Source organism: Talpa occidentalis, unplaced genomic scaffold (assembly GCF_014898055.3).
Source record: "Talpa occidentalis isolate TD23 unplaced genomic scaffold, MPIMG_talOcc4v2.1 talOcc4.14, whole genome shotgun sequence".
In the NCBI taxonomy this organism is placed as follows: Eukaryota; Metazoa; Chordata; class Mammalia; order Eulipotyphla; family Talpidae; genus Talpa; species Talpa occidentalis.
The window spans coordinates 11783754-11927932 of NW_023601433.1; the positions used below are offsets into that span (position 1 = coordinate 11783754).

General features: G+C 43.8%; 2 protein-coding genes across 7 annotated transcripts; one reads left to right on the forward strand and one right to left on the reverse strand.

Annotated features, from left to right (window-relative positions):
* Positions 1–487: 487 nt before the first annotated feature.
* On the reverse strand, positions 488–19656 carry LINS1 (lines homolog 1). Of its 5 annotated transcripts, XM_037510072.2 has the most exons (10): positions 19585–19656; positions 18886–19233; positions 11761–11948; positions 9812–9962; positions 7934–8433; positions 7740–7829; positions 6847–6988; positions 5568–6158; positions 4240–4411; positions 488–2163 (listed from the first exon to the last, which is right to left on the reverse strand). In XM_037510072.2, exons 5-10 carry the CDS (start codon positions 8348–8350, stop codon positions 1287–1289), a joined length of 2289 nt encoding a protein of 762 aa, XP_037365969.1. In that variant the 5' UTR covers positions 8351–8433; positions 9812–9962; positions 11761–11948; positions 18886–19233; positions 19585–19656; the 3' UTR covers positions 488–1286. The 5 variants fall into 5 exon arrangements, with proteins under 5 accessions (XP_037365969.1, XP_037365968.1, XP_037365971.1 ...); XM_037510071.2 differs by lacking the exon at positions 9812–9962; XM_037510074.2 differs by lacking the exons at positions 9812–9962; positions 19585–19656 and adding an exon at positions 19358–19511.
* Positions 19657–20011: 355 nt separating this feature from the next.
* ASB7 (ankyrin repeat and SOCS box containing 7) lies at positions 20012–64626 on the forward strand. Of its 2 annotated transcripts, XM_037510078.2 has the most exons (7): positions 20321–20501; positions 20664–20758; positions 24857–24902; positions 27333–27454; positions 29262–29523; positions 45416–46021; positions 61122–64626. In XM_037510078.2, exons 5-7 carry the CDS (start codon positions 29313–29315, stop codon positions 61259–61261), a joined length of 957 nt encoding a protein of 318 aa, XP_037365975.1. In that variant the 5' UTR covers positions 20321–20501; positions 20664–20758; positions 24857–24902; positions 27333–27454; positions 29262–29312; the 3' UTR covers positions 61262–64626. The 2 variants fall into 2 exon arrangements, with proteins under 2 accessions (XP_037365974.1, XP_037365975.1); XM_037510077.2 differs by lacking the exon at positions 24857–24902 and having other exon boundaries at positions 20012–20501.
* The last annotated feature ends 79553 nt before the right edge of the window (positions 64627–144179 follow it).

The following is a 144179-nucleotide window of genomic DNA, read 5'->3' on the forward strand; positions in this document are numbered from 1 at the left end:
CTTGAACATATTCTTTGACACGCTTTTTCAATTATGTAGCAACTGCTCCAAGATGTGTGAAATACGTACTCTATAACATATAATAATTACATATATAAAACATACATACATATGTCAGAGTATAGCTGCAATGCTATGTATGACCAAACTTTTTGACCTCTAGGTTTCTGTTTGGTTAATATTAGCATTTCATTAATATTTTAATTAGCCAACCTCTATTTAGTTTTACCTGTCTTTTCCATTTCTACCTGAATGAATACTAACCTGTTTGGATTACCACAGCCTTAAAATATACTTTAATGTCTGGCAGGTTCAGTTCTGCACAAAAGAATCATTTAAGAAATATTTAAAAAATATTTTAAAGACATTTAATGACAGATTTACCAACACAGTGCTGTTGCTGCTCTACACAATAAAGACATATAAAATAAATTCCACTTACTCCCTTCCTTCAAAAAGAGAGAATTATTCACATTGCAATTTTAAATAGGAAAATTACCTCGTGGTTAAATTTTTATTTTTTTTAAAGAATAGACTCATGTTCATAGAATAGGGCACATAAATAGAGCTAATTAAAAAAAAAAGTTATGATTTTTAATCTTTTACTTATTATGTGTAAATACCTCAGCAGGGAATAATAACTATACTGGGTTAAACCGTGTTCTCTCCATTCCTGCCCACCACCTGTGGCTATAACCTTATTTGGAAGGTAATATAATCCAGTTCAGAGGTCAGGCAGGATTAGAGGTGGGTGCTAATCAATGACTGGTGTCCTTCTAAGAAGGAACCTGGACACAGATATAGAGCAAACACCAGACAGAAGAGAGGGCCAAGGTCTATGAGTCAAGGAACGCTGAGGATGGCCAGCCAGGCCCTGAAGTTAGGAAGAGCCAGGGCAGGCGTGTTGCCCAGATCCTTAACAGGGGGCATGGCCCTGCAGAGACCTTGATCTTAGACCTCTAGCCTCCAGAACGGAGAGAGAATACATTTCTGTATTTTAAACTGCCAAGTTTGTGTTAATTTGTTAATGGTAGCCCTAGCAACTAATTTAATAACTATCCCAAATTTTGTGTGAAGTTCGAACTACCATAAATTCTACAGGATGTACAACTGTATTGAGCCATCTGCCACTGGCTAGATCTTCTTCAGTTACTAGGCTGCTTCCAATAAGGCAAAATGAAAGACTTGGTTTAGAAAATCCCTTTAATGACTTGTTTTTTACTATTATTTTATTCAGGTACAATTTATAATAGGGAAAAAAAAAATACCTGAAACTATACCAATGTCTACAAAGGACTCACACATTTATTATATATTGCCTCAATATGTTTTAACAGTTTCAAAAGTGCCGTGGGGTTGTATGGGAAGAGGTTTTTCTTCTGGAGGCGCTGAATGGCACCTTGCAGCTCCTCAAAGCACCTAGCTGTGCTGTAAGACACACCCCCTTCAGAGAAAATGCTGTTTGTGGCTATGTCACAAAGGACAGAAACGGGAGCATTAGATTCATTTGGAAACAGAGGCCTCGAGTGAGGCTCCAGGTTAAGTCCTTTTTCATTCCTACCTTTCCCACAGGTGTCCTGAACGTTCTTCTTTGCTTCTTGGTATACAGAGGTCCATTTACTGTTTGCTATATGCTGGTCTGTGGATTCTACTTCTGAATCCTCGGAGCTGTCATAATCTACCAGACTTTGAGAAACCTTTTGGGGAGACCGACGGTCATCCTGCAGGGTGCCTTGGGTCTCCTTGGACATCACAACCTGACGAAGAGGTTCTGGTGAAGCTGGGGAGTGCCAAGAAGGATTATTTCTCTGACTCCCAGCAGCAGCCAAAGGACCAGGTTCTGCTTGGTTGCTGTTCCTGTCCTCAACAAGGAAGGGGGCACAACCACAAATATCTATGTTGTCTTTAAGTTCAGTTACATCAAAATATTTGCAAATGGTAAAAAAATTATCCCATTCTTTTTGCAGTAATTTTAAATACCTAACAAAATATTCAAGAAAACAGGTTTCTGAGGAAATCAAAAAGTCAAGAAGAACTGAAGAATCAAATCCAATATTTCTTAAGAAAAATAAGAAAATACAGTGTGGATTATAGCCATTGTCGTGTGTGTGATGCTTCCACATTTCTTTTTCTTGGGTCAAGCTTTCAGTAGTTTCACAATCTCTGAAATAAAGATAATGGAGATCCCAGATTAAGGACTTTTTACAAAAATAACAGTTTTAACAGACACAATTCACATACCATAAATGCATGTATCAGATTACTTTTTAATCTATGTTCAGTTTAAAAACATTCAAAACCAATTCATTTCCACACAAGCTCTAACCCTGACTCAATAAAATCAACCAAATCCATGATCTTGGTAGTTCTACTTTATCTGCCCCAAAGTTCTCTGTCTTGAAGTTGGGACTCCTCATTCCTACAGGTAACTAATTCCATGTGGTAAGGTGAGGCCGGAGACAAATTTCTTCCCTTTTTCCTAATGTGCAGTCCCCTATGGGGCAGTGGTTAATCAGCGTAGCCCATGTTCCTGGCCACAGTGACTTGCTCCAACCTGAATCTAACCTGATTAGCCTTAGTAGGCTAATCAGATTTCCCCTGGAACTTTTGCTGGAGCTATAAAGATTGTAACTGTAAGGTTGCTGTAAGCCTGGTAAGGCTGGTGACTGCCTAAGAATGAATTCAAAGCTATGAGACAGAGAAAAATAGAAGTTATCAAAGCCATGATTTTTTTTTTTTAGAGATTTATTTTGTTATGCATAGAAGAACTGGGGTACAGGCCAGAGGTGTGTACCTCTGGAGTGAGAGGGGTGAGAGGATTCACCAGAGACAGAGTGGGGAACAGAACAGGCAGACTGACTGAAATACACTACTAAGGGGAGCAGCGGGTGAGTCAGGAGAGGTCTGCTGCACCATGTGGGTAGCTCCCTGGCCGGGGATCGAATTTGTGCTGCAGTGGCTGCAGATAGCTTCATAGATTTCGCCTTAATCCCTTGCGCCACCAGGGAGGCCTCAGAGCCATGATTTGAATCCCTGTATAAACAGCTAAGCTGATGCCAAGCTGATCCCTTGAATTTCCTAACTGTAAGTCAATAAATTCCTTTTTGTTGATTAGACTAGTTTGTGTTGATTTCTATCATTCACAACCAATATTAATGAAGACAATTACATTTTTAAAAAAGGATGTGAGCATAAGCTTTTCTGGACAAACTGAAGTTATGAAAGTTAGATCTTCATATAGAAAGTGAATTTAATTCAAAGGCTTCCTCTATCTGTGGAGTAAGAAGTCAACTTTGAGTACAACTAAGATATATTCTAATAGCCATGTGTATTCAGACTGAATTTGTATTCAACCGTTTCTGAGCCTAATTCAAATCACATGCAGGAATTCTGTGTTCTTGATTAGAACCTTTTGAAAATTGGCCCCAAACACTTAGCGTCTGAAAGCAGCCACTGCCAGCAGTGTCATAATACAAGTGAGAGCTGGCAGCACGGCAATGCCCGGCAATCATTAGTAAGAAATCCCTTCCTCTGAAGCCAAGAAAAAAAAATGGAAATAAAGCAAAAACTTTAAGGTTTTAATAAAGCAGAAGCAGAAATAGTGGAAAAGGTCATCATTTATTGACTTCATGACCAATTAATTACAGATATTTGCCACAAGAAGAATCACCCCAAGTGCAGTGGTTTTAATGAAGCAGAAATCGCATCAGAATAAGCTGTTACCAGTAACCTGACTTCATAACCAGTTTTGGATATTTGCTTCAAGAGGACACCAGCCCCACCCACTGTATATTGAGATTATAATTTAGAGCATCTTGTCTGATTTCTTACAAGGTTTTACTCACCTTGACAAAGGCAAAAATTATTTTCTAGAAGATTAATATAAAAAAATTTAGTCTCAGAGGTGAAAAATCCTTTAACATTAAGGTTTAAAGGGATTAACTCACACAGGTAAAACAGAGATGGAGACTAAACCGGAACCTATACTCCTAACCCCGGTCTAGTTTGACTACTCTCAATCTGCTGAACCAGTCAAGTTTTCGTAATGAGAACACAAGTGTATCTCATTTTCATGTTGGGCAGTGTTAAAGAAAGACATTGGAACATATAAGGAAACCACAAGATTGTTAAGGATTTTTTTCCCTCCTAATAATGGAAAGAAAACAATATGCCCAGCACTTTATTAAAAATCTTTTCTATTTCCCTGGCATGTAGTTAGTACAGCTAAAGTATACTAACCTGGTCAACTTTAGGTAGATGGCCATTAATGCTTTGGCAGCCTCCAGCATGTCATCATCTTGTTCTATGAAGACCTTGGGCAACCATTCACACAGATTGCAGGATGGCAGACAGGGCCGAAGGTGAGGCTTTAAGAAGGTCAGTAACTCAGACATAAATCTCTGTAAATCAACTTCAAAAAATGGAAATTTCAAAGAGCAGGCAACAGTTTATGAATATATTATTATCTTGCCTGTATAAAAAGTTAGAATATCTAATGTTCTTTAAAATGCATCATAATTCACACTTTCAAAAAATCCTGTGACTACTTTGCAAATTAGGAAACGCAATTTTAGAGAAAGAGACTTACTGAAGAGGATAATAGTTAAATTATATAGCAGATCAGTGTCTATTTGCCACGACTGCCTGATAACTAATAACATGAGAAGTAAAAGTCATGGGAATTCTTGCTAAAAGAAGATAAAAGTAAGTAGTAGGTGCAGAAATCACTTTTTACGATGCCATACGTAGAAGCAACAATGCAACCAAACAAGATAACTTTGTCTTCAAAGTTGACAGCAAAATACTTTATTTTTTTTGGTTTGTTTGTGTAAATGATAAATAAAAGTTGTACCAGTAAGCAGAGGAATCAAAAAGTTTTGGGGGAGTTATAACCGCAATTTAAAACTCTGAATTAACATATGCCACCTAGTGTTGCAAATTAGAAGTGCACAGAATTCTAACCAATAGGTAGTCACTGCCAGCTAATAATCCAAAGCAATTCAGGGAAGTCACTGTTTACAACTGAAGTCTTCACTGAAACTACATGCTCTGTGTATATAAACAATTACTATTCCTTTTTCTCAAATGAAATGGAGTACGGCATGTCTTCCCTAAGACCAAAACTGAATAGTGTACCTTAAATGGTTATCTTTTGAGTTAAGAGCCCTGAAATTATATGTGACTGTTTCTTCAGTAAGATTAAACTCTCATAGAGTACTTTCAACTCACTTCTCAGTTATCAGTAATCTACATTAGCAGACATACTAACTCTTTGAAGGATAATATGACTAAAATACTATAGAAATGTATGAATTGACTTAAATCAGCAACTTTGAGGTAACTCAACACTTTTTTAAACCATCAGTCACTCACCACACAAACTCCATGTAACCCACAGAGGGCTGACATGTTTCTTCTGGTAATGCTACTTCTATTTTCTGAGGAAAATAACTAGGATAATGCACAGCTTAAATGAGCGAAATTTAGAGTCCTAAGATTTGATAATCATGAATAATTTACTTCATTGATTATGCTCTACTCTGTAGAAAAGTAGTTCAGGGAATTACCTTTCATTTCATTTACTGAAGCACAACTTTGAAACTTGATTTCTAAGGATTTAATGATAAGTAAGCTTGCAGCTCTGAGGGTCACGTGGTCTGCACCAGGGACATGGGCACCTCCCGGCTGAACCTCATCGCCTCCGAAGCAGGATGGTTCTCCACAGACAGACAATGCCCGCAACAAACCCAAATCCACAGCTTGCAAAATGGCATCAGCTAAAGCCAACATGTCCGTATCAAAATGAGGATCTGGAAGTGTTAAGGCAGGGACAGAGCCACGACAAAGGTCTTCACCCACTTTCTGGAGCAGGCACTTTTTGATGAATATGATGCACTTCCTTTTGACAAAGGCCTTGATGGGCCAGGTAATGACATTTAGCACACAAGAAGGTTTCAAAAATAAAAGCCTTTGGCAAGTGAAATGTGACTTCAGGTGGATTCTGGTGGCTATAAGAAGTTCCAGCAATTCCAGGAAAGACATCAAACTAGTTACTATTTTAGAAGTATCCTGGAAGTTTTCAAAGTGCTGAGAAAAGAAGGAATTATAAAATTCTTCAAAAACAGTGTCAAAAGGAGTCAGGAACTGCTTTAGAATTTCTGCAATTATAAAAACAGTAGTGATAAACAGTAAGAAAAACAAAGGATTTTTAAAACAAGTTTATAATTTCATTTTTGTAAATATTACTACTTGACAAGATGAAAACTGGACTTGGATTGTTTACTTCTAATGTGAAAAAATGAAGCTAGGCAGATTAACAGCTGATAACAGAAGTTAACAGCCACCAGTGTCAGACAATGCAAGGGATGTGTAATAATGAAGAGCTTTAATTTCGCCCTTGTGTCTTTATGTCTTATAAAAAGGAATCCTCAAACAAAAAATATGGTGAAGGATTCTTTGATTTTTCATATTTCAAACTGTAAAGTAAGTTTTACTTTTCATTATAAATATCACAGAACTCAGGGGCCATCCCTGGTGGTGCAGCGGTTGAGCACTGGGTTGCGAAGCTGCCCGCAGACTCTGCAGCGCCGGTTCAATGCCCAGCCGCCGGCGAGGGTCCCACATGGCATGCAGACCTCTCCTGCCACCCGCTGCTCCCCTCAGCAGTGTACCTCATCAGTCTGCCTGTTCTGTTCCCCGCTCTGGCTCTGGTGAATTCTCTCTCCCTTCTACCCTTCTGACTGTACCCAGTGCTTGTGTAAATAAATAAATAAATCTTTAAAAAAAAAATCACAGAACTCGGGAGCAAGATGACAGTGAGTGCTTATAGGGAAGCCTAATTCTTACCTGTTTTTTGTGAACATGGATCTTTAAAGGTTTCTTTTATTACATCTGTCAGAGTTGAGAGGCAGTATACGACTTTATCACTTTCAGTGTGTACAGAAAGATTTTTTTGGCAAAAAGCAATCCAGGATTTGCTTAATGTCATCTACAAGTAAGAAGAAAATTAAAAGTACTAAGTTATAATATTATCGCTACAATTAGAAATTACCTATCATACACAACTGTACACAACATTGTTTACTCCCTTGCCAAAAAAAAAAGTGTATTTGATAAAATCAGAATGAACACAAATATCCTAACATTTTTTAAGAAATACAATATACCATAGAAACAAAGGCTCCAAAGGGAATGTAAAAATATTAGCAGTAGTTATCTCTAGGTGGTGGAATGATGTGTTTTTTATTTTTTTATACTTTTTTCCTTGTTTTCCAAATTTTCTACAGCAAATGCCACCTTCTGCCTTCAGAAAAAAATGCTCTATCAAGAAACTCAAAAGTAATTAATTATGCTAAGATAGTCCTAGAATTTATTTATATTAGATCTGTTTTGAAAACAGTCCATTTCCTACAGGGGTTCCTGAAACTGGGGTGGGATTAGAGGTGATGCTGAGGGTTTCCTACACCTTTCAGAGTCGAAGAAAGCCATGGACTCTGCCTTGAAACCCACCGTTTGGGTCTCACATCTGATTTATAATGATTTACAATATATATATTAGACTCTAAACCTTGATACAAGTCTTTGATTATTCCTTTCTTACACTTTTGAGGACTTACACGTTTTATTACATGAGCAAATAATTCATCAACACAAGTATTTGAATGGTAAAATCAAAATTCAGAACGTGATCTTAAAGAAACTGCGAGGAAATAACAAGGAAATCTGATTGCCCACCTCACCTTTTCTTTCAACCGGAAATACACAAGCAGGGCGAGGCACTTTGCTGCCATGTGAGGTAACAGCTTATCCGAGTTTTGGAACATACTGGTCTACAGTGGGAAAGCAAACAAATTTACCCACCGTTGTTGAATGTTTCCACACTTTTATTTTAAAAGCTTAGATCTTAAACAAACACAAAACCCCCATGGCTTACTAATTCAGAATCGACTTCTGATGATTTTAAGAGGATTTTAATGATCTCTCGGTATTTCTCCTTTGCCTGGAGTTCAGTGTCTGAGGACAGTATCCTGGTGATCATCACTCGGATCACTGTTAACTGCAGGAGCCTAATTTCCCAGGCGCTGCTCTGCTGAGCATTTCTCTTCCAACACTTGGGCTCTGCAGAATTGGTAGAAGCCGAATTGGTAGAGGCTGGGGGTCGCCCATCTGGGACCCCACGGTTGTCGGAGCCTTCTGAGCAGGTGGTGGAGGAGCTGGCTTGATCTGAAAATGCTGGACTGAGATAACAGCCACAGTCATGGCTGTCATTTTCCAGTGTGGTTCCAAGAAGTACCTTCTCGTACAGTTGTCCTAAGATTTCAAAGCAAGCTTCCGTTTTGATTGCCATCATGTAGCTTTAAGGTCGACAATTGCAAATTGTAAATATTAATCTTAGAAATCTGACAAATCTCTACAGTGTTTCTTTGGTGAAATCTAAAATAGGAAAAATAAATTTGAAATTCTAAGTGTTACATCCATCAACATTACAAGGGAAAGAAAGGCATCTGTTTCAATTTAGTCATTTAGTTTCGCTAGTGAGAGGTAATGCTGATTGCTTAATTTCCAAAATGGAAAATTGGTAATAAGAACATTATTTTAAGACCATAAAAATATGTCTCCCATACAGATTTAAAGCCACCAAATTAATTTGGTCACAGCAGGAAATACAGCTTTTTTTTTCCAAACACTTTTCAAGGCTTTTCTCCAGACTTCTCAGCCTTGGTGCTGTTCACATTCAGGACCAGATCATTTTGCTGTGGGGGAGCTGTCTGCATCCAGGGTGGTTTAGCAGCATTCCTGGCCTCCACCTAGGAGGTGCCAGTAGAGCTCCCCTAAGGGGCAAAAGTCCATGCAGAGGATGCTGGGCTAACCAAATTCATTAACCTTCACCTACTTACAGGCAAAACCTAAAGTTAGATTGCTATGTGGTCACATTATTATATTGGTGATGAATAGTTTCCAACTTAAAATTATCTGATAACAGAAAGAAACCTTGGCTATCACATGTAATGGGAAATAAAAATTAAAAAAAAAAAAAAAACAAAAAACCAGAAAAAGACGAGCTACTAGGGAAAAGGAATCTGTACATGAACAAAATGCACTTGTGCCCGGATGCATGTGAAGACATCTGATCGACCCAGGCTCCTCTGACATGATGGAGAACAGGGAGAGTGGAGGAAGAGAAAGGTTGTGTAGGGTCATACGTGGCTCTCAGAGCAGGGAATAAAGGCCACCAACAGAGAGATGAGTATTAGAGGCAGCACAGAGTTTCTACAGAGCAAGCATGGAGATGAAGAATCTGACTTTGCAGAAGCAAAAGACATTGTTGAATATCCTTTCAATGGAATGCTGGAGCCTCAGGGAAATCTCACATGGTTTGGAGCTAGTTCCTTCTTTGGAGCTGTTTTACACCTCAAGTTGTAGATATCTGATAGCAATGCGAAAAATTCTTCTGCAAACATGCAAATTATCATGTGTGGAATGGCCATCCTCCGTGCAGTGGGAAAAGCTAGATTTGCTATTGATAGATATGCTTCTGTCTGTGAAGTCATTTCAATATTCCCTTACTCCATCCAATTGTGTGGTTCTTTTATTTTTCCTTTAAAATGGTTGTGAGATCTGCCTGGTTCTCTGTTTAATGAATGGGGTAAATCAAACCTTTATGTGCATCACGCTTTTGTTGTCTTAAACCTGAACTTTAACAAAATCCACGGTTCCCTTGTCTACCCAGACCCACTTATAAATGCCTTGCTTGTCTGACCTTCCTCACAGAAGGCACTGGGTGGCGAGGGAGTAGGCAGCTGTCACTTACATCGGGTCTCACTTCTACAATAAGGCCCACTGATCCGCCCGGCTGTGGTCTTTCACCTCCTTCCCTCTCCACTGATTTCTCCACTGCTTAGTTGCTAAGGAATTTCAATTCCCCACTGCTTCCCACAAGACAAAGGCGCCCTGTGATAAATCTGTAATACAGAAATAAATATGAAGAAACCTATAGATTTTAATTTTAAAGCTATGAAACTTTTGGTAGGTTTTCTCTGTGTCCTATTTTCAAACCAGGGTGTACATCCCGAATGATTCATAAACAACAGAATAGCAGGACTATAGGGAAACCAAGTAAGACATCAGTGTAAAAAAATAATAACGGTACAAAACACAACAAAGCAAAAACGGACAATTATAAACCAGAGACATCCTGCAGGGGAGGAGGAGGGAGAGGGAGGGAGGAGCACAGGGGACTGAGGTGATGGTGCACAGGTGCATTGGTGAAGGAAACTCTATGGGGACTCCACCTGAGGGGGTAGGGAGAAGCAAATATTGTTTAAAAATGAACAATGATGTAAAAAAATATATAAAATAAAAATGAGAGATTTGAAAAATAAATAAGAAAAGAGTAAAAAAAAGAAGCACCACACCTTTTGGTGTTCCCAAAAAAACCTGAGCAGGAAGGACTACCAAGTCCATGCTCCAGTGGGGACCACCACACCTTCCTCACTGAGGCCCTTGTTTTCTGAGACCCACGTGTTCTCTGTCTTTGGGAGACTGCCCATTAAAGAACATTCTCCCTCTTGCAATAGCCTGAAAATAATGGTCTCTGGTGCATTTTATCTGTCATACATTAGAACTGGTTTTCATCTTCTACTTCAAAGCCTAATTCCATTGTACTTATTTTGCTTTATTTTTTAGTTATAACATTTCTTCCCAATAAAACTGACACTTTACAAGAGAGTATTTTAGGTTTTAACTGGTATCATATGTTCAACACTATTATAATTTTCAGCAACAAATGGATGTTTATAGCAATGCTATTGCAATAAAGACACTTTCAATTACATTTCTATAAGTCATAAGTCCTTAAATTTTACCACTAATGAGAATAAAATTGCTGCTCTTCAACCGTTTTTAATCTACAGAAAAGGCAATTTCAAATGGTTCAGCTATTTCAGCATGCAAATCTAAAGTGGATGCCAGTAAATAAACAGATAAGCAAGTGTTTTGGTGTTTTTTTTGGGGGGGGGAGGATCGGCTATTTTCTGTGAAGACAGGAACCAGGTTCTTTGATAAAAGTGACTGTCAGAAAAAAGATTGAAGAGTAACATTTTAAATTATGAAAGACAGATTCCAAATGGCCCTTCATAGGCAAAGGGAAACATGAAGCATCAACTAGGAGCCACAAAGCCACACAGGTAGCAAATGAAGACAACAGGTGTGGCGCGTCTGCTACTGTGACGAAGCATCCATCTTCCCAACTGCCGCATCTTTCACAATATTGATTCTGGCAAAAGAAATCTGTACTGAAAGAGAGGTCTGTGGGTGGCTCTTTGAGAATTGTGTATGTTATTTATTTATTTTTTTAAAGATTTACTTATTTATCCATACAAGAACTGGGGTACAGGCCAGAGGTGTCGGGGGTGAGAGGATTCACCAGAGACAGAGTAGGGAGCAGAAAAGGCAGATGTACTGAAATACACTGCTGAGGGGGCAGCGGGCGAGTCAGGAGAGGTCTGCTGCGCCATGTGTGTTAGTTCCTTGGCCAGGGATTGAACTCGTGCTGCAGTGGTTGTGGACAGCTTCATAGATTGCGTCTTAACCCCTTATGCCACCAAGGTGGCTGCTTTGTGTTTGTTTTTTAGAGCAATTATAGTATTAAGGACACACACAGTATTCAGGACAGTATTCAAGAACAAGTATTCAGGACAAATCCTTAAAAAAAAAAAAAAAAAAAAAAAAGGCAAAAAAGAACTAGGGGATTTAACCCACCACACTTTTCTTCTTAAGTAGCAGCTACAAGGTCGGCAGGTATCAAGCTGCAGGACCACGCAGGGTTGGAGGAAGGGACACCTTCAGGCACCAAGCTTTTCAGAGACACTGACCAAGGAGAGCCTGGGACTAAATGCTGAGAGGCTTTGGAGGCAGCTACACTGAACCCATGAGAGGATTTGTCTCACCTAGAAAGGAAGCAGATATTAGGGGAGGTCTAATTAGGACAAATGACTAAGCAGTGCTTCTTGGGGTTCTGTCAGGAAGAGCCTCTTGGCAGAGGAGAGAACTCCCATAGCAGAGAGCTAACAGGATCTCCTTTGAGAACATGAAATCTGTCTGCAGTCTCTCACTGTTAAAGTACTACAGATAAACTGAATTCTGCATTCTGTTCCTGATAGAACATGGATGTCTTAATATAAAAAGAATATATTTCCCAGCCATCTTTACATAAAGTTGACGATTTAGTAATAATAATTACTATATAATGACACACTTTTGAGTAACAGCTTTACAACAACGATATGATACTTAATTATCCTACCTGGTTTACAGGTAAGGAAACTAAGGCATAGAGAGTTGAAGCTAGTTAGGGACTTGTACCCAGTTTGTTTTCAAATAGTATAGTGTACCCCTGGTCCTTGAAAAGCCTCTCGATAATGGCTGAAGCCCTAACAAACTTCTTAAGTGTAAACAGGAACTCATACAGCCTACCCTTCACCACTTGCCTCATCTACTCCCATGATACTAGAAAGCAATACTGACCCTCAACATCCCTTCCGCATGCTGCATAACATGGAATCAAGGCCAAGTACTAGACAACTTCCCGGTGCAAACCAAAATTAACTTTAAAAAAAAAATTATTTGTTTATGCATACAAGAACTGGGGGGTAGGCCAGAAGTGTGGGGTGTGAGAGGATTCACCAGAGACAGTGTGGGGAGCAGAACAGGCAGAGCTACTGAAATACACTGCTGAGGGGAGCAGCGGGCGAGACAGGAGAGGTCTGCTGCGCCATGTGGGTCAGCTCCCTGGCAGGCTGGGGAACTGAACTCATGCTGCAGTGGCTGGAGATAGCTTGATAGCGCTGACTTTAACCCCGGCACCACAAGGTGGATCTCCCCAAATTAATTTTTTTCAAATGACACTGTGCCACCATAAGTTTAAGTGTTCATCAGGACACCCACTTGAACGAATTTTTAAATTAAATTACTTTTAGTGGCTACACAAAACCCAGGGGAAAAGCTACACTATCCACTGATCAAACTTTGATACAAGATTATCAACAGTTTAAAGGCAGTAGACCTATGAATAACCCAGACCTTGATTTTATTTCATTTAAAATAATTTCAACCTTTCAGCAAAATTAACCTGAAAGAGATCATAGGTTTATATTAAAATTAAGCGAACCCAAAAAGTACGAGAAAATCTTCAGAATCTAAGGCAAAGCAGAGTTCTTAGACTTTACCCCACAGCACAAGCCATAAAGGTAAAAACTGGTAAAATGGAATGCAACAAAATTCAGAACTTTTGCTCTAAAAAAGACCCTATCAAGAGGATGAAAAGACAAGCCACAGACAGAAAAAATTTGCTAGACACATATCTAACAAAGGGTTCATATCTAGAATATATACAGAACTCTCTACATTCAGCAATAAAAAAATAATTGGAAATGGACAAGAGACATGAATAGACATTCCACTAAAGAGGAAGTACAGATGGCATTAAAGTACATGAAAAGATGTTCAACCTCATCAGCCATTAAAGACGTGGAAAGGAAAACCTCAGTAAATACCACTATCAGAATGACAGAAGTAAAAAATTAGTGACACCAAATTCTGGACAGGATATGGAGAATCTGAATCAGTCTTACACCGCTGGTTGGAAGGTAAAATGACACAGATACTCGGGAAGACAGCTTGGCAGCTTCTCACAGAAGCTTCTCACAGTTGCATTCTTTGGTAGTTGTTGAAAATTAACATCCACACAAAAATGTATGTGCCAAAACTTAGAACCAATGAGATGTTCTTCAGCTGGTGAATGGGTTCACTGAACATGGGCTATTGTTCAACAATAAAACATCTAGACCCCAGATCTAGATGTACCAAAGCAGCAGATTGACTCTTTCCAATAGGAGGCGAGCGAATAAAGCTCTAAGCCTCCCTTACTCCGGTCAGCAGGAATAGCCTCAGCCCTCCTCTCTGTGCCACTTCTGACAAGGAAATAAATCTCTACACAAGGGGGTCTCTCCACCCTCCGTGCAGACATGGAGAGACACCCTCCTTAACACAGACAGGGATGGGAAGGTGTGTAAACAAATTGCTGAGCTCACTAACTTAGTTGTCCAAACCAAAACTCTTTCTGTTGAAGACAGAGTTTCAACTTCTCAGAGAACTAATCTGCTTGACTCATGGAGCAGTGCATATGCCTAAATGATTCTCCAATCAGTTCCTTAGCTTATCTGATTGCAAAAATATATTGTAAATGCTGTGTAATTTTCAACTTCCTCATTTTACATGACTATAAAAGTTTCATGTCAAAAATGATTAGCAGCTTCCACAGAAGTTTTTACTGCATTATGCATCTGAGGATAAAAATCATACACATCTTAAAATGGTTGCAATAAAGAGCAAATTAAATAGCCTTGAAGGAAAAAACTTCCCCTAAATTAGCAAGACAAGAGTTACCAGAAAGCTCAAAAGGCACTAGGTTCGCTTTCTTTCAGTATCTTTTTCGCTGAGACCTTGGGGCCAAGGATGGAAATAGAATTCTCTATCCAGTGGCAGCTTCCTTCCTTGCCATGGACAAATGGACTAACTTATGAAAAATATTTACAACTCAGGTCACTGGATACCTGGCTGTCCCAAGACCTGACTGTCTCCTACTGCACACAAGGCTCATCTTCTCCATCAGTTCACAGGCTCCCGGGCCAGTGCTTTGACCTTGGTCACACAATGACATCACAGGACACCAGGAAAAATCCCCAATCCCTGGACACCCTGATGGCCAATGGACTCAGACTTGCTTGAGAGGGATTTAGGCATTTTTCCAAAGCTAAAACTCTTTCTACTCAGGGAATAAACCCAATTCTGACGGAGTCCTGGTTTTATGAATGAAAACATCATAAATACTTACCTTAAATTACTTCATTTCCATTTGTGTGAATTTGATATTACCTAAGTGAGCAGGAAATGAAGTAGGTCTAGGAAAATCTAATCAATTTTAATTAGCTAAAAAATATCGTGCAATTTAAACTGCTTTCACTGGCTTTAAAAGTCAATGAAAAAATATATGAAATCTGATAGCACAATTTCAATATAGCAATTTCGAATTAATAAGTAGCACAAAATGCAAGTGTGAAAATACAGTGTTTCCTGATTATAACTATATTCTTCAGTCACTTTAAAAATTGTAACTTGAACAAAGGGTTTTATTTTTATTTATTTATTTTTAAGGATTTATTTATTTATTAATACAAGAACTGGGGTACAGGCCAGATACGCGGGAGGGTGAGAGGATTCACCAGAGACAGAGTGGGGAACAGAAGGGGCTGACCAACAAAATACACTGCTGAGGGGAGCAGCAGGCAAGACAGGAGAGGTCTGCTGCACCATGTGGGACCCTCCCCAGGCTGGCAAGGAATTGAACCGGCACTGCAGAGACTGTGGATAGCTTCACAGTGCTGCGCTCAACCACCTGCGCCACCAGGGGAGGCCAGAACAAAGGGTATTAAATGAGGAACAAAATGGCCAGAAAAATGGAAGCACTAGAAATTAGAAGACAACTCAGTTATTGCCTCCTCATTAAGAAGCCCATAGTCCTGCATGTCCTGGTGGAGCCTTCATTTAACAAAGACACTTTCTGCACTGCATGGTGGGCACTGAGGCTGCTGTAAGCCTACTGTGTCTCCATGCCACTCACATTATTTATTCATTTCCTTCTCTCTCTCTCTCATTCTGTTTGGAGTTCAAAATTCCTTGATTCTGTAATAATGTGTTATAAAACTCAACTTATAAATTACATGCATACCAATATACCAATTTTCATCTTTTTTTAAAACTGGTTTTCACTGCTAAGAAAATTTGAAAATTAAGAACTAGGTAAGTCCTAAAGCCTTGTGCAACTCTATTAAAATTCCTAGGAAGGAAATAATAAGTACTTTAGGCAGAATATACAGATAAAGTCTAGAAATTCATAGAACAAGTACTGTGCTTAGAGACAAAAAGAATGTGCAAAAATGGAGGGAGCTGTATTAAAATTCTACTTGTTTTGCAAACTTTTTGTGATGTTTTATTTCCATAATAAATGATAGAGAAGTCATGGTAGAAACGAAAGATCAAAAGTTGCTAAGGTAGGGCCTCCCTGGTGGCACAGGAGGTTGAACGCAGTGCTGTGGAGCTGTCCGCAGCCTCTCAGCACAGGTTCGATCCCCAGCCAGCCAGGGAGATATCCACATGGTGCAGCAGACCTCTCCTGTCGCGCCCGTTGCTCCCCTCAGCAGTGTATTTCAGTCAGTCTGTCTGTTCTATTCCCCTCTTTGTCTCTGGTGAATCCTCTCACCGCCCGCACCTCTGGCCTGTACCCCATTCTTGTATGCATAAATAAATCTTAAAAAAAATAATAAAATAAATAAAAACAAAAAGAGCAGCCTTACTAAACATTTAGATGAGAAAAAATACAACTTTTATTTCAGGAAGAGCCTAGTTGCAAATCATATAAAAAAGTTTTTAATCCCTTCTGGCTGTTGTTTTTTTTTTAGCCAAAACTTTCTAGAAAGTGTAATATCCAACTGTACATTCAAAAGAATATATGTCAGACTTTGCAAGCACTTACCAGAGAGGTTATGACAAGATGTAGAAAGATACTCTACTCTAAATGAGATGACTCTTCCTAAAAAACTACATAGAAAGGTATCACATATTTAAGAATGTGCAATTTCCCTTATATCACTCAGTAATCATATTACTATATTTCCTCTTTTCCTTAAAGTACATAACTGAATAATAATTAACGTTCTGGTGTATTGATTGCTATATATTGGCAACTTTATTTTAAAGATTTATTTATTTATTCATACAAGGTCTGGGGTACAGACCAGAGATGCGGGGGGTGAGAGGATTCACCAGAGACAGCAGGGGGAATAGAACAGGTAGATCTTTTGAAATACACTGCTAAGGGGAGAAGTGGGCAAGTCAGGAGAGGTCTGCTGTGCCATGTGGGTAGCTCCCTGGCCGGGGATCGAACTTTCGCTGCAATGGTTGCCGTTAGCTTCATAGGTTGTGTCTTAACCCCTTGTGCCACCAGGGAGGCCCAAGGCTCCTCTTTTTAGGTTTTATATTTCTTGAGAAGCCTCACTGATAAACAAGGGCAAGAAGTCTTTAGGGTTCACCAGATGTGAATATTAATTTAATCATTAATCCATAGTGTCTAAGTGTCTTCTCCATTATGCATGAGGATTCTTACTTTTATATGTCCTTTACACTCCTTCCTCCAGCCTATGTTCTTTTCTTAAAAGAAAATAATTTTATCAGCAGAGTTGCTGGTTAAAGGGGAAAATTCTTTAAAGGCAAAAACACACTCATCCATGACAAGTCAATTTTCTCTTGGAGTCCTGCTTCCCTCCCTGGATCTCCTGTCTTAAATGTTGGACCTTAAGTGTTCAGTCCTCTATTCTCTCCTTACAGCAACTTCACAGACTATTGGTGTCTTCAATGATGCTCACACTCACAGCTGTCCAGGGTGAGCACTCTTCTGGGCTCCATTTGGAGGGCCCCCACGCACCTGCAGTACCAACGCCCCTCATTCGCTGGCCCCTCAATTCCTACAGGGCACATTTTAGTATAAGGCATCTGACCTTCTATTCATCCAAACTAGAAACTTGGATATCTTTCTGGATACCTTCCTCCAACTACTTTTCTATTTTCACTGCCACTTACTAGAGGACATCCACCTGGATACCTGCAACAGATTCCTAGCTAGGTGGTAGTTTCTTGGTGCATCCAATACCCACTCCCTCCTAAAAACAAAAGAATTCTCGGGCCTTTCCTGGTGGCGCAGCAGTTGAGCGCTGGGCTGCGAAGCTGCCCACAGCCTCTGCAGCGCCGGTTCGATCCTGGCTGGCCGGTGAGGGTCCCACATGGCGCGCAGACCTCTCCCGCCGCCCACTGTTCCCCTCAGCAATGTACTTTGTCAGTCTGCCTGTTCTGTTCCCTGCTCTGGCTCTGGTGAATTCTCTCACCCTCCTGTGCTTGTGACTGTTCCCAGTGCTTGTATAAATAAATAAATCTTTAAATAAAAATTCTCTATTTTCTTTAGGATAAAGTCTACCCCCCTGAACACAGCTTGGTAGACAGTTCAAAATCTGATTCTTGGGTCTTCTCACTTCTGTGCCCCCCTCCCAATTAAGCTCAGGCTTTCTCTGAGGTCCTCAGAAACTTGCACTTTACGGAGTCCCAACTTGCTTAGCCTATTCTTTCTGACTAAACTACACTCAACCTTCTCCTTCCCATTCTCAACATGCAACTTGGAAGCCTCCAGTCCCAGAGAAGACTTCCTGCCACATAGCCAAGTCAGGATTCAGTTGCCTCAGTATTTACCTCATCCATTGTCCATAACTATATTCTTGTTTAGTTCTCTCACACTTTATTAGGAGCTTCCCTGGTCAGAACTGTGCTGTTTGCCTACAGAAGCCAACTGTCAGCTCACACGGAGGACACTGAAAGGTGTGTTCTTGAATACATGAATGACAGTGTAAAGAAAAATATGAGGGAGCAAATTCCAAGTGTCTGCAATGGCCCTCATCTGTCACAAAACATCTGAATAGAATTTACTACATGAAAGTAGTTAGGAAAATATTCCTTTGTATAACTAGGAAGGTCTTTCTCTGGGGTCACTGGTGGAAATCAAATGTCTGCTGGACTGGGTGACTTAGTTTAAAATCACATCAACCCTTGCCTTAACTACAACAGGCTACATTGGCAGCAGCCCCACCCCCTCCTACTGTCTTCCACTGAGTAAAAAGCGATCTTTGCAAAACATAAATAAAATGCTATAACTTTCATTCCGTGGCCTACTACAAGGCCCCCCAGCCCCCAACCTCATTACCAATCATTCTCCCTCTTACTCACTCTGCGAGGCCACACTGGCCTTTCTGTCTTGAGGTTCCTGTAACAGCAAAGGTTTTCCTGCATTAGAGGCTTCGCCTTTTTGAGTCTCTCCGCCTGCCAAAAATCCACCCCCTCCCCATGAAGGCTTTGCAGCCTCCTCTTCATTCAAATGGCTGCTCAAATGTCACTTCCTTAGACACGTTTCCTGACGACCCATCCAAAACAGCCATCGCGGCCTCGTCACACTCTAGTCCATTATCCTATTCGATTCTCTTGAAATCACTTATCAAGATCGCTCGGTGCTTCTCTCCCCCGTTGAAGAGGAAGCTCCACGGTGGAAATGCTTGCATCGATCTTGTTCACGGTCGTCTGCAAACGAGAGTGGCAGCTGACACTCACTCACTCAATGAATAAAGGCCCTTAATAAACACGCCCATCTCGCAAGTCTTCCACGCTCTCCCCCTCCATCACAGGAATCCGTGAGGGTCGCTACCTTTGCAGGGAAGCGCCTGGACCGTGACCGCCATCCCCAAGAGCTCCGCCCAGCCCTGAGCCAGCAGGGCCGAGAGACCCACACAGGGGCGGAGGACTCGGCGCGGGCGCCCCTCTCCTAGCTCCCTGGGGACGGCCGACCCCTCAACTTCAGCCCCCGGTCCAGCTCCTTAGCCGGCCGCGCACACGCCTCCCTCTGGGTCGAGCTCCGCAGCCGCTCCCGGTTACCTGCCAAGGATGTGGTTCCAGCCTTTCTGCCTTCGCACCGCCGCCCCAGCGCGGACGGGCCCTCGTCGGCCACCGTAGCTCACAGAACGTCGCGGCCGGCCCCGCCCCCCGCGTGCGCAGAGGCCCATTCGGCGTAGAGCGTCTCCTAGCAACCGCTTCGAGTCCCGCCGCCAGGGGCGGGGCATCGGAAGCCACAGGGGGGAAGCCGAGGGGAAGTGAGTGCGGCCAATCAGAGACGAGTCCCCGCCGCGGTCGGCACGCCTCCTCCAACTGTCGCGAATGCGCAGGCGGCTTTACGGCAGGCGAGGGTGGGGGCTGCCGGGGGTGAGGAGGAGAGAAGGAAGCAACCAACCAACCAAGTCGCCCCCGCCCCCCCACCCCCACCCACCCCGGACTTGGTTTACGGCTCCGGGCTCGGGCTCCAGTGCGGCCGCTGATTGGCTACTGCGGGCTTGGTCCCTTCCCAGTGACCCCAAAGTGCTGAAGGGAGGGGGCGGGGGTGGCCCAGTGCAAAGTGCATCCCGAAAGCCCCCCGCCTGGAGCCCCCGCGGCTGGCACCTCGGACCCTGTATGACCCGGGACCTCGCCGCCCCGAGACCTCCCGGATCCCCCCGTAGCGGGGAGCCGCCGGCCCGGAGCGCGGCAGCCCCCAGCTCCGAGCCCTCGGACCCGGACTGCCCCCCCCGCCCGAGCCGGGACTTCCTCCCTGCACCCCTGCCCCGAGGCGGCCCGGCGGCCGGGACCGCCGCCCCCGGCCTCCTGCACCGTCTGGATGTGCGCCGGGCGGGGACCGTGAGGCTCCGGCGAGGATCAGGAACACCCGTGTCCGGCCCTGCCTGGGGTGTTTCTTCAATGGAGAAGTTGGTGAGTGTGGACGAGGCTGAAAGGAGGAAGAGAAGCAGCAGCTGAGGAGACAGGTAAAGTCAGTTGCCCCTCCCGAGGGGCAGGGAGCTGGCTGGGGGGAGAGAATCACGGCTGCTTCCTGCCTGCCCTCACCCCTCGCTCCCCGGCTCCCCCCCTCCGAGCCCCCTCCTGCCCGCCCCCGGGGCACTGCACCACTCCGGGTTTCTGTTTTCCAGATTTGAGCTGGCTGGAGGATCCCCGAGAGCAGGGAGAGGTCTGCCCACCCACCAGAGAAGCGGGCGAGAGCCTCTGGCCAGCATCCTCTACCAAGGTAATAAGGCAGCCTTCCCCTCCCCCATTGTTTATTTCTGGCCCCTACCTCATTAAGCGACGCTTTCTTTTCTGGGTGGTTACCTGGGAATGCACCCTTTCCCAGCTCCCAGTTTCCCAGCAAACACCCAAAACACTGCCCGTGCCTTAACATTTTGCTAACTTCTCTATCCCAGAAATGTGCTTTCCACCTTTTCCTCTGCACAGGGTGCTTCCTTGTTTTGCATTCTCTTTGGGTACCCCGCACCATATACCCTGCTCTGAGACTTTGAGACCTTTTTTGTAGCTCCCCCGCCCCCCTTGCTCTCATAGGAATACCTCAATTCCTTGTTAATTGCTTGTTAATTCTGAATGACTCTGCTTTTTAATTAAACCACAATTTTCTGTTTTCTCCTTTTTCTTTCCTATCATCTTTCCTCTACTTCATCAGAAAATATGTTGAGTTACCTAACTGATAAGGGTTTGGCAGAGCGAGGGTCCGTTATGGACTGACATTTATCAGTTTGAGAAAATAATGTGATTTTTTTTTTTTCCTAGTAAAATGTGCATCTGTGTACCTTAATCATATGAATGGGATGAAAGCACCATTCCCCCCCCCCCCCCGAAGTACTTATGTGTAATTAACTCTTTGGGCTTTTGTGTGTTTCTGTGTGACAGATGTGGATAGGCTCTGACACTGTTGTAAAGAGATAAATAATATTTGTTGCTCTTCAGATTTTCTAGGAGAACTTATGAAACTTCATTGACTATCTTGTTAATCGGGTCATACTCAAAGAATTTGAAAAATAAAGGAATGGCTTGGTGTGTTTAGAATGTAGGGCTTTATTTTTGTACTCTTCATAAATACAATTTCTCATTTCAAAATCCTTACAGAGAATTGCTAGGTTGAAGTTTAAGTGTCTTATTTATGTCATCACATTTCTACTGTATTTTGTTGCTGTCTCTGAAAATACACTTAAGGTAAGTTTAGACCTTCATGTAATTCCTAAAGGGGATGTGATCAGAGAAATTATGCAAGTTAATTTAGAAACTAGCCAAGTAAATGACTTTTCTGACATCCAGTAACAGGAGTAAAATGTAGCAAATTAATCTTAGTTCTTTCAATATCTCAAATTGTTTAGGAAATTTTCAGTGCAAATGACTTAAAGTTGTTAGGAAATCTCTTATTTACTCAGTTCCACTGGACTTCTTGCTTTCCTCAAAAAGAAATTATTGTCTTTACTAAGTCTTCTAAAGTCAGGACATAGCTAAAGTTACTTTTAAGGGACTCTGATCTTTGTATATTCTTGAGACTGGAATTGCACGCTGAAGAGAGATTCTGGTTTATGGGATTTAGAATCAATGTCTACCAATGACTGATCCAGAGAGGTATTGCACCTACAGGGAATCCATGGCGATTGCCCACTTCATTTTAGTAAAAACGTGCAGAAGTTTCTAAAGTTAAAGACTAATTTTCATTATTTAAGTATGTAGACCATTAGAGAGATGCCTATTGATTACTGTAGGACTTTTTCAAAATGCTGACAGGTTTGAAATATGTTTTAAGATCAAAATGAAGTATATTTTCTACTTAAGCCTTCTTAGTTAAGTATTTTTCCTGCTTTAGAGTTAACTCTAGGATGTGTTTATTTCTGAGGGATATTCTCACCTGGAGGGTAAGGGAGCAGGTTTGTGGTGAGTCAAGCATGTCAGCAGGAGACACTACTTTCTCTGGCTTCCAGCCATTGCTTCAATAGCATTTCATTGGTCTGCTTAGCTTTCAATGGTTTTTTTAAGATTGAGAATAGATGTAAATTATCAGCATCTGTTCCCGATGTTCGCATGATTGAGACTGTTTGCTCTAGGTTATGCCATACACTTAAAATATTAAATTTGGGTATTTTTTTTTTAACCAATATCGCCAGGTAGGTAGCTTATCCTGTCTCATCCTGGTAGATCAGTTTGTGTTAATTCTATTGCCCATCGCATGCTTTTGCAAGAAGAAAAAAAAAATGCCTGGTTTTTGATAACCAATAAGATTTATGCTTACATAAGAGTAACTGTAATTGAAAATTTTTTAATGATGCTATCTGTTCCATACTCATTTTCTTTGTATCTAAAGGGATGGTGTTCATAATTATTTGATATTATGACACAGACAAAATCTATTTTCTTCACTTTTATTTTGAGGTCCATATTATCCCTAAAAAGTGTAAAGAGAGATACCATTTATATAAGCTAAGCATATCTAATATCCGACTATCCACCTTTCATTTCATTCTCAACTGACGGCATTCCAGAAGTAGAATATTGTGTCCTCTCTTGCAGACTTCTTAAGCATTGGCATGAGGTTGCCAAGATAATTCTGGCAGATGTGGGTTGGTAAGATAATAATATTGCTAGGACTTCATAGTTTATAGTACTTTTGATTTACGCTTTGAGGTGAATCTGAATAAGTGAATGATAAAAGTGGCTTTTTTGCCTCATGTACATTTCATGTAAGTTTGGGTTTTTCTGCTGGCGCTTAGGAGAGCTACTGATAAGTTGTGCTTGATATTAAATCTGTGTTAAATGGACACCCAGTAATTTGGGGGAAATATGAATATCCTCACTTGTTTTGGAGCTTGGACACTGCTGACTGTATGGAGTGGTACAAAAATAAAACTTCTACTTTATTTTGGGTTGTAGGCTCTTGATCACACAAGTAGAACTCCTCTTCCTATGCCTCAGTGCACACTTTGAACCCTGCGGTGTCTGTGTGTCCATCTTCCCTCTTAGGACTTGTGAGCCACTGATGGCTTTTTGTTCCTGAGAACCAATTTCTTGGCATTGCTGATTTTATTTCCTTACCAGCCTGTATCTCTGTTTACTCTGCAAAGAAATGTGCTTTATTTCTTTTTTTGAGTAGCAAGCTGTTATCTTGTTTTTAGTTTGTGTGAAATCTGAAAGCACAGTCCTCCTTTGTATCACTTAATAAAAAAAAGTGTGGACTTTTAGTGAAAATAATATGCAAAAAGCTATTAATGACTAATCCTTTATGCTAAAGGAAATTGGAGACATATACACAAATTTGGTGACAGCTATATAATGGTAGACAGGCCTTCGATATATTTTTGCTTTTATAGTTATTTTATTCTGTGCTCTAATCTATGAATATAGACTTCCTTTGCATTTTCACTTAATATGAAGTTCACTTAGCATCTAAATGGAAATTAGCTGGTTACTTATTTTAATTGCTAAATGAATTATTTCTAGCATGATCAGCAGTATAAAAGCTGGAGGCCTAGACTGTTTTCTTTTGACCCCATGTCAAGTAGAAAAGATGGATTCATAAAATCTTAACATGATGTTAACTTTGAACAGTAAGATATCATATAAGAATTTTGTGCATTTGATAAATAATTCTGTAGTTTTGTTTGTAAGGTTTTTCTTTTTTTCCTTCTGTGAAACCTGGGATGGAACTTCTAGAGACTGCCCCCTCGGAGGGTCAGTTTTTGACTTCATACATCATCATTAATTTAAAACCACTTAACATTGGCCATATATTAATTCAGAAAATGGTCTCCACCATACTCCTTATTTTATAAGTGACTTCTGGGGGCTACCAGATTTTCAAACTTGCTCTTCTTGAGGGGAAGTGGACATCTTTCCATTCTCATCTCTGCACTTCCTCCTGTTTTTAATAAGCATGCTTACCATTGAATACTGCATTTATAAATTCAGTGGTCTTTTTTCTCTTTATTGATCTGTACATACCTGAATAGCTATGCAACTCTTGTAAAATAACACTAAAATGAAATTGTCAGATGCTTTGGACTGTTAGCATATCTTGACATTAAGTTATTGTCCTTTAACTTTGGCATATTTTGCTAGTAAGTCATTGTCCTTCAGAATGAAGGGATGCAGCTGTCAGGGATCACATGTGCAATGTATGTGTATGTGTGCCTGTGTATATTTTCCTGTACAGATTGATGATACAGGAAGTGCTTTTTCGGCTTAAACCTGTGGCTATTATTTAAAGCATGGGACATTGTCAGAAAAGGGAAAAATGATTTTAACATATTTAGGACTATCTGACACATTTTAAGTATTCAGAGCTCTATTAAAATTCCACTTGTAGGTAACAGCCGTGGCTGAGGCCTAGCAGAGCTCCAAGCACATACCAGGTACTGAGACTTTCATCCGTCTCTTGAAGTCGCTCAGGTGGGATTATTACAAGTTGCTATTGTTTGTGCATCTTTCTTGTGGAGGGAAGTACTGTGTCTCTTCATTCTCAGATCAAGATTTTTCCTGTTATCATTAATAGATGAATCTATCTCATGCTTTCCTCAATCCCACCTCTTCTGTCTTCCCCACTAGCCTTGCTACCACCTTGGAAGTGGTAATGGATAGATGGAAGGAAGCAGCAAGGATGTTTAATGGTTTGAGACCTTGGAACATATCCTTGGGAGGCAGGGATACCAAAGACACACTTAGAAGTAATGCATTCGGTTATGTTCATTTGTGAAATGTAGATGTAGCTCTTGTGGCAAATAATCTTGTTCATTTGTAGAAATGCTGGATCCTCATCATTGGAGACACTGTTTAAATAAGCTTTATTTTTCAGTAGTTTTAGATTTACAGAAAAATGGTGAAGAGAGAATGAAATTCCCGTAGTCCACAGTTTCCCCCCATTAATATCTTTCATTAATAGGTATGTTAGTCACAACTAATGGACCACTATTGATAGATTATTGTGAACCAAAATCTATTTTATATTCAGATTTCCCTAACTTTTACCCAATGTTCTATTTCTGTTCCAGCATTCCATCCAGAATACTATTCACTATTACTTTAGTCACCTTGTCTCCTTAGGTTGCTCCTGACTGTGACAGTTTCTCAGACTTCCCTTGTTTTGAAGTTTGTTGACCTTGACATTTGGAAAGAGTACTGTCAGGTATTTTATAGGATGTCCCAGTTGTGATTTACCCAATATTTTTTCTCCTGATTAGATTGGGGTTATGAGTCATGGGGAAGATAGATCACAGGGCTAATGCAATTCTCAAGTCATACTATCACGTGACTTGGCACCTTTGATATTAACCAAGATCAGTTACCTGACTGAGACACTGTGAAATTTCCTCCCTGTTAAGTCTCTTCCCTTCTTGGGAAGAAAATCGCCATGCATGGTCGACACTTAAGGAGTGAGGGGTTAAGTTTTACTTCCCGGAGCAGGGAGCAGCTATACAAATTATTTGCAGTACTGCACGGATTTGCTTCTTCTTCCCCTTTTATTTAATTGGTTCTTCATATAAATATGGACTTTTTGATACTCTGTTCTGTGGTTTATGACCCAGTTGTCCTTTAATTATTGTGTTGTACGATGGTTCTGTCTTGGCTATAAAGAGCTCTTACAGTTGGCTACTGTGTCCCTTGGACACTCGCCCATTTCTGTTTTTCCTCCAGCATTTCCTTCCTTTGTGACACCGTGAGATTCTTCAGGCTCACCTTGTACATTTCCAGCCCCAATCCGAGAATCAGCCGTTCCCGCCAGCCTAGCTCTGCATTTTTTATAGCTTGTCTTGTAGGACCTAAATCATGTCTAGCTCATTTACTAGGAAGTAGTGGGTAGATTTTTAAGTCAAATTCTATTCCAAGTGCATGTTGGCAAGGTGTTTGGCCTTCCTTGACAAAGTACGACAAGGGAAAAACAAGGTGTGAAACCAGGGAATGGGGCATGTGGACTGTACTCATTTGGAGAGGTGAAAAGTTCCCGGTGTGTAGCCAACAGCACCCAGGGCTGCTGCTCTTCCCCACAGCACTACAGGTTGCCAGGCAGCCTGAGCTGGGTTTGCATGATGGAGAGCTAGCGCCGGGATGGGTGGCAGTGCTCCCAGTCAGCCATTCCTGGAGTGGGTCCTTGTATGAAAGTCACTTTGTATCTGGTCTTCACATTAATGGAATTCACAGACAGCAAATTTAATGGACACGGAGAAAAGACCTCTTTTTCTTTTCATTCTAGAGAGAATTTTATTTTTAGAGTTCATGTGGGGAAGGCAGCAGTACTGTTGTTGCTCATCTTATGCCCAGTTTGGTATATCCTTTTGGAATAATGATTTCAAAATGATGAACACGAAGATTTTGAACGTAGGACTTTTGAACCAGCTCTTAAGGACAATCTCCTGTCAGTTGTTCTATTTTCTGTATTGGCCTTGGCCACCTACTGGATTGAGTGCAAACACAGCCTCATTTTAGTCCTATTTAGAAAGTGCAAACAACTAATAATGTCAGTTGAAGAATAATTGAAATGAAGCAAGTCTGAAAATATATTCTGGAGGGAAGAAAAAGAAGAATCTGCTTGCATTCAAATTCTAAATATGTCATTGTTTTCTTTATTCTTTTTCAAAAAAGCTCTGCCTTTTTAGGAAAAAAATAGCTGAAAATAAGTCATATTCTATGCCACCTTGGAGAGCAGTATAGGTAACAAGATGATTTTCTGTAAGAATTGGTCTGAGGTTTGTGGTTGGGTGCCAGAATTTAAAATCATCAAAAGGTAGACTGTGTAGGCTGCTTTGATTCTTTATTATTTTTAAGAATTTTCCTATATTTGTCTTTAGGTTAAGAAAGCTCTTTTGTGCTGCAACCTGAACACCCGTCAAGCCCTATCCCCACGATGCTGTATGTGCACAATGGTTATTAGACAGTCCACATATCAGGAGAAGGAACATTCTTCCAGAAGGTGAGTGAGTCAGGGTCGTTGTCCATCTGTGTTATATGGGAAAAACCCACAGAGCTCTTTTCTTAAGACCAGCTAATGTGGACCAAGCCTACTCCAAAAAATCCACGTTTGTTGGCTTTAATATTGTCTGAAACTTTTTCTTGCATTATAAATTTCATTTAAGGTAATCATCTGTTAAAAAATCTGTTACAGATGATTGTTTGAGTATGGTGATTTCCATTAATTCCTTTTAATGTTTTGTCACTGTCTTCTCTTAAAAATAAGCAAAAGTCTACTCCTAAAAGATTCTTTGTTTAAAAATTTTTTTAAGACGAGATTTAATTTTAGTGTCAGTTGAAAAAAAGGAATTAAGTGAAAATCGTGTTGATTAAGAAATTGTCGGGAAATATGTCCCAATTTTCTCTGTGGAAATGGTTCTTGATAGTAGTAGCCTAATATTTTTAAATTGCATTATGGAGTAGTGCTATACTTAATGAGTTTGTAATAACCATTTCTGTATATAAAACAACATTAGATATTTGATTATACTCATAAGATGTGGTGATTTGACCCTAAGCTAGGATTAGGTTTACCTTTGTACAATTTATAGTGAGAAGTTTTACAAGATAAATTTTTATTGGTAGCAAGATTATCCCAAGATGTCTAACCTACATAAGAGACCACACTATCTTTAAAGGACTTTATCACATAATTTTTTTATTTTTAGAAATGTGCGTACTAATTAAGAGATGAGTCTTAGCTATCCTTTAAAATTAACCCAGATGAAATGGCTTAATAGAAGCTTGTTAGTTTAAGTTTCTGTATGTATTTAAAAGCTTAAAAATGCTCTAAAACGTTATGGTATGCACACATACGGTATGCAACTTTTCACCAATTTAATTTGGACTTCTATTTGTAGGAAGGGAGATCTCATTTTATATTGAGTACACATCTCTTGAAACCTTTTGAAAGTGTGGAATTCCATATGCTTTTCCTTTGAAATACTTTTTACAAGTGGTTAATCAACAGGTTGCTCAGGTTCTTTTAGTTTTTCAATAGTTTGTATGATCTTGTTACTTTACATATTTGTGAAGTAAAGCTTCTGGTAAAATGAAGTTAGACATGTGTGAAAGAGCTATGTGGGGGTAGTAAATCACAAAGTGGGGTAGATAGAGAGAAACAGGAATACACAAAGGGAAAGTAAATGTAATTTAAACATCTCATTCTAATTTACTTCACTCCACTCACTTCCCTCCCCTCCACGCCCTGCCACCCTTTAAGAGCTAAAAATAAAAAAAATGTTGAAATACTTTGGGCACATGCCTGATTTTTTTTTTTTTTAACAGAGTCTCATAATTAAGAGTCTTTAGTCTTGATTGTCTGTATATTGTCCATTTAATGTTTCATATTTGCTCATTGATCTATGATAGAATCCTTGAATAGTTTATAACTTAAATTTCCTTTGTTGCAACAGATTAAAACAATTACACACCTGACTTCTCTGTTGACTCCCATCTTTCAAGCTGCCCATTATCATCTTCCATTTTACCTAAAATAATGCTGTTCTGTTTATAGGTTGTTTGCTTTGAATTTTCAAAAGGCTGCAGAAGAAATTTCCTGGTTTATGCTTGGATTCTTTTTTGAAATCTTTTATAATCTAAAGTTTTGGTCCTTGCTGGTTGTCTACTGACACATGTTAATTGTAGTAGCATGAACTGTCATCACTAAGGTGTGCATGATTTAGTGTCAGAAAATTCCATCACTTTAAATGAACAATGCTGTTAGGAGCCAAGTATTCTAAGTTTCATGTGTTCTACCACCCTTAAAGGCTGATCCCTGTGACCTAATGAATCCTTTGTAAAAAGTGGACTCAGCTAGGATGTTACACCACCACTGTCGAAGGAACCCTGAACTCCAGGAAGAATTGCAGATTCAGGCTGCAGTGGCTGCCGGGGATGTTCACACCGTACGGAAAATGTTAGAACAAGGCTATTCTCCAAATGGCCGGGATGCTAATGGCTGGACCCTGCTTCATTTCTCTGCAGCAAGAGGAAAGGAAAGATGTGTTCGCGTATTTCTAGAACATGGAGGTGAGTGAATTAGAAGCAAAACTTTTTTCCCAAGGAAAAACTTAAAATGAAATTATATTTAATTTAAAAATATATGTAGGCCTGTGATTATAAGTTTTAATGCAGCTTCTTCTTTTCTCTCCTTTGTGCAGATTATTAGTTTTATTGAGTTTTGTTTAAAGCTAGGTTACGTCAAAGATCAATTTGGAGAATGTGCTTTTCTCCCCCTCTCTAACTGTAGTTTGTGTACAGGCAGGTTTTAGCGAGTTATTTCAGCCAGTAGCAGCTCTTATACAGGTTGTCCAGTTGCTTTTGTTTCAGAAGCAGAAATTGCTGTGGCACCAATAATTAAATAGCACAAGTTTCACCCGTTAATATTTGCTCATGTGGGCAAACCTAGCGCAGTTCCATTTATATACCATGGCCTTGGTGCTATCCTGTCATTTAAATTTCCCTCTTTAAAATCTCTTTTGGATGCCTTGCTTTTGTTACTGTTTGGGAACACTTGTCTTTCCTGGAATTGCATACTATTTCTAGGTATCCTATAGGAAGATGGTTATCTGAGTTCTAATTGTATATAAGTATATGCAGGTGGAAACAACATTTGACATTATACAATTTTGCTTTGAAAGACTCGCCATTCCCATACTTCAGGATTATTAATCCGCTTAACCTAATTTAATTTTTTCTTCAGTTGAATTTCTACCTACTTAATTTTCCTAAGATGCTTTACAGGTTTCCCCTGCTATCCAAAGCAAAGTGTTCCTCTGAAATCTTTCATAAGCCGACATGGCATAAAGCAAAGAGGCACTTTCATTAGAAAAAATTTTGAACTTTCCCTGACCCAAAAAATATATACCAAATCATTCCCAACAACACATAAAACCTAGTCACACTAACACATAGTAAGAGCAGGACTGATACAACAAATGCACAGGCTGTAGAAAGTAGTTTCTGGGGAGAGAGCTTAGTGCAGGCCACTGTTCCTGCTTGGGGTGCAGACTGCCTCTTGAATGACTTCTGCAAAGCAAAGTTTAAATGCTGAATGCTAAATGCTTTTGTCTTAAAAGCAGTGAAAATCCTCTTCAGATTTCTTTCAGTTAGGGAGATCAGATACTAATGTGGGTCTTATGTAAAAAGCAAAGTGGCCTAATAAGAACTTTTGAAAAGTGGGTATACCTGTGTTTTATTGTTCATACTTGTATTACATGATGATGTAAAGCAGCTTGGTAGAACTCAGGTTACACATATGCCACTCTAGGCCCTGAATTGCTCATTGACAGTCACTTAATTTCATTTTAAGGTGAACTTGGTTATAAACAAGACTAGTCAAACTTAAAGTACAGAAAATGTTAGAAGTGCCACAGTTCTTGTGCAAGCCATACTGATTTTATGGAGAAAGGAATACAAGGGGTTCCCCTGAACCGTCGACACACGTTCCAGGGACCTGGGGTGTGAATTTTGAAGTTGTTGACTCTTGATAGGACTAGTCGGGTCTGTGCCTTCTTTGTGGCTGTCCTCTATCCTTTTCTACCACTTTTACTCCTTTTCTTTCACCCTTAAAACTTGAAAACCTCAGTTCTGAAGTTAATGAAGGGGAAATATAAAACTAAAAGGTGAGTTTAGAATCAGAATCCTTAAAGATGTGGTAGTGTGTAGTAAAATTAAGACCAGATCAGAGTTAACATTGTCTATTCCCCCTAATCCTGCTACTCTCTGCCTTTGCCAGCCTCACTTAAAAAAAAAAAAAAATAATAAAAAGTTCATTTACTCAGGAAATATATAAATTTGTCTCCTTAAAACATTTTCAGATAAACTACAAATAAAGCCAAAGTCCTCTTTGGCCTACTCCCAGTCCTTATCTGTCCGCCTCTGCCCAGAAGTCATCATGGGTGTGAGTTTGGTTTGGTTCTTATCTTTCTAGATCATAGCTTAATACTATTACATATGCTCATAGAAAATGTGTTGTGTTTGGTTTTAGAACATAAGTGGTATCATAGTAATTTTCTGCAGCTCTTGATTATTGCTTAACTATGTAACTTAAAGTTCTTTTTAATAAACTTTCTGTGAAAGGCCAGGTAGTACATATTTTAGGCTTTCTGAGCTTAATGTCTCTGTTGTAACAGTTCAGACCTGCTGTTACGGCCCGAAAGCAGCCATAAACAGTGTGTAAATGAATGAGTGTGGCTGTGTGTCAGCAAAACTTTATAAAGCAGTGGATTTGAGCCCTTGCGCCCTGGCCTTCCACATCTCTATGTGTGTGTATTTAACATCTTGGTCAGTGACAGACCATATTATACTGTGATGAGCCCAATCGGCCATACCATGCAGCCTGGGTATGAGGTGGACTCTGCCGTCTAAGTTGTATAATCACATACTGTGATGGTCACTCAGTGACACGATTGCCTAGGGATGCATTTGTCAGAACATACTCCCGTTGCTAAGTGACACATGGCTGTATATGTAGATGCTCTGTATAAGTGTGGCTGTATATTATATATACACACACACAGAGACACATGCTTTTTTATATATATGTATTTATATATATATATATAAAGTGTTTGTGTATATTTTAAGAGATTTTATTGAATTGGAATCCACATGCCATTCAATTTACCCACTTAAAGTGAACATTTCAATGGCTTTTTGTATTTTCATCCATTTGGGCATCCATCACCACAACCAATTTTATGAAACTTTCATAACCCCAGAAAGAAACCTTGTACCTATTCCATATTAATACATTTAGATTTACTCTGTTGTCTTCTGCTGCTAAATATAGTATTATATTAGTATGAATATGCGGGCATTTGTTTAACCATACCTTGCTATTTGAGGGGAATGGCTGAAATTTTCTCAGCAGGAGATTTTATTTGTTGAGAAGGCACATGTGCGCGCGCGCGCGTGTGTGTGTGTGTGTGTGTGTGTGGTTAAAACCAAAATGAAAGGTGGTATGACTGTTCAGTGAGGGGAAAATATCTGTTCTTCACCCCAGCGCTATTAGCTCCTCCTCGAGGCAGTCACCTTCATTGTTTTCTTTGTATCTCACTGGGCATGTAGATCTACATATTTTTCTATCTTCCACTTCAGGCCTGCTCCACCTTCTTTTTTCAAAAAATCTGTTCTGCGTCTTGATTTTTTTTTTCTTGTAACAGTTTAGCTTAGTGGTAGGTCCTTGTCACATGCAAGTCCTTTATATAAAATGGTATCTAGTCCTTGTATACGACCTATGCATAGCTTCCCATATCTTTAGACGACTTATGGTCACTAATGCAGTGTATGTACTGCACAGACAGTTGTTACATATATTGTTTAGAGAATGACAAAAACAAAAAGTGTGCACATCCAGTGTACATGCAGCCATCATAGAGCTGATATACTAAGAATTTTCCATATGCAGTTGGTTGAACTCACGGGTGTGGAACCTGTGGATATGGAGCGCTGAGTAGATTTCCTTTTAAAACCCCATCAATAGTTTCCTATTTCTCTTTGGATAATATCCAGAGTCCTCCATGTCACCTACATGGCCCTATAGTCTCTGACACCTCTGTAATATCTCCCCACCTTCACCTTCAAGCTGCAGCCCTTCTGAGTTCTTCCTGATGCACTGAGGGCTGAGGCTTTTGCCCTGGACCTACCTGGGCCACTCTTCTGCTCACCCCACTGTGCTCATTCAGCCTGCTCCCCTTCACCCCTTCAGCAGTTCTTCAGGGACGTCTCTTACCATTCAGACTGGGTCAGACTCCTGTTCTCTCTTTTTGTTGTAGCACCTATCACAACTATAATGAATTCATTTTGTAGTATTTATTCTGTTTAATGTCTATATCTCATTAGTCTGAGGTTTTGTGAGGGTAAAACCCAGATCTGTTTTATTTCCAATGAGAGGAAACAGAACCCAGTTATCTAAGATGAGTGTTCCCCAGCTACCTTATAGAGATAAGACCAATTATTTCTTCTGTTAAAAAGTATTGATTGGAAATGAGCCATCCTTACTGGATTAGAAGAGTATCTGAATAAAGTTAATCGGTGATGGACATTAGGTGAAATGAAGTCAAAGTTAAAATACAGAGAAGTGAGCAAAATAACCCACTAGAAACAAACTTCTCCCTCCCTCCCCCTTCCTATCTCCTTCTCTATCTTTCCCTCCCTCACTGTGAGGAGAGGGGAGAATTCACGTAGAGGGCCAACTGTCCCTCTGTACGTCACTCACATTTATTCAGGATGTTTATTGAGCACCTAACATGTGCCAGCTCCGGCCAGGCACTGAGAGGCAGAAGGGAGCAACTATTTACTGTCCTCTGGCCCTTCATGGTCTGCTGGGGGGATAGGTTTGTAGCAGACATTTATTATTTACTAAGCTTTTTATTTCACATAAACGTGGTTCCACACAACATTGCTCTGAGAGTGAGTAGTATTTTTCCTGCTGAGAAAACTGAGCCACACAATGGTAAGTAATTCTCCCAAGGCCATTCACATCTTAAATAGTGGAGCTAGGATTCAAACACTTCTCTTCACATAGATTCTATATGAACTGCAAGAAAGCAAGGCAGTTCCAACAGAGTCGGCTAAGTGCCATGCACAGTAAGGTCCCTGCTGTTGCTGGGGTGAGGTTGGGGGAGCAGTAGAGAGAAAGTAGGTTTGAATTGCCATTTTGCATGGCGAGGCAGGGAACGGGTGCTGGAAGGATGAAGGTGTGGGGTCACTGATACAGGATGCTCCAAGTGAAAGGCTAAAGACAGGAAAGGAGCTTGTTTGGCTTAGAACCCCCAGAAAGTGCCACATGATTATAGCATCTCCAATAAGTCCTTCTAGGGACAGTGGGGAGCCATTTGACAGAGAGGAATGGGAGAGAAGGGTTTGTCTTGTAGAAAGTTCTCTGGTTATACATAGTTTGTGATCTCAGGTGTTTGTAAGTGGGGGAAGCAGATGTTGGGTGGTGATAAGCACCGTGAAGAAAATGAAGCAGTGGAGGGATAAAGAGGTCCGGAATTCTGTCTTAAATAAGGTGTTCCACAAAGTCCTCCAATATGACACTTGAGTTGAGGCCTGAAGGAAATGAAGACAAAACCATGTGACTGAGAGAAAAGTGTTAAAAGGTAACAATAAATGCTGCAAAAACTCTCTGATAGAAACATTTCTTAACATTTCAAAGATGGTGACTGGAGCAGAATGATGAAGAAGAGGGGGCAGGAAGGGTTAGAGAGTCAGCTGACAAGTCTATAGATCTTTGTGGACTCAGAACTGACTTTGCACTTTGTCCTTTGTCCTGAGTGAGAACAGGAAGTCATTTAAAGCTTCTCAGCTGAAGAATAATAGTATGTGCTTACCTCAAAGCTCACCTGGCTACTCTTAAGATGACAGATTGCTGAGAAGTGAAGGAGAGACCCACAGGCCTGTGGGCAGGCTTTGGGATAGTCCAGGCAGGAGGGGCTAGTGATGCTGTCTTGATAATGGCAACGAAACTTGTCACGCATGGGGCAGACTCTGCACACATTTTGAAAGTGGGGCCAAAGGAATTTGTTGATGAATTGAATAGAAAGTGAGAGTGAAAGAAATAGCTGAGGTTTGGGACCCAAGGGTCAGGAGGAAAAGAGTTGTATTTATTGAACGGGCAGGGTAAAGTTAGCCAAATGCCATTAAAAAAACTGGACGTAGATGTATAATATAAGCTACTCACCAGACTAGAAATTTTTATCTCAGGTATATTAAAGGATTGAATTTAACCACTGTTAAACCCATACACTTGCACAATAATTCCACCAAGAGGTGATGACCCAGTACTAACAGGATTCAGAGCTAAGAGCCTGCCTGTGATATGCTGTGGTAGGAGACCTGGTGAAAATCTCCATAATCTTTCTAACCAGTTTATCGGCTACCAGGGGGATGGGGGAGATTGTATTACAGGGGTGGTAGGACTTATAAGAGGCCAATCATTACTATTGTTTTCATTTTTCCATTTCGAATTTTTCCAAAAGTTCTAAGAAATTAATATGAAGAATGTTAACATGTTAATATCAAGAAATTAACATGACGAGATCCTGTCTTAGTGCAGTTAGTTATCTTCAGACTCTGTCCATGCAAACTGACCTAGAAGGCAGTCAGGTAAAGCTTTAGAGGTTCTATAAAGAAAAGCTGTAGAGAAGCTCCCCCAAAAGCAATATAGTAGATAAAATCCTCTTGGTGAAACACTTGAAAACAAGTAAGAGAAATAGGGAGTAGTCAAAGAAACCCATCACAGAGTAGTGAGAAATAATTTTTAGGTTTTCAAAAATAAAGGTTTTGCAAATAATAGTCCCAAGTGCGTCGAAACAGGGATGTTGATGGGAGGAACTGATAGAAGCACGTGGAAAGCTATGCAGTAGAATGTGCTAGAGCTAGACTCTCCACAGTGGTAGGTCTTTGGTTCAGTAAATGCACTTCCAATCATGTATCCTAAGGAAACAGTGTTACATGCAGCATTTTTTTCTGTATGAACATTTTACCCCTCATTCTAATACCCAATTGGTATTTGTAGAAACTTTGATAATTTTAAATTTTGATAATTTTGAAAATGGAAATAATCTTAGTGCCCAAATATAGAGAAAAGATTAAGTAATTAAGCTGTGTTTACAGTTATGGATAATTTTTAAAAATTTGTAGAAAACTGAAAATTTGCATTGAAGATAAGTTTTCATTAATGTTAAACGGTTATTTCTGGGGGATATTCTGTTTGGATACATTATACCATCTACTTACCAGTTCTTTATTCTATGGTTAATTATTAGCATATTTGAGGTGTTTGTCTAGATGTGTTTTTCCTCCATCATTTGCTTTTCTTTCTCTTATGTTATTTCTTCTGACACAATGCATAAATGTTTGTTAAACCTCCAGGCAATTCCTGTGCCTATGTAATTTAGCTAATTGCATCTGATACATTCTAGAACTTTTAAAAAAGAGTAATCACATTTATAGTAAACTAGGCTATAGCGCTTACACATAAATATTTTGTAAAAGTGATTTTACTGCTTTTAGGGTTTTGTATGTCCAAAAGCTTTTGAGTTTGTAAACATAAATGGAATGCATATAATAATAGTACCTCGGTACTAATTCTGGTAATGTTTTGACAGTGTGTATATTCCAATCTTTAGAACAGTCAGTAAAAAAGAAAAATAATAATAATGCAAAGAAGTGTTAGCTAGAAATTCAATAGAGAAATTGAAATGTTAAAAATATTCTAATTTTAAAAAAGTGGAAAGGGAACAATAGAGGCGACAAAATAGAAAACAATAAAGTGGTAAATCTAAACTCAGCTGTATTGATAATTATGTTAAACATTAATAACCTAAACATGTCAATAGAAAGCTTTAGCCATTGTCAGAAATAGGCAAGACTCAGGTATATGCTGCTCTAAGAGATGTACTTTAAATATAAAAATACAGATAGTTTGAAAATAAATGGATGAAGATATACAATACAAGTGGTAAGCATGTGAAAGTGGAAGTGGCAACATTAATATATAAAATAGACTTCCAGACTTGGACTATTTCCAGAACTAAAGAGAGACTTTCACAGTGACAGAGGGATAGCTCATTCAAAGGAGTAACGATCTTGAAATGTGGGTACACCTACTAAGAGAACTTCAAAATACATGAGGCAAAAGATTAAACAAGGGAAAAATGAAGTTTTGCAATTATAGCTGAAGATTGTGACATCTCTCAGCAATTAATAAAACATCTAGATAGAAGAAATCAGTAACTGAAGAAAAGTGAAAAATTTTATCGACCCCAGGGAACTGATGTTTGTAGAAAATTTCATCCAGTGACTTCAGAATATGCGTGTATTTTCATGTGTCATTGATATGAACACCACAGTAAACCATATACTGGCAACAAAGTAATTTTTAAAGGTAGATATTCATAAGAGTATGTTCTCTGACTGCAGTAGAATTTTTTTTAAGAAATCACCAACAATAAGATACCTAGAAAAGTACTAGATGTTTGGAATTTAAACAGTACTTTGAACTGAGTGATAATAAAAAAAGCAGCATATCAAAATTTGTGGTATGTAGTAGAACAATGCTTACTACTTATAGTAGGAAAAAAAATTATCTTGAATCAGTTAAGGTTTTTACCTTTAGAAATGAAAAAGAAGAAATTGAACCTAAAGTGGCTGTTTCTCCATCTTCCCTCTCTGCCTGTCAACAGTTGCTGTGGCATATTATCATGAGGACAGACAGCCTCCTTGATGTGAAGAGGGTACTGTCCTGATTCTCTAGTTCAATTGAAATGCCCCATGTGGGAGCATTATTGAAAATAGTAACTGTGTCCATGTAGGTAGCCAACAATCTGAAAAAGCCAATGGCTTTTTGGGGCAACAGAGTGGGCTCACATTTAATAGCAGACCTAGTTAATGAGACAGTCTTACGGACTTCGATAAATTTCTGCATATTCTTGCGGTTCTGGAAAGCTTATAAAAGACAAAAGAAGATCTCAGTTATTTACTCATTCCTGGCAGAACATTAGGCTAGAAAATGGGAGCTGGGGCACACTTACAAATTACCTCAATATTAAATGTGTGTCAACCAACACATGGATCCCCTTGGCAAAGAGTGGAAACCTTAATGGCATGAGTGGCTTAAGCACAATCTCTGACTTGTCATTGGCCAAACATAATTTATTTTGGGTAAATACAAGTTCTTGGGAGTGATGCCTAGGATGGTGGACTTTAGTAATAATAACAATAAAGCCAGATTTTAATAGTAATAATAATATCACACTTAAAGACAGTAATAAGAACAGCAGTACCAGAGCAGTGTCTTTGCAAAATGACCTAGAGGGCAAACAGCTGAAGCTCTAGAAACTAAGTCTATAAAGTAAATTCCCTGCATGCTGAAGGGAAAGACAGACTATGTAGACTTAATCTGGGCAATACACTAAAGCAAACAACAAAAACAACCCACCTTGAAGGGGTGAGGATCAGAATCCAGGTTTGCTACAATACAGTCTAAAATTATAGGACATGCAAAGAAAGAGGAACTATAGTTCCTGTTCAAGAAATAAATCAGTAAATAGAAAGTGTCTCTGAGAGGGCCCAGATGCTATACTTAGTTAATAAAACTTCAGAGAAGCTATTGTAAATATGTTCAAAGACCTAAAGAAACCATAGTCAAAGAATTAAAGGAAAATGTTTGTGACTCATCAAATGGAGACTGTCAACAAAGAGATTGAATTTATAGTTACAAATATAGATGTAAATGGAGATATATATATATATATATATATATATATATATCCCCAAATAGAAATTGTTGAGTTGAAAAGTATGATAAAGTGAGAACTCATTATAATGGTTAACAACAGATTTGAACTGGGAGAAGGAGGAAATCAGTGCTCTTGAAAATTGGTCAATAGACATGATCCAGTATGAAAAACATGAAGAAAAAGTCTCATGCAAAAAACCCAAACAGTGTAGGACTGACATAAACATGAAGCATTAAAGGAATGCCAGAAAAGAGGGGTGGGGAAAAAGGGACAGCAAACATATTGGACAAATAATGGCTTGAAAACTTCCCAGATTTGGTGAAAATTAATAAACTCTAAGTCTGAAAAGCTCAGCAAGCTCTAAGTCGTATAAACTCATCTACACACATAATAGTCAAACTGTTAAAAAGCACAAGTCAAAATCTTGAAAGTACCTAAAGAAGTGACTCATTATATATAAGGGATCTTTAAGGTGAACAGCTGATTTCTCATAAGAACCAACAGTAGCCAAAAGGCAATGGAATGACACATTTGTATTGCCAGAAACAACTGTGAAACAAGAATTTTATATCCTCCTAACTGTCCTTCAAAATTGAAGATGAAGTAAAGATGTTGTCAGATAAATGAAGAGAATTTGTTGTTCTCGGTCTAAGGGAAGTCCTCCACACTGAAAGAAAAAGACCACATGCGATTCAAATTCACACACAAAGGTCAATCGCTGTTGATGGTTTGCAGTTACGAAAAGGGAAATTGACTTTCTGTTGCTGTATAATAAATTACACAGCTTAATATAGTACATATTTATTACTTCACAGTTGTAAGGTGTTGATCAGACTGTTCTCATCAGTGAGCTTGACTAGAGAAGAATTCACTTCCAAGCTCACTTGGTAGGTTAATTTCCTTGCACTTGTTGAACTGAGAGCTTTAACTTCTTATTGGCTGGTTTCTAGAGATAACCTGCAGTTTTTTATCCTATGGGCTTTCCTATAACTCTCAGCCTCCTTGCTATCCAGGCAGCAGAGAGCCTCTATGGTGAGTCCATTAACAGGATGGAGTCTCATATTGTGTAACATAATCAGAGTAATGGCATTCTATCACCTTTGGTTAGAAGGAAGTAGTAGTTCCTGCTTAGACTCAAAGGATTACGATTACATCTAGAGGCAGGGTTAATATTTATTTTTCCCTTTTCATCTCTTAAAAGATAACACAAATCATTAGTTTTAATATCGTTATTGGGCTTATATGTATCTATGTCTATATCTCATAGTAATAGCACAAATGAAGGGAAAGGAAAGGGCCTTATAAAATAGTTTCTGGATTCTGCTAGAATTAAACTGAAAAGTAAGAATAGGATTGAAATAATAGACAAATTAATGGAATTGAAAGTGGGTATATCATAAGAGAAACTTCATGAAACTAAAAAGAAAAGCTGATTCTTCGAAAAGATTGATAAAATCAATAAATCTGTAGCTAATCTGATAGGGAAAAACAAGAGAAAGAATACATAACCAATATCAAGTATGGAAAAGCCATTTTCACTACACATCCTAGAGACGTTAAAAAGATAGTAAGGAATATAATGAAGACCTCCATGTCTTTTAGAAGAAATGGACAGATTCCTTGAAAGATATGTATTGTTAAAACTGATCCACGAAAAAACAACTACTTAATAGCCTTGTGTCTATGAATAAAAAAGGAAATTTTAATTCATAATTGAAACTTTCTACTAGGTAAACTTTGGGCACAACTGACTTCTTCATTGAATTATTTAAAAATTAAAAGAATAAACAATACCCAAACCCTTTGAGAAAGTAGAAGAGGGAACATTCCACACTTGCTGTGTGAGGCTTGTTGCCCTGATACAAAGCTAAATAAAGACATTGTAAGGAAGGACCACTATCCTGCATGACAATATATACAAAATTCCTTAATAGAATGCTGGCAAATCCAGTGCATCAATATATAAAAAAGTAATGTTTATCCCAGAAATGTAAGGTTTTCCAAACATCTGAAAATTAATATGGTTCATAATTTACTATTTTAATTGAATGAAAGTGAAAACTAAGCAGTCATTTCAATAATGCAGAAAATGCATGTGATGATATGAAATACCTATTCATGATAAAAGACTCAACCAGAAGCCAAGGTAATTTATAAAACCTAAGGAAAGGACACATAAAAAATTTCAACTTCAAATGGTAAGCTACTAAAGACTTTCCCTCTAAAATCAGGGAGAAGGCAAGGATAAATACTTTTACCACTTTAATTCAACATTCTATAGTAGGTTCTGACTCTTGGAATAAGGGAAAACAAACAAGAACATGGTTTAGAAAGTTCCAGTGTCCTCCTTAAGAATTCTTTGCCCAACACAATGTTGTGCAGATTTTTCTGTTTTCTTCTAGAAGTTTTGTACTTTTAACTCCATTGCTCATTGATTTCTGGGTGAAGGCAGAGCATTGTTTTTCACATGGCAAAGGAGTAAATAAAATAAATGAAACTGCCTTTATTTGCAGACAATATAATTGTGTGTGTAGAAAATTGAAATGTATCTACAAAAGTGTACCAGAACTGAAAAGTGAATTTAGCTTGACTATGAAACACACAGGTCAGTATATAAAAATCAGTTTTATTCTTCTGTACAGCAATTAATATTTAGAAAATGAAGTTTAAAAAGAGTTCATTATGATAGCAGTGAAACTTAAAATATTTAGTAATAAATTTAATGAAAGATGTGTAAGATCTATAAACTGAAAACTATGAAACAGTGCTGAAGGAGATTAATAAGACCTAAATAAATACATATTACGTATTCATGGTTTGGAAAATTAAATATTTAGGTGAGTTTGGAGAGAGTCCCATTTTTAGAGTTGGTGGAGGTGCTACCAAAATTCTAGCAGGTTTGTTTGAAAAAATTGACAAGTCGATTCTAAAATTTAATGACCAAAGAGTTTTAAAGAAGGTTTGAGGATGTGCACCACCTGTTACAAAATTTACTCTAAAACTACAGTAATCAAGACAATCTGGTATGGGTGTATGGATTGACTTTCACATTAGTGAAACAGTACAGAGTTGAGAAATAGATCTCCTCTTATGTGGTCTATTAAATTGGCTCTTAAGAAAGGCAACTGGATTAATCATTGGGGGAAAGAGACCTTTTTAGCAAATGGTGGTGGAACAATTAAACATCTATGTGGAAAATAGCGCTTTGACTTCATCCAGAAATCAATTACCGATAGAGTTAAAAGTACAAAACTTCTAGAAGAAAATAGAAAAATCTGCATGAAATGGTGTTGGGCAAAGAATTCTTAAGTAGGACACAAAAAAAAAGCACAAATTATTAGAAAAAAATGATGATTGACTATTGAAATTAGACTTTTTCTTTTCAAAGGGTATAGTACAAAAAAATGAAAAGGCATGATAGACTAGGAGAAAGCATTTACAAAACTTATCTGAAAAAGTGCTTGTATCCAGATATATACAATTGTTATAAACTGAATAATGAGAAAAGCAACACAATAAAAACAAGTAAATGATTTCAATAGACACTTCACAAAGAAAATATATGAATAAGACCAGTAGCACTAGTCATCAGGGATATGTAAATTAAAATCCCATTATGTTACCACTGTACACTTTCTGTAATAGGTAACATTAAAATTGCTAATGATATCAATTATTAGTGAAGATGTAGAACAAAAAGAGCTCATATATTGTGGCAGGAATGTAATATTGTATAGCCATTTAGAAAAATAGTTTGGCACCTTCTTAGGAAGTTAAATGTACAATTCCCTTCATTCCCTTCTAGGTATTTACCTAAGTGAAATGAAAACACTCATCCACATAAAGACTTGTACTTGAATGTTCACGGCCTTATTTCTAATAGCCTCAAACTGGAAATTACATGATTATTCATCTGCAAGTTAATAAATAATTGTTTATCCTTATTATGGAATACTATTCAGCAATATGAAAGAATGAACTTTTGCTATGACAGCAACATGGGTAAATTTCAAAAGTATCATGTTAAATGAAATAAGTCATATAAAAACCTCCATACTTTGTTTATATGAAAATCTAGAGGGCAAAACTTTGTTGGTTGCTGGGATCCCAGAGTTGAGACCAATTGTATTTAAGATGATGGAAATATTTTAATTGTGAAGTTGGTTTCCTGACTATATACAGTTCATCAAAGTTCATCAACTTGTGCACTTAAAATGGGTGATTTGTTTTTGTACTAAAATAGAGCTGTTGGAATAATGGGATGTTTCTTTGCATCATAAATACTTTCAGTCATTTTCAACAGATTTAAATGGGTTTCTTGAGTTTTTGATACAATTTTAAAATGGATTCCACCTAAAACAATTAAGAAACTTGCTAAGGGAATGAGGACATGAGATTGGAGGGTGTTTCAGTTGGATGAGGTATTGGGAAAAGTTTGTCTGATAAAGGGACTTTTGAGCAGCACAAATGAAGCAAGTTAAGTTGAAGAAATGAGTTTCTTTACTTGTGCCTCTCACATTTCTTACTGAATTACATTTCTTACTGAATTTATGTCTAGATGTTCTGTAGTTTCTGTTGCTGTTACAAATTAGTTTTTCTTGTCTTATTGCATTGGCTAATAATAATTCTTAAACTAGGTTTTGTTTGTGCCTTCATTTGTCTTATAACTCCAATTTATTAATTCCTCAGGACAGAAATCATACAAACGTTACATGTTATAACCTACAGTTCCTGCTTCTGTGCTATTTTTACAGTGTGTGCTCAGTTAGTGCATTCTGATGGCTTTTACTGAGTTTAAGCAGATCATTGCCGTATTCGTTAATCTTTGTTTTTCCTAAGCTCTCTTTACACCAAAATGTAAGTAGAACCTCAAAAAGAAATAAAGTGGAAAACATGCAAATGCAATTTCATGTAATATAGTCTTAGTTTTACTGTCAAGTAGAGTGAGTAAAAGATACATATAAGAATATTAGCCGGTGCCTTTAAAACACCCCTAGTGGATGAAAGTTGGGAAAAATGAAAAGAAGGTATTTTTAAAATTCAATGCCAGATTGAGAGACAAAGTCTGAAGGCATTTGGTTGGCCAGGTATAGATTAGAGATGGCCCTCTTGGCAAGATATAGTATTTTATTTGAATAAAAGGAGACCTTTTAGTTTCATGCCTGTTTGATTGGAATGACTTGAGGGCTAGCATCAGCTGTCAAATGGAAACATTGCCAGTAGATGGCAGCAAAATGCTTTGTTAAAATGTTCTTACCTTCATTTTTCAAAGTTGCATAGTAAATAGGTTCTGTACAATTTCCTTTTACGACCAAGGCAGATGGGATATTCTTATTTTCTTTAAATATATAAAAATAATATTATGTTTATGTACTGTCAGTTTATATGAAATGTTCTCTGGAAATTGAGCTGACATTACTTTTGGAACAGTAACTTTTTATAGGGCCTATTGGAACTCCTGCTTAATTGTCATTCTTAATTGTCATTCTTCTGACAGTGTTACTAATATTTTACATCGTTTTCTACCTCAAGTTTTTCTAAAATATTAGCTGTCATAATGTATTTCAAACAAAGTGACATTAAACAATACATGAATATTTAATCACGTAAACATACGAGGGTCTGGAAAACACTTTTTCTCTTTCGTAAATAAGTCATAATTTAAGGGTAACTTGTAAAAAGAAAGCCTTTTAGTCCTGGGTAGTTAAGACTGACCATTTTATCTTACATGAAATTGTTGACTTTAAGGGAGTAACACATAATATAGGGGAGCAACTCCTGCCCCTAGTTTGGCCACTGCTCAGGAAGAGAGCCACACAGAACGGACGTTGGCTTCCAGAAATATCTGGGGCAGGTGACAAAGGTCTGTCACATTAGAAATCAAAGAGCAGATAATCACAGAGTTTATTTCTTTTGTTTCAAAAATCAGTCAGCTTAGGAAAAGATTATGGAACTGTTTTAAAAAATAAAATTTGTCCAGTGCTGAGGTTTCTCCCAATTTTCACACTGTATACTACTTAATTCTTAATAAACTCCAAAGTCCTTATAAGACTAGGAATTCAGAATAAACTTTTATCTTATGAAAACATGATTTATCAACATCACTTAACATATAACATGCTTTGGAAGTTTTGCAGACCACAGAAAACCTTTTTTTTTTTTTTTTTGTACCTAATACACCCTAAAACAACACAGTCTGCCAGACCACAATGCATCTGTAATTTAGAGGAGCAGATGTTGCTACACATGCTTCTCTTTAAGACTAAGAAGCAACACACAAGAGAAAATAAAGCAAAAAAGCAAAAAGTTCAGAACAGAGGAAAAAATATGAAACAGTACAGAGATGGGGGAATTGAGGAGCCAAAAGCAGTTGGTTAAATTAGCAAAGAGAGGGATCTATTGACCTGAAATGTTTTTCTGTACTCTCTTTTAAATGCTTTGTAAGTCATTCTCATTCTGCTAATCCAGGTTTGCTAACTTTCTACTAAAATTTATTTTCCATGAAAGCTATTCTTCAATTAAAATGAGAAAAGAAGTACTTGATGTATAGTATAACACAAAATCATCTTACACTTTGTATGAGAATTGGCTAGAATATTGCTGTGCCATGGTAGAGTTTATTATTTTTGTCTTAGCGTCTGCTAATGTTTTCATTTTGGCTTTAACTCTAGCTGATCCCACAGTGAAGGACTTAATCGGAGGCTTCACTGCTCTTCATTACGCAGCCATGCATGGTCGGGCCCGGATCGCACGTTTGATGTTAGAATCTGAATACAGGAGCGACATTATCAATGCAAAGAGCAATGATGGCTGGACTCCCCTCCATGTGGCTGCTCACTACGGTAGGGACTCCTTTGTCCGACTCCTACTGGAGTTCAAGGCCGAGGTCGACCCACTCAGTGATAAAGGTACAACACCGCTCCAGCTAGCCATTATCCGCGAGAGGTCAAGCTGTGTGAAAATCCTCCTGGACCACAATGCCAACATTGACATTCAGAATGGTTTCCTGTTGCGATACGCTGTGATCAAAAGCAATCACTCTTATTGCCGAATGTTCCTTCAGAGAGGAGCAGACACAAACTTGGGTCGCTTAGAAGATGGACAGACTCCTTTGCATTTGTCTGCCCTTAGGGATGATGTGCTCTGTGCACGGATGTTATATAATTATGGAGCGGACACGAACACAAGGAACTATGAAGGACAGACTCCACTGGCTGTTTCAATAAGTATTTCTGGAAGTAGTCGACCGTGTTTGGATTTCTTGCAAGAAGTCACAAGTATGTAATATAATTATTACTATTATTGCATTTTTAAAAAATGTGCATCTTCTAAGGAGCTTAAGGTGTTTTGACAACTTAAAATGACTAAACGTTAATGATTCCCTTTAGCCCTGCTGGGTAAGTAATAGCTCCTTCATTTGAAATAAAAAAGAAAGCTCCACCACAAGATTTCATAAAATTTCAGTTATGTTATAAAAAAGTATGAGGGGTAGACAAGATGAGAGAAAAAATGAAGGGCAGAAAGTAGGGCTTACATTTTTTTTCAATATTAAAAAACGTGTTTAATATATTGTAAGTAAAGCATACACAGCTTTAGTAATGATAACCATCTGAAAAAAGCCATAGAACTTTTAAAATTAATAAAGATCTGTCAGAACAAGGCAATTCCTACTGGTCACAAACGTCATCTTTCCAGGCTTTATTGGACTTGAGATCAAGGAACTAGGAGAATTTTGGATTTTAGACATTCTAGCTGTAGGAGTGTCCTAGCATCTGTCATTTATTGCTAAGCTGTTGTTTTGTGTTTATTGTGACTTGAACTTGACTGCTACGTGGAGTGGAGCAGCAGTGACACATACTTAGGTATCCTAGTAAAGCAAGTGAGGGATACTAGAAATTACTGTACGAGAAGCTTGTGGAAGCTCGGGTGCCCGTATCCCCCAGCCATCTGGCTTCCCTTGGATCTCTGTGTTTTTGTGTGGGGCTCGGTTTTAAAGAGCCTGGAAGTGCCTAAGCCACCTCGTTTGTTTGCATCGTCTGACGGGGCTGCCAGTCGTGTGCATGAGGCCGTCCCTCCTTGGCAGGCTTCACTGTCACCAGTTGAGGGCATATGTGTCTTCAAGAGTTTAATACCCAGTCCGAAACGGAATTCTATGAAACAAAATGTTTGACCTTGCTGTCTGATGACTCCTTAGTGAATTCTTTCTATCATCTGATTTTTTAACTTTCAGTCATTATTATGGAAGAAGAAATGCATACCAGCTACTGGTGGGGGTAAGGAGTCTACTTGATTGTTTTGTAGATAATCCACTCTACCCCTTGGGACTAAAGTCAGAGTAAAAGTTTTATGAAGAAAATAAATTGTATTTTGAACTTTGTGTATTCATAAGGAGGAAAAGAGGAAATTATTACCATTAAGTGTATTCAGTTTAAAGCATAAAAAGAAATTACACTTGGTGTCTAACTTGTGTTGTCCAGTAGAACTTTCTGTGATGATGGAAATGGTCTCTTTCTGTGACGTCCAATATGGTAGCCACTAGTCCCAGGTGGCTGGTGAGCACTTATGTGGCTAATACCACCAAGGAGCAGAATTTTAAATTTTATTTAATTGTATTAATTTAAATTTAAATGGCCATAAGTACCCAGTTGCTCCCACGCCTGTTTAGCAGAGATCTGCCTGCCTTAGGAGAGAGGTATGGACTGTCTGGGAAGGTAGATCGTTCTTTGCAGAGATTTTCAGGCGCACAGTTGTACCCAAAGACCGAAAAGAGGGGGAGAGAGACTCTGTGTGTGTGTGTGTGTCTGTGTGTGTGTCTGTGTCTGTCTGTGTCTGTGTGTCTGTGTGTGTTCTCACCAGTTACCCTGGGTCTTCAGAACCAGGCCACATTTTAGGAAAAGACAGCAGTGAAATTTCAGAGGCTGCTTCTCAGCATGTTTTCTGGCAGTCCAAGTTTAGAGACTGCTCAGTAGGTTGTGGTTGTGAATAATAGGATTACTGTTGAGCTGGAGGTTAGGATGCTGTTAAGGAGTATATCTGGTCGAGTATATGTTATTAATAAATTCTGGATATCTGCTTTTGTTGTTGTTGCTGTAACTTCTACACTAGAAACTTGGTGTAGTTGGCGTAGCTGCCTTCAGGAAGGCCTGTTACAGACATCGCCTCAGCCCTTTTTGTTACATATTTTGCCCAGTGGTCAGTGGAATAGACTAGAGCTGGACCACTTGAGCTTGGCACCTGCCTTTACCAATAGTTAGCTGTGCCCTTGGGCAGGTTTACCTAACTGCTCTGTACCTCAGCGTCCTCATCTTAAAATCAGGATAACAATCTCTCCTATAGACTTGCTTTGAGAGTTAATATTTATAATGCAGCTGTGCCTGCCAGCATTTTAAGTGCTATCTAAGTGTTTTTTAATATATAATAAAATAATTAAATGGGATGGATGAACAGCACGGACTGGCTTGCGGCCAGCAGAGCGAACCTTAGGTTCTTCTTCTACCAGTCCCCTAGTTTCAACTCTGTCGACTCTTATGTGGTCTGCACAGGGAGGCCTGCAGCCAGGAGGATGGGATCCCAGCCTTGGAGCTGCTGAATCCCAACTCAGGGTGCCTCTAGGGAGCAGGAATGCCAGTTACAAGGACATTCATGTGGACCTTTAAATTAGGGGCAGGTAGGAAAATGGACTGGCTCTGTGTGTTCGAGTTCCTTCCTGCACCTGGAACATCCGTGGCAGGTGTGGGTTGACTCATTGACTATATCCAGAAAGGCTGGTGGCTGAGCACACTGGGATTTCACATCCTCGGCTTCAAGGACCAAAGAAGTGCCACTCGGTGATCTCTATTCTGGACTGGTTTACAGTTTGCTGCACCATTCTGAGTGGAAACTCAGTAAATCATAATTCTGGAATTTAAAAGCAACTGGGTATTTTTAGAGGCTTTACCCTAAAATCTCTGGTACGCACTGCATAAGAACAGCACACAATGTGGCTTAGTTATAAAGCAAGATCTATCTTATGGCTTTCTAGAATGGCTGGATCCCTGTTGGGCTCCAGAAAGCCAGTCACATGCAGGAGCAGCTTCTTTGCACCCAGGAGTAATAAGCACAGCTAAGAAGGGGTGAAGCTTGGACGTACATAGTGAGGATCACCTTGCAGAAGGGGAGCTATTTGCTGCTTCTCTGGTCGTGTTTATATGAAACCATTTTTTCTTCTTTCAGTTCTTTTGCTTGAAAGAAAACAAAGAGAGTGGAACAAATAAACTAAAGAGACAATTGAGAGAACGGGGAAGGGGTGGCAGGAGAGGTAGAGAGGGCAGTGAGGACAGACAGCACATGCTGTGATGGGCAGAGGTCACTGATGCGAGTCGCTGAGGGGGCTCCAGCTCTTGGGTCAGGAGGCTCCCAGCTCCTCGCACCCAGACCAGGTCTTGGAAAAGGTGCCCTGGGCACAGAATTTAAGGAGGCACTCTTTCTCGGGTCAGGCAGAGTGCACACAGTTAATTATTAAAGTAGAATAATTCGTATGAAGTGTTGGCACAGACACCCTTATGGAGCAAAGAGGATCCCAGAAGTGCTGACATACAGGAATGGACTAAAATTCTCTAAGCTGAAAGTGAAGAGCAAGAGATTGTAGGAATGATGGCCCAACTCAAGAAAGAAAAGTGATATTTATGCAAGAGAAAATGTCAAAAGAGATGCAATAGTAAAACTTCAAGAATGCCTATTTCAAAAGTAAAGATTACTGAGGATACAGGTAAGTGACAGAACTCACCTGGAGGAATCCGACTGTAATTTAGGGCTTTTCCCTCCCCTCCTTATCATCTTCCTGTTCCACCGTGTAAACTCCCTCGTCCAATGTGTGAACAAAGGTGTTGCTCGGTATATGAAATCTTTTTTTTTTACAAATTAATTTATTTATGTATACAAGAACTGGGGTACAGGACAGAGAGGCTGGGGGGTGAGAGGATTCACCAGAGACAGAACAGGCAGACTGACTGAAATACACTGCTGAGGGGAGCAGCAGGGAGAAAGGAGAGGTCTGCTGCACCCTGTGGGCAGCTCCCTGGCCAGGGATCGAACTCATGCTGCAGAGGCTGCAGGTTGCTTCACAGGCTGCGTCTTAACCCCTTGCGCCACCAGGGAGGCCCCCCCAGTATATGAAATCTTTTCAGAAAGAAAGAGAATTCCATGCGGAAGCTGGGCAATGACTAGCAAGAACTTTTTTAATCTTATGGGGGTGGGGACGGGGAGAGAAAGGTGGGATTTTAATCATCTGCATGCCTGGAATTTTGTTCCAAGAGAAGTGGGGAAGAATTTACATTTTGGGGGAGAGCTCATTTCTGACATTTTCTAAAAAGTTTTTCTAAAATTCTAGCTGTCGTAATATATTTTAAACAAAATAACATTTTATTAAACAATACAAGAATATTTAATCACATAACTTAATCACATGAGGGTCTGGAAAACACTCATGATATTATTTTCTCTTTCATAAATAAGTCATAATTTAAGGGTAACTTTTGTAAAAAGAAAGCATTTCAGCCCTGGGTAGTTAGGACTGACCATTTTCTCTTTGTATGAAATTGTTAACTTTGAGGGAGTAACACGTAATCTAGGGGAGCAACTCCTGCCCCTCGTCGGGCCACTGCTCAGAATGCCAGTGGGAAGAGAGCCACACAGAATTGACCTTGGCCTACGGGAAGGACTTTCTTCAGTCAGCCACCTCTGCAGCCGAAGGGGAGGACTGGACAAGTTGACACCTGCAGTTCCTTGTGCAAAGGGGGGGGAAATTGAAGGGAAGTTTTAAAGAACATGGTCCAGTCTCAGAGGAGAGGCAGCAATCAGCCAGTCAACGACCTGGCTCCCTGCTGGAGAATGCCCCTTGTGAGGAGGGAGCGCCGTGTGTGATTGGCTAGATTATCTGCAGAAAATCTTGCTCCTTGTGCAGCTTGCCTGGAAATGCTTTAATTGTAGGCCTCTATCCTTTATCTCGAGGAGAATGTTCAAAGGCAAAGTGGAATCAAAGGTTCCAGGGCCACATGTCATCTGTCCCTCCCCTTGCCACATCTCTACTCACTGAGAGTGGAGATTACCTCTGTGGAGCTGCTGGTTCATTAAGGCATATAAGCAAGATTTTACTATTCCCATCTAATATTTTCATTGGTTTTAACATAGCAATCAAAGTTATTTTCAATGGCTCGTCTGATAATTCCAACATCTGTGTCATAGCTGTCTAGTCTGATGCTTGCTTTTTCTTTTCCGACTGTGTTTTTTCTTGCCTTTTAGCATGTCTTGTGATTTTTATGGAAGCCAGACATGATGTATTGGGTAATAGGAACTGAGGCAAATAGGCCTTTAATGTCAGGTTCTTATGTTAATCTGACTGGGCTGTGTTTGCTGTAGCTGTAACTGTAGGTGCCAGAGGCTTCACACTCCTCCGGTTCCTTGGTTTTTATGTCTCAACTCTGGGCTTCCCTAAGTCCCCCCTCCCTCAGCTGTAACCCACAGTCCTGGGTGAGGGAGAAGCCTGTGGCAACTGGAATCAGAAATATCCATTTCCACAGGTGGGATATCACTCTGGTAATCTTTTTCCTTGGAGAACAGGCCCTTGTTATGGAAAAGTGTCTGGGTGTAACTCACAGCAGTTGTGAGTTACCTTCCCCCTGCGAGGGCCACTGACCATTCATCTGAGAACCTAGTGGGGTCCCTGGACATAAACTCAGAACGTGAGGGAGGCCTGAAGGCTAAGGTGCTCACTCGAGCTGGTCCACACTCGGCTTCTGGAAGTCTGTCAGAATTATTAAATGTTCCTACCGGATTCCGGCTCCAGGGCTTCTGCTCAAGCTACTCAGATGTTAGCTGTGACTCTGGATTTCCTCACCTCCAGATTTTGTGGGGGAGGTTTGCCCCGAGTCTTCAGTTTGCTGTTGAATTTAAGACAAGTCACTGGTCTTGTGTTTCTTTGGCTTTTTTCTTGTAAAGACTAGAGTTGCGGCTCCCAAGCTCTTTACACATTAGAGCAAAGCTGAATGTCTCTTCTTCAGTTTTATCACTTTTACTCAAGATGTGAAAAAAGTCCTGTCCATCATCCCTTGTGCTGAGGAGACTTTTGCCCACTGGGATGAAGAGGCAGGCGGCTCCCGTGTGTTCGCCTAAGGACCCCTGCACGCTGCCTGGTCAGAGGTGCTATTAAATCAGCCGAATCAGAATGAGGTGGTGGAGCGAGCGCATGGGCTCTTGACCAGTGTCTGACTGACCTAATAAACTTGGCCAAGCTGCTGGGTCCTCCCCCATCTCAGTTTCCTCCTCTGAAAAATGGGGGATTGGGTCATAGTCCCTGGGGTGTCTCCCTTTTTAGAATTCTTGCCAGTAACCACTCTTTAAAGAAGATGATTTCCTGCTGTTAGTGATTTTATTTTATTTTTTTTGGATTTGTGTAGAACAGTGGTTTTCAAAGTGTGGACTCTTGGGGGTCCTCCAGACTGATTTAGGGGCCAGTGAATTCAAAACTAATTTCTCAGTGATGCTAAGATGTGACTTGCCTCTTCTACTGCTCGGATGTCCACCCTGATGGTGTGAGAGCTGTGGCGTGTGCCACTGCGCGCCAGGGCAGCCGCCCCAGAAGGTACTAGCAGCCTCGTGTTCTTCCCCATCAGCCCTCCACCTAGCCCAGCTTCGCTTTGGAGTGTTTTCAATGACAAAGCAGCAAAATTAGCTTCATTAAGTCTTGTTCCTTTGAGTGCTTAAATTGAGAGTATCCATACTCTGCGCCAAGGCACTATGACTGAATTAAGGGAAAACACTTCTGTCATTTGTTTGAGCTGAACCAGCGGCATTTCTCGTGGAACCCCACTGCAAGATACATGATGACCAAACTGCCAGCTCTTTAGTCTTGGGTACCTGGCAGGAAGTTTCCTGAAAATGAATAAAATTCACTTGTCACCTTACGGAAAACAACAGACAATGATGATGATGATGAGTCATAAAATTTGAGCTTTCAAGTGAAAATTAGAATTTGGAAAAGTTTGTTGTTGCCACTGAGAACCTGCCTAAAGGCTTTCGAAATCAGTGGAGATGTTAACAAAATGGATTTGTTGGTAACATGGAATGAAATGGGTCGACATTGGAAAGCTCTGCATCACCCAGTGAGCCCATGCTTTCCAGAGGCCTAGCGCCTGTTGGTACAAAACCACACGTGTGTGCAAGACTCACTCAGAGAGCAAGGCGGGCCTTCATGTGAGGAGTTTAAACAGTTCATTGATTGAGTGTCAAATTCCATGTTGCAGCTAACCTTTTAAAAAACTCCACTTGATAAGTTTTGGTAGCATATCAAGGAAGAGCCACAATTATCTTAAAAGGTTATTAAACTGTCCCTTCCTTTGCCAAGTGCATGTAGGAGTGAGGTTGGGTCTTCTTCGCTGCTTCAGTCAATACAGCCTGTCACAGTAGACGGATGCAGACCCCTGAATCCAGCTCCCTTCCACAAAGCCAGGCCTTAAGAGACAGTTGCAGGGGTAAAACACTGCCATTCTTCTGACAAAATCGTTGTTTTGAACAGCAGCTTTTTTCTATAAAAATTTATTTCAACTGATAATTTCTCACCATTTTTAGTAAATACTCAAAACTTTTTTTCCAATTTTGGTTTCTAAATATGGTTAATAGAGATAGATATGGCTCACATTAAAAAAGAAAAAACTCAGGGCCTTCCCTGGTGGCACAGGTGGTTGAGCGCAGCGCTGTGAAGCTGTCCACAGCCTCTGCAGCGCGGGTTCGAGCCCAGCCGGCCAGCAAGAATCCCACATGGCGAGCAGACCTCTCCTGTCTCGCCTGCTGCTCCCCTCAGCAGTGTATTTCGTCAGTCTGTCTATTCTGTTCCCTGCCTCTGTCTCTGGTGAATCCTTTCAACCTCCCATGCATCTGGCCTATACCCCGGTTCTTGTATTAAAAAAAAAAAAAGAAAAGAAAAAAACTCTTTGAGCTCCTCCACTGTCAAGAGAGCACAAAGGTCCTAAAACTGAAAAGTTGAGACCTAGTGATGTACTATGTCAACATTCAAAAGTTTTAAGGTTGCCCTCTTAACCTACAGTTTAAGAACCTGATGAATTGCTAACATAGTTCTTCAGTTATAATCAGTGGATAAAATGGAATGCTTCAAATTACTGTTACCCTTTGCTAGTATATTTGTAGGATCAGTAGAGATCAGTGATTCTTGAAGCGTGTCTATAAAATTGTGGTCCTATGAAACGCTGCAGAGGTGAAGCAGCTGCATTCTATCACTTATATATGGCTGAAGGACTGGTACTCTGGACCCCAGAGCCCAGCTTCAGAGATTCAGTGCATATGTCAGAGGTGCCAAGAAGCCCTTGAGTAAATTAACCATTTAACTTCATTCCCCAGGCACACAGCTATAATTGGTTCCTGTGGCTAGTGCTGGTGTCAGCTACTCTTTTTTTTTTTTTAAGATTTAAGATTTATTTTTTATTTATACAAGAACTGGGGTACAACCCAGAGTAACGGGAGGGTCAGAGAATTCAGCAGAGACCCAGCAGGGAGCAGAACAGGCAGATGGACTGAAAATACCGCTGAGGGGAATAGCGGGCAAAGCAGGACAGGTCAGCCGTGCCATGTGGGTAGCTCCCTGGACGTCTGGGAATCTAACCCACACTGCAGAGGCTGTGGACAGCTTCACAGCACTGCACTCAACCTGCTGCACCACCGGGGAGGCCCTGGTGTCGGCTACTCTTAAGGCCAAGAATGTACTATTTGGGCTTGTACTTCCTACCCAGAGCAGTCACCTGTGTTTCTGTGCACACTGTCCAAAGACTTGAGGGGAGCACTCAGCATACTTCAGAGGTGCCAGAAATAGGGTTGTGTTTGCTTTGTATGTTTTAAGGAATTAAATGGCTCATATTTCTTTTTTTTTTTTTTTTTTTTATATAGAGGCATGTTTTCTTTCTTTCTTTCTTTATTTGTTTTGTTTTTGTTTATACATGCACTGGGTACAGTCAGAAGCGCGGGAGGGTGAGAGAATTCACCAGAGCCAGAGCGGGGAGCAGAGCAGGCAGAAGGACCGAAGTACACTGCTGAGGGGAGCAGCGGGCGGCAGGAGAGGTCTGCGCGCCATGTGGGACCCTCCTCCGGTGGCCGGGGAGCAGCCGGGGATCGAACCGGCGCCGCAGAGGCCGTGGGCAGCTTTGCAACCCAGCGCTCAACCGCTGCGCCACCGGGGAGGCCCTAAATGGCTCATATTTCTAAGAGAAAAAGATGAGATGGGAATTGAGTTGGGTCAGCTGTTCTGCAGGAGACTGTCAGGTACTTAAGCTTGTTGCTTTCTAGAACATCAATCACAGGTGCTTTAAAATACTATTTAATAAATAATATAGTTACCTGAAATCTTTTTCTATTCAAATTTCAATGATAGCCAAGTGCCGAGTTTTAGCTGCTGAAGGTAAACAGTCCAGAGTTTCAAATTTAAAAAGTAAGAATACAAATCACGACTTTTTTTTTTTTTAAGAAAGTGAAATTCAGCCTGTGGCTTTCTCAGCTAAATCCAGTACCGTGGTAGGTATGGGAGCAGGTGACCACATAAAACAGCACCCCTGCATCAAATGCTTTCTTGTGTTTCTTTCAAGTTCTTCAGAAACCAGTTTCTTTGATGTTTTTCTTTTTTGTAGGATGACTTAGCAAAACAGTGTTAACATCTACATTGTAGTCATCTTCAATCTCAATAATTAAAATCACTTTTAGAAATAGACACAGTAGCACACTACATTTTAAGGATCTTTGAGAAAGTATCAGCTTATTCTATACTTGTTTCATCATAATTTGTTTTACTTCCTGTTACGAATGTAGGCTTTGAGATTTTTTTGTCATTTGTCAGGAAGTAATACATGGTTTTATTTGGCTTGATGCATTGGAAAAGATTGGTCGAAACTCATTTGCCTATGGAATAGAAATGTAACCAGTAGAAAAATAACCTCAAGGCTGGTAGTGTATACATTTGGATTCTAAGAGTTAAATCAGAGCAAATCAAAAAATTAAAAAAAAACCTTTTATTTTATAATACCATCATTTTCATTTTTAGGCCAGCTAGAAACCGCCTTTGTCTTCTAAAGTAAAATTTGTTTTAACACATTTCATGTTAAGTCCCTGTGAAGGGAATTCAGAGGCAAGAGCAATGAAATAAAACATATTCACGGTGGGGTGTTAAAAAGGGAAACTGAGATAAAACAAAGTGGTATTGGAAGGCTCGCAGTGTTGACCTAAGATAGAGAGGAACAAGTCAGCTTGTCATAAAGCAATCCAGGGAAACGAAATTATTCTTCTTGTTTCTTTACCAGCCTTTTCGCTAACACCAACCTCTACCCTCTTCTCCAGAGAAAAACCTTTTCATTTTTTTTTTTGTTGTTATTGTTCACTTTGGTTACTTTAAAATGTCTTGTCTCTCTGTCCACCTTAACGTTTTATTTTATCCAAATAAATAATTTTAGCGTATCATAAATGCAGTAATGGCAAGTCACAGGAGGTGGTTTAAGAGATTTAATTTTCTAAATTATGCTGCTAGCCATAGTTTTGTAATTTATATTAGATCAGACCCTTCAAAAGCTGATTTCCTATTTTATACCAGCCCAATTATTACTAATGATGGGCTTCTTTACCAAATGGAAAGACTAATAATCCTTTGAACTATTATGTAATTCCATTGTAGTTAGTTAGGGTGAATACCTTGTAGTTTTTTCTGCATCCCCCAAAGTGTTTGTAATTCCTTAAATTATACTCTTTTTGTGAGATATCCCCCCGGGTCTCCCCTGTTACAATCCCATAGACAAGGCAATTGTTACTTAACAGGGTAGGGATTAATTTTCTAACACGCCTGGTAAACATTGTGTGCGCCTGTGCCGAGTTTTTGCTTTATTCTCTTTCTCTGTCCTCTTTATTTCCTCTGCCGCTGCCTCCTCTTCTTTCCTGGACCCTTTAAAATTTGGAGCAGTGCATTTTTTAGAACATAGTTGGTGCTCAGTAAATACTTTGGGAGACGTTATCAAGAAAAGCACTTTTTTCCCCCATTAGTCTTCTATCCTTAAATGGGTGTTTCTGAAAAGTAGCTCTTTACATAGTCTCTCAGTTGTTACAGTGAGTGGACCTTGTAGCTCTTTATTGCTTAGCCTTTTTCTCACTCAGTCCTACGTACTACTACCCGGCAGCATGAGGCGTCCAGCACATCATCACTGCACATGTCTTTTTATGCAGTTAAAGTTGTCAGGTCATACAGTAAATTCTAGAATATGATTTCCATCAGTTTGCCCAGGGCTGTTTCCCAGTAATGGATTACAGTTGCCCCTTTTATTCTCTCAACTAGTTTTCTTACAATTTTGACACCAGGAAGAAGGAGACTTCAATTTCCAAAAAGCAGCCCTCTACTTTTCTGGGAAGGAAAAGCAAATGTTATCCTTACAAGTATTTGAAAATTAACATTTATTTACCAAATGCTTATATAGCTCTCTCCCTATGTCAGTACTATGCTAAGCTCTTTACCAAAATGAACTTTTTTTTTTTTTTTAATGGGGAAAAGGCCCTAGAGCAGGTGACTGGGGAGACTTTTTTTTTTTTTTTAAAGATTTATTTATTTATTTAGACAAGCACTGGGTACAGTCAGAAGCACGGGAGGGTGAGAGAATTCACCAGAGCCAGAACAGGGAACAGAACAGGCAGACTGACGAAATACACGCTGAGGGGAGCAGTGGGCGGCAGGAGAAGTCTGCGCGCCATGTGGGACCCTCCCTGGCAGCCAGGGATCGAACCGGCGCTGCAGAGGCTGCGGGCAGCTTTGCAGCCCAGTGCTCAACCTCTGTGCCACCAGGGGAGACCCAAATGAACTCTTTTTATCCTTGTAAAGCCTATGAAGTAGGTTTTGGTAATTCTCAGTTCATGGATGAGGAAACTGAGGCAGGAGGCTACGTAGCTTGTCAAGATCACACAGATTGTACTTGGTGAGGCCATGGGTCAAACCTAGGCAGTCAGGCTCCAAAGTTGATGCTGTTAACCATCCAGATACACTTTACTATTAAAAGTCATTCTGCAGGCAGCAATTGTAGATGGATAAAAAGTATTTAAAAGATAAGATTCTCCCAGAATATTAAAAGACTGCCATAATCTACTGTCTAAAGAGAAGAAAAATCAGTAGCTAATTGAGTAAAATTTTCTGACATTGAAGCATGGAAAGTGAGTTTTCCCTGAGTAACTCTCATGCTGAGGCATCTTCTGAGGGTGGGTGCGTTTCTGTAGCTGTGATCCTGAAACTAAATCGCTAGCTCCACTCTTTGCCCTCTTGCATTTTATCACAGCCAGTGATCCTTCCAGTATTCTGCCCGGGAATCTTCTTAACAGATCACTGGGGCATTTCCAGGGTGCCAGACTTTCCACCACTAATGCAAGCATCCCCTGTCCTGCAGCTTCTATAACATTTTCCAAGCTTTCCTTTAAGCCCTCATCGACAGCCTCCTCAAAAGCCCTTTCCACTCCCTGGCCCCTGTGACAAAGCCACATGTTTTAGATTTTCTTCATGGCCATCCCCCCCGCTTCCAGGGCCCTCAAATCTCCCTTGGTTATCTAATGCTGCAAAATGTAGTGACAGTAAATGTAGTAAGACAGTAAGTCATCATTCTCTGCTGTACGCAGTGTCACCTGGAGCCTCTCCACTGTCAAGATGGCTACTCAGTCCAGATTGTTGGGCAGTGACCTCTGTTCGTTTTTATTATAACTGTGTGGACTTCCTCATAGGATGGTGGTAGCTGTTTTTCCAGGAGTGAATGACCCAAGAGCCAGGTGAAGGCTTGTGTCCCTCACAGCTAACAGCATACCCCATTTCAAGGAGAGGGAAGGTAGAGGCCATCTCTCAATGATGGGGTGCCAGCCACATTGTGAAATAGAACATGAGGCACAGGAGATATTGCAGTCATTTCTGGAGATGTTGTCTGCCACCAGTGGAGAGAGACTGGAAGATTCTCCACTGTGTACCAAGCAAATTCCAATCATTTACATTTTCTGTTTTGTTGGATATGTTTTCATTTAAATATGCATGTGTACTTACATGTCAGCATCATCCTCGTCCATTTTTTGCCAGTACATTGTGGGTTTTTTTTTTTTTCATTAATATTATACTTGAAAAGAATCTGCCATCTATTTGAAAAAGCAAATTCTTTACTTAAAACAAAGAAGAGTCACATCTAATTCATATTCTGGTTTGCATTTACAGATCCAATACTGTAAGGATTTATTAAAAAATGACAGTGATAATTTATTCTCTTCCTAATGGTAGCCTATGAATGGTGATGAAAAGTAATTCAAAACAGGTTAGAAAATGATTTGCTGTTGACAACGGGTGTGTTTTGCAATGAGTAGATTGCTTTATACTTTAAGGACAAGCCTTATGAAGTATTAATTCATGTCACTGGTATTCTCTGAGTATTACGTCAGGCATTGAGTTTACATTGGCCAGTGAAGCCCTCTGCCCTGTGGAACGTGTCCTGTTGTAAGGAAGATGGACTTGCGCTTGAACAAGAATCACCACCTTGATAAGTGCTGTAGAGGAAAGGGTCTCTCAAGTGTCAGAAGGGAGCATGACACCCCCGCTCCAGAAGTGCTTTTTTAAACAGATCTGGAATTACGAAGACTTAGCCTCGCCGAGAGACACAACCACATATGTGCAGATATCTGTGGCTTGCACCACCCTAGCGTACAGATATTTCTAGGAAAGTAGTCAGTTCTGCTGTGGTTCTATTAAAAGACCATTGATGAACTAACTCTTGGATAGCATGAGTTTATACAGGCCTCACAGAGCAGAGGTCTGCATTTCAAGGAGCCTTTTTGACTTACAAAGCATGACTTAATTTTGAATAATGGTCATCACAGTTAACAAGTACAATTCAAGTAAGGGATAAAGTACCAAGTGGAGCTGTGCTTCTCCATGTATGGTCTGGTATCCCCTTTCGGGGTTTCTGAGGTCAAAATGATTTTCATAAGACTTTGTCTTTCCACATTCCTCTTTGTATGAGGGTAAGTGGACTTTTTCAGAGACTAGGTGATACCATTTCATTGGCACAGATTGAATTTTAGAAGCTTAAGTAAGAATTCATCTATCATCTCTTTAAGTCAGATATAGCTTTTTCATAACAGTGTTATGTTAATATGCAGTGGGTTTCTTATTTTTAAATGAATTTACAAGTAGTTACAAAATTGTGGACTTACGGAATGAGAGTTACCGGTAGATAATATCCCACATAAACAGAAGTTCTTTTAGGTCCTCAAAAAGTGTTTAGAAGTGTGAAAGAGCTGTGAGCCTCTGACGTATGGCATTCTTCTTGACTTTAAGCTTGTTACTTCATCTCTCAGAGACACAAGGAGTCTGTAAAATGGGCTGATGATCAAAGTACTTCCCTCATAAAAAGATTCAACGAGTTAGTATATGTCAAGAGGTTCTAAGAATGCATCCAGCATATGTTCGCTTTTTTTATTATTGCCATTTAATAGGAAAACAGAATTTATGTGACTCCAGACACTCCTGAGGCCTTGTGATTAAGAATTTCTGCTTGTGTCTGTGGCCATCTGTGCTGTTGTGGTAAAACAAAGTATCCAAAAATGCAGGAAATTAGATTCTGTCATCTTGTTTGAGTTGGGTTACAGCAGAAGTTTCTGGGGGCAGGTAGGGTGTGATCTTTGAAGAGCTGCAGTTTCCCTATAGTTTGGGTGCTTTTCCCACCCTTCTGCCCTACCAGTCTGTGCCCTCATCCCCACCATCATGGTTCTGCTGTGTCCAGAGTTGTGACCAGGTGGGCAGCTGTTGGGGGAAGAAGCTGCCCAGAGATTGTGCTCCACTTCCAGGTGCCAGCTGGGGACGGACAGCCAGCACCTCATCGCTCCCTCAGCCTTGCACTTTGCAGATGGAGATGGGGAAATGGAGGCCCCAGAGGCATAACCCTTCATGCAGGTTCACCCAGCACGATACAGGCCTCACCAGGATGACAAAAAGCTTTCTGAGTTGTAGTGGGAATAATACCAGGCTTAGAGTCAGCAGTTAGTTCCAGTCAATAAAAAGCCTGCCTTGACCTTCTGACGTTGAACAATGACTTAAGTCTCTGATACTTAGTGTCCTGACTTGTAACATGAAGGTGGAAATATAGACCATCTCGGGGTTGTGAAAAGGGTCCAATGGGACGTCACGTGGTTACCAGGATGAGACCTCTTAGCCAGTCTCTCTAGTCCTTTGCATGTCAAGTTTGTAGAGGATGCTTTCTGGTGACATAAACAATTCTCTTGAGGATCTAGAAGCCTGCCTTAAGTATTTTGCTGTATAGCTTGGTGACATTTTTTCTTTCTGTCTTCTAGGACAGCCCAGAAACTTGCAGGACCTGTGCCGGATTAAAATTCGACAATGTATAGGCCTTCAAAACCTAAAGCTACTTGATGAACTACCAATTGCCAAGGTCATGAAAGACTACTTAAAACACAAATTTGATGATATCTGATACACACAGAACTGTGAGCAAGATTAGGAGTTATATTCCAGATACTTAAAAAGGCTTTTTGCCTTGCACAAAGTATATCCTATGCAATTTCTGATTTGCTGTGAAGTCAGAAAGCAGGTATACACCTTTAGGTTTGTTTTTTTGTTTTGTTTTGTTTTTTTGCTGTCGTTCGTTCGTTTGGTTTTCATTGTAGGGGAGGGATTTTTTATATATATATAAACATACACACCACATGCTTGAAGGTCTTAATTTGGTTTCTTGGTCCAAGTTTAAGAGGTCCAAGCTTTCTATACAAATAGTGCATTTGCAAAAACCATTTTTCCAAAATGACACAAGCAGGTTTGGAGTGGAGAATTTACCCTTCCCAAATTTATGGTTTCATTGGCGTGCACGATACTGCAAACCATCAGAACACTTATTAAAGGGTGGAGGCACAGTGTCACCCGGGTGGGGGTGGGGGGCGGCCCTGGGTTCTACTGGAAAATGCCCTAAGAACATTTTAAAGAAATATTGTCACCTCCTTCATTTTTAATGAGTACAAATTGGCTGTTTCAAACTGTTCTTTTCCTAATTCATGTAGCTTTTGAATGACATCAATCCAGTACCTCTGCTTTCCTGTTGACGTGCTCTTGTTTTTAACTTATTTTTTTAACAACTATAGTACACTACCCAGAGACAGTGGGTCTCAACTTGTGTCTCTAGTAGAATGGTGTTTTTAAAAAAAATTAATGGGAAAGAAAATAACTTTATAAAGCCAGTGTGTTCTGTTTTGAAAACAGTGCCTCCAGTGCAATACTCTTTCTGGTGTATTTTCTCCATTATTTCACTTGATGTTCATCATTCCACAGCCGGCTTTGACCTGCCCGTGAGAACAGGAACCGCCACTTCTGTTTTAATTGCACAATCATAGTATGTCAGTTAGGCAGTTTCCATTTTAAGTTGTTTTTTACTTCACTTAAAGCAGAAAATTTCATATCCTGGTGGTAGAGTATTCCCTAAAAATAGCCCAAAATATTGTTCAACCATTCGACTGTAATGGTTAAATAATTTGGGATGGTTTCATGGGTTTCTTTTCGTTTCGTTTATATTTTTTATTTTCGTTTGAAAAAAAATTTCTAAAGGGCAAAATTTCTAATGGGTGCACATTTGTATGTCTGGTTAATTCTTAATATGCTAATTAAACATTTCCTATCTGTTTTAAGGTTAGACACAGGGGAGCTCTGGGGGACAGTTATCCTACTTCCTTGGGTGGATCAGACATAGGTTTGCAGTGTAAACACTGATAAAGTGCCAGTAACAACAATGGAAAGGTTGCAGAGGCATTAGGGAGTTATGATGGGGCCCTTGAAAATGTGTTTTCTGCGTGATTTGTCATCGCATTTGTTTCAAAAGAACCTTTTCAAATATCCCAGTATTGTTCCTTAGTGCTTTGGGGAATTTCAGACTATTTACACACGAATCACAAATGTGTTATCAGAAGTTTACAAGCTAAAGGGCTTCCCTTGTCTAAATTTCGAGTTCTAAGTCATTAAGTGTAAAACTGTTTCACCTGCAAAGTGTGTGCAGGCCAAATTAGGGGCCTGCTCTGGCTTTACCTCTTTTCAGAGCCAGCAACAGTATGTTGAGCACAAAATTGGTTGTCTTGGACGCAGCAACCTCAGATCATCGGATCAGCTTGTGCCCAGGCAGTGCGCAGGTTTCTGAAGAACAGGCCGCCTTGGAGAAAGCATGACTGCAGGGAGCCAGAGAGCATGTGGCCAGTTTTGTAAACAAACCAACTGCAGCCTGATGGATGGAAATGGATGGTCTGTCCTTTTCCCTTTTAGCGTACCTCCAAACAGTTATCTCTCTCCGAGAGACAGAGTCCCGTGTGAACATGCGCTCAGAGCTGTGTTCTGGTTCTTTAAAGAGGCCAGGTCAGGGTAAGACACATTAGCAGCTTCAGGGACATGGCCTGGCCAGAGATGAACTGAGTATCCCTCCTCCCTGAAGCCATTGGCTCAGGCAACCAAGAAGGTATGAGGGGGGCCGGGGGATCCTGCACTCGGGGCAGTCATGTTAATGTTAAGTTCACACAGAGCTTATTTCCTCATACGTGTGTATTAATTTATTTCAGTTTCAAATGATTTTCTTTTTGCCAACCGTTCAGAGGTTTCCAAACTAAGTTAGCGATTGAATTTGAGTCAGGGAATTCCAAGTAAAAAGATCAGATTAAGGTAAATTCTTTGTTCTGTATTGCTGCTGTGACTTCAGAAAAAAATTATGAGAGCTCTTCCTGGAATTGAAATTTCTATTTAATGAAGAAGTGTATAATTCCATTATTTATTGTTTGAGATTTGATTTATCTGGAAACTTAAAAAGAATGTTTTATTTTTGTTGTTAATAAAAATCCCAATCACATATCCTATTTAACAATAACTAAAATGTGTCCAAGTCAGTAACTGGTGGAATATAGGAATGCATGTGCAGGTCCGCATTGAATTTGGTCGGCAGAGAAGCATCCTGCAGTCACATAATGAACAGGGAGAACAAGTATTATCCAGAAAATCAACAAATTGTTTTTGTTTTTGTTTTTTTTTCCAAAATCTTGACTGAAATGTTCAGAATACTATCAAATTTGTCACTGACCCTTCTGTGTTTCTTTTGAAATTTATTATTTAAGCCTATTCCTAAATCTTTAGAAAAATATATTTGGCACTTACACCAAAGAAACCAGCTCATAAAAGATTATGATCAGTAATGAACTGCAAACCTCATCTTTTGAAAACAGAAGATTTTTGTTGTAAATATTTGTGTTCATACATGTACAGCAGAGTAAGAGTGTTTTTTAGATTATTTAATTCCCATAATTCTAAACTATTTACTACCAATCAATCCATGGTTGTTAGTTTGGAGGATTGGACTGTTTTGGTTTTCAATACATTATCAGTCACGGTCGGAACAGCGTTTCCGCTGAGGAGTTCAGTGTGCTGGCAGTAGCAAGAGTTCAAGTCCGAAGTGTGTGGGAGTCTAGCGTGATGTGTCAGATGCACACCCTAAGGAACAAGAGTATAGTTTAATGACCAGAGTGGACCACATGAAAATTGAGATTCTAACTTTCCTGCAGAATTGCTCATTAGCCCAGAATGTGATTGGGATGAGGCCCTTTGCCCACAAATTTAGCTTTCCTGTAACTCCTAGTGTGTTATACCATACTGTATTTTGTTCTTCTTTTGTAATGTAAGTTTTGCTTTGGGTCAATTTGAATTAAAAAAAAAAAAAAAACTTTAATCTGGTTTAAAACCTATCAGTCTTGTGGTGTTTCTTTCTAGTCTGCCTTAACTGCTTTATTATTGCCAGCTACTAGGTGAGAGGAAAACAAGTCTGTCTTTGCTTCATCACCTTTTTAGATAATTGGCAGTTTTGTAAACATGTAATCCAGAAAACGTCGGATTTTAGATCTGATAAGGCAGTTCTCCCCCATTCATACTCCCCTTTGGGAGCATACTGCAGATACCAGCCCACAGAAGACCCCACACCCTAGAGCGTGCTGATCCAGCACCATGTCTGGGCCCTACCTTGCACATCTGGCCTGAGGGCAGAACTGGACCCCGGTGTTCTAAGCACAGAGCAGGGGAAGCAGTTCACATGGGGCGCTAGAGGTAGCGTCTTAGCCTGCAGGAGACAGGAGCCAAATGACTTTGATTTCACACTTCCTCTATGGTGCATAAGCATGACTTGATTTAGGAGAGACCTCAACTAGTATGAGTGATGGTGTGCTAAGGGGAAGGGAGGGGGCAGGCGATTTAGCACCCCATGCAGAACTGCCGTGTGAGAGCCTTGTTGCAGACTTGTCCAGGGCTTGGCACAAATGAAGGCCAAGAATGGGACATTTGAAACTCTTCCTAATGATCCGCAGGGGAGTTCAGATGTGAAACATAGCTGTGTTACTTGGAAATCTTGAGGTTATTCCTTTTCCAATATGATGTAAGAAGTATATTGTTTTTTCAGCTGAAAGACAATTTACAAAAATGGCTTACTACCCAGTGATAAAACAGATTATCTGCTTGATAAAAAAAATACTTCCACATCCCACGTTGTTGGGTTTCAAGGATGAAAGAAAATGGATTTCTGTCATCTGCCTGTTTTTAATGTAGCTTAATTCTGTGTTCTCTTACATCTGACAAATTTTGATGTTAGAATTTATATTAGCTTAAATACCAATAAAAATTTTAAACATCCACTGCCAGATACTGATATTTAGGAATGAATTGATGTAGACTCCTAGGCTACAAAGGTAATTTGTCTTTATTCTTCCACTAGTTATCCTCTTATTACCTATAAAGTCTCTTTCGTCTTAGATAATCAAAGCGAAGGATCAGCAAACATGGCGCCACTAGATCTCGAGACTGTCCTTGGGTGCTGCTGGCCAGTAAGTAGCGTGCAAAGATTCGAAATAGATTTCTCTGAGATCATAGTGTGTTTTATAGATGTTTCTCTATCTGCCAGCAGAACTCTATAATTACTGAGCGACAGTTCACATTCCTGAATCCCATTTGAAACGATAGGTGATTAGTAGAAGGTCCTTTAAGAGCTCCCCTGTATCGCAATAAAATCCTGACCTCTTGCTTGGGCTCTGGTTGTCCTGAGTATTAGAGCTGCTCTTCTAGTTGCATTTATTCAGCTGTGCCAGGGGGCCTTGGATTGAGTTTCAGTTGTATCTCCACCGGCTGAGTGATTTATCAATTCTGAAAGCCTATAAACCATTTGGAATTAAGACTCAGACTAAAGCAAGTTCTTTCTCTCCTTGCAGATAGAACCTTAAGAAAAAATGTCCCCCGGTCGTTTTGTAATTATTATAAATATATTTTAAGTTTTGGTTTGTTCCAACATCTGAAAAATCACACCTCTTTTTTAGTGTTTCCTTTTAATTAAGAAGTGTCTTGAAATCCACATAAATGTCATTTTATGTCACATTAAGTAATAATGAAGTGATTCACTTTTTTGTGAAATGGTATTTTATGAATCAGAAAAAAGACGGCCCCATTGGAAAGTGGGTTTCCACTGAGGTTGAGAAACTCGCTTCCGCGGCGAGTAGCCGACCCTTTGTGACTGACACAGAGGAGCTCCAGCTGCAGATACTTCCTATTTTATCTGGCAGAAGGAGACATATTTTCCTTGCTGCTCAGTCTTGAGCTAATGTTGCTTTTCTTCCTCTGATGGTTCTGGGTCAGGTCAGACCCAGAAAAAAGAGGGAAAAAAAAAAAAAAAACCACTTGCAGGGCATGGACTTTCTATACATGACCATGTTTCTCTAGAAGTTTCCTAGGTTTCCCTCGCTTCTTTGTGACCACTTCACCAGTTATGATGTACACACGTCTGTGCAAGATACAGCCTCAGCCTCACCCCGCCACGCTGCTTTTGTGGACTCATTTTTGGGAGCCACATTCCTTGTCTCCTTTGCCTTTTCTAGGTAGGAACATAGCTTAACACCATTTGGGAAGAATGCGTAGTAAATTAGTCTGGGCAACTTGCATTTCCCATCTTGGGTAGCACCAGAGAGGAGCAAATGCAGTTGCTTCCTGGCTTATCACTGGTGTTAAGAAATCATGCGCTTTGGGTCTCCTGGGCAACCAACTCCTCGAGGACAGACCCTGGGTCTTATTTGCCCGAATGTCAAACAGTGTTTGCTGGAAAACATCTGTTTTCCAGATGAAGCTTTGGCTGCATGTGGCAGTTGGCCCTCAGCCAGTGACTTTGTGCCTTCAAGCCTCCAAAGAGAAACCAGGACCGAGGGAGGACATCCCCATGCCCCACGCCAAAGTGCAGGTGAGTGTAGTCCTAACCCCAACCTGCACTGCCTGTGGCAGCGTGGGCAGCCTCCTTCCTTCTGACCTGCCTCCCCACCCTCCCTCTGTCCCAGACACTGGGCAGTGGCCCCATGATCACTGCATGATCACGGCGGGGACAGGTTCCTAGAGATAGACCACCAGACGCTGACTGCCGGGGATTCTCTCCCCCCGGAGCTCCCCCACCACCACCAGGAGCCCCAGGTCACTGGTGCACCTTGTGGGGCACGTCTGTGTATGGTCAGCACCCCCTGCTCTCAGGGCAGCTGCATGGGGACTTCAGTGCAGCCCCTGGCCACCACCACCCCAATGTTCTCCACTTTTCTATAGACCACAGGGATGCTCTCGTTTTTCATGTAGTAAGGAAGCGCTGGCATGGTTGGCCCTTGGTGTCTTTAATTACTTCTCCTCTCCATTCACCTACCTGGCACAGTGCCTCCCATATAGTGGGGGCTTAGCCAGTATTTGTCAAATGAAAGACTCTAGTCCAAATCCTTGTACAGGCGGGATAGATGAGCAGTGAGTGGCTCTGTCTATGGATGTGGTGGTTGGTGGTGTGGGATATCAAGCTGGGTCTCCCACCACTAGTTCTGCCTGAGGGCTCTGCCCTCAGGTGCTCCTGTTTCCAGTGGAACAGAAATTGCCCACTGTGAACAGTGATAATGGGATGAGATCCATTTGACAAGACTGGAAACAGGGTATTATACGTGTACTTACTGGATTTAAGCCCATACATCCATCAAACTGCCTCTAACTTCCTCTGTTTTCTAGAAGTTCATGTTTGCCTCCACCCTGCCTTTTTCAGTATCATGACCGACAGCAACCAACTGGGGTTGTGGGGCACCCCCAGGAGCTGCTTTGCCAGCCCTGTGAGTGTGGCGATGGGGTCATGTCTCTTGCCGCTGTGTTTAGGCTTTGCCCTGTGTATTTACGAGATCAGCTAGATGAATACGTGAGCCGGTTGAAGGTGCCGCTGGCGTTCACACGTACCTTACCCCTCAGCTTTCATTAGAGTTGAGACTGATAATCCACCCACCTTTGCATCATATGCTGATCCCTCACACGCATAATATATATTTCCACTGAGAGTTGGAGACTTGCAGAAGAAAGAGGAACTTGGATAATTTTGTCTTTGAAATAGTTGAATTGAAATAAATATCCTTGATCAGCAGATACAAAAAAATACTTTATTAAATTGAGGCAACATTGGTTTCTATCACTATGTATGTTTTAGGCTCACAACTCTTCAAATGTATGTTTCCACACCACTCCCCACCACCAAAGTACCAATAGTCCCCCACCACCGTTCATCACACCCCCTCTGCTCTTTGCTCCACCTGCGCATCCCAGTAACCTGGGTTCTGCAGTCAGAACGCGAAAGGGTAGGGTTTGGTCTTGCCTGTTCTGCTTTGTTTCTTTCACATTCACAAGGTTGTGATACCATCTTGTAGAAACCAGATCTTTATTACCTGGAGGTATTTCCTGAAGTTCATAGAAAAAGCTGATCAGTAAATTAATCTAAACGTTTCTTAGAGCCGTAGAGCATTATGTCTAGGAATTAATAAGTTGGACCCGTTGATGTAGATGCGGTGGCCAGTACAGCTGCTGGCATGGAGGATGTTCTGTCGTTAGTTTGCTCTAACTCATCAGCCTTGACTAGGGTAATGATGCTTTATTCTAGAAAGTACCATTGGCTCAAATATACTATCCATAAAACATTGAGGTCCTGTGGTTAAAATCACAATGCTCATGTCAATAACATGCCTGTCATTTCTCTTCCAACTTCCTGTCAACTGCAATACCGGGTAGATTCGAAAGTCACGACCACCACCTCACACCCATGCAGGTGCTCCTAGGGCGTGCAGCGTAGCAGGTACGACCTCACCTGCAGGGCTGATACCAGTGTTACAGACATGGGAGTGTCTTGCCTCTCGCATCTCCTTGTAGGGAAGTCAATCCCTGGAGCAAGTGCCAGATAATGTCCACAGTCCCTTGACTAACTCCCAGCTAAACTGGAGCCTAGAACTGAGCCAGGCAGAGCAGGACCTGGGTGATCCTTACCAAGGAGCCTACAGGAGTGGGGGGCACTCTCTTGCTTGGGCTGGCAGAGCTTTCCGTGTCCCACTCTGGGCCTCGGAAGCAGCAATTCAGCTGCAGCCTTTAGTCTTAAATTTGTGGGTGAGCTTATCCACCCTGTAATGTGAACACTTTGGTAACACCAAAAATGTTACCGCCCACCCCAGAGGGACAGGAGTGTGTGTGTGTGTGTATATATACTAAGTATTAAAATCTTAGATGAAAAGGGATGAGGGTGGTGGGTATGACTCTCCTGTCCTTGGCCTTGTTAGGAAGCCTCTGGAAGGCAGAGACCCAACCTTAGGCTGGGTCAGTGACAATATCTGTGTTTGTTCACCAGCTTCTCAGTATTTGGTGAGGAAGGGAGCAGGTGCAACCGGGCTCCATGGCCTGGTACCAGTAAGAACACAAGTGACCTCTAAAGCTAATTCACGTTTTTCATTTTGTTCTCCTCACCCCGGGGCTGGAGGCAGGTGGAGTCTGTCTCACTGATGAAGAGCTGAGGTTGAGTGTTTGTGCAACCTGCCAAGCTCTGCCGACACCTCCACTTTCACGCCTCCTCACCAGGAAAGCATTCCCCCAAGCCTCTAATTAGCCTTCCTTGGGCCCCTGTCCTGGCCACCTCCTATCATGTGTGGCTTCTCTATCTTGTTCTTCACGCAAGCTCTTCCTCTGGGCTCCTCCTGCTGAGTGTGGACCTCCCAAACGGTGCATGAAATGCCACCTGTGTGTACTTGTCACTTTTCTGGGGAAGTGGGGCCAGCTTCAAGTTGTCAAAAGGGTTTGTAATCCCCCTAGTGTCAAGAAGCTGCATGGAGCACCCCCTGAGGCGCCCCCTGGCATCTGTCTCCCTGCTTGCCTAGTGCCAAGAGAGCTCACAGACCTGCCCCATCCCCACTGCTTTGTCTCCGTCCCTAGGGTACCTTGGGTACCTCGAGGACCAGGTGACTAGAGTGTGAGCTCACCTTCTGCTTCCCGACACAGGGACCCCATCCGGCCCTGACTGGGTGGGGTTCAGCATCTGCTCCTTCCATCCCTCCTTTTTCTCCCCACATTTTTGGTCAATTCTTCCCTTTAACTTTCCCACATGACCCTGAAAGTCTGTCTTCAGTGAGGAGGTTTCAGTAGCAGGGAGTGTTTTTAAGCCTAGCAGGGGTCCTGCGCCCAAGCCAAAACCAGGAGAGCCTGGCAGGGGGCCTGGCAGCAGCAGCGGTGCTGGGCCCGGCTCGGAGCTCCTAGTGCTGTCAGCCCGACTCCGTGGGTTGCCAGGACAACTTCGGCCAGACTCTCAGTGCTGGGAGGGAAGCCTCAGCCATGTGGGGCATCCAGAATGATGGGCCATGATGTGACCATTCTGGGGGAGGTTCACCTGCCTGTGGGCCCCCGAGGGTCACTGTATCATCAGCGCAGGCCCTGCAGTGGCCGGTGGACAACAAGGCAGGGTGCTGACCCCTCATTTCATGGCCTCAGTTGCCTCACTCCTGATCCAGGCTGGCTCCTGAGGTGTCGGCCCACATTGCATCCTCTTCAGGACAGCTTTGTGCATTAAGATAAAAGGGCTGGTATATAGGCTCCAGTGTGGAACATCTGAACCCCAGATTATACGGCCATTCCTTTGAGATTCTATAGAAGCACTTACTCATAAAGCCTCTAATTAAGTAACTGGCTAGCTTCAGGGAAATGCTTGATGTTTAGGAAGCTATTAGGGGGCTCAAAAAAAAAAAAAAAAAAAAAGGCACCTGACCTGAGATTAACTGATATCATGACTTCCTTCTCCATTTAATAACTTTTTAAATTAAAAAGTGCTTTAATCACCTTCAGTTTTAATGGACAACTATAAAGGCCTGCTCCGGAGAAGCTCATCTTCACATGACCTGTGGGCCGCTCAGTCCTCAAGCCAGAGTGTACCCTGGACACTCCATGGTGACGCCCTTGCAAGGAGACCCTGGTATGACTCTCACAGGGGGCACCCCAGCTCCCTCTGCCTGAGAGAGCCCAGTTGGAGCAACCACACTCCACCCTTCTTGACGAGCATGTCCACAGAATCTGGGAACATTTACAAATGATTCAGTTGAGGATTGCTCATTCAATACATATATTCCATTAATTTTTTTTTTTAATTCCCGCTGGCATTGGTTCACTCCACTGTGTATGGTTTAGGATGCGGGCTCACACCCTTTGGGTGTCAAAACATAAGTTTTGTACACCGACGCCGGGGGGTCCAGAATAGGACCAGCATTCAGGAGCCAGCGGTGGCGCCCAGGTGACAGATCCAGGTCGCTGGGAGAGGAGAGAAGCAGGGCCGTGTGGAGGCCACTAGAGCTGTGCTTGGCCCATGACCTCTAAGTTCAAAGTGGACACAATGCACGGAGTGTGATGGTGCGCAGCTGTCTACATCAACACAAGGGGGGCCTCGGGCTGGAGCAGCAGAATCTTCTGGAAAGCTTGTTAAAATACTGCTGCACCTCACTCCCAGGAAACAGAGATGCTGCTGGCTCAACCCCCTCTTCCAGCTACTCATCCACCTCTTAGACGCTTCCACAGTGACAGAGTATGAGAAAGAAGAAGGAAAACGTGAGTTACTCTAAGATGTGACCAACACCACCTGCCTCCTCGTCCATGCGCTGTGAGCCAAGGCCGCCATGATTGTCAGAAGTCACGCGTGAAACAGTCCCTCCCTTTCACGGGCTCGCCTCGCACGGTCGGCGTTAAGTGAACAAAGACTCCAACCACCCTGCCTCGTTACAGGCTGACTCCACGCCCAGGCCTTTATGTCTCCAATTATCTTCTGCAACTACTTAATTTAAGTTGGGCACAGACAAAACCAGTAGCCTGTAGTTCTGTTATCCTGCTGTTATTGTTCTTCAACCTAGTTTCGCAGCTCGTAAATAACGTGTCTGGTAAACATTAATAATGACAGCCCTCGCTGCTCCGGGAGGGAGAGACGAGGATTCCGCGAGCATGTGTCTTGGCGCTGCCACCAGGCGGGCTGCCAGCGGCGGGGCCTGGAGACAACAGGAGCGTCGGCGGGTCCCGAGTGCTCCCACCGCCGCGTGGGCCGCTGCCACCTGGGCACCCCAGAGCAGCCCGAGGGAACCACAAATCCTTTCCCAGCCCCTGGACGCAACCTGGGTTTCTTGGGGGTGAACCTGGTGTAATCTGCTATCAGGAAATAAAAAAAAATCAGTGAGGAGAGAGCATCGTATCAGATGCTGCTGAGCCAGGCTGCCAACACAGAGCTCTCTGGGTGGAATCTGCTGCTAACAGGAACAAGCAGCCCACCCTCCCGAACAGTTGTATCGAAGTGCAATTGTATTTTTTTAAGATTTGTTTATTTATGCATACAAGAACTGGGGTACAGGCCAGAGGTGCAGGGGGTGAAAGGATTCACCAGAGACTGAGCGGGGAACAGAACAGGCAGACTGATGAAATACACTGCTGAGGGGAGCAGTGGGCGAGCCAGGAGAGGTCTGCTGCACCATGTGGGTAGCTCCCTGGCCGGGGATCGAACTTGTGCTGCAGAGGCTGCAGACAGCCTCATAGTGCTGTGCTTAACCCCTTGCTCCAGCAGGGAGGCCCCTCGAGGTGCAATTGTTACACCAAAAACTCACATCTGTGATGTGTAAGTTCTGAAGCTTCCCTTTGGAAAGTGGAAAAAGCACTTGAAGGAAATGGAAAGTCAAACTTTATCAGCCTGCCTTCATGGCACCTGGCACGACCCCGGGACAAGGAATGAGGGGCTCCCTCAAGGGAAGATAGCATGGGCCTGGAGCAGCAGGTCAGGATACATGCAGAAAGGACAGCATGGTGTTCTCGGAGGCTCTGAGGGCACTTCCTGAGGGAGGTGCGGGCTACTCTGGTGCACCCTGTCAGCATTGTTACACCAATGCAGTCACAGCGTTATAAATTAGAATGGACCAGAAATCCTTCAAACGGGCAAAGGCACTTAATAAAATCTTTAGGGCCTTTGCATCCCTAGAAGGATTTCAAGGGTCCTGTATGCCAGTCTGAATCTCCTAATTTGCCAAATTGAATATTTTTCTAAAGGGAATTGCAGCTAAGCCCTGGCCGGCTGGTCTGGGATCACAACTCCCCGCCTGCTGTTAAAGATTTTATTTTTCCGTCTGGAGCTGGGAGGAACCAAGTGAATATGAGAGAATTTAGATATCTGGGTTGTGATCATATAGGTGTATTTGCTATTGTTCTCTGAATCTTAATGATTATAGGTCCTTTGTAGGAAGTGGGGCCGGTTTTCACGCTAGTTTTTGGATTCCACCAAAGAGCCTTGTGCATTGCAAATATCCACTCTTTATGTGGAAGTTTGGGTCTATTTAAGTTGAGGAACAGACTCCCAAATTGATCGGTTAGGTTGGTTATGAACATGGCAAGGTTTCTTTCAAGACAGTGGTGTGCAGCGCCTACTGTATACAGTGCCGTCAGCCATCTGCCAATCAGAGAGCAGAAGCAGAAACCTCCACCTTCCAAATGTTTAGACTCCCGGAGAGAAGCAGATAAAGCAGGTTGCTCATGTAATGGAATCGCAGCCAGGGGGCTGGAAGAACTAGAGACGAAGGGTTGCCAGGGACATGCCTGGCTCTGAGGTCCAGCTCCTGGCTCTTTCTGATGAACTTGCTGACGGGCCTCACACCAGCCAGGTGACTCTGGATGAGTCATTTGACAAGGAGCTGCAAGATTGTCAGATGCTAGAGTGACAGAGAAGACAGGAGGAGAAAGCACGGCCACCCAGGCAACAGATGAAGCTGCCTGGCCCATTGGGTCGTTTGTTAATATACCCCCCTCCCCTCCACACCCTCCTCCCGCACGACTACACTTAGTAGAGGTGGTTTCTGAAAAGACTGCAGTCCATGCTCTGGGGTCTGGTCTGCTCTGAAAGAGGGTTTAGCACCTTAAAACTCACTTTGTAAAAGTGCAGCCGCGTGATAAATAAGCTTAAGCCTCGGTAATCACTTTTTTGCTTTTACCAATTACGCTAGGCTGCCTTGCGACCGAAGTTAATGCCAACTAAGAATTTTAAAGAAGCCTCATTTTCCTTGTCTAATTAAATTAAATACTTGAAAGGTGATTCACATGTTGATTCCCCCCCATTAGTCTACTGAAAATTACAGGGTCTTTTAGGAGCCGGGGACATGTGATACCCTTGCTCAGCTCTGGGGTCAGGGGCCCTCACCCCTGGACACTCCTGCTGGCATCCCAACCACCCATCTTTTTGTGTGCATCTGTCCACGGTGGGGGTCTTGGGCCAAAGTGCCCAGGAAAATTCAAGGGAGGGCACCATGCTAGTTTCTAATCCACAAACACTTGCAAAGGAGGTGGATTTTTGATATTCCCAGGTTTTTTATATTCCAGACATGCAGTGGACCTCAAGGGCAAGATAAAAGAAAAACAACCTCTTTCTTTCCAGTAGTTTCTGTTATCAACTGGGAACAGATTCACCTGCATTGAGAATTCATCCAGTGTCTCTAATCCTTCTAGGCGATCCGGATGATTTAAACACTGAGTAGACGCTGGCAGCTTATTTCAGTGTCGCCCTTAGGATGCTGGCATTTGAAACTTGCAATGCTTTTCTGATTTTGTTTCCTGCCCCTTGTTCTAGATCACACACATACATTGCAAACTGACACAAGCTCTCCGTTCCCATTTCCTTTGCCTCTGAGAGGCGCTGGGAGTGGCAGGAGCCTGGTGGTATGGGGTGTGGGTGAGTCTGCTTTGCACAGATGTTTGGAGAATCATCCCTGGTGAGTGTGTCTTGTGTGGGTTTCATTGGGTGCATGTTTTGGTAAGTCGCTATTTCCAAATGAGGATATGCCCTTGCAATGTAAACAATGAATGGATAATGTTAAGTAAAACATGAAAGCCCCCTCACCTTGGAGTGTGGATTTGCACAGGTACATGTAGATTTACACAATAGTCCCTCTGCAGTTAATTTCTCTGTTCATGTTTCTATATGTGGCTATGCCTAATTCTTGTTGACCAAATAATATTCCACCTTTATTATTTCTTTCAACTAGTGTATATGAAGCATCTTCCATGTGCCAGTGCTTCTGTAAGGACTAGAGCTATAGCAAGAGTTGGTTCTTTTATGTTGTCTTTATTATTTTGACTTATTTTTCTCTTCAATCTAAAGTATGCAGCTTGCTTCCCAAACATTTTGTCATCAAGAGCTCCTATTTTCTCAAGCTGAAATTTGCTTAATGTGTATTTGTTAATTTTAAATAGATATGCATTGAAATATGCATTTTATCCTGTCTACATGAAAATGTAAATCCTTGATGACATTGCTGGTTTGCTCACGATATAGTCCCAGCATTAAAACAGTGCCCGAGGGCCTTCCCAGTGGTGCAGCGGGTTGAGTGCAGCGCTGTGAAGTTGTCTGCAGCCTCTGCAGTACGGGTTGGATCCGGGCTGGCCAGCGAGAATCCCACATGGCGCAGCAGACCTCTCCTGTCTCGCCCGCTGCTCCCCTCAGCAGTGTATTTCTGTTGTCTGCCTGTTCTGCTCCCTGCTCTGTCTCTGGTGAATCCTCTCACTCTCCCGCACCTCTGGCCTGTACCCCAGCTCTTGTTTAAACAAACAAACAAATAAATAAATAAATAAATCTTTAAAAAATTATAATAAAACAGTGCCCAATACATACCAGCTGCTCAAAAATTGTTGAATTCTATGCACCACAGATGGACATCGGATGAACAGAGGGTGCATGCACAGGTGAATGGATGAATGATTCTTGTATTTCCCAGGGATCAAGGGAGATGGGAAAGACATTGATGAGCTCATTGCTGAGCTTTTTTTTGGGTTTCCTTAAGTTTCTGGCTCACTCCTAGCTACCTTAGACAGAGACATGATTAGTTTTATTTCATTCTGTCTCTTTACAGGTGTGTATTCATCCATTTTTTTATTAAAATGTTGACTATTTCCATGTAGGTAGGCAAACTGGCTTCCCTAAGCCCTCCAATGCCCCTTCTTCCTCCTAAGATATTACCATGAACCTGGATTTGACAATAACTCCTGTTTCCTTGTTTTATTTATAGTGGTTTTATTATGCAGACATACATGTTGGCAATATTTTCTCTATTACCTCAGATTATCCCCCAGCTTTCTGTTTTAATTTTCAGGTTTTGAAATTATTTTTATTTTTATTCTTTTGTTTTTCTTTTTGTTGTCATTTTGCTTGTTTTTCCTTTCCCCAGCTCTTTCATATGAAATTTTCAAAGAGAACATTGAAAAAAATGAACAATGAGTTCCTCCAGATCCAACAACTGGAAAGATTTTATCATCATTGCTTTCTCTCCATGTATACAAACATACATATATATATATATATATCTCCCCATGCATATATTCTTTTATACCATTTAAATGTAAGTCACAGATATCCTAATTCTTTATTCCTAAATATTTCACCTTGTATCCAAGAATAAAGATATTCTTTAATATAAACGTGATGCTAACACATTCCAAAGAAAGTAACTGCAATTCTATAATATAATGAAATATCCAGCCCATATTCAACTTCCCCAATTGCTATAAGAATGCCTATTACAACTTTTTTGATATTATTTTTAATCAGGATCTAATCTAGGTTCACACTTGCATTTGATTGTCTCTTCAGGCTCCTTTGGTCTAGGGCTGCACCCCTGCCTTGTTTGTTAGCTTCATCTCATGAGATTGACTAAGGAGTCCAGAAGAGCTGCCTTGGAGAATGTCCCACATTCTGTATTTGTGTGTGATTGTTTATTCCTGGTGTCATTTAGCTCGTTCATCTGCCGTTGATATTTCCTGTAAACTGGTGATTGGCAGCAAGGCCAGATTCAGGATGAACACTCTTGGTAAGTGTGTTTCATGAATGATGCGGTGGACTAGAATACATTTTAAGAGTTTCTTCTCTAAAGGCAATTGAAAGTAGACAGTTCCCAGGCCTCACAGAATGACTACTAATCTACTTGAGCATTAAACAGGCAATTCTCATTTCCATCCTAGGAAAACCTTAATGAGAAAAACATCTGGCCACTTAGCAGAGGCTGGGAAATGCTTGTGTCCCCTCCAGGAACTAGCCAGTGTTTGGTGAAGCCCAGCACTTTGTCCCATCCGCCTTTCCCTTCCCTATATGTTTATTTCAGCCCAAGTGAGGTGAGGCAACAGGCCAGTCGGCTGGAGGGGACGGCCTGGCCAGGCCTGTTTGTTTGGGTTTGTATGAGGATTTTGTTCCTCATTTCTTTACACCATGGTGGTTTTTTTTTTTTTTTTTTTCTTGTTTTCCCTTCTCTCTCTTTCTAATCCCATATTTCATCTCTGAGGCCAACAACTGAATGACAAAGTAAATAGAAGGTCCACGTTGCTGGGTGCCACAGACTTGGAGATGCATTTGAAAATTCCTTTCCCTAGATTTTAAATTCTGTGACTCAGACTTGTGTTTAAGTTCACACACATACATACACCAAAAACAATCCTCACAGAAATGTGGGTGGGAAAGTTGAAGACCGAGGATCATTATGTTACTGTGTTCCCACCAGCCTCAGCGACCGTTTGTAGCTGCCATTTTAAAATTGTTTCCTTCCTGTAATAAGAGAACGAGAGGCCTTCACATTAAAAAAAATCGACTTTTTTGACATTGTAAATTATCGGGGTCTGATAAAGAGAAAGGAGGGTGTTTTGTGTCCCTGCTCTGGTGCGGACACCAAGCTCCCTAGCTGGGGAAGGGGGAGCAGGAGGCCTTAGAAGCGCTGGCTTCTGCTCTGCCCGGAGCTCTTCAGTCATGGCCTTCCCGTTGGTTCATTCCCCTTGGCGCTAGGTGATTCCTTATCAGAACCTGCTCACACTAGTGACCTGGAGCCATGTCTGTGAACACTATTTGCGATGCCAGCACATGTGTGCGTGTGTGTGCAAGTGTGTGCTTACTGCAGACTCTATTACTCGTAGCCCTTCCTAGTGACTCTGAACAGGTGCTACATCACCACAGGGTAGAGAAGAGGAAACTGAGGTACAGTAGGGCTCAGTGACTTCCAACTCACTCACATATCAAGGAAGTGGTGGAGGTGGGAGGGTGGCCCACGGTCCAGCCACCTTTTGGTGGACGGGGTCTGTGTTTATTAGACACCCCAGGGTCTCTGGTCTAGTTGGACCCTTGGCCTACCCTACTGTGGTCTTTCTAAACTGTGCTGCCTCCAGAGAGTATCCCTGGAGCAGAGACCTGTGAGCACGCAGATGCTGCACTTGGCAAAGAGGGAATCTTGCCTGTGCCCCCCGTCTTTCTAAAGTCCCTGTGCGGCTCCTCTGTGCTCTGGGCTCCCAACAGCCCCATTCCAAAAGTCAGGGGGTGGAGTCCAGAGTGTCACCCCTGGCTGGGAGGTTGTTCCTCTAATAGCACGAGACCAGGAGAAAGCAGGGGCCCAGCGCCAGCAGTCCTGGCCTGTAGCTGTGGCTTTAGGGAGGTGAGAGGGGAAGAAGAAACAGCTAGAATGCACCACTGCTACTCCCTGACTACCTACCCCGGCCTCTTTAACAACCTCCAGCCAGCCTGGGCTCTGGCAAGGCTACCAGGACACACTGGAAATGAGGGGCCCAACACTTTGTCCCTAATACCCCACATTGGAAAGGGAGCCCCCATCAGCAACCGGCACTGTATCCCCACCTCTCTGTTCCCTAGTTTATAGAAAGAGAGGACCAGGGAGGGAGGGTTGGAGCAGCTATTGGTGGTGCTGGGGACCACAGACTCGATGCCCCCATCCCCAGCCAAATGAGGGAGGGGGCTCCTGGGAGATTCCTCCTGGGGCCCAAGAGGCCTGGAGGGAGGCATGGGTTAGAGGTGGCATGAGGGACAAGGGAGCCATGCCTCTCTCCGCCCAGCTGGCCGCTGGCAGTGGGACGGCCACCCACATGGCAAGATGTCACATTGGGACCTGTTCCTGTCCGAGCCTAAAGGATGCTGGCACACTGGCCTGGGGGCAGGTGGAGGCCACCTTTACTCCACTCCTTGTGCTTGTGTCAGACGGAAGTAGAGCAAGCTTCCCTGTTTGGGATGGGGAAGGGGTCAGGTGAGGGGGAAGGGGAGACAGTCGCAGTTGCTCCACCGGCATCAGTGGAACCCTGGACTGGCTGAGCCCAGGTGAGCCAGGCAGGTGACTGACCTTTCGACCTGACATTAAACCAGTAAATGGAAGTCACCAGAAAGTCATGAGCTCTACCACAGGGCCTCTCCCAGTGCAAAGTTGGAGGCAAAGATGGACAGAAAGCAGTCTCATGAGCTGACCCCACCTTGGAGCCGTCTTGAGGGTCACTTGAAGTGACTGTGCTATTGTTTCTCTGGGGAAATATTGTAGCTGAGGAAAACAGATTTGCCTTGTGAGTTAAAGTGGAACGTGTGGAATGTGCGTGGTCCCGGGCTCTGTTCTGGCAATACCTGGCATCAGGTAAGCCCCCTCAGTTCTCAAAACTCAGTTTCCGCATCTAGACGTTGGTCGCAGGGCTACTGTGAAGACAGCTAAGATGCCATGTGTCTGCAGACACCAGCGGGAGGCCCAGCTCCATGGCCAGCCTGATGGCCAGGGCCCTGCCCCTCTGCATAAGCTGATCTGCGAAGTGTGGTTGCAAAGGCTCTCCTTAAAATGTCTGTGACTCCCCTTCCTGTAATTCCCCAGCTAGTCCTCAATTTTTCTTTTTAAGAGGAATTACCCAACAGATATTGGAGTTTGTTTATTAGTGCATCTTTGTGCACATCTGCAAAAAGGGGGGAGCTGGAGACAGCAGCATTTAAAAAATTTTAAAGCATAAGTGCCCTATTTTTTTTATTAAGTTACCTAGTCACTACAGCATGATCGCTTGGGTCCACTGATTACCAGAATATTCTAGTCTCAGGCTTCAGATTGTAAAATGGTTATGAAGTGCACCCTCAGCTTAATGGATTTCCAGGGGGAAACCTCAACACCTTTAATGTGCACATAGTTGTAAGAGGCACCGTGATTTCAGAAGCATTAAAATATGGGTGAAATGCAGACATGGGGGCCTCCCCAGTGACACAGCAGGTTGAGCACAGCGCTGTGAAGCTGTGCACAGCCTCTGCAGTGCAGGTTTCAATCCCGGCTGGCCAGGGAGATTCCCACATGGCTTGGCAGACCTCTCCTGTCATGCCCGCTGCTCCCCTCAGCAGTGTATTTCAGTCATCTGCCTGGTCTGCTCCCTGCTCTATCTCTGGTGAATCCTCTCACCCCCTGCGCCTCTGGCCTGTACCGCAGCTCTTGTATTAAATAAATAAATAAATAAGTTAAAAAAAAAGAAGAAAGAAATGCAGACAGGGGACCATGAGATGTGGATGCTGAGTGTCCGGGGCAGGGGATGGCTTGGGGGTGTTATTCTGGGGGTTAGAAAGGCAGATCTATGGGGGGAGCTGGAGCACTCATTCCAAAAGAACACAGATCCTGTTGTCTTCATGCCCAACCAGAGAAACTTTTGTTGTTTTTTTTTTTTTAACTTTAAATCAAGCTGTAGGGTTTTCTTTTATCTGACTTGATGTGGACAAGTGTTGAGGGAAGGGACTAGGGGCACACAATTGCCTGCCCATGTGACGGTCTTCCCAGTGTCCCCCAGACACCCGCATCCCTAGCAGCAGCTGCCTCACTGCTTGGGTGCATGCACTGCTTTGAATTGGTCTTGTTTGCCTCTATTCAACGGCCTGACTTTCCACTTCTCATTTGATGTGCACGGTCTTCCACATTTTCACATTTCTGAAAATGACCGTGGCTTAAAGTTGGTACCATCTTAGAGCGCATGGTTGTTGTAGCTGACCCACTTGGTGCTCACACCGGCCACCTCCCCCAGCACGTACCCTCTCCCCCCTCACAGGCTCTGCTTCCATCAGCACTGTGGACAGTCTGACTTGAGCCCCCACAGGCTCCCTCTTTCCCTGCCCAATCCTGGGGGTTCTGCTGGTCCCAGCTGAAACCTCCTGTCTTGCCCAAAGGCTTTTCAAACTGAGTGGGGTCTCTCTATCCCCTGAATTCTCTCTAGTCCCTGCCTCTGGAACTCAACCACCTGCAAACAAAACTTCACGGTCAGGGGCTCCATATGTCTTGTTCACCCACACCTGGTGCTTAACACGAAGTTCTTAGTGAAGGGGTGAGCAGTGACCACTGTACTATAAGGCCAAACTCCTAACCACACAAACCACTTTCTAGAAGCCCTCGCATCTTTAGATTGGAGGTGACAGAGACCTAGGAACTGTCCAGGAGGGAGGGGGTGAAGAGTGTGTCATGGGACACAGAAACTGCACCCCACTTTCCTCCTGACTGCCATGCCTCAGGAGCGCCTCATCTTGACCTCTTCTACCAACCACAGGGCATGTCCTTGCAGAGTGTCCCCTCTGTGTCATCTGCAAATGGAGAAATTGGAGGCCCAAGACTGGACCCTGCTCATAGGGACACTGAGTCATGTGACCAGGAGCCTCGGGGAAATCCCCAGCAATCTGCTCACTCAAGTCCAGCCCCTCCCCCACTAAATGCAGCCTTTTCCTTTTATTGGTATCGGATAATGAGCAGTTGATGTCCTTAAAGTTCCCAAGTGTCATCTGAGAAGTCTGCCTTTGTCAAAAATCTCTGAGGTCTGCTGGCTTTGCAGCATCCACAGATCACGAATGCTGCAAGCCCTGCTTGTGTGCTGTGGGGCAGGAAAGGATTTTTTAATAGAGAGGCCTCAGGTCTGTAACTTTAGAAGCGACTGGCATTTCCAGGCGAACTATTGCAGCAGCCTCAAACTTGAAACCTCATTTCTTCCCAGCACCTTTGATTGAGGATTCTAAGTCTTCTCCAAACATCAAAGTTACCTGGGCACGGCGGGGGTCATGTTCCTGTGGTTGCCTGTGGATCCACAAGCCCTCAGGAGCCCCTGAGGGGTCTCTGGGTTCTATTCCTGACAGCCCCTTTGTCCCCTCCACGCAGACCCAGTCTCTGCTTTCCTCTCAGGTTTCCGGCTTAAAACATGAGCCGCCCCTCTCATTTGGGAGGGCTGACTGGGGTGTGGCCTTTTGGGAGGCATTGGGGAGCTCATGAAGTGCCTCCGTTTGCTCAACAACTGCTTGTGACTCTGCCCTGCAGACCCGGGGTGAACCTGAGCTTGTTCCAGAAGGGAGCCAGGGCGCCCTGCTGTGGAGACTGCTGTCTCCCTTATTATCCTGGAAACTGGTCTCAGAAGGTTCTTTAGCCCAGCCGCAGAAGGGCCCAGTCTAGTCTTTTCGAGATGAGCTGCCTCTCAGAAGTGCCTCTCCAGGGCCAGAATGGCGGTGACTCCTTGATTTCTCCCTTATCCTGGGCCCTAGCTCTGATGGCCAGCTCGAGCGCCCTGGGTGCCTCTGTATATAAAGAAATAGTGATTCCAGGTCTTTAAAAAAGTTAGTTTTTTGCCCAAAATGAGCTTCTCTTGGCAGACATCTGGTAGCTGGCAGGGTTTGAGGAAGGGCAGAGGCTCAACATAATCCTGCAGTATCTGATTCCATTTTAGATGAGAGGCTCTGAATCACTTTTCAATGTTGCGGGCACATTGGGGGCTTGGGCTCTTGACTGTTCACTGTTCCCTGTCCACTGAGAGCTGCCTTCTGGCGTGAAAGGGTCTTTTTTTTTTTTTTTTTAAAGATTTATTTATTTATTTATACAAGCACTGGGCACAGTCAGAAGCATGGGAGGGTGAGAGAATTCACCAGAGCCAGAGCGGGGAGCAGAACAGGCAGAAGGACCGAAGTACACTGCTGAGGGGAGCAGCGGACAAGAAGAGAGAGGTCTGAGCACCATGTGGGACCCTCACCGGTGGCCGGGGATCGAACTGGTGCTGCAGAGGCTGCGGGCAGCTTCACAGCCCATCGCTCAACCGCCTGCACCACCGGGGGAGGCCCAAGCTTGAAAGGGCCTTAAGGAAAGCAGTGTCCAGGAGCCCTGTGCTGGCCGAAGGATTTCAACAAAGGCCAGAGCCTTGGAAAGCCTTGGAAAGACTACGGACAGATGAACAGACAATAGCGGGACGCTTGCTTGGCTCTTGTGGAGGCTCTTGTTGAGTCAGGGCAAGGAAGGCACTTCCCAGGACACCCCAGCTGGGCTGACCATGTGCTCAAAGGGCAGCAGAGGGTGAGGCTGGAAAATAGGAAGCCCAGCCTGAGGATGGGGGAGCTGGAGACCATCCAGGGAAAGAAAGTGTAGTTTCCTCCTTGTCAGACAGCTGGCGGGAAAGGAGCTGTGGGGTTTCCAGAGCAGAGCCCTGGACTGTGTCCGCATAAATAAAAGATCAGTGCTGACTCTGCATCTGAGAGGGGAGGCAGCCACAGCCCCTGGAGAGATGCCTCTAAAGAGCTCCCCGGACAGCTTCCTTCCTGTCTCCAGGCTGTCCTGGGGTGGCGTGAAGGGTCCCCCGGGCACTCACTCAACACCTGTGGCCCCTTCTGGGGTTCCTGGCAGGGGTAGAAGCTTGATGAGTGGTGCTGATAGGTTTGGGGTGGCCTCCCGGTGTAGCCCAAGCCACTCAGACAACTGCTCCCCTCTCAGGAAGCAGCAAGGCCTGCTGAGGGCACCTGGCATGGCCGGGCCCTGACCAACTGGACCGCAGTGCGCTTTTAGGGGATTTTCCCTTCTTTGCTTCTCTAGCTGATTTTCAGTCAGATAACTAAGATTTAGTGTCTGACTTTCTCCCTCAGAAAGGTGGGGGGTGGGGGCCATTCCCTGAACTCTCAGGGAGCTTATACTTGAAAGCCCTCGGTGACCCTGTTGGGGGGACATCATCATCTTGCCCCAGGCATGAGAACTGACTAGAGCCAGGCTACACGACTGTGGGCAGGACACAGGTTCACACCTGGTGAGCTGACCCTCAGGTGTCCTCATTTCACCCTGACTGGGGAGCAGACCCCAGACTCCACACGGTGTCCGGGCAGCACCCAGTGGACTGAATGGGGACAACCGAGGACAGGCGTCATCTTTTTTTTTTTTTTTAAAGATTTATTCATCCATGCATACAAGAACTGGGGCACAGGCCAGAGGCGTGGGGGTTGGGAGGATCCACCAGAGACAGAGTGGGGAGCAGAACAGGCAGAACACAGAAATACACTGCTGAGGGGAGCAGTGGGTGAGACAAGAGAGGTCTGCTGCGCCATGTGGGTAGCTCCCTGGCCAGGGATCGAACTTGTGCTGCAGTGGTTGTGGACCACCTCACAGGTTGCGTCCCTTGCGCCACCATTTGGAGGTTTCAAACTGCCACTACTCCAGCCCCCAGGGAGTTGGTCTCATCTGTTGGGAAATCAGCCCTCAGGAGGGTGAAGAGCGAACCAAAGATGGCGGTTGGAGAGTGAAGGTAACAGCAGCAGTTGTAGCCAATGATCTCCCATAGGTGGCTTAGCTCAGTGGACCTGCGCATCTCACTCACGTGACTACATCCAAGGCATTCTTGGTCACCGGTGACTTTCCCTCATGTCAGAGGCTGGAACTCTCCTTGTATCTTTGCCATCCTCCAGGCCTTCAGCTGGCAGATGGAGAGGAGATTGTGGGCAGGTCACATCTGCTTCTAGATCCCCAATCTGGAAGTGATGCTCAGCGCATCTGTTCCTAGTCCACTGGCGCAAATGAGGCACACGGCCTCCTGGACGCCAGGGAGGTGAAATGTGGTCCAGGTGGGACCAGCCCATTTGGCAGGGGTGTGCACACTGTGCGTGTGTGCACAGATCCATTTGTGCAAGCGCAGCAGCTGGGGACATAGCCCAGAGGGCAGGAAGCTCTCTGAGGGCGGCTGACAATAAGGAAAGGGAAGGGTGAAGTTGCCGGGACCCAGTCCTGGGAGAGGTGTCATCAGCAAGGCCCAGAGGAGGTGACAGCGTGGCCCCTACACCCTCGGGAGCAGAGGAAGAGCAGGGAGACCTGGTGGGAAATGGTGGTCAGCACAAGAGAGAGGGAGTGTGGGGGTGCTGGGGGTTACACATTGCAGGCCAGGGCACCCCAGCATCAGCCACAGATCCTCCCCTGGATACAGCTGTGCTGTGGGCAAGTGAGCCCTGGGTCTGGGTGGAAGAGCGAGGGTCATCCATCATGCCTCTATTGTCTTCCCTGGCCAGTGGCTGGGAGATGGTCACCCCCAAATGTGCTAAGAGAAAGGTGCGTCGAACAGGTGAAGCTCATTGTGGGTTTCATTACAGGAATAACTGGGACAATGAAAACTTTGGAAATCTGGTTGAGTGATTTGGGTTTTAATCCCTGGGCATATTTTGCAAGTGAGTCAAGCAGATGACTAATATTTTATTTTCCAGAACCTAGAATCAATCTTTCTGCTGTCTGTCTGGCTTCTTGGATATTCAGAAGACATCATTTTAGACCAGCCGTGAAACAAAAACCATCTCTAACCCAAGGAGGAAGTGATTGGGGAGTGAGTAAGACTTGATGAGGGCAGAGACAATAGAAGGGACTTGTTCTGGAAACAAAAGAAAATTGGTTTTAAAAGGGAATATTTATTTGCATAGGGCCATGGATAGTTCTCAGATACTCGTCTTCAGGAGAAAAACGAAAGCTTCGGTAAGTGGACAAGAGATCAGTCTACACGAGCAAACTATGTCTCTGCACCCCCAGCACCCCCTCCCAATGCGCACTCTGGCCAAAAATGATATAATACATAAAGTTAAAAATTTGAGTGGGAGAGAAACTTAATAATGATAATTAAATGGATAAACATATGTCCTGCCAAAAGCTCAGCAATGTTGTAACCAACTGAGTAAGAGTTTCTCAGATATTCGACTCAAAGCGTCTTGGTTTGTAAGGAGACAAGGAGACGCATGAGCTTTCAACTGGAGTGGTGCTAGCCCAAGCCAAGAATGTGCTGTTCTGCTTTATTCGGAACATCTCAGGATGGGCTGAAGGAGCCAAACAGAAACCTTCTGGTGGACCCCAGGCTTCCCTCTGACCTGTCAGAGAAATCCTTGCAGGAAGGAATGAACGGAGAGGCATTAATTACATCACCCAGCCACGGATTACCAGAGCAGGAAGAGCAAATGACAGGAAAAGTGGGTTATGCAGCCTCTGAATGCTGATGCAAGTGAAGTAGGTAACTCTGTTGCCCACAGAAACTTCCAGCTTCTCCCCCTAAGCCAGTGATGTGGCAGGAAGGCTCTGCTCTGCCCCCTAGGCTCCAGGGGGAGATGTCACATGGGCAGTGAGGAAGGAAGGGAGCGTGGGAGAGAGAGACTGTCAGGGAAATCAGGGGGAGCCCTGGGGTGCCTGAAAGCCTGGAACTCTGACTCTAAGCATGTCCTCATAAATAAATCAAGCAAGGCCCCAAAGCAGGTGTAGGAGGGAAGCAGCCAGTCCTGTGAGCCTGAAGCAGAACTTCCAAACATTTAGGCTGATGTTGCAAGGGTCTCAGCTCAGCATGGTCTCAGGACTCAAATGCTGCCATGGTCCAGAGGAGAGGCTGCCCCAGAAACAGTCCCTTTGGCCCAGAGTACAAAGCCGGGGCTGCTAGGGGCAGCACCCCACAAGCTTGGAATTCCAAACCTTAGGCATCACCCTGCGGGCAAGATGCTGGGTTGGCAACTTGGGTCTATGTTAAAATGCAGCCACGCTACATCAAGCTTGCCTTCACCACTCCCTCTCCGCCTCCTTGCCCTACTGACTCCTCCCAGAAGCCTCAGGAAAATGGGGAGGCCTCTTATCTTCCTGGCCCCCACATGGGGAGGGGCCCTGCAGGTAGAGCAGGCTTGGGGCAACAGGAAGACAACTCTGTGTGCCCCAGTGACACCCAAGGCATAGAACTTGCATGCTTGCTCTAGAAGGAGTGATCGTGGCCCCCGATCCACAGGTAGAACCCCTAACCTCCCAGCGTGATGGTATTAGGATGAGGACTTGGGGGGGGTTAATTAAGTTTAGAGGCGGTGATGAGCCGAGGCCCTTGACATGTAGTGGTGACCTTACAGAAGAGGAAGAGACAGCATGTGGGGACCCAGTGAGGCACTGCCCTTCTGTGCCAGCAAGCGGCCCCTCCTCAGGAGCCACATCTGCCAGCACCTTCATTGTGGGCTTCCAGCTTCCAGGAGTGTGAGAAATAGCTGTGAGTTGTTGGAGCCCCCTGGCCAGTGGTGTTTTGTTAAAAGCAGACTGAGGCCTCCCTGCACTGTGAGTTTCAAACACGCAGGTGGCCCCTGGGAAAGTGGCTCTGTGCTGGGTTCCAAGTCAGGTGCGAGGTGCAAATGCAGCTATCTTCTGCTCAGGCCTCTAAACATGGGCAGCCCTAGGCAAGGGGGTAGCCTTAATACACCTGTCCCTGGGACTCAGGAGGATGCCTGTAGGCCCCAGAATCTCCCAGGGGAGGTAATCCCTCAGCCTGGGGCGAGGCGGCTCCTGGTGCCCCACAAGCCCATCATGTGGCACAGTGATCTGCTTTGTTTACGCTTTTTCTTTCCAGACCCCTGCCTCATTGTGACCATGATTGGGGGCAATGGCACTGACTATGGCAGAGCCAGGTTGGAACCTCAGCTGTGCCCTCCCCACCTAGGTGGCCTTGAGCATATCACCTTAGCTGTGGGGACCTCATTGTAGAGGAAAGCTCTAGACCTTGTCTGGATCCAATGCTCTACTCTCTGGGGCCACCTGGGAGGTTCCATTTTCCTGTTGACTTAGGCAAGGCCATCGGGGTTCACCAAGTAAGGGCTAGGAGGGAGGTAATATGAGCCACTTTGGGCCAAACACTGGGTTGTCTGTCTTGTTGGGTTCTCCCACAATCCCCTTGGGGAAATGCTCTGAAATGAAGAATTGGTTCAGTTGTTGATGTGAGCCTAGGTTAACTCCACAGGACTTTGAGATTGCCTGACATTGTCAGGTGTGCAGGTGCACACACACACACACACACACACACACTCACAGAGGTCACAGAGTGAGGACAGCCCCTTCTTTGACTACTTCTGTGCTATCCCAGCTCATACCTGCCTGACTGCTCATGCCAGACAGTGTATTTTAAATGCTTGTCAACCCCTGGGAAATACAACCGTGGCAGCTTAGGATGGGCGTCCCCACCCAATCCGTGGGCAGAGTGCATTCGCAGGACAAACTGAGGACCACCAAGGGCCTTCTCTTGTGATTAGAGTGTGTTGTCACTCTGCCCCCAACCCTGAAACTCCTGGGAAATTGACCTGCACCCCACCCCCCTAAGTTCACACAGGGAGCCCACGTCAGCATGGAGGTTCCAAAACAAAGTCCTTCCTTTCCAATTCACTGTTAACCGTGTGCCAACAAGGATTGATGGTTGCTGGTTTCTCAAAAGAATTCGTGACCGCTCAACATTTAAGAACAAGTAGATCAAGAGGTTAATGCATTCTAGGGAAGAGGGATTTTTGGTCAACTGTGCAAATAAACAGAAAGATATTCTTTGCCAACAGTTGCATAGACAGTCTGCGGGAAGCCAATTCTAGTCACTTGATTAACATTATTGTTACTTTCCTTGTAATTCCTGGACGGAAAGTCTCCCTTGGTACCGTTTCTCCTGGCCAAATGGTGCGCTCTTCCAAATGCCTCGAGGGCCTCTCCAGTGTTGGAGGGTGGCCAGTGCCACAACTCTGGGAACACCATAACCTTTCAAGGCCTCCAAAGGATCACAGAAAAATAGCTTATCACCCATTGTCCCCTCTTCTTTTCCATACTGTTTTGTGGATTTTTATACTTTATTGTCACTCTCATTTCCAAGAAGGATTTGAGGTATCTGATTGGGTCAAGATGCAGGGTGTGAATACTTCGTGCATCATACAAGTGTCATTACAGAATATTCAAGGAGGCCCTGAGACACTCAACAGTCAGTTAATAAAATGGTCTAATTCACTGAGGGTGAACCAGGGAAATGATTCCATTTGCTTCTTGGTTGACAGCCTGAAATGTGTGTGTCTGCTCTCCGCCTCGGAAAACAAGGCAAGTCTCCAGAACTTGTTCTCTCCTTAGATAGGAAGGTGGTTCCTTCGGGATAACGTGGTCTTCAGGGCATCTTCCTGCAGTTGCCTCTTTACTGGTGACAACAGCTGGCACAGTTTTGGTTTGTGATGATTGGCATTGCTATCCTCTAAGTATATCCTCAACTTGACTTTGTTTTGTTGTGGTATCTCTTCCTACTACAGGCACTTATGAAAAAGACCTGATGAATTTATAGTTTTGATGATGCTCTAGTTCATGCTGGTTCCTTCCCTGTACTGGAACCTGACTTGAAGAGGCCTGGACAAAGCCTGAGGGCCTGTAGGAGGCATGCAGCTGGCCCCTGGCAGGGACACACTTGCCTGTGTAGCTCAAGAGATGGGTTTGAGGGCGACTCCTGTTTCCCCATGCTGAGACCAGGGCCTTCCTCCAGGGAAGGAATCCCTGCTCGTTCTTTGCCAGACAAGTCCCCTCCAGCCTTTTCCTTCTGGACATCTTTCCCAGGAGTGCAGGTGATCTTGTTTCTCTGACCATAGCTTCTGTTGGGACCGTGCCCTGTGGAGGGTGTCCATCCATGCTAGTGTCACATCTCTGTCCCCATCTCTGCATGGAGATCACATCACCTTCCCTCTCAGAACAGGAACCCAAGATGGCACCAGTCACTCCTTAACTGGGTCTGGCTGACCACCAGTTGCTGCCCAGTGGAACATGGACAGCAAAAGTCACTGTGGCTTCTTTTTTTTTTTTTTTAAAGATTTATTTATTTATTTATACAAGCACTGGGTACGGTCAGAAGTGCGGGACAGTGAGAGAATTCACCAGAGCCAGAGCGGGGAACAGAACACGCAGACTGACGAAATACACTGCTGAGGGGAGCAGCGGGCTCAGCAGGAGAGGTCTGCGCACCATGTGGGACCCTCACCGGTGGCCGGGGAGCCAACGGTACTACAGAGGCTGCAGACAGCTTCGCAGCCCAGTGCTCAACCAATGCGCCATCGGGGAGGCCCCACTGTGGCTTCTTGACTCTGATCTTTGGGTTGCAGGTACCAAAGAGGTCGTGACTATGCCCCTCCCACATCAGAGCCCTGATGGAGGTAGCCCTGCCTGGAGCCTGGGAGCAGTCACAGTGGAGACAAAAAGGAGGGGTAGACCTGGGGAATAAGGACAGATGACAGGAGTCAGAGGCAGAATTTGAGCCAGGAACATACAACTTGAAACAATAGAGGATCCTCAGAGGGGTCTGGATGACCGTGCATGGTGATGGGAAGTCTTGGGTGGAAGGGCAGCAGTCACATAATCAACTGACAATTACATATTACAACTACAATCACACCAACTACATATTAACCCCTTGGGTAAAATTCTGTTGGGGGGGGAGTTCTGTTTGTCATCATCTTAAAGAACATATCGTGGAACAGACAAGGAGATGGACACAAAGAGAAGCTGTGTGGGGGCCCATGGCCCATGGTCCTGGCCACTTGGTCCCTGGCTTTTTCTCCCACGCTGGGTGGAACAGCTGCTCCATCAGCCCATTGGCCCGTCTTGGGGGACCACTTCCTTGTCTTCAACCATAGCAAATTCTGTGCCTGCGCCTGGATTATTTGTCGGGGTTGGGGGGTGACACCCTCATGGTGGGTCTTAGACTTGAAAGGTGGGATATCATAGGAGGGATTAGATAAGAGTGACCCATAGTGCCTCTCTCGGTCATCTATCCCTTACCAGAAATTTCATCAACTTCCATTTCTCTAGGGCCCCTGAGCGAGTCACATCCTCAACTTTCGTCAGCTCGTTCCTGAATGCTTGCTAAGAGCCGGTGCACAGATTGTGGGGGTGCAGGCCAGAGAACCTGGCCGGTCTGGCCTCTGGGTGCCTATGAGCCCAATCATGGGGTGAATATAGTGATGCTGTGCTCGGACTCCACAAAGACCAGTCTAGTCCTTGACTGGGAGACAGAGAACACGGTGGGAACAAAGCCAAGTGGGGGAGACTCCCAGGCCGTGTGGGGACTGCACAATGCAGCACCAGAGCAAGGGGAGGAGGGGAGAGCACCCCAGAGGCAGAGGGGGGTAGAGGGGGACCTGGTAGGGGCACTCCCTGTCTGGGGGCATGTCACTCCCATTCTGTGGTGCCCAGGGCTCACAGGAGGGGGTTCCCTCACAGGCCCCTGCTGCTCCCCTCTGCGGACTGTGCACATACCTCAGGCCTGGGGCTTTTTTTTTTTTTTAAGATTTATTTATTTATACAAGAACTGGGGTACAGATCAGAGGTGCGGGAGGGTGAGTGAATTCACCAGAGACAGAGCAGGGAGCAGAACAGGCAGATGAACCAAAGACACTGCTGAGGGGAGCAGTGGGCGAGACAGGAGAGGTCTGCCACGCCATGTGGGTATCTCCCCGGTCGGCCAGGAATTGAGCCCGCACTGCAGAGGCTGCGGACAGCTTCACAGCGCTGCGCTCAACCCGCCACACCACAGGAGAGGCCCCCGGGGCTTATTTAGGTCTGTGCTTTGGCTCCACACCTCACGTCTGTGAAAAGTTAGGATCAGAGGGCGAGGCCTCATAGGGTGCCTTCTTCTTTTGCTACAGCAGCTCACATTCCAAGACACTCGAGGCGGTGGAATAATGACGAGTCCTGTCTGTGGCTGGAATGATGGGCCCTAGCATTTTAACTCCACAGTCTTAGGAGTGAATGTTAACGCCACTAGCATTTATTGAATAAACACGCAGTGTTGAAAGGAATAAAGTATTTGCGTGGCATTAACAGGGCTCCTACCACGCACCAGGTCCTTTGCCCTACTGTGTAGCCTCTGACCCTCACAATCCTTCTCAGGGAGGTGCTGTTAACACCTCTGCTTTAGAGAGGAGGAAAGCAGACTTAGCCAGGGAAAACAGCCCCACATTGCAAGAGGGAAGTGATGAAAGGAGACTCAGGAGGCTGTGGGACTTCAGTGTCTTCTTCCTTCACATCAGCCTCTCAGTAATGGATGATGGTGGCTCTGAGGGTTCAGGAGGGCAGTCAGGCAAGCCAGGTCTTAAAGATGGGCAGGACTCAAATAAGCAGAGAGGTGAAGAAGGAACTTCCTGGCACCCTGGAACCTCAGGGACAAACACACAAAACTAGTTCGTTGGCTGGAGAGTGGACACGTTTGTTAGAAACAAGTAGCATTTCTCAGCTGGGGCACCGCTGGCGCTGGATGGGCTGACTGTTGAGTGGGTGGGATTGTCATGGTCACCCAAGGCATCTACAGGTCTGGACCCTGTCCAGTAAATGCCACTCGTCACCTGCATCCTTGTGGCAACCAAAATGCTTCCATGCACGTCTGAACACCTTCTAGGGGACACCTGGCCTAGAACAGCTACAACCAAGAAGCTGGAAACCAGGCCGGAACTGTTACTAGGGTCTGACCGTGGGAACCTTGAAAACTAGAGGAACAAGTTTAGCCTTCATCCTAAAAATGGTGGGACATCAGTGAAGGTTTATGAGCAAGGACGAGTGTGTGAGGAGCAGGGATGAGCAGCTGCAGTGGAGAAAAAACAGGGGAAGGGGATCGCAGACTGAAATGAGACAGTCAAGGTAGCTGAGAACACCTGAGTCACCTCTGTTGCCCCTGCTGTGGGCAGACCTGTGTGCACGTGAGCCCGAGCCGAGCCAGCCCGCAACCAGTGGAAGTGGTTATAGCAGAGGGCGCTCTAATCCAGTGCCTGAGGAATTTGGGGTTCTGTTCTCAGGACATTCGGGAACTGAGACTATAAAGGGAGACACTACCTTGAAATTATTTTTTTTTAATTTTTTAAAAGATTTATTTATTTTTATAAAAGAGCTGGGGTACAGGCCAAATGCGCAGGAGGGTGAGAGGATTCACCAGAGACAGAGCAGGGAACAGAACAGGCAGACTGATGAAATACACTGCTGAGGGGAGTAGCGGGTGAGACAGGAGAGGTCTGCTGCGCCATGTGGAGTTCTCGCCAGCCGGCCGGGATCGAACCCACACTGCAGAGGCTGTGGACAGCTTCACAGTGCTGCGCTCAACCTGTTGCACCACCTGGGAGGTCCAACACTACCTTGAAATTATTAACAGAGGGGAAAGAAGAAAGGGAGGAACTGGAAGAATGATGACTGAGAGCTACTAATGATTATTTCTTTTCTGATTTATTAAAGCTATCTCTAAGCCTGCCTTCTTTTACTCAAGTCATCAAATTTTATCTTGTAAACTTCATCCCCAAATTAATTTGCAAGAGAAGAACCCGCTGTCCCAGCCAGTAGGTACTTGATCCAAAAGCACAAGGAACTCGTGTCCACACTGAAATGTCCTCAGAAATCCTACCTCCAGGCAGAGAAAAGGACAGGCTCAGTGGGGCAGAGAAGCAAGTCCACGTGTGTGAAATCGGGATCTGAGCGGAGAGGTAGAGGAGAGAGCGGTCCCTTTTTCTGTCCTGAATGGGCGCAGTTCCATTGGGGGGTGAAAGGTGAAACCCAAGCCTCTGGATGTCCCCTGGGATCACCGGGCATCACTCTTTGGCCTGGAAATGATGCTGCAATTGCTTGCATTCCAGTTATTAGACAGCTTCAAGAATGATATGTAGTTCTGTTTATAAGGAAAAATGCCAAACCTCTGAGAAAATTCCCAGAACAATGATTGTAACTCATGACAAGACAGAGCATGTGAAGTTTTTCTGGCGCCTTTGCCTAGGTTGTTGATGTCGAACCTTGTGGGATTTTCTTTTTCATCCTCTGAGGAAGTTATGCTTTTTTGCTAATAATATTGACTTTTTACAAATGAAACTTCATGGCTCTTTGGGGACAATTCCAAAGAATCCTAACCTGAGATCAGTGTTCTAAATAATCATCTCTGCTTCATTTCAGCTGGGCTGTAAATCATCATTTGCCATCCAGAGTCGGTGATGATTTTGCACTGTGTTATCACATTCATACCGCCTTTTAACTTAGGGGGTGGGGTGGTATGATTCTGGTTTAATAAAATTTTAAATTATCCCAAGTCCTACTAACATATGCAACCATATTTACAGCAGAGAAAATTTTGTTATGTAATTATTGAAGAACACCACCCAGGAATGTATTCCAAACTTTCATCAGTTCTGAAAAATTTTGGACATCATCACATTAAGTATTGACTGTCCTCCATTATGTCTCCCCTTTCTTCTGAGTCTAATTGACTGCTTCTTGATCTTTTCCTTATGATTTATTTTATCTATACATACAAGAACTGGGGTACAGGCTAGATATGTGGGGGATGGAGTAAGAGGATTCACCAGGGACAGAGTGGGGAGCAGAACAGGTAGACTGAAACACACTGCTGACGGGAGCAGCAGATGAGACAGGAGGGGTCTATTGCACCCTCTCTGGCTGGGAATTGAACTTGTGCTGCAGTGTCTGTGAATAGCTTCATATGCTGTGTCTTAACCCCTTGTGCCACCAGGGAGGCCCCCGCTTCTTGATCGTCTAACTCCATCTTCCATCTCTCTTAATCTCTTTCATTAATTTTGGTTTTTAAATGTGTCTCTGTGTTTCATCCTGGATAACTTCTGACTTAAATTCCAGTTCCCAAATTATTTCTTTAACTATTTCTAACTCTTTGTGGAAAGGTCTAAGTTTGGAGAAGGATTCTGGAAAGATCATGGAGTGTGAAATACCAGGACCTATCTTCCCCCCTAGACAACAACTGTGCCGGCAAAATCTCTCTTAAGTAACTACTTTGCAGCTCTGGATTCTGTTGGAGGCTTGCATCTTTCAGGGGAAGTCCATGTATAATTGTGTTTAATTTCAGTCCATTTCAGCTCTTAGCACAGTGACAGCTACCCATTACTACCTTTGGTCAAGTGTCAGGTGGCTGTGCATGTGTTCCTGGGAAAGCTTGCACACAGTTTGCAGAAGCCAGGGTGGGCAAAAATACTCTGGGCACAAAATATCAAGGTTGTGTTCTGTGATCACTGATTGTTGCTTCTGATGAAAGATATGTGGACAGAGAGGCAGGCAGCCGTTGCTGTTTCATCTCTTCCCATTGCTGCAAACCTTCAATGGTTAAAGTAACTTCCTGGGGATTTGAAAAGCTGGTGCCATTTTACTCTCATTCACTGTTTGCATTTTCCCCCTTTGGGAGACAGACATTAAAGACAAGAACATTCAAAAACAACTGCATATGCAGGGAAAATTAGAAAGTGTTGGCATGTGCTCAGGGAAAAGCTTGAGTTTTTGACTCAGTGTGATCCCCCATAGAGACTGCTTACAACAATCAAAAAATAAAACAGCAAACAAAAAACAGTAATAGAAAAGAACAAATCTTGGAGAAAGGGAGAATTTACCTTGCAAAATTACCACATCACTCTATTCAAATGTCCAGGGTTCCAAAAGTATTAGAGTACATAAAAATACAGGAAGCAAGGTCCATTTAAAGGAATAGGACCAATTGGCAGTTTTACTAGACAAAGACTTTAAAACAACCATATTAAAAGTGCTCAAAGAACAAAGGAAGATGTGGAGAAAATCAACCTGTGAACAAAATGAAAATATCAATGAAGATATAGAAAATCTAAAAACAAGATGGTATCTTTCAATACACAAAATTTCTCGATTTTCATGAAGTCTAATTTTTCTATTTGGTTGCCGGTGTCTTTGATGTCCTAGTCAAGAAATCACTGCCAAATGTGAACTTGGGATGCAAATTTCCATTAAGGCCTACTTATGATTACAGACTCTCAGGGGCTTCTAGCCCTTCACTCGGCTCAATGCATTAGCATTTAGTAATAACCAGATTCATCCTTATTCTGAGAATATAGTTTTTTAGGCACTAGATTAATGTAAGGGAGATGCTCCTATTATACTCTTTACTTTTGATTTTTGCCCCTTTATCAGTAGAGGGCCAATCAATGTTCAGGTTACCTGGGCGGGCAAATGCCCTCTGGGCAAAAGCAACTCCAATATTGCTCTTACATCTCTGGGGATCCCTCTCTCCCTTAGATTTTTGTCCTATTCATTCTTTACTATTATGTTGAAACATCAGAAATTGTTATTTTTTGATTGTCAAAGGAAAATTTAATAAATGTAACTTTTAACTAACTTTGGATTCCTTTTAAAATTGCTTCCATTTCATCCAGCAATTAAAAGTGTTTTCAGTAGAAGAGCTGGCCCAAGTAACCCACTCTGCCAAATTCCCAGAAATGGAATTGGTGTTTTAACATTCCCTGCTGATGGCTGTGGGAAGACTTTTCCTTCTCCAAAGCCAGCTCACCCATGTGTGATGTCTGGGAACTTTCTCCCACATATTATGCCTTATCTTGACCACAATTTCTCTCTTTCAGCTGACTCCCTTCTCTTCTGCCTTTTTTGGTTAGCAGTTCATGTTTCTCTTTTCACTGGAAAACTTTTCCAGCAAGTAGGAATGACTTTCTCTTTTTCATTTTCACAATCTACCTTCTATTGGGGAGTAAAGCAGGAAAAAGAAAGACTATGAAAAGTCAGAAATAATGAACAGGAAGCATAGATGAGAGACAAAGGGCTATGGTGAAAGTCTAATGGGAAAGGAAGTCCGGGATTACAGCCGTGTCATTGGCTATCAAAGTAGCTGATCCCATTATGAACAGGAAGATAGAGAACCATAAGAAAGAGATACATTAAAAAAGAGCAACATTGATAGATTATTCCAGATGTTTAAATGTGTTGAGAGGAGAATGTATCCAGAAGAGATGCTGGTGAATAAGCAAAACAAAATAACACACACACACACAACAAAGAAACAAATGAAAACAAAAGCCATTATTAACTCCAGAGAAAAGAAAAGCTGTACAGTAATGATGGTCATTGTCATGTGTATTGTGACAAAACTGTATTAAGAGCATGGGGACTTGTCCACATGGGTGAAAGAAAGGTGATGGCAGAGAGTTAAATTCCTATTTCCCATTTTAGAAAGTCAATAGTTAGTATCTACACCTAAGACATAAAAAGATATTAGTAGAAGCATGTCTCTTAGAAATAAAATGTTTCTACATTCTTCTTACCTTGTGAAAATGTAAGAAGAAATGGCTTAAAGAGTGAAGTGGCTACATCTGAGGATTCAGAATCGAAAGTAAGTATGGCAAGAAACTACTCTTTTAAATTATAAGTTATGTAGTATTATTTGTCCTTATAAACTCTGTGCTTTTATACTAAGTTAAAATGAGAATTAATTAAAAATATAAATAGTAGCAATAAAGATACAAGCATCTTTATATGTACTTATAAATGATTGGATGTCTTGAGAAGCCAAGAGACTAATCAAAAAATTAATACTTATAAGAAAATTTGATAATTTTGCTGCATATCAGGTAAATATGTAAAAATCATAGCTTTTCTCTGTATTCAAAAAATTTAATTAGAAATGAAAAAGGAAAGATCCTACTTATGTTCGTGACAAAAATTCAACAATATCCATAGGAATACACTTAGCAAAAAGGATATAGTACCTATTGAAGAAAACTGTACAATTTTATTGAAGGAATTAAAACAAGGTTGGCGAGATATAGCATGCTTCTAGATATAAACATGAAATAGCTCAGAAACAAAAATTAAAGGCAGTTTTAAATGGAATTCCATTTAAATGTCTTGGAACTGAGCAAACATATTTTGCAGGTAATGTAAAAGAATAAAGCCTGAAAATATCCTGAAAGTTTTATAAAAGAACAATGTGGGGGAGTTTTTTGCCTCACCAGATTATTACAACTAACTTTAAAACTGCTGGCACAAAAATACTAACATAAATCAGAAACAAATGAAACAAAATATAGTCCAGAAAGATTAACATTGTTATAGTCTTTGACTTGTTTCATTTATAGGCATGTATTATTTTATAATTTAAAAATCTAATATAGATAATTAAATAAGAATCTAATAAAATATGTGTATTTATATGCCTTTAATATCTCTTTGGAAAAACAATGGCATTTTTTGGTCAGATGACTTTTTTTTCTGCATGTGTTTTTCTTCTTTCCAGAATTCCCAGAGGATGTTTAGCATGTATCTCCTCATGAATTATTAGGGTCACTTTCTTGGTTTCATATTTGCCTGCTCATTTATAGGGTCCCACACTCCAAGCAGAGCGAGGGCGGCTACACACACACACACATATATATATATTTAAAAAAAAATATATATATATTTAAAAAATATATATATATTTAAAAAATGAATAATTTTGTACTTATTGTTCTTCAATTTTATGGTATAATCTTTTTTAAAGTGTCAAATACATCAACACACAAAAATACAATGTTTATTGCAGCATTTTTTACAATAGGTAGGACTTGGAGACAGCCTAGCCATCCATCCAGAGATTATTGGATCAAGAAAGTGTGGTCTATCCAGTCTCTGGGATACTACTTAGTCATAAGGAAAGATGAAATGCAGTCAATTTTCAGCAAAATCTAGATTTTGAGAGAATTGTGTCTAGTAAAGCAAGTCAATGACAAAAACAGATACAGGACATAATGGGTGATTTGATAAAGTACTTATAAAAGGCAGTGGACATTAATACTGTGAGAACTCTAAGGTTAAGGGGTGGGGGGAAGAAGGGAGAGAGGATGTGAGAGATGGTAGTAGAGAAAACCTTAAAAAGTAAAATGTCAAAATCAACAGAAGCATAGATGATTAAGAGTAACAATTCTCCGTTACAAGTCCCAGCTCCCCACCTCGCTCCCAACCTCATTTCTCTTATTAGAGCAAGTGATCGTTTAATGTATTCTTTGTTTTACAGAACTTTTCTTTGCATTTGTGCACATGGGTAGTAAATGTAGTTTTTGAGACTATTTTTTTGCACTCAAGAATACATTCTGTCACTTTCCATATTTGCTCATCTAGACTTGCGTCATTCTTGCACCAGGCTGTATATTTCCTAGTCGGAAAACACCACCCTTTATCTTTCCAGTTCCATCCTGGCAGACATCAAAATGTGTCAGCTGGGGCCTCCCTGGTGGTGCAAGGGGTTAAGTCTTAGCACTATCAACCTATCTGCAGCCACTGCAACATGAGTTCTATCCCGGCCAGGGAGCTACCCACATGGCACAGCAGACCTCTCCTGTCTCACCCGCTGCTCCCCTCAGCAGTGTATTTCAGTAGATGCACCTGTTCTGCTCCCCACTCTGTCACTTGTATGCGTAAAGAAATAAATCTTTTCAAAAAAAAAAGTCTTAGCTTTTAGTTCTTGCTAGTAATAATACAGGGACGTTTCTGAACACAAGGCTTCATGCATGGTAAGAGGATTTGGGTCAGCTGTGTTCCTAACTGGCTGAGGTTCCTGGGTCAATGGCTAACTCCTTGGTGGATACCCCATGGTGCCCTCCACAGGGTTCCCTGGTCCATACTCCTACCAATATGTGGAGGGGCCCTGAATCCTACAATATAACCCACATGCGACATTATCAGTCTTCGAAAAAAATTTTCCAAGATGATATATCTTTAAATATCATCTCATTTTTTCAATTTGTTTTTCCTTCTGCAATGCTTATTCAACATGTATTTCTTCTATGAATTGTTTTTTAAATATATTTGCCTATTTATTCTACCAGGTTATTCTTTTTTTCTTTTATCAATTTTTAGAAATGTATTATAATTTTTAACTTAAACATTGTCTTTTATACACATGACATATATTTTCTCCTTATGTCTCTTTTTAAACTTTGCAAATGATATTACAGAAGTTTTTAAAAAAAAGTATAGATAACTAAATTTATTAGTGCTTTCTTTTATGGCTAAAGGATTTGGCATCCTGCTTAGAAAGTCTTTTTAAATATCAAATATGAAGATATCTATTTTAATTTATTTTTTCTTCTATTTCTACCTATTTTTTCTAATGCTTTCACAAATTTTTTTTCTGCATTCGCTTTTTAATTCATTTGTATTTTAGTTCTGTGTACAATGGCATTTGAACATCTAAGTAGTTCATTTTAAATATTAATTCATTACCCCAGCTTTACCTATTGCACATTCTAGTATGTCTCTGCTGGTTTGAAATGACACCTATATCATCTATTAAATTCTTCAATAATCATGTGTCTGTGTCAAGATTTGCTGTTCTTTTCCATCCATTTGTCTATTCTGCTACTAATATCACAACTTTATAGAATATTTTGGTATCTATAAATCTTTAATTTTTCTTTTTTCTAAACCACTGCTGACTATTCTGTCACAAAGATGTTAATTAGAATTCATTTTGCAAATTCCAAAGAATGCTTTAGAATTTAGGTTTGGATTTCATTCAAGTTGTGCATCATTTTGGGGAGAGTCATATCTTTATAAAACTTAATGTTTCCAGGGAAAATGAGGATTATTCAGGAGTTTTTATGTCCTTCAATAAATTTTTATATATTTGTTTCATATAGTATTTATCACTTTTTTCCTGTGGGAGTTTTAAAATATATTGTTTGGTTTTCTTTTGAATGGTATTTCTTTCCTCCCCCATTATAGTCATACATAGTGATTGCTGATGAGTAGGAAGTCTGTGCTTTTCTGTATGGTGGGGCAGGGAGGGTGAGATGCAAGGAGAGGACAGAGAGGACACTAAAAATGATTTTCTCACTTATTTTCATGGAAGCATTTAAGCCTCATCTTCATCATCATTCTTTTGCAAAATATGGTGAATCACGAATACCACTTTGGTGAGTCATAACTAGGGATGGGGTGGATACACCTTCCTGGGAGGGATATTAGTATACGCATGGGCTTTAAAATGTCATAGGAAATATTGCATATGTATAAAGAATGTGTATAATGTCTAAATAAGGAAAAAAGAACAATATAAGGAATCCTCATCTACCCATTATTCAACTTAATAGAGTATCATCAAGTCTTTAAAGACCCTTTGAAAGTCTTCCTGAACTCATTCTCTTCCTTCTTGTGGAGAAGAAAGACATATCTCAAACTATTTACCATTCTCTTGCCTTTTATCATCACTTTACTCCATATGTATGCCTGAGTACAATTTTTAAAATCACACATACAGACTTTCTAACATGACCCCGTATTATCTTCCAAGGAGAGTCTTCCAAGACCTTCCAAGGAGAGTCTCTGCCATAATGAGCCACTCTTATCCTGGAAGTGTGGGGAGTCCTCCAGAATTTGGGAATTTGAAAAATCATTAAGCTTTTATTGTTAATCCCTTTGGAATTATCTCACATTATTAAAGCACTTAGGTCTCTTGGTAGCCTTTTTATTCTACTCCATTGATATATTTACTCCTCTACCAGTACATACTATCTTGGCATTGTTTCAATATCTGGTAGTACATTATACCTTTTTATTTTCATTTTTTTTATCCTTCCAGAAGATTTTTATGTTAACATTGTCAAATCTCTTAGAAAGTCATCCTGGAATTTTGATTAGAAGTAGATTATAACTTGGTAAAAAGTTTCCTTTTTAGAATATCAACTCTTCCCAAACAACTCAGAATGTTTTTTCATTTGTTAAAATTTTATCTTATTTCCATCAAGAAGAATTTATAAATTTCTCACCAGGCCCTACTTTTCTTCTGTTAAGTTTGTTCTTTTTGTATATTTTCATTTTTGTGAGTGTGGTAGACAAGTTCTTTCCCATTTTGTTTTCTAGAAAGAAAAGTTACTGATTTCTCCATGATTTTTTTTCACTTATCAAAAAGTGTCCATTTGAAAATGTTTATACAGAATGAGCTAGTTTGTGTAATGAATATCAAATCAGAGTTAGCAAAATCTCTCTCAAGCTGTAAAGTAGTTTATGTGTATTGCTTATTCTTGTTGAAATTGGTTTCAAGGTCCTTGGCCAGTGTATTCATCAGGGAATTCTGTGCCATACTGGAGCAATAAATTAATCCTGTAATGAACAAAGGTTTATTTCTTGCTCACATAATGTCCAGTGAGAGCTGGTAGTAGTTTTATCCACCTAGTGACTCAGGGATTCAGGCTCCCTTCATTTTGTCCCAGGGTCAGAGAAGGATGGAAGATATATTTTGGCTCTTTTTGTTTGTCCTGGAAGAAGACACATCACAATCCATTGGCCAGATGTTAGTTATGTGACCTTACCTAATAGCAAGGGGAGCTGGGAAGTGTAGGGAAGCTCATGGGTGGTAGGAAGGTGAACACAACTCTTTCCATGACAACAGTGTAGTTCTGGTAAATAGACTGATGTGTGTGGTCCGGTCCCTTCACTGAGAAGTTTCAGCTACAGAGGACTGGGCTTGCAGCTGCTGACAATGTGTGGGAAAGTTCTCTGAACCCAAACAAGTGCCTGGGCCCGTGGTCTATTTCCTGGAGTTCTCATTCACACCCTTTGTTCTTTCTGACTTTAGACTTCTGTGTGTAAACACAGCCTAGCTCACTCATTCCCTTCCCTTAGTCATTGCCTCTAATTCCTCCTGGGGTAATGGGTGGTTCCAGAGGAAGTATCTTGCCAGGCTTGGGACCCAGTGGAAAGTCAGGTTCACTCAGGTAGGCCCACCTTGAAGAACTGGTGAGAGCAAAGGAAACCAGTTTCAGAACTCGGCTCTTTTGACTGCAAGCAACAGAAAGCCACTAGCACTTACTTGACTTCTGTCTCACCCCATAGCCAGTCTGTCAGGAAACCCTGTTGGTTTTCTTGCAGAATCGATCCAGAGCTGCCTACTGCTCTCATGTTCATTGGAGCATTAGTGACTCACATCTGAATTATGCAATAACACCCCTCCTAGTCTCTATTTCTACCCCCCCAATCTCATCTCAACAAAATGGTTAGAATGACTGATTTTGAGCTCAAGTTAGATGGTGACCTTTTTCTGCTCACACTCTCTGGTAGCTGTGTGGATATCCACACAGTTCTCCAAATAGTATGTCTCTAAACCTGTTAGAATAACTACTATCCTACTATAAAAAAACCAAAAGCAAATAAGAGTTGGTGAGGGTGTGGAGAAGTTGGCACCCTGCTCATTGCTGGAGAGAAAGCAAAATGATGCTGTTGCTGTGGAAAACAGTATGGAGTTTCCCCCAGAACTAAAACAGATCTACCAAGTGACCCAGTCATCCCACTTATCCCAAAGAACTCAAATCAGGATTTTGAAGAGGTGGTAGCACTCCAAGGTTTGTTATGACATTCCCCACAATAGCCGAGATGTGGGAGCAGTCTCCGTGTCCCTGGATCAGTGATGACATAAGTAGCTATGTTGATGAGGAGCAGAGGCAGAACTGGGGGGCAGTGGGCTGCTGAGTGGGAGAGAGGAGGGAAGGAGATGCATCAAGTAGACAAGTTACAAGACACTGCCAGGTTTGCTTCAATTTTTCTTCCCTGGAATAACAAGCATAACTCAATAGTCATGCCACAGACACAGCCTGGGCATCACCATTTCCCAATCTCCATGTTGGCTCAGAGGATCCTTATTCCCTGGCCTTTCTGAGATCCCAGACCAGTGGGGAAACCAAAATTTAGACAACTGTGACATTAGGAAGGACATAAGAAAGGAAGTGGGATGAGTATATCTACTTTGCAAGGTGTATAAGGAAGAGCCTTTGTGTTGAGACTCAACCACAGGGTAGGGGGTTGTGAATCAGAGAAGGGGAAGCCAGCACCAAATAGGTGCCTCCACTGTCCTTGTTTCTTCCTGAGAAACCCAAGCACAATTATGTAGATTAAAGAAATGCAGGCAGCGCTACACATTATATCTGCTTTCTTCCCCTTGAAGAGTCTCAATATTTATATGAAAGATGGACATTTCATGAAACAAAGAAAAATATTTATGCTTTTAGTCTAATATTTCCCAAATTTGATCAGTAATTTTTAGGGCACTTTTGGGAAAGCAGGGACCACAGAAGGGTTTTGAGTATGCTGGAAAGTTCCTCTAACAGCTGTGTATAGGCAGATGAGGGGAGGCAAGACGGAAAATGAAGATGGTTATGGCAATTTTGATGTGGACTACTCCCTAAGCTCATGTGATATTTGGGTGTGTGCAGAGATGGCACAGGCTGCAGAGGAGTTTAGGGGAAAAATTTGCTTGAACTAGATGAACCATTAGGGGTATAGTGGGAGTAGGATGGAGGTGGTGATGGCAAATGGAGGTGGAGTTGATGGAGTTGATGGGGTGATTATGGTAACGCTGCAGTGGTCCAGGTGCTGGTGGTAGCTGTGATGGAGGTGGAAGTGATGGTGATGGAGGTCATGGTGATGATGGACATGGTCGTGGTGCTCGTGGTGGAACTGGTGATGGTGGAGAGTAGTATAGATTTCTGACCTTGGGTCTAGATGGATTTATTAAGATAGAGTATGTAGAAGGAGGAGGGGAGATGGGAAATTAAAGTGGGCCCATTTGGGGCATAGTGTAGAGAAGGCATTTGTAGAGAAGGTACAGGGGTATCCTAAATATCCACCCTAAATATATGTACTGGGGATCAGAAGAGAACTCCAGACTATAGGTACAGATTTGGGTCAATAGCTTCAGAAGTGAAGGCAAAGTCAGGAAAAGTAAGCAGAAGGAAAGACAAAGGGTCTGGTTGATATTTGGCTCTGATTATGGGGTCCTAGAAACCCTCTCATGGAAAGGAATGGCCATGTCCTTTGAGTGCTATGGCTACCAGAAAATTCCTGAGCATATGATCCAGTGGTGTCCAGTAGGTCCTGCTTTTACAGGAAGGAATGCCCGCTTAACTCCATCTGAACCAGGATGAATCTACTGTGCCCTGTCTGGTTTGTCACAGACCTAAGGGATTAAGTTAATTCTTTTGGCTCACGGCTCATGCTTTATTTATTTATTTATTTATTTATTTATTTATTTTGCTAGTTTGTTTTCTTCATGGTTTTGCTCTTAAGCAGCCAGTTGGCAGAGAAGGCCGTGTGTGCCATTTGGAAGTGACAGGTCCTGCATCTCAGTTCCCTTGGCTAGATTTGGGTTGGCAGGTTATGAGAGCGGGGTTTGGCACAGGAGCAAACAGTGGCTCTGCAGAAGGGTGTCCTGCCTCCCAGCCAACTGGGCGAGTGATTTCACATCACACAGATTCCTTTCCTCCAAGCCCTCCAGGCTGTGCTCACCTCAGTGTGGGGCCAGTGGCCTTTGGGTTGTTGAACAAATGTCTTGGCAACTCTAGTGGAGCAGGAGGCCAGTGGCCCCAGCAGAGTGCCTGGCACCCATTGGGACTGTAAACTTGGAGGAAATGCCCACACCTCACTGTAGCCCTAGGCAGGCAGGGATGGGATTCTGATTTGGGGGCTGGCATTTGGCTTGTGAGTCTAGGTTCCTGTACTTGGAGGCTGCTGCCAGCTCCACTGGAATCACCTCTGTAGGAAAGACCTTCCCAGACATCCTGTTTAGATACCCCCTTTCCAGCCCTGGGGACGCCCGGGCTGACTTGGCCTCCTTCCCTTCCTCACTGAAACGCACCCCCACTGAGAGCTTTCACAATGTAGCTGCTGGTCTGGGAAAGGGAATGAGAAATGGGTGCTTGGTGTTTATGCAAAAAGAGCAAGCAAATCCCCCCCTTTACCCCCGTTTATATTTGTGGTGCTCTAATGAGCCACTAGCTCATGTAGACCGGTTTGGGCCTGCTGTGACACAGGGCGTGGGTGAAATTTTCCCAGACTCCATGGCCAGCTGACAGGCCAGGAGTCCATGGTCAGCTGCGAGAGGTTCTTCTCACTGCAGCGCACTCACCCCTGTGTCTGGGAACGTGCACAGTCACGCATGTTGCATCTGAGGACCAAGGAGCTAGGTGGGGTCCTGAGGCCTCTGGTGGCCACCCAACCAGGCCCATCCTTGTCTCCTTCTAGGGGCATGTGCAAGGAGCTGGCGTGGGCTGGGGAATTGCTGGAATGGCCTCCAGCACTCCTCTGGGGACCGAGACCTGACTCTCACTGGCAAGTGGAAGCTGGATGCTCTCCTGGTTGAGAACAGGCATTCACTGAGCTCCTACTGGAAGGTTCTCCTAGCTCTGGCCTTTATTTAATGGAAATAAAGATGAAAAATTCTGATAGCCCCATTCCTGCTTGTGGACCTCCAGCCAGTTCACTCTGTGGTGACGCTTCCCACAGCTGGCCTTGTTCCCATGTGTCAGTGAATTTGTTGGTTGGCGGGATTATGTTAGGAGACCCCAGATGTCAGAGTTCATGGCTTGGTCTTTGTGGGGTCCCTGTACCTCTTTGGCCCTGTAGTCAGCCCAGGGGCTGCATGGCCTGGCTGATGTGGCAAAGGTTCCCTGCAGACAGACCTGGTTCCAAAGCAGGCCTCGTGAGCACGGCCCAGCATGAGATGCTCCCGCTTGTTGAGCCTAAATCTCTCACTGGGGCCTTATCTTGCAGGTTGCTGTGCTGATTTATAAAATGCCACCTGACAGGTACAGCCTTGGCATGCTCACAATGAGGTGCCTGGCACAGAAGGGGCTTGGGAACTGTCTACAGACTGGAATTCCCTCAAAGGGATTATTCATAGTTTAATAATTGCCTATCAGGAAGGACAATGATTCCTTATTATTCTCCCTCTCAGCATGCCAGTGAAGCTTATTTATAACCCCGAGGATTCCTCAGGAGTGATTCACCTGTCCCACTGCTCTCGCCAGGAGACCACATCACATGCCACCTGCCTGCCAGCCAGCATCTCGGCCTGGGCTCCCCTGGTCTGGGATGGTGGGCCGCCACTCACGACAGCCGGCCAGCTCTGTGGTGCCCGTGGGTGCCTCAGCCCCAGGACAGTGAGTCTTTGCTGGCTGGAGAAGCAGACAGAGGCCAAGGGGTTCAGTGAGAGGGTGAGGGGCAGCAAAGTCCTAACATGAGCCCCTTTTAGAGGGACACCAGCCCCAGTAATGGTGGAATAGCTCAGGGGAGGGGAATGTGGCTTTTGAAGAGCTTTTCTAACATTTGTCAGCTTTCCTAATGTGTCCACAGATATACGTGGACAGTTCAGTCAGGACAACAGAACACTGGTCTGGGATCAGGCAGGGGGCTTGGGCCAGGTCACCTGTGAGCATGTGTGAAGGTGACTCAGGTTGGCTGTGTAAGGACAGGCCCTCAGTGGGGTGTCCCTCTCCCCCTAGCAGGCAGGGCCTGGGCACCATGATGGCCACAGAGAAAAAGGGTTCTGGGGAAGCCTCACACCAATCCGGTCCCCCTTGCAGCGCCCCTTGGTCAGACAGATTTCTGGTAGGAGGAGGTGTCTGGGCTCCTCCTTCTGCCCTTCTCTCCCTCCTGCGGTCCCCTTCAGCCCCACAGCACTAGCTCAGGGATCCTTGATGGTCTTCTTCCTCCCTGCCCCAAAATGCCCCAGAGCAGGCAGCAAAAGAAGCCCCAGTGGGTATGAAAGGAGTGAAGGAACATTTTTAAGACTCATCTTTTCTGGACATAACTGGGCTTCTCTCCTTGCAAAAAAAGCAAAGGTTCTGTTCCAGGAACAGAGGCCCTGGCATCTGGCCCCAGGGGCAACAGCAGGGGTGACTGGGTGCTCCCCCTGGCCTCTTTTGGACCAGAAGCCATGGCACCTCCCACTTCTCTGTCTTCCTGCTTTCCTTTTAAAAAGCATGCATAAGCATTAGGGCAAACAGCAGTGGATGTTTTCTTAGGAATTTTGTAGATCCCCAGGGAAAACAGGAGCAGCCCCTGGGACAGTCCCCACTTCAGGAGGCTACACCCTTTGGGATGATGGGGGCACGGCTTCTGCATGCCACACATTCTTTATCTTATCAGAAAAAATGTGCAGGAAGGACACTAATATTTGTCAGGCACCTACTCAACATTTTTCACTGGTTAGCCCATTTAATTCTTTCACTAGCCCTGCAAGTTGGTATCATAACTTAACAATATCTAATACAGAATAACTAACAAAGCCAATAATAACGAAGTGCTTAGTATTAAGTAAGCTCTGTAGTAAGTACTTAGTGCGAGTTGACTCATTCAGTGTTCTCGACAATCCCACGGTAGGTACTTCCGTGACCACTTTATGGGGGAGGAAATTGAGGCACAGAAATGTTAAGCGACATGATGTGTCACAGTTAGGATAGGCAGCGCTGGCATCTGGCCGTGGGCAGTCTGGCTCACGATCGAAGCTCTCGACTGCTTGACATCATCCTGGCCAAGTGGGCAGACTAGGATTTGAACCCAGGTCTTTCTGAGGTCAGACGCGGCCTTTCCTACGTGGCCTCACTGCCTTCAGCGCGGTCCTCCTGGAGGTCTGCCTGTGTTAGCTGACCCTCTCAGAGCATCTGCTTCCTGCTACGAGAAAGAATGGCAGGTAGAAAGGAGGCAAGAAGAGAAAGATGTCATGGGGAGGGGTCACCTGTGCCCAGGTTGCCTCTTGACCCAAGTCTGATCCCTTAGGACACTGCTGTCCCAAGGGAATCTGCTTTCCTGATGGCAAAAAATGGGCTGGACTGAGCTGCAAAGGCAACTCCCCTGCAGCTCCCCACCTCATATGAGCATGGGGGACAGGACTCAAGGTTAGACCTCCCCTCTTCCCTGTCCACCCACCCCTGCTATCCATGTGATCTCTGGTTTAGACCTCTGTCTCCCAACATGCATACTGGGTCAGGGCCTAGTGATCAATAAACATTTGTTGAAACAATTAATGAAACTTGGAGCGTTTACTGGACAAGGGCCATTAACTCATGGTTCATGGTCCATCCATCTGAACTCTGTCTTCAAGTGCTCTGATTAGTCCTTCTGAGGAGACCCGATGGCCTTGGCACTGCATCTGCGGTTTCTCGCTGGTCAATGACAGCACTGTCCTGGCCGGTGGCCAGTGGCTGCAGGAGCAGGAGACCAAACAGCAGGGTGCTGCTGTCCCTGGGTTGGCTCAGCAGTGCCCTTGCCAGGCTTCTGGTCAGTCTGGTCTCTCCTCTGGGCTGGCCCCTTGCTTCCCTGCTCATTTCTCCAGCCATTTGGGCTCCAGGATCAGTGATGACTACACATGCAGGACAGAGTTGAGGAAGATAGTTGGAAAGGCTCCTCAGGAAGGGGAGCCTTGCTAAATAAAGCCTGTGCCCCCACCCCTGTTTGTTTCTACCCTATGTGGCTATAGCAAGAGTTTAGAAACATCTAGAACAGTTTGAATCACTGTAATATTCAAACAAGCTGTCCATGGGCTCTTCTGGAACCACCAGGGCATAGAGTAGTTCAAGGTGGTTTGTCCCTGCAGGTAGCAGGAGGGGTTCTAGGTGGGAAAAGGTGGTTCCAGAAATACATTTTTCTTGCAAGTCTCTTCTGCTCCTTCCTCACTGAAGAGGTTCTGACTGTGATATCCTAGTGTGTGCTGAGGAGTTCAAGGTTCTTAAACCAGGCCTGTCATGAGCCAACCCCTGAGTGCCTCTGCTTCTCAATTGTTGGTTAGTGTGGGATTCATGGGATGGCCATAGGACTGGGTCTGGCAAATACTAAATATGGTACAAGTGTCAGTTCTTGGAGTTATAATGAGCATGTCCAGTTCTGTCCCAGATGCCCAGGGGCCAGAAAGAAGCGTGAGACCCAGGCCCACCTTTGTGTTCCTCTTTGGGTAAAAAGACGCATGTGCATGGAGACCAGGATTTCAGCAGGGCTGTGGCCTGTGGCTGCTGTAGACAGATTCATGTGCATGAGCCCCCGCAGATGGATAGGGACTGGGAGGTTGATCTCAAAAAAGAATCAAATGGAGCATGTGCAAAAAATGGTTGAAAGTATAATAAATATGGTTTCTGAAGGAGACTGTAATTGGCCTCCTTGGGGTAGTGGGCCCAGTTGGAGGTCAGGAGGGCCCAACTATGGAAATATAAATGCCAGAGCTCCATCCCATAAGCAGTGGGGTGAAGAGAGGGCCACATCTGTGGTTTCTGTGACATGGTTTATATACGTCACTGGCAGATGAATTAGTGCCTAGTAGGTGGGTAAGTGAGTGAATAAATTAATTAATTGACACATTAATCAGAGTTCTTTGGGTCATGAGTTAAATCACCCCAACTTAAACTGGATTAAGGCAAAATAAAGGTGGTGAGATTTATAGGCTGCCCTCACTGAAAACTGCAGAAATAACTTGGAGCCTGGCTGGACCCAGGGGCTCAAACAATGTCACCAGGACTCTCTCTCACTCAACTAGAGAGTATTGCTTTTCCAGTAACTCCGAAGTCCTGGAATTTATTCTATTTGCTCCAGCTTGCTCACATGCCCAAGGAAATGGAGTAGATTGGCTGGACTTACTTAGGTCACCTACACATTGCCATGGAGCTGGGGGAGAAGCGTCACCCTGAGCTGAAGCAGGTAGGCTGAGCTTGGAGAAGAGGAAGCCTCCAAAGGGAAATAAGAGTGTAGCCAGGCAGTCAAGGCTATTAGTTCTGGACTCCAATGGATGGGCAGCTGGAAGAGGGTGATAGGGAGATGTTGAAGGCTGAGAGGAGAGATGAGCGTGGCCTCTGAGTGGCCACTTCCTGTCAACACATCCTATCAAAAGTCAGGCTTCAGGGGCAGCAGCCTCTTCAAAGTGGGGAAACCCATGGATTCTCAGGCCTGAGAGAGGTACTGAGAAAGCCTGAGAATAAATGTGTTTGTTTTGCTTTGGTTCCCCAGAAGGAAGAGGGGATTAATAGTTCCATTTTTGGTCTATTCCATTTGAGATGCCTCCTGAACACCCAAGCGGGAAGACCAAGGAGGGAGCCAACTATGAAAACATGGGGATAGGAGGGAAGATTAGAGAAATAAAGAAGATGCTCTTGGTCTCTGGGCACAAGTTTTCAGCTTGGAAGGTGCTGGAATGTATTTGCATGCTGTGGGAAATATCCCATGGTGAGGGAGAAAGCAACAGTGAGGGAGAAAGGTGGGGCCATGGGAGTGTTGGGTGAGGTGGAGGGCAAGAGGAGGTGATGGGTGGCGGGCGGGGTGGGGAGAGGACCTGATTGGCATTAGGTAGCTGGTCATCCATGTGGGCAACAGGAGAGGAAGCCAGTGAATGGGCTCAAGCATTTTATCAGTGGGGATTGGTGGATGGCAACAGAGAGTGGGAGATGGTGGTGCAGGAAGAAAGAAGATGGTGATGAAGAAGCAGCAGCTGATCATCCCAACTTTCTCTTCCACCAGCACAAGAGAAGGACCATGGGAAGCAGAACCTCCAGAAGAAGTAGCCAGGTTCCAGTGAAGGCAAAGAATTAAGGGAAGACTTAGAGGACATGGGGAATCCCAGAGAACCTGACAAAAGGTTTTGGGTGGGGAGACAATGAGAAAGCCAGATTAAGGTATGAAGGAAGGAAGGACTCCCAAATGAAGGAACCATGGAGTGACGCCATGCTAGTTAGCAGGAAAGAGGACAAGTGGATAGTACCTCGTATTCCTTCCTATTGTTCATCGCTGAGATTGCTGGTGGGGGAGGGTGGTGGGAGGCTGGGTGACGCTCAGATGGCGTGTGCGTGTGGCGTGATGTGTGCCAGGGATGTGTGTATCAATTCCCAGTGATCTCATTTTGCGTCTCGCAGAATCTATTTCGTGAAGCCCTTTGTATCCTTATTTGTGTAAGTGACTAATCCTTTCATGGGTAAAGGCAAGCCTTCCCTCTCAGTTACATAGAGATACCGAGACAAATTACTCATGAACATTCCAGAAGAGATGAGTATCTACAAATCATTGAGAGAGTTTCAATATGTAAATAGTATTGAGGAAACCTTCACAATCCCAAGTTGGAGTAGACACAGGAGTGGGTAATTCCAGGCCAGTTATCCCCTTCAAATATGGCAGGGTGCCCCACTAATTTCCAGGCTATTTGCCTGTCCGCTCCATGTCCACATGGCAAGGTTACTTCCAAAATTGATGATGGCATGGGAGAGAAAAAGAAGGTGTCTTGAAGACCAAAATTCGAATGTCATCGCTCTGGATATGTTACAGCTTGTTGGTAGAACATCCATTTGAACGGAGGTGTCTCCTAAATTTATTTTGTGGGTATTTTTGCAATACCCTTCTGAGGGCTTAATGGCCCTAATAAACCTTGTGGAAAGAAAAGCCCCGCCCAAATGGGGAGAATCATTTGCAGACAAGAGTCAAGGGGGCTGAAGCATTGACTGTGAAGAGAATGAACAAGCAGCGCTCACGTCAAGGGACAACCCAGTCCTCACATTGACCGGGCACCAGAGCAAGCTGACATGCAGCCTGATGTCTCTGAATCTGAAAGGGAAACAAAACAATTTTCAGTGGATGGAGATCCATGCTCTGTTTCAAAATCAGTGAATGTGTTGTCTGAATGAATCATCACTTCCATCTTCTGGTTTTTGTGTTTGGATCTTGATTACAGATGAAGCCCTGAGTCTTTACTATAAAATTCAAAAGAACTTATGAAAGCCAAGAAGGTTTTTGATTTATCCTGACTCGCCAAGTTAAGGTAGGTTCATTCTAATAAGACTTGTCCACACAAGTAGTTATTCCTGGCAAAAGAAATGCAAACAGAAGTCTGGTGAGTTTCCAACCTCCCGCCTCCCTGCTCCCACTGGAGGCACCTGCTGAGGGTGACAGGTGACTATACAGCCAGCAGGACTAAGATTCGCAAGGGCAGCCATCCCCTTCAAGGTCATCACCCTGTCCCTGGTGTGGTGAGTGCGTCAGGATTTATTTTTTGCCTCTCAATGAGCATTGCTTTACAAAGTTGGCCTCCTTGAGAGGTTGGACATGATTCCAGGGGCAACGCCAAAGCCTTCTCAAGACCCATTTGGAACTGGCTGCCTGAATTATACATGCACTGTTACTCATACAGAAATCTCTTAACGACAGCAATTTGAGTCTGTTAGAAGGTCTATTTGGTTTGTGAAAGCAAAGCCAAAGGCAAGGTGTGAATCTAACCCACAGGTTCTGATTTATTTTAGATAGTCCGTAGAATTGACCCAATAAAGATACTTTTACATGGATAATTCCATTTCAATCATTCATCCATCAGTTAATGGCAGAGTGAGAAAAGACAAAACAACCAGAAATACTTGGTTTCAAATTCTAACTCTGATACTTATCAGCTGTGTGACTTTGGCCAAGTTACTTAACCTGTCTGAGCTGTAGCTGAAAAATTCCCCTAAGGGAAAAATATCAACCTCATAAGGTTGCTCTTTCTCTTTTACATGGAGACTTCCTTCCTGGTGGTATATTGTGTTCCTTCCAAACACACTGTCTATCCCTCTATGTGTTGGGAAGTTAGATCTCTGAGAAAAATTCACAAAACCTTGACCTTTGTGACTTTTGCCAATATCTGTGGTGTAAATATTTTCCGACCATGGCTGAGCTTAAGCTACTAACAGTTTAACAACAGGCACACAAAATTCCTAAATACTTAACAATTAGTTCTTGCGGACAGTGGAAACTGATGAGTGGGACAGCTCATCTCAGCCTCTTCCTCTCCCCTCTTTCTTCTTTGTATTTTCCTGAGAGTAGGATGGAGGCTGCCAGAGAGAATTTCCATCTGTGCTTCTGAGCGGTAACAATGAACCAGCTTCCAAAATTCATTTCCTTCCTTCCTTGAGTACCTAACCTGCTTATGTGCCAAGGTAAGGTGGTCTGGCTGCGGCCTCCTGTTTCCTGGATCCTCCCTGGTCATCTCTCAACAGCAAGAATCTTCAAGGACCCAAGGGCTCTTGTTTATTTGTTTGTTTGTTTTTTCTATTTAACAGCAGTGTCTAGAGAGCTCCAGGGAATGAAGCAAAGCACAGGCAGCCCATGTCCTCTGTCACATGTGACAACATGCACATCCAAAGGAGAAAGCACCATGCACAGATGTCCCCCAAAGCAATGCATCTGACCCCACCAAGGCCAGCCGTAAGTGATGAGAACACCTGCCTGCTAAGATGTGCTCTGGGGGCCCAAAGGTAGATACGAACTTTATCAAGCACCTTCTATGCCTACAAATCATTTCACTGCAACTCACTACAACCCAAGGGGTTGGAACTCTTTTTTTTTTTAAAGATTTATTTTTATACAAGAACTGGGGTACAGGCCAGATGCACAGGAGGGCGAGAGGATTCACCAGAGACAAAGTGGGGAACAGAACAGGCAGACTGACGAAATACACTGCTGAGGGGAGCAGTGGGCGAGACAGGAGAGGTCTGCTTCGCCTTGTGGGATTCTCGCTGGCTGGCTGGGATCAGCCCCATGCTGCAGAGGCTGTGGACAGCTTCACAGTGCGGTGCTCAACTGCCTGCGCCTCCAGAGAGGCCCGGTGGTACAAGGAGTGTGTATCACATAGCGGGATTGGCGAGAAGGCCGGAGGTGATCCAGCTTATGAATCTGCTGAGTGTAAATTAACACCATCCTCAAAAAGGCTCTTTGACCTTATATTTCCAAGTACTAACACTGCTCCATCCTGTCGCTTTAGAAACAGCCCTTAATTGTGTTAGTCAGGATAAGCTCTCATAACCACCCCCAAAGCCCAGTTAGAGAAAGCAGGTGTTGGCAAACTGCCTGTACTGTCAGGCAGTAAATATTTAGGTGCTGCGGGCCCTCCGGTCTCAGTTGCAATTCCTTGTCTCTGTCATTGTGAGAACAAAAGCAGCCACGGACAGGACGTGAATGTATGGGAATGGGTGTGCTCCGTCAAAAGTTAGTTTTGGACACTGCGGGTTGAACTCCATCTAGTTTCCATGGGTCACAAAATGCTATTCTTTAAGTGATTTTTTTTTTCAATGTGAAAACTATTTTGAGCTCACAGACCAAGGGAAAACAGACAGCGGGCTGGATTTGGCCCCTGGCCCACAGTTGGCTGACCCCTGGCTTAAAACACTGGAAATTTCCTCCCATATGGGGGGTTTTTGGTTAGAAGGCTCTCCTGGATGGCTCTTTGCCATGGCGACTCAGGGATCTGGCTCCTTCCATCCTGGGCCCCACCCTCTCTAGCTGCCAGAGCTGATGGAGAGAGAGGGCACAGAGGATCCTTGAGGCTGCTTCCCTGGGCCGCCCGGGGGTGCCGCATCATTTCCTCCCACATTCCACTGGCTGCAAGTCAGGCACGCTCCAAACTGCAGGCAAGCAAGGGAAATAGTCTTGCTGAGTGTCCAGGGGAAGTGATGGGACTCAGTGACCCAGCAATCAAATAATGGGATGCCACCCGTTCCCACCCGTGGCATCACTTTAAAGGCACAAGACAGGATACCAGGCAGATCCGGGGGGGATCTTTGCATCAATGTCTGAACTTGAAAGTGGATCCTGTGTCCTGGGCGCTGCGGGTGATGCAGCCACCACCTGTCCTTGAACCTGACCTCTCACATTGGGGCTGCAGGGATCTCTGCCTCGATACCCCACCCTTCTCTGTCACCACGTGAGGCTACAGCCAGGGCCACGAGTGGGCGGGGACGCCTTCTGATGGAGCAGGGCTGACCCCTGTGCATAGTAAACCCGGTGCTCCTAAAACTTGGGCTAAGGGGAGTGGAATTGGGGCAGGCCTACCCCCCATGAAGCAGCCTCTCTTGGTGACCACCCCATCAGAATCCACAAGTTTCTGATCAGCTCTTGCAGGGCAGCGCTTGGAGAAGAGGGAGGAGCAGGGGACCAGAGGTGGCCTGGGACTAAGGACCTCAAAAGTAGAATGAATTATGACCCCCTTAGCCAGGCCAGCCCAGTAGGGTTCAGAAGATAGAGATTTCTTAAAGCAGTGGGGAGAACATAGACCCTCCTGGGAACCCAGGGGCCAGCCTCCTCACAGCTGCTCTGCAGCAGGCGGGGCTCTGCTTTCCAGCCTTGTGGGGCCTGGGGCCTGGGAAGCAGGCAGGGTAGGGGTGTTCTAGGAGCTCCCCCCTTCACTGTGGGGTCAAGGGGGCAGCCCCACTGCACTGCATCTGTGCCCCCGGCCCTTGTGTGCCTGCTCAGCCTGAGCTGTGCTGGTCCCGCACTGGGGGACAGACTCACAGGCCCGGCAGGTCCAGGGGCAGGGGTAAGGGTGTTATGTGCCTTCCCTTGGTGTTGTGGGGTTCCGGTTTCTCACCCATCTCTGATTCATATGGCCCCAGCATGTTGCCGAAACTCTCTAGGCCCCTGTTTACTTTCTGCGATGGGAGCAAGAATGCATCCCTGGAGAGCCTGTCCACTCACTGTGCAATTGTCCTGCCCTGAGTGTGCCCACCTGGAGCCAAACAAACACCAGGCCTGACCCAGCCTGAGTGGGCTGGCAGCACGGCACTCAGGCCCCTGGGTGCTGGGCCCATGCTGGGCTCCTTGAGATCCACTCCCCTTGCCTGTACCCCAACCTTATCCTGCTGCTTGCCCCAGGAAGGCCTGGTTCATGCAGTGTGGAGTTCAGGCTGTAGGGTGACACTGTGCCAGACACACGCACACAGCCAACCTCTGCTCCTGACACCGACTTGTGGGACCCACCTGTGGAGCAAAGGGCACTGGCCTGTGACTGTCCCCATTTTAAAGAGAAGTGCCCAAGAGCACCTCATCGACAGCCCAGGAAGCCAAGCCTGGAGAGACAAAATCACTCTTTCACGGTCACGTCACAACAACAAATATTCTCCTGTTCAGTTTAGTGCCTCGTACGTGTTAGGGGCTGTGCTCAAATTCTCTCTCATTTTTGCAACCACCCCGAGAGAGAAGTGTTGGTCTCGTTTTCCTAGCGGGACCCTGAGTCCGCACACTGGCTTTGTTCAAGGTCACACAGCTGGTCGGGAGTGAACAGAATAACTCTGACCCTGTTCTCATGGAAGCACCCATGGCCAGCTGCTTCCTGGAGTCCTTGGGGACCCACAATATTCCCAGCCCCCTTCTCTGTCCTCAGGGATACTTTGGGGCCCAGGCCTGGCTGTCTCTCCTCAGCCTCTGCTGCAGAGTTCAAAGCACTTCCCTGGCTTCTGGCTTCGGCGGACCTGCCCAAACAGCTCTCGCCTCTGAAGGAAGGTGAGGAATCGGGCCTGCAGACCCCATTGTGAAACAGTGGAGATACCAAGCTTGACTGGCTGGCCGCCTACACGCCTGGGGCTCTGGATGCTGTGTAGACAGGCATCCCTCCAAAGTCTCCCCATGTCCTGAGGGGCAGATGGGGGGTGGGGGCTAAGTGGTAGGGGGTGGGAGGGCCTGGTTTTGTTTTGTTTCTTTGGTTTTGTTGTTTTACAAATTTCATTTAAATTTAGATGTCAGGAGGGCCTCCCCTGGTGGCTCAGAGGTTGAGCGTTGGGTTACCACGCTGCCCGCAGCCTCTGCAGCACCAGTTCGATCCCCGGCTGCTGGCGAGGGTCCCACCAAAAAAAAAAAAAAAAAAAATTTAGATGTCAGGAGGCACAGCAGGCTGATGCTGTGATTTCAAGGGTTCTGGATGCCTTTTGTCACTTTTCATTCACAAAGGGAAAATAACATCTGAAACTTAAGAAAAATGGAGTAAATGCTCTTGTCAGGGGGGCTCAGGTGGGACAGGGGAGAGCACTCACCTACAGCAATGCATCCTGTTACCCCCACTATTCAGGACTCCTGTGCTGGTCCCATTCCAGCAGGCCTTTCTGAGATGTTCCTCGGAGGCTGGGCTACCTGGTTAAATAGCTTCCTTGGGTCATTAATTCAGCCAGAGGAGACTTTTGGGGCAGGGGGATTCCATGTAGTAGCTTTCAGGTTCTCCCTTGAGGGGTGCTGTGTCCCCCTAAGGCCTGTTCAGTGAAGGCTGGCTAAAAATCCCTGACACACGCCCTGAAAAATGGTGCTGAGCTAGGAAGTAGGTGGCAAGAGGTTAGTCCATGCCCCCCTCCCCTCCCGACTCTTTCAGGTGAGCCTGGGGGAACCTGACTCTTTTAGGTGAGCCTGGGGGAACCTGCACTTCACTTGGTGCCTATCCTGCATCTGGGCATAGGGACTTGGTCCTATGGTACTCCCCATAGCTCCAGGGATGGAATCACTTTCCCATTCACCAAGTCTTACAGGCTGCCACACAATAGAGAAATAGAGGCATGCCATTGTCCTTCCCAAACTTGCATAGCATGACCGTAATTTGTACATTTATTGGCTTGATGGCTTTTCCCTGTCTCCTCCACTGGAAAGTAAAATCAAGAGGGCAGGCACTTGATTCATTTTTTTTTTTCTTTCCTTCTTGTGGTTGGCTGAATAATGCTCCCAAAAAATAGCAGGTCTAATTATTAGATACTCTAAATCTTACTTTCCAAGGAAAAAAGATCTTTGTAGATGAGCTGAAAGACCTTGAGGTGGAGGGATTGTCCTGCATTATCCAGTGGGTCCTCACCAAATTCTAAGTGTCCTTGAAAGAATGAGAGGCTGAAGGAAATTTGACACTTGCTGCAAAGGAGGGGCCCTGTGACTGGGAGGCAGAGAGGAGAGAGGTGCAGCCAGGAGACAAGGAATGCCAGCAGCCACCAGAAACCAGAAGAGGCCAGGAGGAAAAGATTCTCCCCAAAAGGCTCTGCAGGGAATGTGGCCCTGCCACCCCTTCATTTCAGCCCAGTGATACTGGTTTCTGATCTCCAGAAACTGTAAGAGAACACAGTTCTGCCCCAAGTCTGTGCCAATTTGCGACAGCAGCACAGAAAATTAAAATAACTGCCATATCTCAGTGCCTGGCACAGAACAGATAGTCAATAAGCATTTATTGAAAGAATAGATGAAGTCTCCTAGCCAAGGGAGAGCCCTAGGCCAGTTCCCGCCTACCCCAGGCTAAGTCTCCTGTATTCCGGGTGGTTCTGTCTCACTCTGGCCATCAGCCCCAGCCTGAGAAGTTGTCCATCCCAGAGCATATGTCTGATCAGGCCTATGCCCATGCTCACCCCACTCAGGGTCACTGCCACATAGCTAGACAGAGACCATGGCAGAGGCCACAGATAGCCACACCCATATTTGGTCAGCAGGTCAATTTGTTTGGGCATAAACTATTATTTATAAATTAGTTGCCAACATTTTATTAGACATTGGGAGATTTCACACGAAATCAGGATTTCTAATTTATGGAGAACAATCAGACATTTTCTATAGAGACCCCCAGGCTGCTTTCCCATACCACCCAACAGGTTGGACCTGAGTGATGACTGACCTGTCCCTCCCACCAGGGCCCACATTACTGGCCCTTTTGATGCCCATTAACCTGTATCTGCCCTACCACTCTTCACACTTGAGATGGACCATTCACTGCAACCTTGGGTTAAGTTCAAGTCAACCTCACAACTGCTCTGTCCACCTGACTGATGATGCCCCAATACTCCTTTTTAAGGGTCCTAAAATGACTCCCCACCCCATTCAGAGCACTCTGCAAGGAGCTTTGCTTCCCTCAGCTGCCTCTGAGGAGAGTTGCCTTGGGGGTATAGGGCCTCTGCATCAGCTGGAAATCACCCAATTTTTTCTGGAGGGTCTCCCCTCTTAATCACCAGGACAACAAACTTCCCAGAACCTTCCTGGATGACCTCCTGCATCCCCGGGAGCCAGGGAGACAGCAGCACCAGCATCTGCTTTCCAAAGTGCTCCCTTGACTGAGCGAGACTGTGGCTCCAATGGAAACTGAAAGCACTAATGTAGAAAAGGAATGTAAGCGAAACACTCAGGGGGGTCCCTTGAGAAGGACTCTCAGCTTGCTCAAAGGACACAAGGTCCTCAACATCTCCAAAACAGTGCCCGAGTCTGGAGCTCAAGTGTGTCCACTACTCTGCTTTCACCATGAAGCCCCCAGGACCCACCTGGGCAAGTCTAATTCTGTCTATCTCGGGGCACCCACAGAGGTGCATTTACAGCAAGTGACCCAGGGAATCTGAGACCACTCTTGGCTTGGGGGCAGTGCTAGGAACTCCCACAGGCAGAGCAGTTGCCTCCTCTCCAGACTGTGGCCACAGCCACAGTGGCACAGAGGGTCAATCTGACGAGCAAAGTCACGGAGCGAGGAAGTGATCTGTGTCCACAGCTGCTGTCTATTTGACTGTTCTAGCAAGTCTTCCGCAGGCCTCCAGAAAATCAAATTTAAAACATGTGTTGAGGCCTTAATGAGACTAGTAGCTCCTCAGAGTCCTGCTTTGGCTAATGTTTGTTAATTCTATGAAGCTTTCTGACCAGGGGTCTACGGCACCGGGGCATGCATTTGAGCAAGGTGAGGAATACACTGAATCAGCAGGACCTGTGTGACTGTAGGCAAGGTGCTTAACCTCTCTGATGCTTTTACTTATAAAACTGGAAGAGTAGGCCTCCCTGGTGGCGCAGGTGGTTGAGAGCCCCAATGTGAAGCTGTCCGCAGCCCCCGCAGCAGCGCGGGTTCGATCCCGGCCAGCCGGAGAGAATCCCACACGGCGCGGCAGACCTCTCCTGTCTCACCTGCTGCTCCCCTCAGCAGTGTGTTTCTTCAGTCTACCTGTTCTGTTCACTGCTCTGTCTCTGGTGAATCCTCTCACCCCCCGCACCTCTGGCCTGTACCTTGGTTTTTGTATAAATAAATAAATCTTTTAAAAAAAACAAAACTGTAAGAGTGACTGCCACAGAGAGACATGGTAAAGCTTAATTGAGATGAGGAACATGTACATCTGACTGTCATTAGGCAGTTATGTGAGTTTCCATGTCTGCACCCCATATTTTAATTCGACAGTTGGGGAGTAATGTCTGAAACTGCAGCTTCCACAGCCTTCTCTCCTACGCTGGGTTGGGGAGTATGGTAACCAGCAGATCACCAGGTGAACTGTTATTTTATTTTCATCTACTCAAAAGCCTCCCCACAAACCCAATGCTAGTGAATCTTGTGGGGATTCACAGAGCAAACCAGGGCCACCACACTGCACAACCTGGGGGAATATTCACACTGTAGTCTAAGGGAACTGGAGTTGTGCAGTATACAACCTGGGCAGCCGTACACACGAGCTCTACTTAGCTAATTCTCAATAGAGCCAGGAGAAACTCAGACTTAGATCATTGGCCTCTAGCTCCATTTTCTTTCCTTGACTGTCTCCCCCTTGCTGAGGGACCTTCTGAAGTACCTCATCAGGTCTGAAAAGACGCTTGACACCCAACTTCCCTAGCATTGAATTCCTCACCTACAAATTAAGGCTAACATAGTTACTGCTTGTAATTCTGGGAATAAATAAATGGCATAATGCAGAAAACAAGCCTGGCCCAAGGATCTTAGGCAATAGAAGCAGCTAGCAACCACTGCGGCTGCTACTGTGCTAATGGTGTTCATTATATGTGCTCATGCCCATTAGAACTGTCGAGGTGGTGAGGGGCTAAGACTCCTCGAGCTACACCTGCACAGACTGGTGATTTCTCCTGTCTTCCTCTTTCTTTCCTAAAGTGGGGGTGACCTAGGCCATCCTTTGGAGGGTTGGTGAGATATGGGAGGAACCCAGGGTGGTGAGGAAAGAGGATCTACCCTGTGGTTTCTCAGAGTGAAATGGATGAGCGCTGCAGCACCCCACAGCCCTCGCTGCTCCCTGGGCGTGCGCAGGTGCTGATGGACGAGCTTAGCTTCTTCCACTGAACTGGACATGTTGCTGAGCCCCTCCCCCACTGCCTGTGCCTGTGCTGGACACGCCACATTCTGTGAATGAGTGGATGAAGGGGCGAGTGAACAGGGAAACGAGGACCCTTGCCCCCCCCATTTTAGTTCCACAGGTCTTATCTTTTATTTTTCCCCAACATATAGAAGGTATGTGGTCTACCCTGACTAGGCTGAGGCTCCCAGACCAATACCACAGGTTTTTTTTTTTTTAAAGATTTATTTATTTATGCATGCAAGGGCTGGGGTACTAGCCAGAGGTGCGGGAAGGTGAGAGGATTCCCCAGAGACAGAGTGGGGAACAGAGTGGGCAGACTGACTGAAATACACTGCTGAGGGGAGCAGCGGAGAGACAGGAGTGGTCTGCTGCGCCATGTGGTTAGCTCCCTGGCTGGGGATCGAACTTGTGCTGCAGTGGCTGCGGATAGCTTCATGGGTTGCTTCTTAACCCCTTGCACCACCAGGGAGGCTCTTGCCACAGGTTTTTGTCCTTGGCAGCTCAGGTCTAAGTAAGGAGAGTTCTGGGCACCCTGCTTCCTCCTCCAAGCCTCCAGACAGAGAGTTTGCTAAGATACCCTGAGGCAGCCTTGAGTTGGGGTGGGGGTTGGAGGGAAGGGAGGGGATGCAGCATCTGTCAGCCCCTCCTGGTCTTTGCCCACTTTTGCTTCTCCGCTCCACTCCCTCTTGTGGTGACCCTGAGCGTGTCTCCTCCGGGCTTGGAGACACAGGGGCCCAGCCCTGTGCAGGGCGCTAGGGAAGGAGGTATCTTCTGAAGTAGAGACGGGGGAGGACACAGAAAAATGCACAAACCAGAACAAATATCTGAAACATAAACATACACATGATCACTCACAGCTGTGCCGAGCCACGTCCACCCGGGCGAGGAGGCCCCTGTCGTCTCCACAGGCAGGTCGGGTCAACAACAGGCCCGAGTGCCGGCGAAGGCAGGGGTCGGAGCTGGCAACTCAGATGCCACCACCCACACCGCCTCCGTCACGTGGTTTGCAAAGGCTTAACAGCTCTTAGGGATATTCTCAACAAAACAACACTGTCTTCTCTCGACTGCGTGGTCGTTGAATTCTTGGGAAACAGAGTCCTTTAAAACCACGCAAATGTTATTCTGTGTTTAGAGGTAAAATGGAGTTAGACGCTAGGCTCAGGTAATAGTGTTCCCCCAAGTCCTGTATTAACCAAAATGCCCCCAAGGGGCAGCATATTTCCCTTAAGATAATGTTGTTGCTCTAACACACGGGGAGGTTCTCAAAATGTCATGCAGGGACCACCGTGGTCTGCACCAGGTCAAAGCTATTTCATAATAACACTATGTCATTATTTCCCATTTTCATGTAATCATGCCTCGCAGACTTAGCACAGTATCCTGCATGTGGGCCCCAGTAAGAGACACTGGTGAAGGCCAATGTGTTTGACCACTGGACCTGACCCCACACAGAGCCAAGCTCTGGGCTGGGGTGGGGTCACTTCCAGAGGAACCTCCTCTTTGCTGCCTGCTGGACACAGTGAAGGTACATTGAAGGTGACTGTCTTTGTTCATGAACAGTTCTGGGGTAAACAACCTCCTGCCTGGTTCAGATACCCTTGGACAGCATTTTGCAAACCAAATTGTCTTTGACCCCAGTGGAATCTGACTCTTGTCTCGGGATCTGACCCGTTAGAGCCTGGGTGGATGGGCGAGTAGGATGCAGTGGAGATTACATCCAGTGCTTCCTTGCCCAGCACAGAGGAGCCAGGCCTGCAGCCTTACGGACGGGAGTGCCCTGGGACTGGGCCTTTATGGCCTGATAGAGTACAGCCTGGAGACCCCTTGGCTGAGGGAGGAGGGAAACAAGAGGCAGCTCTTCTCTCCAGCCTGGCCAGGGCTGCATCCTTCCCCAGAAATGACTGCCTCCTGACAGAGCGAGAGCCTGACTTGTCCAGACTTTTCACTGGAAAGTGCCACCCTTCACAGGCAGAGTCCTGTGTGAGAAAGAATCACAGAACCCACAAGTCACAGTTTTCTCAGGACCGTGGTCCACTGTCACAGCACCTGGAAGGTTCAGTGAGAGTGCCACAGCTAGAACCAGCAATGGACAGTGTGAGTGGGGCTGGGTTGGGCGGGGGGCATAGAGGGTGCTTGTTTCTGCAGCTGCAGCCAGGACCAGGGTCCTGGGGCAGGGTGGGTTACCTGTTTCATGGAGCGGCACCTTCGTACAGGCACTGGCCTTGACACTATGGGCCTCCAGGCACACAGAGAGGGGCTCAGCCCCCAGGGAGCCTATGCACCCCTCATTAAATCCTGGGAGTTCCCCAGTCAGTCAAGACATCACTGTCCTTTAGCTGGTCTGTTTGTTTTGTGAACAAAAAGCTTATTTTGCACCCTCCTGTATCAGCCACTTTCCTAGAGGCTGTCCATATGGAGGTACAAAGGCAGGATCCTTATCCTGAAGCAGCGATTCTCCAACACTCTGATTTCAGAACCTCTTCCCTCTCTATTTTCCTAAACAGAAAAAAAAAAAAATGATAAGTTAATGAGCAAGTGCCATGGCTTTATATTTTCACTAATGTGAAGTAAGTCCCACAAGTCTTTTTTAATGTTGTGTTTAATAGAAGACAGCTGGATTCACGTATCTGCTGCTGCACTCAGTGTGCTGTGATAAATCATGTCGTGTAGCCTTTGGAGAAAATAAGATGAAAAAGGGAAGTAACGACTGAGTGTTATTATGAAATAGCTTTGACCTGGTGCAGACCACGGTGGTCCCTGCATGACATTTTGAGAACCCCCCGTGTTAGAGCAACAACATTATCTTAAGGGAAATATGCTGCCCCTTGGGGGCATTTTGGTTAATACATGACTTGGGGGAACACTATTACCTGAGCCTAGCGTCTAACTCCATTTTACATCTAAACACAGAATAACATTTGCGTGGTTTTAAAAGATTCTATTTCCCAAGAATTCAACGACCATGCAGTCGAGAGGAGACAATGTTGTTTTGTTGAGAATATCACTAAGAACTGTTAAGCCTTTGCAAACCATGTGACTAAGGCGGTGTGGGTGGTGGCATCTGAGTTGCCAGCTCCAACCCCTGCCTTAGCCTCCACTTGAGCCTATTGTCAACCTGACCACCCTACACAGATGAGCATCTTGTCTGCAATTGCACATGTGGCTTCTGCATTTATTTTTTAACCTAAGCTTTTTATTTTGAGCAACTTATAGGTTCATAGGCAACTGTAGAAAATAATACAAAGAAATCCCATGTACACTTTTTTACCCAGTTTCCCCCAGTGGTATCCTCTTTCAGAGCTATCATCTAGTATCACCCCTGGGATATTGGCACTGACACGGCCAAGATGCCCCAAATGTCCATCGCCACAGGCTTCCCTCAGGCTGCCCTTCATAACCACACCCATTTTTCCCCGCTCCACAACCTCCTAACCTAACTGGCAAATATCAGTATGTTCTCCATTGCTCTACTTTGGTCACATGACAAATGGTTTATAAATGGGCTCAGGTGCTTTGTAGCCTCTGGGGATTGACAATATGACGCCAATTATTATTAGCATAAGTCTCTGGAGATTCCTTTAGGGTGTTGCATATATAAATATAGTAGCTTATTCCTTTTGATTGCTCAGTAGTATTCCATGGCATGGATGTGTCACAATTACTATGTCCATGCTATCACTGAAGGACCTTAGGGTTGCTCCCAGCTTTTGGTTATTGCTAGTAGGATGCTCAAATATTCATGTACAGGTTCTTTGTGTGAACATAAGTCTTCATTTCTCTGAGACAAATATCTAAGAGTGTAATACTTACTTGTTGTGTGTTTAGGTTTAAAAAAAATTGCCAAACTATTTTCCGGAGTGACTGTACCATTTTATATTCTCATCAGCGACAAATGAGTGATTCAACTTATTCACATCTTTACCAGCCTTTGCCAGCATTTGGTATTGTCATTTCTTCTTTAACCCATTCTGATAGGTATAGAGTGCTAACTCATTATGCATGTAAATTGGATTTCCTTACTGGTTAATTATGTTAAATATCTTTTGATTTTGCTTATTTGTCATCTATGTACCCTCTTGAGTAAAATGTCTGTTCATGTCTTTTGCCCAGTTTATAAGAATTATCTGCTTGGGCCTCCCCGGTGGTGCAGCTGTTGAGCATTGGGTTGCAAAGCTGTCCGCAGCCTCTGCAGCACTGGTTCTATCCCCCGCTGCTGGTGAGGGTCCTACATGGCACGCAGACCTCTCCTGCTGCCTGCTGCCCCCCACAGCAGTGTACTCCGTCAGTCTGCCTGCGCTGCTCTTCCCTCTGGCTCTGGTGAATTCTCTCACCCTCCTGCGCTTCTGACTGTACCCAGTGCTTGCATAAATAAATAAATAAATAAATCTTTTTTTAAAAATCTGCTTTTTTACTGCTTCATTTTTGAGAATTTTAAAATACAATCTAGATATTAGCCTTTTATAAAATAGTTTGCACATATTTTCTTCCATTCTGTGGTTTGTTTTTTCATCCTTTTAACAGATCCTTTTGCAGAGCAAGTTTTCTTTTATTTTTATGCAATTTAATCAATTTTTCCTGTTATGGATCATGCATTTAATGTCAAGTCTAAGAAGTTTTTGTCTAGTTCTATACCCAAATAGTTTCTCTTATGTGTTTTCTTCTAAAGTTTTATTCTTTTATATTTCACATTTAAACCCATGATACATTTTGAATTAATTTTTGTAGAAGGGAAGGCAAGGTTCATTGTTGTCCCATGGATGTCCAATTGATCCAGTACCGCTTGTTGTAAAGGGTGTCTTTACTCCATTGAATCTTTTTTGCTGCTGTTCAACAATTTCCTGGGCATAATTTGGGGGTCCATTTCTGGATTCTCCATGTCTCTCCTTCTACAAATCCTATAGTCTTGATTACTGTATCTATATAGTTCTTAGAATCGTATAGCACTTTTCCTCCCACTTTATCTTTCTTTTTCAAAACTTTATTTTAGTTATACTAGTTCCACTGATTTTCCAAACATCTTAGAATAATCTTGTCCGTATCTATAAAAGGTCTTGCTAGAATTTTGACAGGAATTGCATCCACCCCATATATAAATTTGGATATATTTATTAATTAACAGCTCTGCCATGTTGAGACTTCCAATCCATGAACATGGTAGTCCTCTCAGTTTGTCTGCTTTCTTGTTTATTTGATTTCTTTCATCAACAACATGTAGTTTTCAGCATACAAACTTCTGTGTACGATCTGTTAGATTTACACCGAAATAGCTTATTTTTCTTTAAATGATTGTAAATAGTGTTCTATTTTTAATTTCAAAGTCCATGTGTTTATTGCTAGTCCATGTGAACATAGAAATACAATTACTTCTTTCATATTTCCTCATGTCTAACAATCTCTCTGAACTTACACATTTTAGGAGTTTTCATGTCATCTGTAAATAGTCTTACTTCTTCCATTTACTCTTTTTCTTACCTTATTACTGGAAGTTCTGGCTAAAACTTCCAATTTATGTTGAATAAAAGTGGTGAAAGCAGACATCTTTGTCTCATTCCTAATTTTAGCAGGAAAACATTTGATTTTAATTTAATCACGGTTAAAATATAACATTCACTGTAGGGTTTTTTGGGAGAAAGTCTTTATCAAGTTGAGCAACTTCTCAATTTCTATTTTTGGGAGAACTTTATACAGGTGTTCTTTTATAAAAAGAATTTATACAAATTCTTTTTCTGCATCGATTGAAAGGGACATATAAATATTCTTTAGGATTTTAATATACTAGAATTACACTGGCAAGTTTTTTAATACTGAATGCCTGGAATGAACCCCACTTAACATCTTTATCTGTGTTTGGTATAAGGCTAATGCTAGATTCATAAAGTGATTTGGGAAGTGATCTACTTTTCTAGTTTCTGGAAGAGATTGTGTATAATTAGCATTAATTCTTCTTTAGGAGAGTTTAGAAGATTTTTCCAGTGAAATCATCTGGGCCTGGGGATTTCTTTTCTGGGTAACTTAAATTACAAATTAAATTTCCTTAAGATTTATATCATCTATTTCATATTGGATGAGTTGTTATAGTTTCTTTTTTTAAGGAAGGGGTCAATTCCATCTAAGTTGTAAAATTTAAGCATGCTGAGTTCTTCCTATGCACAAAGTATTCCCTTATTATTCATTTAATTTATGCAGGATCTATAGTGATAGTTCCTATTTCATTATTGATATTGGTAATTTGTTTTTTCTCTCTTAGACTTTCCAGAAGTTTATCAATTTTGTTGATCTTTTTTTAAAGGACCGATTCTTGGTTTTGTTGATTTTTCTCTATTTTTATCTTCTGTTTTCAATTCGTGTGATTTCTACTCTTATCTATATTATTTCCTTTTTTCTGCTTGCCTTGGATTTATTTTGCTCTTTTTTTCCAGAGGTTCTTGATGTAGGAGGTAAGATTAATTACTGGAGACATTTCACTTTTCTACTGTATGCAGCTAGTATTTATACATATCCTCCTCAGCACTACTAGCTGTATCTTCTAAATTTTGATATGCTGTATCTTACTTTTTATCCATTTCAATTTAAGTTTTTTCTTTGAGACTGTATATATAGTTCATGTATTATTTAGAAATGTGTTGTTTAGTTTTGTTTTTGACTTCTAGTTGGATTGCATTATAGTTAGTGAAAACAGGATGATTCCAATTCTTTTTAAATTGTTGAATTTTTTGATGTTTCAGGATATCTTGGTATATGTTTTGTGGACACTTGAAAACAATGTATGTTCTGTTATTTGATGAAGAGTTCTATGACTGTCATTTATATCCTGTTGTTTGATAATTTTGTTGGGTTCTTTCGCTTTGCTGACATCTATGTAGTTTTTCTATAAATTGTTGAGAGATGAATATTGAACTATCCAACTCCAATTGTGGATTGTCTGTGTTCTCCTTCAGTTTTATCAGTTTATGATTCATGTTTTGTGACTGTTGTTTGGTGTATATAGATTTAGGGTTACTATGCCTTGATATCAATTTTAATAAGTGATTTTTTTTAAGATTTATTTATTTATTCATATAAGCACTGAGTACAGTCAGAAGCGCGGAAGGGTGAGAGAATTCACCAGAGCCAGAGCAGAGAGCAGAACAGGCAGACTGACGAAGGACACTGCTGAGGGGAGCAGCGGGCGGCAGGAGAGATCTGCACGCCATGTGGGACCCTCCCCAGCAGCGGCCGGGCATGGAACTGGTGCTGCAGAGGCTGCGGGAAGCTTCGCAACCCAGTGCTCAACCGCTGCGCCACCAGGTAGGCCCTTAATAAGTGATCTTGATCTGTAGTTTTAATTTTCTATAAAAATCTTTGCCAGATTTCAAACTGATTTTCTTTGCTTTGGAAATAATTGGGAAGATTTCACTCTCTATACTGTAGAGTAGTTTAAGTAACACTGGGATTATCTGTTTTTTTAAAGAGTTTGCTAGAACTTCCCTGGAAAATCATTTGGACTTGATGAAATTTTGGGATTCTGGGGTGGTGGTGGGGAGTTCCAACCACTTTCTTAGTAACTTCTATTACAATTGCTTTGTTAATATTTTCTGAAGAAGTGAGCCATTTTTAGTGGATTGTGTTTTGTAGAAATGAACAAAAAAAAACCCCTGCAAATATTCTTTGCAGTTCAAATACCGTGGATGTTGGCTTTATTGGAATACTTTGTTTTTATGCCTCAGACACTTAGGAAAAAGAAATAATTCTTTCTTACAATTTGTATTACCTCGTCTTGGAGTTAGGATGTCATAGACAATATGTGGTAAGACAGACAGTGTTTGTTAAGACTTCTTGGGAACTAAAATTTTTTCGAATACATTGGTGTGTATGTATGACAGAAGACCTAGGGTCTCAAAGCCAATGCATATTTCAATTTCATGTCATCAGGAGTTAGATTAAAATATAAAAGTTCGATTTTGGCTAAAATCTCCAATAGACCTAATACTTTGCTAAAAGTGATGGGGAGGGACTTCTGGTTGGCATTTGTCAAATTAGGATGGTTTAAATTAATTCAGGGTTTGTAATTTTGCACTGAAAGGAACTTTCAGTGAGGCTTTAAGAGCCATTTCTACTGAGTTCACTCTTCAGAAATCATAATCCTCCATTCTTATTGCTCAGTTACTTTTTCTCTAGATAATTTTTTCCACTAGAACTTTGGGGAACTAAGCAGATGCATTTGGATTCCTTTGTCCAAACTAATGACTTGTTTCTGGACAGAAAAATGTTACCATCAACAAGATTTTTAAAAAAATATTATACAGCGTTTGGTTCAGGCCAGCAATGTGGGATGGGGATTTAGTCTCCGGATTTGCCAAGATGTTTATGCAGCAGGAATGTTACTTATGTAAGCCTGGAAGAGCTCCCAAAGTGCCTGCCTCCCTCTCTGTCTCAGCTTTTTTTCATTAAGACGCTGATCTTCCTTTCATGATACCACATTAAGTGGCTGAAAAGAAAAGAAAAAAATTGTTTACTGTAAAAAATAACCTAACTGTCCACAAAACATCCATTTGGTTAAAAGAACCACAAGGAGTACTGGAAAACTGGGCTGTGAATTGTTTTTATCCTCTTGACTAGGCCCCTAACTCACTTCCTTTTGCTCCCCAGAAGCATCCAACTCAGCTTTGGGATAGAAAAAATATTTTCTCAATAAAAGAACAATAAATAAACAAACAAAACACCATCTTGTACATTTTTCTGGGGATTGAGGATAAATTTCTGTGGGGCCAACCATTGTAAAAATAAGGGGAAATCATAACTGTTGAACAAAATACAACATATTATAAATAAGATCTGTACTTAACAATTGTGAGAAACTAACAAAGTATTGACACAGATAAATAAATATCTACATGTATGTTTACGTAAGCAACCAAAAAAATTCACTGAGAGCAAATAGTGCATTTGGGGGTAAAAATGGAGATGACTGTCAAAAGTATGAAGGGATATTCCCAGCCCTCCCTCTTTACCTCACCCTCCTGCTTTTCTGTGTATGCTACTCTCTGAATCAGCACAGATGATAAACTTAAATGATTTTAAGCAGATATATGTCAACACTCTTTGATAAAAGCATGCCAGCATCCAATACCTGTCTGTACCGCACCTATCCCCAACGAAATAATAGTCCTCAAACAAGGTGGTCACAACTCCAGCCTGTGCATTCCAAACACCCCTTCCCAAGGGTCCTCTGTGATGCCTACATGGTAGAGAGAGAGATTCTTCTGAGAAGAGACCCTTAGACTAGGTCTTGAAGCATCGGTTGGAGTTTACCTTCTGCCCCAGGCTCTGTGAAGCACCTGCATGAATGTTGAGGTCAAGGAGTGGCACTGACATAGTGAGCATGGAGAGCAACATAGGCTGTGGGCCCAGTCCTGAGACACAATCTTGCTCTTGAAAGGGATGGTCTTTTTTTTATGCATACAAGAACTGGGATACAGACCAGAGGTGGGGGGGGGGTGAGAGGATTTACCAGAGACAGAGTGGGGAGCAGAACAGGCAGATCCACTGAAATACACTGCTGACGGGAGCAGTGGGCAAGACAGGAGAGGTCTGCTGTGCCATGTGGGTAGCTCCCTGGCCGGCTGGGGATCAAACTCGCACCACAGAGGCTGCGGACAGCTTCACAGTGCTGTGCTTAACCCCTTGGGCCACCAGGGAGGCCTGGGATGGTCGTTTTAAATGTTAATTATTGGAGGAGAGATGTCTGAAACACCAATGGTCTTCCTCATTCATTCCTCCAACTAATAGATATTGAGCAGGTAGATATTGGCAGTGTTGCCACATACATCTGAGAAGACTGCACACTGCTTGAGGGTGCTCTATCCAAAGGGCACAAATCATAGGGCAGTCTCCATGGATTTGCATGTTATTTGTGCTGATTTTCTGGAGGATGACACTAAAATATCTTGAATTAGAGATGCCTTTTCCAAGTCACACAAAAGTGCTATCTATCCTTGAGTTATCTTGCAGAGTTATCGTGTATACAGCAGGATGAAGGGAGCCAAGATGGTGTGAAGACCAAGGTAAAAGGCAGGTCCTGGCCTCCCAGCACTGGTCCCTAAAACAAGTCTCATCGCATCGGGCAGGCTATCTAGAAAAATGTTCACCAGTACATGCTGTGACCCACAATACAAGCTTCATATCTCATTCCACATGTTCTACTGGCCACATTTAAAAAGCAAAAAGAAACAGGGCCTCTCCTGGTGGTGCAGGCGGTTGAGAGCTGCACTGTGAAGCTGTCCGCAGCCGCTGCAGCACCGGTTCAATCCCGGCCAGCTGCCCAGGGTCCCACACGGTGCAGCAGAACTCTCCTGTCTTGTCCGCTGCTCCCCTCAGCAGAGTTTTCGGTCCATCTGCCTGTTCCAGTCCCCGCTCTGTCCCTGGTGAATCCTTTTACCCTCCCGCACATCTGGCCTGTACCCCGGTTCTTGTATAAAATAAATAAATAAATCTTTAATTAAACACATGCAATTTGCAGCAACATGGATGGCACTGGAAGGGATCATGCTCAGCGAAATAAGCCAAAAAGAAAAAGAAAAATACCGGATGGTCTCACTCATAGCAGGAATCTAGAAAACTTAAATAAGGGACCAGGAAAACGAATAACTATAAGAAAGTGAAAATCAAAATCAACAAAAAACTACGAACCAGAGACACTTTTAAGGGGGTGGGGGGTGGGAGGGGAGAGATTGGGGTCAGAATGGGGGGGCTGCAATTGTATGGAGAATATAAAAATAAAATTTATTATTAAAAAAAAAAATAAAAATAAATAAATAAATAAATAAATAAATCTTTAAAAAAAAAGTAAAAAGAAACAGGCAAAATTAATAAAATTTACTTAACCCAATATATCTAAAGTATGATCATTTAACATATCAATATAAAAGAGGGCTGATGAGATTTTTTTATTATTATTATTATTATTATTATTATTATTTGGTTCTAAGTCTTTGAAATCTGGTATGGATCTTATAGTTTCAGCTCATCTCAATGGGGCTATTTCAAGGGCTCATGGGGCTGATGGTTCCCATATAGGAGAGAATGGCTCTAGAGTCCTGCTGGTAATCATCTGAGTCCTCTCTCTGGGCTAAGCTGGAGGGAGAATTCCCTCCTTTGGAGAGCAGATGAGCCTGACCTTGGTTCTCCCAAGGGCCAGAAGTGTGGTTGATCGTTGCGGGTGGCAGGGCAGTATCCCCGGTCCCAGCCTCTGCTCCCCTCTCCAACACTCTCCTCAACTTTAGAGGGCAAGGCATGTTATTGAGAGAGTCAGCACTTTGGTGAGACACAAGGCAATGAAAACCATGGTCCCGGTGCTGTTCTCATTTGAGGAAGGAGCCACCACAGACCATTCTTCAGGGAGCCACATGAATGAGCCAGCTCAGAGGGGCAGGGAGCCACAGAGCTGGGTGGCCTCCTCCAAAATGCCAATGAAGATCATGGTCACAACCACCATGACCACGTCCCAGGCTTGGTGCTTGGCGCTGGGTCTGATCTTCACAGGAGGTAGGGATTAGCACCTTCGCTCCATGGGAGGTAGGGATTAGCACCCCTGTCTTGTAGGGAAAAATAAAAAATAAAAAAAACAGACTCAGAAAGGCAAATGCCTCATGGCAGGGGCAAAAAGACTGGCAAGGCCTCCATAGACACTGCTGCTTCTTCTGGGTCACTGGCTGCTGGACACAAGTAGTGTTGTCAAGGTCAAATCCACTGCTCAGGGTAGCTCACTGACTCCATTGTCCCATGAAGCCCAACCTCATTACCTTACATTGCTGCCTCCACTTCAGAGGAAGAATATGACTGAGGCCAAAGCAATCAGCACAGTACACCCCTGGCTGTCATGATTCAGTCAGGGATGAACACGGGTCAATTCAGCCAATCAGAAGCAGCTTCAAGCCTAGTTTGCAGACCTTGATTTAGTCCTGGAGCTGCTGGAGGACTGCTCCTTGGAAGAATCTGCCTGAGAGTGAAGCCAAGCCAAAGTAAAGTGCAGTATGACAGTGATAGCTCATTGACGATACCGTGAGCGCACCTGGATCCAGCTATGCCTGAAGCTATGCCTTGAACTTTTTAATGACACTCATCAATGTGTTTCCCTTTTTTTACTTAAGACAGTTAGGCTTGTGTTGCTATCATTTGAACCTTACAATTCTGAATAAGTTAGCACCCCTGGACAGGTCTCCTTTTCCTCATTCCCTCCCTTAGTCATTCTCAAGAACAGAGCTATCCTGAGGCTGCCCCAAGCCCTTCCACAGCTGATGGCTTTCAATCAGGGGATTGTTAATGGACAGAATCTCATTTTTCTCTGCACAGCCCCTGGCTCCACCACTCTGTATTTCTACCAACATTTACCAGCCCCACACAGGTGTGGAGGACACATTGCCAATCCCTGGGGCACTGTGCTCACCCAGCTTCAGACCCCAGGTCCTCTGAACTCTGCAGCAAAGGGGCTTGAACCCAGAAAGGATGGAGTCCACAAGTTGCACAGCTCCATCCGGCTGCCCCCTGCCTCCAGGGGCCTCTAGGGCTAGCCAGGACTCACAAACTAACACCAAACCACACAATGACATGAACACACGTGTGTTTTTTTCCAATGGCCTTTTCCAAGCCAGGAAGAACTGAAATGTGAGCTTCCCTACTTTAACCGCCAGCAGGACTGCCCGGGCACTTAGACTCCCCCCTCCTATGCTGCTTGGAGCCCGAGTGGGCACACATCCACGCGGTGGAAAATATCGGTTGGGGGCAGAGGAAGCAGAAGGCATCAGAGGCTGGGAGATCAGACAGGGTGTGCAGTGAGAGACAGCCCCCTGAGGGGTGGGGCTCCACACAGCACTATCTTCCCTTGGGGAAGACCTGCACGCCTCTGGGCCTCCCTTTCTCTAGCCATGAAATGGATGTGCGGATCCTGCAGCCATTTGGGGGTGGGGGGAGCATCCCATGCCATGTCCACAGTCTGTGAAGAATTCCAGTTACAGCAACAATCTGGTGAGGCCAGCACCTTTGTCACCCCCCACCCTCCTAGGGGAGGACACTCTGCAGGCAGCTGCGGAGGTGACTGCAACTGGTGTGAGCTCAGGCCTGGTTGCTCAGGCCCCAGGAGTGGGCGGGGATGGGAAGGCACCCTCCTTTGGGGCTTGTGGACAACTGTTATCCGTGTGTTCTGGAATGATCATCGCAGCCACAAGCAAATCAAATGGTGGTTTCTGAGGCTTCAAATGGGCCCCTTCCTCTGGGGTTCGGGGCCGCGTGGGTGAGGGACAGGCAGCCGTCCTGGTCCCACGCAGGCGGAGGAGGCCGGTTCCCAAGGCGGAGGCCCCACAGATGCTCTGAGGAAGGGCAGAGCCGGGACTGCCTCCTGCCGAGCTGTCCAGCTCAGGTGAGACTCAAGGCTTTGAAAGGGGAGAAAGCCCCCAGGGCCCAGGACATGTGCTAGTGGGTGAAATAATTAAGAAAACCTGTCTGATCTCCCACGGAGACATAAATCATCCTGGCCACTCGGGACTGTACTCACTGTCGAGCTCCTAATTCTTCACAGCTGTCCCCACGAGAGGACGGGGTGGGGGAGGGGAGGAGGCGGGAATGTGAGGCAGGAAAAGGGGGGAGGCCGCTGACAGGCCCAGAGAGGTGGACAGTGAGAGGCAGAGAGGAAGGAAGACACAGAGACCAAGGGGGGAGGGAGAGAGAACAGAGAGAGAGACAGACGGACACACACAGAGACAAACAGACACAGAGAAAGCCATGGGGAACCGTGACAGGAAGAAGTGAGACAAAGGCGGTGTAGGGACAGGAATGGGCACAGAGCAGGATCTCTATGACCCAAACAGAGGGGTGAGGAGGAGTCCTGGAGCCCTCGGTGGCTTTTGCAGGCTTTTATTGGGATTTACCAGGTACACGGCAGGCTGGGGTGCTGGGGGGCCCAGAAGCTGGCAGACCTCCCAGGCCCCGGTGAGTCTTCACTCTGTCTGGGCTCTCCGGCCTTCTCTGATGGTCTCTACTTCTCTGCTCTTCTCTGCTTCTCCTGTGGTTCTGCGTCCCCATGATGCTGCCCTTATAAGTCCAGTCTTTCAGCACAGGTGTACCCACTTATGCATGCCCACACCCCACTCCAGGTGCCCACCATCGGGCATGCATTCAGGACCACAGATCCATCATCAATCCTAATGGTGGGTGGGCAGAAAAGCCTGATGCTTTTCACTTACCCTGCAGGCAGTTAGAGCTCCACAGGGTGACACAGTTGGTGGTGAAGGGGAGAAGGCTACGATTTAGGGGGCCATGTGATAGCAGCAGATTAAGAGGATTACAGACATTAAGAAGAGCAGGGAGGTCAAGCCAAGGCCCAACCTGGCATCAGCCTGAAGCCTGTGAGCCAGGTCAGCATATAGCAGGTGAGCAGTGGGGGCAGCAGGGATCGCACCCACACACTCCCCACCTTAAACGTGCTGTGCACTGTGTTCTCTGAGAGGGGCACAAGCCCGGCACTGGGCAGGGCCCTGCAGACAGGAATGTGAGGTCCCGGCCAGGTGTGAAGGGTCCTGTGGGGAGGCAGCCCACTGCATTCTGAGGGCCCTCAGCCAAGTCAACCCCTTCCTGGAGCCCTAAAAAGTACCCTTTTGAAAGTGTGTTAGAGGCCACAGAGGCCAGCCCCCCCCCGCCCCTACCTGGGTTAGAGCCTGGTGAGACCTGCCGAGGGGACCGATGAGGGGACACTGAGCTCCCTGCCCCCCAGAGCAGCCCTGGGGAGAGGCCTGTTACTCTGTGTTACAGTGGAGGGGACTGACTCACAGGGGAGAGTGTCTTTGCCAAGGCCTCCAACAGGTGAGAAGAGAGAGCAGGAGCCCAGAATCCAGGTGGGGTGCTGCCCTCCCTCCACTCCTGGACTCCCTCCTCCTCGGTGCCTCCCTCACTCACCTGCCTCCCCCCCTTTGTCCGGTGACTGAAGAGGGGAGAGGGCAGCAGACACAGAGTGAGGAAGGGAAACAACCCAGTTGTTAGGACACTTGAAGTCCCTTTTGTAAGGTGACCAGAGCAAGACTCTGCTGCTCCACATAGAAGCCATCTGAGCTAGTTAGGGGTGTGTGTGTATGTTGGGGGGTGGGGGGTGCAGAGGATTGCCATTCAGAGCAGCCAGGGCTCTAAGCACACCAGGCCCAGCACCCTAAGATTCCGCAGCAGGCAGGGTGTGGGCTCCAGGGGCCTGAGCTTAGCAGGGTGGACCAACCCTCCTCCCCCACCATGCAGCTGGTGGGGAGGGGCAGTCCCACACTCTCCAGGCCCCTCCAAGAGACCCAGGCTGCACAGTCAGATGCCCTCTCTCCCTGCTCTCCTCATCTGAAGCTGGTGCAGAGGAAGCGCACCCTGTGTGCAGGGCTCTTGGGAATCTGGTGTAGGCCTTCCACGCCAGCAGCCCTGCATTTGAACCCTGGGTGCTCATGGTCCAACTCACAGGGCTTCTCCAGTCATCAGTTTTCTATGAAATGAGGACAATTAGGACCACCTCGGAGGTGGGTGACAGAGGAGTGGTGGCCCCCCTCTTTGAGGATGTCCTCAAAGTATTCAGGGACCCTCAGAGACAGGACCTGTATGCCCAGCGCTGTCCACAGTGGGCCCCCCTCTGGGTGAAGGGCTGAGCGGGCTTATTGGACCTTTGCAAATTCTGGTGCTTCCTCAAGGCTGAGAGCTGGCGCAGGGCCGTCCGACCAGGACCCAGCTTCTCCACTATTTTTTTTTTAAAGATTTATTTACTTATGCATGCAAGAACTGGGGTACTGGCCAGAGGTGCAGGGGGTCAGAGGATTCACCAGAGACAGAGTGGGGAACAGAACAGGCAGATTGACTGAAATACACTGCTGAGGGGAGCAGCAGGTGAGTCAGGAGAGGTCTGCTGTGCATTGTGGATAGCTCCCTGGCCAGAGATCAAACTCATGCTGCAGTGGCTGCATGGGAATAGCTTCCTAGGTTGTGCCACCAGGGAGGCCCACAGCTTCTTCACTATTAGGGAAGCCTGAATGTGGGTTTTAAGGGGATTCAAATCTTTTCTTTCCCTTCTTCTTTTTAATTGAAGTAACATTGGTGGATGAGTCTGTAAGTTCCAGGCATACAGCTTCATACCTCTGCGACTATTTACACCACACAACCTCCTCTGCCAAAGGTCCAGTCACCTGCAGCTCTGTCCACAGGCCCCTCTGCCTCCATCCCTCCCCTCTTGTAGCTACCATTCTGTTCCCAGAGTCTGAGGATTTTTTATTTGTTCATTCACTTTGTTCTTTATAGTCCACACATGAGCGAAATCTTGTGGTGTTTGTCTTTCTCTGTCTGACTTACTTCACTGAGCAGAAAACCTGAGGGTCCACCCATGTGTTTGCAGTTGGCAAGATTTCCTCTTTTTTCTAGCTGAGTAGTATTCCATTGTGTATACATACCACAGAGACTTCATCCATCCATCTGTCCTCGAACCCTCGAGTTGTTTCCATAGCCTGGATATTATACTGGTGCAATGACCATGGAGTTGCAGATATCTTTTTGAATTGCTATTGTTAATTTCTTCAAATAAATCCCCACAAGTGGAACTGTTGCATCAAATGGTTGTTCTGCTTCTAATTTCTGGAGGAAACGCCGTGCTCCGACAGTGTACCTGGATTCCTTTTGTCTACATCCTCGTCAGCATTTCTTGTTTCTTGTCCACAACAGCAAGTCTCACAGGTGTGAGGTGAAATCTTATTGTGGTTTTGATTTGTTCTTCTCTAAGCAATCTACTGAATGTGAGATGATATTTGCAAACCATTTATCAGATAAGATATATAAATAACACCAAAAAAGGCAGGGTGGTTTAGAAAAAAATAAAAATGCAGAGGATCTAAATAGGCATTTCACAAAAAAAAAAAAAAAAAAAAGACAAACAGATGACCCACAGTTACATGGGATGGAAAGATGTTCTTCACTGTTTATCATTAGGGAAATGCAACCTCCCCCGACCCCCACCCCGGACCCTTGTAAACTCTTCAGCTTCATTGTTGCTGTTGATTTTTGTTGCTGGCTTTTACAGCCCAGACAAGGCCAGCATGGAGGCATTAGATCAACATTTCAGCCTGGGCTGCCCAGCCAAGTTCATTACAGCACTGCCCTCCCGGGATGGCAAGCAGCCACCCAGCCCCGTGGCCGCCTCCACAAGTCCTGCCCTCCCAGGGGCTGCCAGAACGACCCACCCAGGCAGCCAGAGATCAGCCCAGGGTACAGAGATTTCCCTGCTGCAGACAGGCGGGCAGCCTCCTTGGAGGGACCTGGGTGCCCAAACACAGCTCCTTCTGTGAATTGCCCGGACCCCCAATGGAGGGGTGGGTAGCACTCCCATGAGTGGGGAGCCTGGAGGTCTTGAACATCAACCCCAGCCCCCAAGAGCTGAGAACAGTCACAGAAGCTCCAGTGTCCTGCTCACTCTGTCAGGAACCTGTCGCACAAAAGTCCTGTCAGGTGGGTCTCATGGCATCTCCATTTCACAGAGCAGGAAACTGAGGCAGGCACAGCTCAGGTACAAAATGTGCCCTGGCAGGATTTCTTGAGGATTGGTGGTCGTGCCTGGAATGCCCCTGGCAGGGTGCTGAGACCAGCAAAAACCCAGAGCCCCGAGGCAGGCCACGAAGAGCTGGGGTGTTTGCATTGCTTTTTCATCTTCCGCATGAGTGAAACTGTACAAGATTTGTCTTTCTCTGATTTATTTCATTAGCATAATCCCCTCAAGCTTCTTCCATGTTGTTGCAAATGGCGGGATTTCATCTTTTCTCCAGCTTCCCTCCAGGAGATGGTCTGAAGTTCTAGTTCATTCCATGTTAAAAACCCCGGGGCTGCTTCTAATTGCAGTTGGTGTTCTGTGTCCACGCCTGGCCTGGTCACCTTTGGGAGATGTGTGCATGTGAAGCTCTCAGGGGCCAAGTGGTTGGTTCTGAGAAAGAGGGCTATCAGAAAGGTCGTCTAGCCAGGAGGAGACAGGGGAGTCTTGGGGTTCAGTGGGCCTGGTTCTAGTGATGGAAAAGTTACTTACATTTTTTTTAATAATAAATTTTATTTTTATAATCCCCATACAATTTCAACCCCCTTATTTTGACCCCAGTCCCTCCCCTCCCGCCCTCTACCCCCCATAGAGTGTCTCTGGTTCATAGTTTTTTGTTGATTTTGATTTTCACTTTCTTATAGTTATTCATTTTCCTGGTACCTTATTTAAGTTTTCTAGATTCCTGCTATGAGTGAGACCATCCGGTATTTTTCTTTTTCTTTCTGGCTTATTTCGCTGAGCATGATCCCTTCCAGCACCATCCATGTGGCTGCAAATTGCATGTGTTTATCTTTTTTGAATGCTGAGTAATATTCCATGGTGTATATGGACCACATCTTCTTTATCCAGTCATCTATTTTTGGGCATTTGGGTTGTTTCCAAAGCTGAGCTATTGTAAACAGTGCTGCTATAAACATAGGGGTGCAGGTGTTCTTTGGAATTGATGTTTCTGTGTCCTTTGGGTAAATACCTAGGAGTGGAATTGCTGGATCATATGGAAGCTCTATGTTTAGTAGGTCCAGAAATCTCCACACAGCTCTCCACAGTGGTTGGACCAGTTTGCACTCCCACCAACAGTGCAGAAGAGTTCCTTTTTCTCCACACCCTCGCCAACATTTGTTGTTGCTAGTTTTTTTAATATGTGCCATTCTCACTGGTGTAAGATGGTATCTCATGGTAGTTTTGATTTGCATTTCCCTGATGACAAGTGATGTTGAACATTTTTTCATATGCCTGTTGGCCATTTGCATTTCTTCTTCATAAAAGAAATTTCAGTAAAGTAAAAATGACAATAGGGAAAGGGACTTTTAAAAGTGTTTTGTGGAAAATTATGATGATATAAAACTGCTGTTTGGGATTAATTCTAGAAAATACTTCTCTAAAAAATCAATATTGAAAAACATTTGACTAATAGTCTTATATTCATACATGAAGAGTCCAAAGCTCATTGCACTGGTGGATTCAAGATGCCCTGAATTCAGTAAATAAAGTCTCTTCCTCCTGCCCCTCCTCACCCCCACCCGTGGCCCAACGCTTCAGCAGATCGGGTTCTTTACAAACACTCAGGGTACAAATAGCACAGTACTGTTATATTTTTAAAGGAATCCTTTAAGCTGGGCAACTTGGCAACCCATTGTCAACTTTCTCAAGGTACTTTATATTTTCTAAAGTAATCCACAAAGTCTGTTATAATGACTTTCACAATAGTCTAAGTTTTTAATATCCTATCTTCATTCTTCTTTCCTCTAGTTGGCCAACTTCCTGAGATTTTGCCACACCAAGTGAGTCAATTAGGACTACTTGGTTCCCTAAACAGGAGAGTGTGCCTCATAGTAGGACTCATGTTTGCCAAGGTCTTTCCCTCCCACACCAAACACCACCCTGGCAGGGGGAACAACTTCCACTATGGAACTGGCTGTGTGAAGAGGGTGGGTACCTCTCCCTGGCCCTGGTGAGCTACTGAATTGACACCTCTGTCCACTCTGATCCCAGAGATGTGGTGTGGGTCAAGGTCAAAAGGGACCAGAGATAACGTTACTTGTCTGAAACAGGCAAGGGAGATGTGAAATAATAACCCAGTCAAGAGCTGGCCTTTCTCCAGGTCCCAGTTCTCTCTGGCTGCTCCAGCAAGAGTGGCTCTGGGGTCCCTTCTTCTCCCGAGTGTAAGATGACCCTCCTGAGGCCAGACAGAGAACCAAGGACTCCAGGTGCTGCTCAGAGGATGGAAGCCCTGCCTTCCGTCTCTGCCCTCTTTGCAAAAGTTCATGAGATTTTCCAATGTTCCCCACCTGACCCTCCCCACAAATGATTTTTAATAAGGGCATACTTGGCTGGCTGTTTGAGACTTAGAGAGAGAGATGGAAGAAGAGAGGAACACACACACACACACACACATTCCACTAGAAGAGTGAGGCTCTGCCTTTACAAAGCAGGTTGTCCTTAACCATGAGGTCCTTACTGCAATGTTTGTTGGCTTCCACTCCTCTTCCACAAACATGTCCCAGACTCCTGATCATGAGTCTGCTGTGAAATTTCATGAGCTGACTGCTAAGTACACCTTTTATTAAGAATAAAATGATAAATTTACAACTAAATAAATGGTAACCAAATCATGGGCAATACTCAAAAGTCACCCCTTCCCAATTAATTTATTTTATGATTGGGTTTATTTATGTCAATCATCTGCATTGTACTTGTAGACTAGAAGCACTTATTGATGTTTTCAAGGTGGAACTAACTTTTAATAGGTGTTACTGCACAGCTCTGTCCAACTCTGAGCTCAATGCTGCCTAGTTGGTGGGAGTATTTATTTATTTATTTTTAAAATAAATTTTATTTTTATATTCCCCATACAATTGCAATCCCCTTATTTTGACCCCAATCCCTCCCCTCCCCGCCCCCCACCCCCATAGAGTGTCTCTGGTTCATAGTTGTTTGTTGATTTTGATTTTCACTTTCTTATAGTTATTCATTTTCCTGGTCCCTTATTTAAGTTTTCTAGATTCCTGCTATGAGTGAGACCATCCGGTATTTTTCTTTTTCTTTCTGGCTTATTTCGCTGAGCATGATCCCTTCCAGCGCCATCCATGTGTCTGCAAATTGCATGTGTTTATCTTTTTTGAATGCTGAGTAATATTCCATGGTGTATATGTACCACATCTTCTTCATCCAGTCATCTATTTTGGGGCATTTGGGCTGTTTCCAAAGCTTAGCTATTGTAAACAGTGCTGCTATAAACATACAGGTGCAGGTGCCCTTTGGAATTGATGTTTCTGTGTCCTTTGGGTAAATACCTAGGCGTGGAATTGCTGGATCATATGGAAGCTCTATGTTTAGTAGGTCCAGAAATCTCCACACAGCTCTCCATAGTGGTTGGACCAGTTTGCACTGGTGGGAGTATTTACACCAAGGAAATTGGCAAACACTGCAAGTCAGGGGTGCACCCTCCCCATCCGGTTTCATCGAAATATTCTTCCCTATGGTCAGACTGGGGGAACCAATGAGCTCCCAGATCCATGTCAGACTCACTAAGGCCACTTGAGATAAATGGATAATTTCTAGAGTTTTCATTCTCTTTTTTTTCTCCGCATGTCCCCAGCACCAATCGCTCTTTTCTTTTTACATTTATTTCACTTCGAATCCCCAAATTCAGGTCAAATTACCACCTTCTTTACAGAATCAAGATCTCATGCTAAAACCTTGAGGGCAAAGATGCAGTCTTTTCCAGGGCCAGACTTGAAAATAAATAATAACGAAACAACTCACAAACCTAAAAAACATGCATTGCTTAAAATAGGCAGTTTAGAGCTTGAAATTCAAGTGACTCATAAACCATGCAGCTGTGACTCCCCTCTCCCCACCCCCCCACCCCCCCAGCTAATTGAATTAAAAAACAAAAAGTAACTTGGAACAGTCTGGGCTCTCCAAGAAGCGAAGTCTGTGCACTTCCTCTCGCAGGCCCCCGGCGCACCGGGCCACACAAGGCATATAAAACCCCATTTGGAGAATCACTTGTTTCCCACGTGGCTCTTCAGCCTGTGTAATTCAAGAAACATACAACTCACGCACCCAGATTTGGAAATCACGCCTGAGCTGGGAAGTCACACCTGATAGGGAAGTGGAGGGTGGAGGGTGGTTTCTTTCTCTCTAAGCCCCTGAGTAGGCTTCTTGGGATTCAAACACTTTCCACAGAGGATGGCCAACACACACAGGGTTTAAAAGGCAAACCATAAATTCCAAAGAGGATCCACCGTCGACAAAGCCATGGGGTGGGGAGAAATGAGGAGGTAGAACGCCAGTCTCCTTTCAGGGTCCCTGGGTCAGGGTCATTGGAGGTGTCCATGAGCACCCCCCTGGCCCCATGCGAGTCATCCAGTCCTCTGCTTGTTACTTATAACACCATGAGGGAATTAGTTTTTCAAAAATGTCGATTCACATGACGGGACGATCGCGAGAGTGGATTTTTGTAAACAAGGCATTTTAATGCACTGATCTCAGGCGAGCCCACATTCAGCAGCAATGAATGGAACAGATGCTTTAAGACACCCTCCCTGACAGGTTACTAATCCAATAGATGTTCTAGTTTCCTCCCTTGCTAATAGCTGTTCTAGTTTTCTTCGCCTGTGACAGAAAAGCAGGGACCTGATAAAAGTGAAAGTTAAGCAATCTGAAAGTTTCAGAGAAAGACATTAGGCAGGGAGACCAAGTCGTAATATCCCGAGGCCAAAATCAAGTTCAAGAAAACAGCATTGTTATACTAGCTTGTTCTCAGTGCTTTAAATATTTTATTTTTTTCATCCTTGCAGTACACCTAGGAGGCAGTTACTATTTTTACTCCCTTTTTATAAATAAATAAACCACAAACTAGAGAAGTTAGGTTATTTCCCCAAGGCCACACAGCAAATCAACAACCTGTTTTTTTTTTTTTTTTTTTTTAATCATGGATTCAGTTACTGGATTCAGGGATAACACATGTTCATGTCTTCCTCTGTAAAACCCTAAGATTACACCTAGGTATTTTAGGAATATCACATTCTACTCTCATTTTTTTTTTAGGATTTTTTTTATTTATTTATACAAGCACTGGGTATAGTCAGAAGTGCGAGAGAGTGATAGAATTCACCAAAGCCAGCACAGGGAACAGAACAGGCAGACTGACGAAATACATTGCTGAGGGGAGCAGCGGGAGGCAGGAGAGATCTGCGCGCC

Excerpts from the sequence above, each read along its gene's own strand:
- LINS1 (XM_037510075.2), bottom strand. The coding sequence starts at position 8,350 with ATGATGGCAATCAAAACGGAAGCTTGCTTTGAAATCTTAGGACAACTG. Across the intron at positions 7,830-7,933 it reads CAGAAGTCGATTCTGAATTA|ACCAGTATGTTCCAAAACTC; the intron begins GTAAGCCATGGG and ends TTCCCACTGTAG. Across the intron at positions 4,412-5,567 it reads TTCAGTAAATGAAATGAAAG|TTGATTTACAGAGATTTATG; the intron begins GTAATTCCCTGA and ends CATTTTTTGAAG.
- ASB7 (XM_037510077.2), top strand. The coding sequence starts at position 29,313 with ATGTTACACCACCACTGTCGAAGGAACCCTGAACTCCAGGAAGAATTG. Across the intron at positions 29,524-45,415 it reads CGTATTTCTAGAACATGGAG|CTGATCCCACAGTGAAGGAC; the intron begins GTGAGTGAATTA and ends CTTTAACTCTAG. Across the intron at positions 46,022-61,121 it reads TTTCTTGCAAGAAGTCACAA|GACAGCCCAGAAACTTGCAG; the intron begins GTATGTAATATA and ends TCTGTCTTCTAG.